Here is a 113,787-nt window from a genome sequence, read left to right on the forward strand (position 1 = left end):
GCTAAAGTTAATCATTCGCACCACAATTTGTGTGAAACGTCTCATAATAAGAGAACTACGTACGATTACAAGTTATCCTCCTCCATAGTCATGCATATTCTCCTCAACTCGTTCGCCGAGTGATCGAGGCTAAGCTCCGCCTTCACTGGCTCTGCGTCACGATGACACGTCGTATCGTCGACTTCCGGTTCAACCTCTCCGCCAGCTGCTTGGCAGTCGACCCCAAGCGAGAGCTATCGAAGCAGCGTGCGTTGCGAGCATTCTGTCGCAGCGCCGAACGTGTCTGGTATTCCGGTAACCACAGGCGAGCTGGGCATTTCGACGGAACGGTGGAGGCATAAACGCAAGCTGATGAATGAACTTTAGCGTGGACGTACGTGAACTGCCTGATCGGTCTCCGCGGTCCAGCCATCCGTTAGCGCAGGGTTTAACCAGCCCAACAAAGAGCTAATATTGCTCTAACCAAGTGTAAAACATTTTAAACATTAATTTACAAAAACAATGTGTTAACGATTACACTCCTGCGAAAAATTTACACCAGCAGTAAAGAAGAATACATCTCTTTACTGCTACTATGTGTGGTTGAGCTCTGTGCCACCAGGTAGCTGCACCGTGCAGACCAATCAGATTTGCGCTTCTGCACATCCCGTGGAACGACACGGTCAAACGGCCAGGCCCTGTCCCCTTGCGCTTGCGTTGCGCAAGGGGACAGGGCCTGGCGTCGATTGGATAGCGGCAGTCCGATGCGCTGCAGCCAGTCCGCTCGTCTACTGCCTTGCAGAGGGACATGGATGTCCTAGCTTGACATATTGCCAGCCGCTACGTTCGCAGTCCACAACGCAACTAAGTCGAATCATAGTGCTCGCGAAAAGACTGAGACCGACTCTGACAGCAGAGCTCGCCAAAATGGAGCACAAGCAGACGACGCTTGCTGTGTGCAGGAAGTGTAGTGAGAAATTGTTCTTGCGCATTCTCTTTCTGTTACTTTTTTATAGAAACAAATTAACCAACGTTTCAACTATTAGGAACATCATTTGTTCACCATAAAGGTGGAAAAATTATAGATGACGCGCCCTGGGAAGCTAATCGGATAGCTCACCCACATGACGTCAACTGGATGATTTACGTCGTATGGGTAGGGGCGGCTGAAAATTCCGCCGACCAATGTGCTGGGATCGGCAGCGATGTAGATTTTTAAAACCTTATAATAAATTACACGCTTTACGCGGAGCACTTAGACGCGTCAATTAGTGATCAAGACCTACTCTAACGACTCAGCACGTTTGTACAAAATCGTCAAAATCGTTTCAGGGTCCCTAAGAGCAGAACGCGATAATATTTAAAGATCCCTGACTGCTTCTGACGCTTCTCGACAACTGCAGCGTATGTAACCGTAATGTTTACCGGGAAACGCTCGCTGCGAACGCTATGCTCAAAGGCGTTCTTTCTGGTAGAAATTCGGCTTCTTGCATGGGCCGTGATGGATGGATGGATGGATGGATGGATGGATGTTATGAGCGTCCCCTTTGGAACGGGGCGGTGGGTTGCACCACCAAGCTTTTGCTACTATGCTGCCTGATATCCTACCTAGGTTAACCGATGAAAAAAGAAAAGAAAAAAACACTATGAACTAACACGTCCAAATTTTCTGATCCCCTATTGCGAACTGTGTTTTTGTACGTCTCCGTCTTTTGTCGTTTCCCTACTTCCACCAATCTTCCAATCGCCTCTTACTAATGTCTATTGCGGACCTGTTTGCTTTACCACTGCTCACGCTGAACCCAAGGGCTTCAAGGAGGCCAGTGGTGCCTAAATCGACCGCTGGGTAGACGTCTTCACATTCTAATAAAATATGCTCCGTCGTTTCCCTAGCTTTACCGCAGCAAGCACATGCTTCTTCTTCCTTCTTATATCTCGCTTTATAGGTGCGTGTTCTAAGGCATCCCGATCTCGCTTCGAAAAGTAATGAGCTTCCCTTTGAGTTATCATAAATGGTTTCTTTCCTGATGAGATTAATGAGATTAATTCCGCCTCTCTAACTTTCCCCTTGACCTTCTTTGTTGCTGTGTTGCCCACCCCACAGGCCGCATACTTGCTGGTAAGCTTCCTAGTTCTTTTCCTCCACTGTGAATCAATGTTTTGCCTGTACAGATACCTGAACACTCTCCCAGCCCATTTACTTTCGTCCATATTCCTCAGCCGTTCTTCATACTCAATTTTACTGCGAGCTTCCCTCACTTCAAAACTAGTCCAGCCCTAATCCCCCTGCACAGCTTCATTTGTGGGATGGATGCAGTGGAAGGGAGCGCCACCTGGAAGTGTTTTAAGGAAGCGGGCGCGCCGCTCCGTGGACTTCGAGATATTTACGCACCGGCGTGCGCAAATGGCGGACGCCGTCTCAGGTCTATGTATTGTAGAAACGCTGAAAAAGGAGTTTGAGCTTTCGCGTAAAACAATTAAGTTTTCTCGTATATTAAAATTACAATTCGAGAGCTATCATGTCTAAGTTGTGTGTAAGTCGTGATTTACGATTTTACCACGTATTTTAGCTGAGAAATTAAATTATACTCGGGTACAACGTCAGAAAAAAGGGGCGTTTATCCTCCAAGGCGGATGCGCACGGGCCTCCACCAATGGGCGCGCACTCTAGACTGACGTCACGAGCCGGACGGCCGGGGACCCCGCGGATGGAGGAGATGGCCGTCCGCGCTTCGAACTGGGCGAGTCGCTTCAGTCGTATGCCTCTGCCCCTCGTCAGAGTGAATTCCCAAACTGTCTGTGGTGTTCTATCATGCCGGAAATATCCGGCCACGGCGGCCGCATTTCGATGGGGGCAAAGTGCGAAAACACCCGTGTACTTAGATTTAGGTGCACGTTAAAGAACCCCAGGTGGTCGAAATTTCAGGAGTCCTCCACTACGGCGTGCCTCATAATCAGAAAGTGGTTTTGGCACGTAAAACCCAATAATTTAAAAAAAAAAAATGCCGGAAATATTACTGCGAGCTTACGATGCACCATTTGTGCCGCGTGTGTTTATTCTGAGCCGTGATACGGCGACGAAAGATTGCAGCGAGCATCGCTGACGCTACGCTACGCAAACTGGCGAGACTGCAGGCTTGCAAAAGGAGAAACGTGAAAAGGAACGAAAAACAACCTATCACATTCGTGAAAATAAGTTTGTAAAAACACAACACCCAAAAAGATATATAAATCTGGTGCTCTTTAAAACCGAGAGTATTTATTTAAAACGTCCAATGAAGCATTTTTGTATCTTTCCTGCCTCGATCGTCTTCTCGCCCTCATCTTCTCGTTTGTAATGGTTTCGATAAATGCATTGTTTTTTAAGTACTAGTTGAATAGCAATTACTTCGTTTTAAACTCGGAAAACGAGTAGTGGATGTACCGTGCACATGTAAACCAGCGCAAAAGCCATGCAGATCTGCTCTTTCTTCTTTTATCCCTTGCAATGAAGCTAAAAGCAGACGACGCGCAGCATTGTAGAAGGCACGCGGTTATGTTTCTCTCGCGATCCGCCACGTGCTGTAACATTCCAATTACCAAACGAGTCATCAAAATACACACGTCTTTATTTATACCGAGAATTGCGCGTTTTAGAAGGACGGTATTTTGAGCGGGACTTTTTAGTCGCGGAGGCAATCGTCTGTCGCGCCTCGGTCATCTGGGCGGAGCCTCCCCTTTTTCTAAAGTTGTACCCGACTGTAGTTCGGTCAGTTCCTTACGTCACATAGAGGGCCTGGGTATGTGTGGCTCGAAAATCTATTTGCCGCAACGACGTCTGACGCCGGACGCGGACGCCGGACTTTCTGCGACACGGGCATTAAAAAAAAAGCGGATTCCGTGTTTTCATAGATGGTTACATTAGGCGACTCCAACAAATATGGGATGACGCAAGCAGCGGAAGACGAAACTTGTTTTGAACCTCCCGACAACAGGCCATCCAAGCAATGCAGAATTGCAAGGCAGGTCGCGCAGACGGCTCGCACAGCGAAGAACCGTACTCTGCTTTGTGCGGCTGGCCGAGCGCCATCTGCAAGGCCCGAAAGACAATCCTCGCTGAAGCAGGGAATACGTTACGCATACTTGCAGGGGTGCCATTCTGAAAGACAATTCTTGGTCTCTGTGGTTGTTGGATGTTCCATTGTGCACCTGAGTCACATTTTCGAAAATGGAGGGGGGGGGGGCAATGACAATTTTGCCCCGTCCCCCACTTCTGACGGTGGATGGGAGAGGGGCAAGTGCCCCCCACCCCGGATAGATAGACATATGAGCGAGTCAGTGTTTTTTGGCTCGCGGGCTGATTTATGTGTTCGCGGGGCAGGCCATTGCGCAGTGTGAACCTCGAGCGTTCCAAAAACCGAACTCCTCGTCATATTTGGTGCAGTGGTTGCCGAGAAAAGCGAATTCTCCTTTTACGTGTATTTAGATAGAAGCACCCGAATGTGAGCTAGGAGACCTAAAATAAGGGTACCGCCCCAGTTCGCAAGGGTGTTTAACAGAGTGTGCAGAGATGATGGGGAAAGCGCGCGAGCCGATAATGGAACACCTGCCTGGAACACCTGGAGGACAAGAAACTGCCATCATACGCAGGCGACTCTATCCGATGTCATACGAAGCAGTCGCTCATGAGGCACCGTGGCTTGAGGAGGCGCGCGACGCGGTAATACCTGGTCCCTCGCTTTGCAGCTCATTATTAGTCGCATTCTGATTATGGAATAGCTATTCTGGCTCTGCACGTCTGAGGAAGATGTAACGAGGACCGCAGCTCAAGTCGTTGCGTCAGCGTATCCAGTGACATAATGTAAATGTATCCCCTGTGCAGTCGGAGCACGTTCGGTTTGGCCTAGCACAGAATGGGAGAGCTGTTCCTGTTCAGCTCGACCAGAAACGACGCAGCGATGACAGCCACTGACGTCGTCGTATCGGCGCGCCCAATGGGCTTTCTGTAGTTGGTTTTCGAGTTGGAGCAGAGCACTTGTCAATTCCTCTAGGAGCTCGCTCGTTCTCTTACTTCACATATGTAGCCTAAAAGTTGGATATACAGAGGCCAAGTGCCTCAGACGGGCTGGCCGACGTTTCGATAGGTGGACCTTATCTTTGTCAAAGGCGGCCTTGTCATTCTTGGCGCGTGGGGTTGGTCTATAGAGTGACGTCACATGGTATCGCTGGTGGTGGCGAGTACCTGCAAAGGATAGGATAGGATAGGAATAAACTTTATTTGTCCAACCGTTGTTGATGTTGGTGCCCGAGGCTAGGCTGCCAGGGGTCCATCGCCCGAGGAAGATCTTTCGAGATCCTCGGCAACGGCCCTGGCCCGCTGGACGGCCCACTCCTGGTCTTCGGGTGCCTCGCTGAGGAGCGCGGCTTGCCATCTCTCAGCGAGGCGCCCCGCTTCAGAGGGTTCTGCTGTTGTTTTCCCCCTTCCTCTTTGTCCTTGTTCCACGTGGCGTTGGCATTCCTAAAGCACATGGGTCAAGAAACTGAAAAAAAAAAAAAAAAGTACTCGCTGTCATTTCTCATTCAGCGTTTCTAGGCACAGTTGTGTGGAGGTCCGAGTTTCAAAAAGAGGGGCGAAAGCAGGGGAAATGGAAAGGGGTGCAGTAAAACATTACAAACTCTTCCCCTACCGGAATATGGGGGTAAGCGGAGCGTGTCCTGCGTGTGCCTGACCTGCCTGCACCTGACCTTCGTCACGGTTGAGTAACCCACAGGTAACGTCGCCGGATTGCTCCGGCCTCCCGCTCCCTCAGCTCGGGATCTTGTTGCTGACGGATTGCCTGTGCTCGGCTGTATCGGCGCGCCGACGGCAAGCCCTTTTCAGGACGAGTTCTCGTCGCCGCTCGTTGAACGCTGCCCGTTCCTCGGGGGAACGCACAACGCGTGGCCGTCCCGTTCATTTTCGGAGACTGAATTGAACGGAAACGAAACCGCCGCAGCGCGCGTGAAACCCTTTGCTGCTCTTAATTTTCCTCCCCGGCTGAAGCGAAACGGCTCTGATTGGTTTCGCTCGTGGCGTGAGCGCGCGCCTATGCGCTGGAATCCTTCAATGACTCACGCTCTGGTGGGAAGAAGAAGACGACGCCGGAGTGTGCGGACGTATTCAATTCGGCTCTTGTTTCTACAAATGTTTTCGCGGCGATTTTTCACGATTTCAAGGAAATACTTGTGCAAGACGGCTTTGTGAAGTTGCACGGACCCTGTGGACACTTTCCTGGACACTGTGAGTGTTTATCTCTACCGTCTACAGCGGTTTTGCCATCGTCACCCAACCGCCGCCTCGCTAGCCCTAACGAGGTGAGCTTCTAATCCGACGTGTCGAGCGCGGCGCCGCTTCTGGCGCGTTGCTCTCTCTTCCACGTCGTCGCCGCCGCTGCATGGGCTAGAATTCTTGTGCTCAGACATGGAATACCAAGTGGCTGGGGAGGACATTGCCGTGGAGGAAATCACCCCGGATCAAGGCTGGCAGACTGCCACGTCTCGCCGCGCCGCAACCAAACGTGAGAGCGTTAACCCTACTCCGCCATATGGCGTGTTGAAACGTGGAGGAACTGCGACCCGCGGCCGCGAAAACGTTAAAAACACCATCATCCGCGCGAGCAGAATGCCGCCATTGCCAAAAGATGACATCCGTATTATTATAAGGCCTCGTGGGGGACTTAACATAGCAAAGGTTGGCCCTGCGGTGGTTGCCGACGCCATTGCCGCCTCGGCTGGCCTCGGTCCGGCACAACAACACTCGGACACGCTTTGCCCCAACAACAAACAGAATATCTTAGTGGCAAGCACTCCGCTCAGAGAAAATGCTAACCGCTATGTGCGAGTAAAGCAAATTTGCATCCAAGGCGTCACCCACGAGGTCAGCGCCTACGAAGCGGCACCACAGTCCACTTGCAAGGGAGTCATCCGCGGGGTCCCTGTGGAAGACGGGCCGACGGACATTGACTCGAAAATCGTCAATGACAGAAATCCACTGGCATTGGCCGCCAAGCGCATAGGCACTACCACAGCAGTAATCGTGGCGTTCGACGGCCATCGAGTGCCCAATTTTGTGCGCTATGGCTCGGTTCTCATGCACTGCACGCTGTACCGCAGGCAGGTTGACATATGTTACGCCTGTGGTCGGCTCGGCCACCGTGCGGACGTGTGCCCAAACCCCGGGGACGTTATTTGCCGAGGCTGTGGTGCCCCAAACCCCACTCGGGAGCACCACTGTGCACCCAAATGTAAGCTATGCGGTGGCCCCCATCTCACCGCCGACAAAGCCTGCAAGGAACGCTACCACATGCCATACGTGGTCCGTCGACGGCGATGGGAGAGAGCACGCTCGACGAGGAACGGCGATGACTGCACTACAATGCCCAAGTCCGCCATCGCTACGACCGAAGACGACTACCAGCAACTCCCTGGAGGTGCCTGGGCCGCTGACAGCAACCGATCCCAGTCTAGATCCAGGGGCCGATCTCGGAGCCACTCCAGGCGGGCATCGACATCCCGGAGCCGACCACGGGCCCGCTCCCGTGGTGCGCCGCGCGGCGCATCTCGGGACCGCTCCATTTCTCGCTCCAAGTCCGGGCCCGGGTCCCGTTCCGGCTTCCGTTCTGGAGCCCACTCCGGGCCCTCTTGTCAACGACTGCCAAGCTCGCCGGCACCACCAACAAGCAACAAGAAACGAGGCACCCTCACCTGGACAGATGTCGTCCGGGGAAGAAGAAACGACACCACATCACAGGTAGGGTCGGGCTCACTCCCAGAGCACGTTACAGACACTAACACATCCGAGATAGCGTTACTCAAACGCGAAAACGCCGCTATGAAAGAGACAATTCTCAAACTTACGGCCGCGATTGCCGAACTACAGAACGACAGGAGCGCGCGCGCAGCCATTATGCCCGCCGCCGAAAACGCAGCCAAGGCACTAGCCCCGTCACCACCGCCACAACCTGTTAGCGCTGATAGCGCCGACGGCGAGAGCGCGCCCAAGAAACGCGCCGTCGCTCGATCGCGCCCTACCAGAACTGAAACCCGAGTTAGAAGAGATTAAAAGTACGTTGTCGGCAATTAAAGAGAGCCTCCGCTTTCTCGGAGAGAATATGGCCCGCGTACAGTCAACCCTCGCGGCCCACGGTAATCGGTTGGGGACAGTAGAACATTATCTCGAAAACGTCGTAGCCCCCGCCATTGCCGCTGCTAAGCCAGTCTCGCCACAACACCCCACGCCCAATCCACCCACACACGCGGCCCCCTTCCACCCGTCAAGCGCCCGGGCCGACACCCAAAAGCATCAAGATGGCCAGGCAAGATGAAGCGTTCCGCATCTGGCAGTGGAACTGCAGGAGTTTCACTGCGCGGAAAGCCTCCCTGCAGCAATACCTACGCAGCCACGACGCCAAGCCCCACGTAATCCTACTGCAAGAAACTCTAACACACACCGCCACGTTCACCGGTTACCAGTGGTTACCAGGCCTCGCGGGAGGACGTGGTACCGCCACGCTGGTCTCTAAAAAGCTCACCTGCCTCGCGCATGACCTCGGCACGTCGGAGGTGGACAATGTCATGACGGAGATTCTCCCAAGCGACGCGTCCCGACAAAGTGTGTACATACTCAACGTGTACAGCAGCCCCAGACAAACGAGTCACCGTTTCCGACGCCTTTTCCAGAGAGCCATCCGTCTTGCAGGCTCAAACCCGCTCGTGATAGCTGGCGACTTCAACGCTGCGCATCGCACCTGGGGTTACGTATATGACACCCCCAAGGGCACCGCGCTGTGGCAGCATGCGAACGAGCTCGATCTCACCCTAGTGACAGACAAGACGTTCCCTACTCGTATCGGCACATCTACGCACAGAGACACCACTCCAGATCTCTGCTTCGTGAAGAACACAGCCGATGCCCGCTGGTCCAATCTTGCGGAGGATCTTGGCAGCGACCATCTCATACTAGCCGTGCACTTACCCAGCATCGTCAGGAAGCCCAAGTCGTACACGTGGGTTGACTGGGACCTCTTTCGCAAGACCCGCGCCTCACGACTCCCTCCAGACACTGCCCCGAACCTCGAGACGTGGACGGCTCAGCTCAAGGCCGACGTCGTTAAGGCCACGAAAACATTTAGCACGGATATGCCAACCGAGAAGATGGACAGCCGCCTCGCCCATTTGCTCGAAGCCAAACAGTCTCTACTGACACGATGGAAGAGCCAGCGTCTCAACCGCAAGCTCCGCAAACGCATTGCAGAACTGAACCAGACCATAATTGAACATTGCAGCACCCTATCCAAACAGCAATGGGACGAGGTGTGTAACTCCGTCGACGGACAGGTCCGCAACGGGAAGACGTGGAACCTCCTAAAACACCTGCTCGACGACACCAACACCCGCACGAACCAGCGCCACTCGCTCACCAAAGTCCTTCACCAGGCCAAAGGCACCGCTTCGCCGGATGACATCGTCAAGACGCTTGTGCATAAGTACCTGCCGATACCCACAGGCCCGCCGACCCTACATCCTGATTACACAGGTACTGACAACAGCCTCCTAGACGCCGAATTTTCCATCGAAGAGATACGCCGGGCTCTCCACGAACTAAACGGCCGTTCCGCCCCGGGCCCCGATGGCATAACCAACAAGCTCCTGCGGAACTTAGACGAGCCCTCGGTCGTGTACCTCACGGGCGCCATCAATGAGGTGTGGATGCGGGGCGAGTTACCTGATGCCTGGAAACTCGCCCAGACGATCCTCATTCCGAAACCGGGCAAGGCGCCTGGCCTCGATAACCTTCGCCCCATCTCGCTCACGTCGTGCGTGGGTAAGGTGGCCGAGCATGTCGTACTCAACAGAGTCGGCCGGTATCTCGAAGACCAGGACTGTTACACACACCACATGATCGGCTTCCGACCCGGGCTCTCTACTCAGGATACGATGCTTCTCCTGAAACACCAGATCATAGACGCCGGGGCTACTTGGGGCACCCGCGCCATACTCGGACTTGACCTGGAGAAGGCTTTCGATAACATCCAGCACTCGGCAATACTAAAGGCGATCACGACCTTAGGGCTCGGGCGCCGGTTCTACGAGTTCGTCCGCTCCTTCCTAACCCGTCGCAAGGCCGTGCTCCGTGCCGGAGACCTCACGTCGGAAGAAGTCGAGCTCGGACAGCGTGGCACCCCCCAGGGCTCCGTCCTTTCGCCGACGCTGTTCAACCTGGTGATGATTGGGCTCTCCGAACGCCTGTCGAAGATGCAAGGCCTCAACCATACGGTATACGCGGACGATATCACCATCTGGTGCTCCGCGGGGTCGGACGGCTTCATCGAATCCGCTCTGCAGGAGGCAATCGAAACTGCCGAATCCTACCTCGACCACACGGGCCTCAAGTGCTCCTCCGCCAAATCGGAGCTGTTGTTGTACAGCCCAAAACGACAAGGCAAAAGGCCTAAGGGATGGAAACCACCGACCGAGCGCAACATCACTATCCGCACCAGAGACGGTCGCCCAATCCCCAGGGTCGATTCCATCCGAGTACTGGGAATGATTATCGAGGCGGGCGGATCAAACATCCAAACGGTCCACAAGCTGACGACAAAGACGGACAACGCAATACGACTTGTACGCAGGGTGGCCAACCGTCACCACGGCCTCAAAGAAGACAATCTGCTGCGTCTCGTACACGCGTTCGTCCTATGCCACTTCACCTACGTCGCAGCAATGCATAAGTGGAAACAATCGGAGCGTGACAAGCTCAATGTACTCATACGAAAGGCAGTGAAGCGGGCCCTTGGGCTCCCGATCACGACGCCGACGTTTCGACTCCTCGAGCTCGGTGTGCACAATACCCTCGAAGAGATCGCTGAGGCTCAGGAGAGAGCGCAGATGATACGTCTGACGATGACGAAGACTGGCCGTCACATCTTGCGCGAACTGGGGTACTTTCCACCGAACACCCAGGATCCCCCGGAGCTTACGCCGGTTCCCCGCGAGCTCCGCGACCTGGTCACAATCGCACCCATTCCGCGAAACGTCCATCCGGAACACAATCGAGGCAGGCGCCTAGCCCGGGCCACCGCGTTCCTCAAACGAATAAACGAGAAAGCCGACGACGTCGCTTTCGTGGACGCCGCCGCCTACCGGTGCAACCGAGCCTACGCCGCGGTAGCCGTCTCGTCCTCGCAACGGACTTTAAACGCCGCAACGGTACGCACACGTGATCCCGAGGTGGCGGAGCAAGTGGCCATAGCCCTGGCAATGCTCGACGATAAGCGAACGACAATATTCAGCGACTCGAGACCGGCCATCAAAGCGTTCGAGAGAGGAGTCGTCTCCGTCAAGGCGTTACGCATTCTCCGCGGCGCTGATCCAAGCACCCTCAAACACCACACCGTCGTCTGGTTTCCCGCCCACCTGGGTCGGATCCCGGGCGCCCCGCCAAACCTCAACGAGACAGCCCACGACGCTGCGCGCGCGCTTACCGACCGCGCCGTCACCCCCGGGCAACCACGTCTCGATGAGTTGGAGGCGAACAGGGACGCCCCAGTAACCTACAATGAAATAACCAAACACTTTTACTTGGGACGACGTCTCTTTCCGCCCCCGCACCCCAAACTAAACAGGCCACAGGCGCTTACGCTACGCTTATTACAGACAGATACCTATCCGAACCCCGCCACCTTACACATCATCTACCCGGACGTCTACCCAGACAATGCGTGCCCCTCGTGCGGGGTCACGGCGACACTCGCACACGTGCTCTGGGAGTGCAGAAACGCTCCGCCCGACTCTACCTCCGACAAGTGGGAGAGGACGATACGAAGTCCGCTCCTAGAAGATCAGCAATGGGCCGTCCAGCAGGCTCGCGCAGCGGCCACCAGGTACTCCCTGTCGGTCCCTGCGTGGGAGACGCCCACTGCGCGCTGACGTGCGTCCTGCAGGACTTCTATTAAAGTTTTTCCAATCCAATCCAATCACGCTCTGGTGCCGGCGCAGCTGTCAACTCGTCAAACTGCCCTTTCTCGCAGCTGCTCGGCTCTGGGAGCAACTGTGTTTTGGTGTGACCATATCGTCACCGAAACTTGTGAGCCAATACAAGCTTCGCTTGAAAACGAAAAGAAAGGGCGAGGGATGGGAAAACTGTAGAAAACTGCTAAAAACCGATAGGTGCAAAAGGCGCGCATGTACGATTTAAGGTGGATCTGTCGGTCGCTCATCGCGAGAGAGTGGGGAAGTTGATGGCTGGCGGTAGTTAAAGAGGCCCGAGTGACATATCGATGCAGCCGCAATCGTTCGAAGCTTAAAAGCTAGCGACATGGAGCCCAGCAAAGAACGGTGGGTGGACACTAAAGGCAAATAATAAGTCGACGTGGACTGCTTAAATACAATTCCAGAAACCTCGCAACGCTTGTTTCGTACCAAGAAAAAAACTGCGTTTACCAGAAAATTGCACCTGAAGGGTCTGAAAACCTTTTTTTGAAATCCAAATCTCCCGCAACCCAACCGGGGAACGCCATCGGTGGAGCGGTGGATTCGCCGCTCGGGCGCGCCGCGACATTACCTGGAAGTTGAATTCTCTGCTACTTGCAGTTTGTGCGAGTTTCGCGAACCAGCAAAACCAGCGCGGCACTACGCGATAACGAAACTGCTGAAACGCGAAAACATGGGTGGCGCAGGGTCGAGCGAAAACGAAGCTTTTCGACCGCACGCGTCGTTGTCGAGGGTAATTTCAATTAGTTCTTTTTTCTAAAGATGAAATAGAACTGGGCAAGTAGCATTTTATTTCGTCTTATAATACAATACAATGTTGTTGTTTTGAAACGAGTGGTTGAGTACTAGTGATAGAACTTAACTGATGAGCGCTTTCATCATCGGGCAAGTGCTTCACTTGACTTAATATTGACTTGACTTAATTGCCTTTAGTGTCCCTTTAACCTTCAGCAGGAAAAGGTGTTAGAAACGGACAGCACACAACTCCCAGATGCGCGTACGTGTTCCCGTGAGAACGGCCCAGCCTTCGTTAAACCTTTCTTTTGTAAGCGAAGCTACGGTCGCGCGGGCTGAGTCAGGTTCAGCACTGTGAAAACAGGAATGCCTGCTGTCGCAACGATCGAAATGTCTTTGCGGCTGCGCGAGACTTGTTCTACCGGGTGTTTCGTGAAATGCGTTCGAAATTCCTTTAAAAAATAAGGAACATGAGACAAATTATTTTCTCTGGATTGCTCTTACGACAGAGCCATATATTTGAAAATGGCTCAGTGTGTAATTAGATAAGTAATTCTACAAATTAGACTAATAAACTTTTCAACAAAAAGAGCCATGCGATTGATCCCAATGGAAGACGTGAAGCACGCCATCCATGGAGCTCGCACACGCGTTTCCGAAAATGCGATAAGTTGACGCCAATTCGAGTAAATTTCACGCAGATAAGCGAAACTGAACAGCCGAAGAGCGCCACTGTGACGCCCATAGTACACGTCCATGCATCAGTGATGTGATTGAATGTGCCTCACAGGTGGGCGAGCATAAATTAAGCAAGCGTCCTTATCAATCCGCGACATCGGTCGCTTCGTGGTTCCCCCCGTTCCCCTTGATCCGCCAATGCATGAAGGGCTTTTGTGCATAACGCCGTAACGCAAATTTCTACATGCTAGATCTCGACGTACGCGTCTGGGGGGTGCAAGTTGAGCGTCTCGACCACGACCTACTGTATACGGTGACCCGTGAACAAAGATGGGGCCCCTCGGCGAGCCGAGCCTCTCTGCTCGTACAACGAAATCTGCAAATACAATTATCTGTCAAGAAGACTCCTACCTTTGCCGCACTCCTCGCTGTGCAGGGCCCAGGCAGTCACTCTCAGACTTCTGCAAACAAGCACTTACCCGATCCCCGCGGCGCTGCACACTATGTACCCCGAACGGTTCCCAAGCCCGAACTGCCCTCTGTGTGGTGATTATGCGGACTTCGAACAAGTCCTGTGGGGCTGCGCCTCTGCCGGTCCCCCTTTCACTCAAGAAGAAATGATGAGGCTAATTAGGGCCCAGGATCAGACCTCTCAAATCCTGGCAGTCCAGAGGGCTCGCGAGATGGCCGTCAGGTTTCACCTGATGGTCCCCGAGTGGGCCTAGCCAGGTGACGTGGAGTTTGCTTACGTCTATAGCGGACCAAATAAAGTTGTTTCACTCACTCACTCACTCACAATGCGACGTTTCATGCATGGGAGCCGATATGCTTGGGTAAATTGTTAATAGTTGCCACGACGCCAACTTAATATACGCCAACTTGGGTGATATGTACCACCGAGTATGCGCCCCAATTCAATGGTCCCCTCTGACACCAACTTCGGTCACTGGGTATGTGCCGCTATTTAATGAAAAAAATAATCCTTTAATATTTCTCCGGTGCTGAGCGCAATCGAAACTGCGTTCAGACATATATTCAGACAATCAGATATATTCAGACACTCTTGTCGGATATATATATATATATATATTGTTGCGTGTAGAAAGACACAGACAGAAGAGGCTATTTACAGGCTATTTACACTGGAGCCAGGCAGACACTCGCTCGCGCCAAAAGCACCGACCAACTTCATCGTTGTTCTCGCGGCGGCTCGTCTCTTGAGCATCGCTCGATGATATCGTAATGCTACCCCCCCCCGCCCCCCGGCGGCAAGAGCACCGTCACGGTGCTGTTAAATATCCAAGGCGCGTGGTGAGTTGTAGGGCTTGAGTCGGGCGACGTGGACAATGTCACTGGTTGTCACAGCGGAGGACGTAGTGGGCGTGGCTAGAACAATTTCATAGGTGACATCGGTCACTTTGCGGAGCACGCGATATGGGCCTGTGTAACAAGAAAGCAGTTTTTCACAAAGGCCAACTTTACGCGAAGGTGACCAAAGCAACACGAGGCTGCCGGGCACAAAATGGACATCACGGTGACGGAGGTCGTAGCGTTGCTTCTGCTTGTCTTGAGACACTTGTAGACGAGCGCGCGCAAGTTGGCGAGCATGGTCAGCATGGGCGATTGCATCACGGGCATAATCGCTAATTGAAGCTGTGGCGGACGGAAGCGCAGTGTCCAGTGGTAGCGTTGGTTCGCGGCCATACAATAGGTAAAACGGGGAAAAGCCAGCAGTTTCGAGACGGGAAGAGTTGTATACAAAGGTAATGTAAGGTAGAGCCAGGTCCCAGTCACGGTGGTCGTCGGAAACGTATTTGGATAGCATGTCTGTAAGGGTGCGGTTCAAGCGCTCAGTGAGGCCGTTCGTTTGGCGGTGGCCGTATTGAGCAGGAACGCATGATGTCGTCGATGACTTTGGCCAAAAAACGTACGGCCACGGTCTCTTAGCAATTGACGCGGAGCGCCATGTATCAAAAATGATATCATGTATAGGAGGAAGTCCGCAACATCAGTTGCGCAACTGGTCGGAAGAGCACGGGTTACGGCGTAGCGGGTCGCGTAGTCCGCCGCGACTGCAACCCACTTGTTTCCTGATGTAGATTCCGGAAATGGGCCGAGAAGGTCTAAGCCGACACGATGAAAGGGCTCGGCAGGGATGTCGAGCGGCTGCAGGTAACCAGCGGGGAGCTAGGAAGGCTTCTTGCGTCGTTGGCAAAGTTCACAAGCGGCGACGTAACGTCGTACGGAACGGGCAAGGCCCGGCCAGAAAAAACGGCAACGTACACGGTCATAGGTTCGAGATACGCCGAGATGTCCTGCCGTTGGTGCTTCGTGGAGCTATTCTAGAACGGTGGAGCGGAGGTGTTTAGGTATTACAAGTAGGAACTCAGAGCCGTCCGGATGAAGGTTACGACGGTACAGAGTACCGTCGCGAAGGACGAAGAGGCGTAGAGTAGCATGGGCCGGAGAGTGTTCAAAACGGTCGATGAGTGCTCTGATGTAGGCGCCACGGCGTTGCTCGTCGGCAGAATGAAGCAGCTGTGATACAGAGAGTACGCAAGAAGCACTGGCAATATTGGAGGGGTCAGAGTCGTCAACAGGGTAACGCGACAAGCTGTCAGCGTCTTGGTGCAGGCGGTCAGACGTGTACACCACGGAATATGAAAATTCTTGTAGCCTCAAAGCCCATCGACCAAGCCGGCCTGTAGGATCTTTTAGCGATGAGAGCCAGCAGAGAGCATGATGGTCAGTGACTACGGAAAAAGGGCGACCGTAAAGGTAAGGACGGAACTTCGCAACCGCCTAGACAACAGCAAGGCATTCTCGTTCCGTAATGGAATAGTTGCGCTCCGATGGTGCTAGGAGGCGGCTCGCATAAGCAATAACGCGATCCTGGCCACGCTGACGCTGGGCTAAGACGGCACCTACGCCATGACCGCTGGCATCTGTACGCAATTCTGTAGAGGCATCAGGGTCGAAGTGGGCGAGAATGGGGGGTGAGGTTAGAAGTGTGACGAGACGAGAGAAGGCGGCGGCTTCTCCAGTGCAAAATCTGGAACAAAACGACGAAAGTACGAGCATAGCCCTACAAAACTTCGAACGTCTGCGGCTGTCTTCAGAACCGGAAACTCACTGACAGCGCGAGTTTTGTCGGGATCAGGCTGTACTCCGGAAGCGTCAACGAGATGGCCCAGAAGAGTAATTTGTCGGTGGCCAAAACGACATTTGGACGAGTTAAGTTGCAGCTTCGCCTTTCGAAATACATCAAGTATACTTGTGAGACGTTCAAGGTGAGTGTCGAACGTTGGCGAGAAGACGATGACGTCGTCGAGGTAGCAGAGGCATGTGGACCATTTGAAACCTTGGAGCAAGGAATCCATCATACGCTCAAAGGTGGCAGGGGCGTTGCATAATCCAAACGACATTACTTTAAATTGGTATAGGCCATCAGGTGTGATGAACGCGGTTCTTTCTCTGTCCATATCGTCAACAGCAATCTGCCAGTATCCCGAACGAAGATCAATAGACGAGAAATAGCGGGAACCGTGCAGGCAGTCAAGGGCGTCGTCTATACGTGGGAGCGGGTAGACGTCCTTCTTAGTAATGTTGTTCAGATGACGGTAGTCTACACAGAAGCGCCACGTGCCGTCCTTCTTCTTAACCAACACCACAGGTGGCGCCCAGGGACTCGAATAAGGCTCAATTATGTTTTTATCTAGCATTTTGTTGACTTCGTTTTGAATTACTCGGCGTTTCGACGCAGAAACGCGATACGGTCGTCGGTGAATAGGCGTAGCATCGCCAGTAAGAATCCGATGCTTGACTGCGAGCGTCTGGCCTAAAGGGCGATCGTCGAAGTCGGAAAATATCTCGGTAGGACGATAATACTTGGCAAAGCTCCTCAGCCTGCGCAGAGGACAGGTCCGTCGCAACCATTTTCTTTATGTTGGGATCGGCACCCGAGGCTGGCGTGAGGGGCATGCTAAGCTCGCGAGAACCATCGGTCGATAACGCTGCCACGTATTGGTCACCGAGACAATCAACGGTGGCAAGGCAAATACCTTGCGGTAGAATTTGCTTTGCCAACCCAAAGTTACAGACAGGCATGCGAGTGCGGTTCCCAGTAATATTAGGTATACTGTGAGGCACTGTAACGTCATACCTTATTGGAATGTCGGGCAGAGGAGTGACGAGGTACTCGCCATCAGGAACTAGTGGGAAAGACAACAGTTCAATGTAGGCTATTGACTTAGGCTGCAGGCGAAGAAAGCCGGTGGGACGTAAGCGGCAGTGGGGTGCGTCAGAAGGTTCTACGAGCAGTCAATAAAAGCAGAATGTGGGGAGAGAAAATCGAGGCCGAGGATGAGGTCGTGGGGGCAATGAGTAATTACGGTGAAGAGGACAGGAGTGTGGCGGCCGGCGATGCTGACACGTGCCGTACACATGCCGATGATAGGCACAGTACCGCCATCCGCAACGCGGACGACGCGTGCCGACGCTGGGGTGAGGAGCTTGTTCAGTCGTCGTCGGAAGGCAGCACTCATAATAGAAATATGCGCTCCTGTATCAATGAGTGCCGTGACAGGATAGCCGTCAACGTCAACGTCAAGAAGGTTTCGCTTCGTGGGTAACGTGAGCAGAGGATTTGAGGGCAGGGTCGACAACGCAGCTTCACCTTGTTAAGAACGGCCAGCTGCAGTGCAAGTTTGCCACCCAGTTGCGACTGTGGAAGCAACATCTCGGGAGCATCGCCGCCAACCTCTAGCCACAGCGTGACTAAATCGACTTTGTGTCGGGGAACAAGACGCGCATCCCCCACTCTCCGTCGCTTCAGCTAGGATGCGTTCGATGAAGCAGGCTTTGTGCTGAAACCGCCGCCAACCTCTAGCCTTATCGCCGTTGTGACGGAATGAGTTCGGCGGGCCAACTATTGTTCCCAAACTCCCCAACGCGGACCTGATCTGCTACGGGTGCGCGAGTTGCCGCGGGAACGCCGTTTTGCGCTGCTTCCCACGCACCGACCAAGACGCAAGACAACGCGCTACCCGGAACGGCTCCGAGTTCTACGGGGCCCCTCTGACGTCGGCTCCGGACCTTCGCACCTGTGTGTATGCGTGTGTGCGTGTAAACCGGGCCGCGGGGAGGCGGCTAGTTTGCGATGACTAAACGAACGTTCGCATCACCTTGTATCGGGAGAGGATCGAGTGTTTAAAAACCGCTGTTGTGCGGCTGCTCAGGTCACTTCTCTCAAGCAGTCATGTTAGACTGATGTACTTTCTCAAACAGTCATGTTAGACTGATATAAATACTGTAAATAAACCCATATTCCTCGTTCTCGATGAGAAGCAGTCCTTCCCTTCATCAACGTCCTCAGCGTGGATAAGTTGGACGACGGCATGGGCCAGCTACCTTCTAATTCATGCCCGACTCCAATCTTGACAACGGATCACGAGCGATGGGATTGAGCCCCCAATCCTGACAACCTCCAGAAGCTGCAGTGCCTAGTTTTCCGGCTGGATCCGGGAGGCGATAGGCGGCGAAGAGAAGCGACGGGTTGGGGCGAATGAGACTGATGGCGTCGAAGTGAGGGCGAGCGGCTGTAGCGAAGGTTCGGAGCAGGAGCATCAGCGGCAGTGGATTCATGGTGGTTGGTATAGGGAACGGAAGGTCCAAAGGTGCGGGAATAAGCGGCGGCGTATGTCCGAGGAGGTGGTGGCCATCGGTTGCGGCAGTGACGAGCGACGTGGCCGATGCGACAGCAGTGGAAGCAGATCTCCGGTCATCAGGGGTACGCCAATCGGACGGGTTACGGCGAGATGTGGCGGAAAAGGACTGCCGAGGACGAGGAGGGCCGCTAGAGAACTGCGAAACGCTGGGTTGAGACGTGGAACACACGGAGTTCAGACCCATGTTCTCAAATTCCTGTCGGACGACGGCCTGAATCATCGCAATGGTGGTTGCATGCTGGCGGATCGGGAGGCGTTGTGGAGAAAGCTGGCGAACAGGCGGCCTCGAGTTGGGGCAAGAGTGGGGCTGAAGATTAATATGCTGAACACAAAGATAATGATGAATAACCGGGCAAGGGAACAAGAATTCAGGATCGTCAGTCAGCCTCTAGAGTCTGTGAAGGAGTACGTTTACTTAAGTCAATTACTCACAGGGTACCCTGATCGCGAGAAGGAAATTTACAGATGAAGAAAAATGGGTTGAAGTGCATACGGCAGGCATTGCCAATCCTGACTGGGAGCTTACCACTATCATTGAAAAGAAAGGTGTACAATCACTGCATTCTCGGTGCTAACATATGGCGCAGAAACTTGGAGGTTGACAAAGAAGCTCGAGAGCAAAGTAAAGACCGCGCAAAGAGCGACGGAACGAATAATGTTAGGTGTAATGCATAGGCGCCGACTACGGAAGGGGGATGGGGGGCTCCGTAGTCGCCCCCCCCCCTGCCGCACGTAACGTGTCAATGCCAGAATTTCGTCACCCACATCATTTGAGGTTTCTTTTGACTTGCCTCGATCTTCTCACTTAAAATTTTATTGTGGCTAATAGCTCACTGCATCATTGTTGGCGCGGACGTGCACGGATTTTAATTCATACTTTGCTCTATTTCTCCAAATCCTGACAGTAGGAGGACAAGCGCATTAGAAGTACTAGCGGCGGCTGCCTCATCCGTATTTTCTCACTTCAACATTGTTTTAAGTTTCCACTGTAAACACCATACACATATACAATAAACTTAAATATATATATACACTAGGACAAAGTTTATTATATTTTTAAAGAGAAAGAGGTAGCCAATTAACAATTATTTCTAAAGGTATGGATTATGCCTAGAGAATAAATATGTTGTTGTATGTTCACCTCGCTTCAAAATGCATTGCGTGCTTTTTGCCTGAAAAAAAAAAAACAAAGAAAAAAAGCCTGTAGACGTTAGTGACCCCTTCGGCAAAGTCTTTTATCAACGGCGTGTGAAATGCACGTGAATGATATGTCTCAGTATCGCTTCTCCTTCCAGTAAGCAAAGCTAACGACTCATTAAAAAGACACTTCTAATAATTTACAACATTTATTAGAAATGGAAACACCGTCACTTGCATGCAGAGATCATGAATATATACAGGCCTGTCCCAATTAACTATCATGCCCCAAGATTGAAAAGAAAAGCAATGCGTACTTGAAGAAAACCTACTGCATATTGTTTTCAGTACACTGGAATAGCTGCCGGTGATTATTTCGTTACTGAGATTTAATTAGGTAATTGTAATTGAAACGTGTGGCCCGGTGTTTCATCATCATCATCAGCCTGGCTACGCCCACTGCAGGCAAAGGCCTCTCCCATACTTCTCCAACTACCCCGGTCACGTGCTAATTGTGACCATGTTGTCCCTGCAAACTTCTTAATCTCATCTGCCCACCTAACTCGGCCGCCCCATGCGACGCTTCCCTTCTCTTGGAATTGTTACGTTTCGCCTACGACGCGCGGTATAGCCGGCGCGGATGCAACGGACCCCGGGGCTTCGTTCAAAGCGGCGGACATTTTGGCCCGTTCGGAGCTCCCACAGTCTCCCCGCCAAGCGCGTCCAGGCGTGTTTCAGTGCCACGTGTCTTCGTGTGTGCGTGTGTGCCCACGCTTGTCAAAGCGCGGCAGCCGGGGAGAGGAGCTCCCCAAGTGTGAAGCGAGGAGGTCTGACCACGGCGCCGGCCTGGCGGATGCGTCACTACACTCGTCTCAACCTGTCTCTCAGCGTGTCCGTGCCCAGTCACGTGCGCATCTGACGAGACGTTCCTCCTTGCCCTCAGCTGCGAGACTATAAAAGCAGCTGCCCCGGACGCCGAGAGAGGCTCCGATTTCTTCTGTCGAGTTACGTGCTCTCCCGTCTCTCACTTCGGTCGACCTGACCGCCCGCTCTTTTGCGATGTTAGAATAAACCAGTTGTTCTGTTACCAGTCGACTCATGCTTTGCCGAGACCTTCGGATGCTTCCAGTGCCCCAGGCCGCCAGGCCAACGCTACCCTTGGGGCTTGCGACCCGATTGCAACAACGGGTGTTAGCGCTGAGTTTGCAACAACTCGTGCCAGCACTGAGATTTCAAACAGAATCCAGTCCGTAACCCTTAATGTCGACCATCGGTTATCTCCCCTCCTCATTACCATGTCCTGCCCATGCCCATTTCTTTTTCTTGATTTCAACTAAGATGTCATTAACTCGAGTTTGTTCCGTCACCAAATCTGCTCTTTTCTTATCCCTCAACGTTACACCCATCATTCTTCTTTCCATAGCTCGTTGCGTCGTCCTCAATTTAAGTAGAACCCTTTTCGTAAGCCTCCAGGTTTCTACCAAGTAGGTGAGTACTGCTAAGACACAGCTGTTATACACTTTTCTTTTCCCCAGTGTTTGTCACTGGGTTATTCCCGACGGTTCATTAAACGACGGCTTGGTAGGCTGCCGGATCGTCGGTACGCAGTTGCCGATTGCGCTCCGCTGCACGTAGGAGCTCGTTCCCGGTTCTGCTCGCGGCGTTGCTGATCGAAAGGTGCCTGCTCTTCAGGAGTACGTATGACGCGTGGCCTACCTATTTCGGAGCTGGCGAGAAACTGCTGCGCACCCGCTCGGCTGCGACGGAGAGCAACGACGTCGCTACTGGCGCAGCCAATCACATGCCTCTCTCTCGCTTTTTTTTTCATGCATTCGCACGGGGTTGCACCGGAGGAGTTTTCGGCGTACAGGCGACAGACGGACGGTTGAATCGGCTAGGTGTGCTGTGTGTGTCAGATGTGCCTTCTGTTGTCCTTGTCTAGCTTGCGCTATAACAAAATAAGATAGCCATATACAGCTTCGCTGTAATACATCGTGATCGCGCTATAGCGCCTTATCTGCCGCACCTCGGTCGAAGTAACACGTCGCGTTTGGTGTTAGTTGGAAGCAAGCTGTGATAGCTGTTGTCTTAGCGTAGATAAAGTGCACGGAGGGTTCTTCCTTTTTTTTTTGGCACAGAACCTATCACCCAAAAAGCGAATTGACATCAGTGCAAATGTTTAAAGGTGCATTTTGTTTTGTCCTAGTCGCCATGTTTTTCTCTAATGGGCAGAAGGCATGGTCCTTGCTTTCAGAGCTGCAAATGACAACATGAGGAAGGCCGCAAATATATATGTCTTGGAAGTGTGGCAGTAGACCAAACACTTCGACTATTATCAGAAATGATGAAAACCTGAGACAAACCCGAATCTTCAAGAAATAGCGGCGTAGGACTTCATCTTTGAGTCCTAGCCTACGCAGATGTTCTAGCATTTATGGCCTCAAACCCTCATGCTAGCGTACGGGACGTGGCCACCCAGGTATAAATTTCCAAGTCATCAGTTTGGAGGATTCTAAACAGCCTTTCACCTCTACCACTTTAACCAGCATGAATACTTGGAAGATAGGGACCTGTAGAATCGTCTAGATTTCTCGAATTGGACCCTCACAAATGCCGATGAGTCACCGTTCTTTTTGAGCAACATCATGTACACAGATTAAGCCAATTTTCACAGAAACGCCCAGGTAAAGTTGCATAATGCACGCTATTGGAGAAACTACAATGCACACTGGATAAAGCGCAATTGGCACCAGTACAGGTGGTCGTTCAATGTGGGGTGCGGAATTTACGCTGGTGCTATAATCAGTCCATCTTCTTCGATCACACACTGACTGGACAGCGTTACATGGACGAAATCCTTGAAGGAGTAGCGGATGAGTTTCTAAGCAAAGTCCCACTGTCACGTCTTCCACTTCTGTGGTATCAGCAAGATGGAGCACAAGCACACAGCAGCAACCAAGCACGAAACTGGCTGGATGCGACTTTCATGTGCAATAGGTTGAAAGGCACAGACCTGCAAATTGGCCGGTTAGGTCATCTGACCTCCCTCCACTTGATTTCTTTCTTTGAGGTTATATGAAAGATCGTACTTACATGATCGAGGCGGACGTCAGATCAGCTCAAAACAAGGGTAACGGATGTCAGCTGTAGAATACGAGCGTCGGTCATCAAGAAAGTCACTAAGATGCGATAAAGCAGACTCAGTACTGCATAGTTGCAGAAGGACACCTATTCGGACACGTCCTCTAGGCATCAATGGAGCTTATGAATTCACAAATAATAAGGGCACACTAAAATCTCATGTATCTCTTTTTTTTTTTTTTTTTTGCAGGCATCCCGATTGCCAATTCGGCTCATTTAGAAGTGGTTATTTAGTTTCTTCAACGCATCGGTTTTGCTTTTTCTGTACACGTGGGTCGCTTCCTGGTGTTTATGTTGCTTTTATTTTATGCCATGAAGCTGTTTTTTCAGCACGCATACACTTTCACAAATAATAAAGCCGTCACTTTAACTTGACTTTGATCCGAAGCAAGTTTCTGGCGCGAAATATAGCTGCGCGCGCACTCTGTCGATGCGGTGCGAGTAAAGCCGGAATTCTGAAACATGCTCTGCCTCTTACGTTGCTCTTCGCGTTTTTTATTCGTGGTCAGAGCGGCGCTTCGGCCGCGTTATCAAGGGGCTTTTGTTATCAATGTGATCAGTCTGTCTTGAGAGATGGATAAGGGTGACGTAGAGAGGAAGGAATAGCTGCAAAGCCGCGAAACCTGCTGTTGGCGCTCCTTCTGTACCATTATCAAGGTGATGCGCTCTCTTCGAGTTTGCAACAGGCGATGCAGTTGCTTTCAATCAGCTTATCTGAAGGCGCTGCTTTGTTATGCGGGTGGGAGCGCATTCATGTGGTATTTTTCATATTTCGCGAGGTTTGTTTGCCATTCAGAAAAAATTGCACGCAATTAGTCTGTCGCTGAAAACACAGCAGTTAGATGTCATTTGTGGCTGCCTACAAATGCCTCATTGACACCTTAATAATTAGGACAGTACTTCTCGAGTTAGATAATTAATTGCATTTGTCTAATTAAATCTCAGGAACGAAATAGTAACGGGTGGCTACTCCACTGTACTGGAAACAATATGCACAAGGTTTTCTTCGAGTAATGCAACTGCTCTTTGTCTTGGTCATGATGGAAGTCTTGGTGCATGATGGTTGGGGCACCCTGTATAATTCACTCAGCAACCGAAATGAGGCCAAGCCGGATTCATTTGAAATCAGAATCAACAGCAGTCATGCGCAGGTGCGCTTATACTCGGACTCGCAGAAAAAGAGAGAGGCTGTTGCCGAAAAGGCGAAGCAGTATTATTGACAGCGAAGTATTACACGAAGGAAGATTACACCACCGAGAGACGCCAGATTCTTGGTGGTGAGAGAGGACTCAGGCTATGAGGTCTTGTAAATTCTCATATAAGGCCTTCACTTCAGTGAACAATTCTTCGAGGTCACGAAATTTATTCAAGTGCAAGAAGTATATATATGGGGTTTGGAAAGCTGGGACATTAAGAGAAAAAATGGAGCTGGACAAGCCATGTAATGCGTAGGATGGATAACCAGTGGACCATTAGAGTTACAGAATGAATGCCGAGAGAAGGGAAGCGCAGTTGAGGATAGCAGAAAACTAGGTGGGGCGATGAAATTAGGAAATTTGCAGCCGCAAGTTGGAATCAGTTGGCACAGGACAGGGGTAATTGGAGATCGCAGGGAGAGGCCTTCGTCCTGCCGAGGACATAAAAATAGGGTGATGATATATATATATATATATATATGATCAGAAGGCTTGCATCACCTCCCCTCCCCCCGCACACAAATACATAGAGAGAAGTGGTTCTTGAAGGGAAAAGGAAAGGTTGACGCTATTTTCTGCAGCCCTTACGGGAGCACGACTCAGCGTCAACAGGGGTGGGAGGATGGTGGGAGCAAAGGAGATAGGAGAGTAGGGGGTTAAAGTGTCGCCATGGCAGCGGCTGAGCAGTCCGGCAGAAAGGGCCTAGTGGGTCCGGCAGGAATGGTAATCTGGTGAAAGGCAAGGGGGCGGTGATACAACAGGAGCCAGTTGGTTGGGGCAGACCGAGTAGCCTGGAGTGGTTAGGATAGCCGTGAGGCTATCCATCTTTGCAGAAAATCCTAGTCTCTCGCCGAGAGCCCCGACACACATACACACTCAATAACTAGTTGGCACACCACTGGGTGAGAGGGCTATTTCAGGACAGACAAAAAAAAAAGTGGTGGCAATATCAGTCGGCACAAGTAGGGACTGGCGAGAGCCTCGTTCCAACTAGTGAGGAACCTCGTTCAGGCAAAGTTGCCTTCTTCCCCAGTCTGCAGTCCCTGTGCAGCAGATGCCATCAAAATATTGGTAATTAGATTGTTAAGATTTTAATTAGTCAGAATTACTCAATAAAAAAAAAAAGCTTGAATTCTAAGGGACAGGCAAGCCAGCACAGTATTTCCCAAGACATATTAGTATTGGTGGAACTCTTGCAAGCAGTTTGCATTCTTGCCCAGACATACATGTATATTGCAATTTGTGCAATGTACTGGTGACCCCAGGGGCAGATTTAGCTCTTTCCCCATAACGGGTCTATAGAAATTGATCAATTAAAATTTTTTTCTACATGCAATACATTTCCGTTAGAATTCTTCTACTACCAACACCATACGCACTTTCTGAAATGGTGACTGAACTTAACTATTGATCAGATTTGCCAATACTTGGCAGACTGGGGTGTCTGAAAAAATATAGGTAAATAGGTATTGTGGAAACTGGGCTCCGGTGCTCCTAGCACTTCTTCAATAAAACTAAGCAAGATTTGCACTTTGGTCAAGTCAGCAACATAATTTTTGAATGACAACAGCAGTGAATACAGAAACTTCTGTCAGGTTGTCTCATTTTTCGATGCAACATCTGGGCTGTTGTAACTGTCTCAAACAACGGTAGATGCTCAAGAGTGCCTGTCATTTTCATAATTTCATTTAACTAATATCAAGCGCAACATTATTTTTCCCACTGTGGGTTGCTTTTGCCCATCAGCATTTTTACAGCATATGTATGAATTATTATGACCAACCCTTCTCGTCGTGTGAAGTTTTCACTTACACAAGAGCACACAATTGATTTCAGACCGACCTTTGACCGAAGGTAGACTAGCAGTCTGTGTAAATGACCTTATTCATTACTATACAATATTGCACAACACTCATTACTGTACAGGAACATAAAGCACGTGGAGGCTCCAGCACCACTTGATTGTACAGCAGACCAGCTCGCTTGCACAAAAAGGCTGATCGAACACAAACACAATAATGAGGTATGAGGAGGCTTCTGCATGCTCCCTGATCAACCATTGCTTCGCGAGCCTAAAGAATGTAGTAAAAAATGAACCATGTGCCGGCTGCAATGAGTAAAAAATTCTCACTGCACAATAAGAAGTTCCCGGTTTCATGATTGCAAAGCTACTGCTTTCCCATATGGCATGCACACGGCTATGGTTAGTATTGATGGCAACAAACCTGCATAATTTATGTGAACTGACTTACAAAAGTTGGGAACTAGGAGCCCAGGTTCATATTTTGGATATTTCATATTTCAGTTCTCTCAGTACTTACACTAAAAATAGCAAATTATTCTTTCCAGTCATGTTTCTTGAGGTGCTTCTTTCAAATTTCACATAAGAATTTTCAAAAACTGCCCGAGCAAGTATTACTGTTTTACATCCACTCAAAACACCAGTGATCAGGCTTTTAATTTTATGTAACATGGTATACCTTGCGACTACTACGCCTTGAAATAACCCTTTCAACAAAGAAGCACCCAAAATGAGCACATTTTTGAAACAGTTAAAGGGGTGTGACTTGCCCTTCAAGTACCTTACTTTCCCCAGCAGGAAAAAAAAATGGTAGTGTATGACGAGTGAAAAGCATTTTTTTCACAATTGCTTTATTAATGATGAACCATTCCTTAAATCACTTGTTTCGATTTAGTCCAACCCCAAGCATCATTCACTTTTGTTTGTCATTATTCTTTATTGTAACAATCAAACTTTGAAGCACTGTAATATCTGCTACAGTAAGAATACTTAGGCAAATATGTAAACCTTAGTATTACACAGCTAGAAGACAATGGCACATGCAGCGTATACTGGTACCACTGTTTGTGGTGTGGGCTTCAGCATGTCTTCAGACATTCAGCATTCAGAGTGCCCAGGTCCCCCTTGAGAATGCAAGCATGCAGTGCAAGTGTAACGGGATGGCAACACACACTCAACATAAGACGATTCCATCTGCAGTTTTCTGTGAATGAAATATAACTAGTGGGTGTACTGAATGTACTGAAACGTAAGCCTCATACTCATGTGCTCTGTATCTACTCTGCCGTGGCTTGGAACTCATTCCATTCACCAGAAATTACTAGAACTGGTGCATGACCCCTGTTCTGGCAGGCAGTTTTGGAGAACATATTCCATGCACAGTGAAGGTTATGCCTGCACTGAAGAAGCAAAGTACCTTGCGAAACTGTTCTGTGCTACCCTCGTAACAAGAGACACGATACATACCCTTCACAGGGTGCATTTTTCTGAGGTATACTGGCCACAGCTCTTCTACTGAAGGAAGTATATGTAACTTGTACACAAGCACAGACAAAGAAGCCATTTATTTTTTTTTTTAAATAACATAGCAGGTCTTGCTGTACACAATTACCTTTACCGCATTTCTTAAAACAAAAATTACACATAACCTACTTAAAAAATATACACCTCTATTATTTGCCGGGAAGAGCTGTAGTGATTCTGATCCCATGCATGTCTTGTATCTCCGCTTTCAAGGCCTGCGTAAGACGTCGCAGCACATGAGAAATAAAAACACGAGCGTTCAATTCAGCTTGAGCAGAAAAGGAACAGAAATATAGTAGTGGTACGGTTCCTCACCTCGTTAACCAACCTATGTTGCTGTACCCTAGACAGATTCTTAAATACAGTCGACTGGACGTACACTTCGTACATTGCACCGCAACCACCTGCAAGAGAAAAAGGGGAAAAAAAAAACATGAAAGCGCAGTACAGTATGACTAAACGATATGTATGTGCTGTGCCCTTGACGAAACAAAACATTCGCTTGGCATATTAACGATAACGTGTCTGCTTGTTGTAGTGTGCAGTGCTCACTCATCACCTGAAATATCCTTCACTTGTATGTCTTCCGCCTCCGGAAATTTTTTTTGAAGAATAGTGGACAAACTTTTTTCACCACTTGTTTTAAGCGCCTCGTTTGATAAATGCCTAAAAACCTGGAATGGAGGGAACAGACCAACTTCACTTTACGATCTTCTATCTTCTTTTAAAAGGAAACATTCCCCAATTCCTTAGACCAGTAAACACTCTCTTAGCAAAGAGACTAACCTGTAAGTGCCGCACGAAACTTGAAAATACTCGGGACATCGCGAATGTCCGCGGTTGCAGTTTTATGCGCGCATGCATGAGCTGTACAGTGTTAGCAGGCAACAAAATTTGCACGCCAAATTTGCGATACCCAAACAGCGAAGCGTAGTAAATGAGCATCAGTGGCTTCTTACAATACGATATTTGCTTGCTACCGCTGCGGTGTAAATTTAAAAAAAATATATATTTATTGGATCGTTATAAGCAGAATTAAGCTGACGCTTTGCAGGGTAGAACGAAGCAGTTTCGGAATCGAGCACGTGAGCCTGGAATCGGATAGCACGACGGCCGCAAGCAAAGAAATAATCATATGGAAATAATATCCATAATATCATACCACAGAATACCTATCGTTGGACACTGAGTGTAATGTGTCTTTGGTATGTTGAGACTTTTGGCCAACCACAGAGAGGCCTATGCGCCCGCTCGTCCTAGTAGCTAGCTACTGAAAATTTGCCAATAAGTCACTCGAACTGGGGTTCGTTGTAATCCCAGTTGCCAATTTTCATCTGGGGGTTAGTCTGAGCCTGGCAGATTGCATGGCTGGTTAAGCGTCGATTGCAGGGGGCCAAGGGTGTTCTTACGAGCTGCATTTTTTTGTGGGCATGTATGATGACATGTATGGAATCTGTCACCTAGCCAAGTTTCCTAGCACTAGGTGGTTGAAGGTACAAACTGCATTGGACCCGAGGTTAAAATAGATACTTAGAGATGTTAAATAGAGGTTAAATAAGGCTATCTTCAAGTTTCAATTTAAGACTTTGTCACCATAGTCATCATAGCAGTCAATGGTCAAACATATCTTGAAAATGTGTACTGCTATTTGTGATAAGATTTTTGAGCCTTGCTGAATCTATTGGTAGTTATCTTGGCAAGTTGATCTGTAGCGCCCATTTCTTACTGAGCTACTATAATTTTATAGCTTTTTAGTGCAGCCACCTTACAGCAAGTGGTTTCTCACCGTCTATAACGAGATAGCACACTTCTGTATGTCATGAAGGCAGAAATGTAAGCAATGAAAAGAGTAACTGAATGAAGAAATTGCCTGACTTTTCTGTTTCATTCCTGAGTTAAGGTTTAAGAATGTTCCGACTAAGACTATCAATTTTCTATCTTTTAGTTTCATTTTTGTGCAGCACCTAGGACTGCATGGTCTCTTGGAACCACCTGCAGATCCAGGATGAATGCAGATATACATGTCACATGTTTCTTGAATAAACATTAGTTGGAAGTAGCACTAGTGGTTGTCATCTGTTGTCTTGAATTCATGCTAACCAAATCTACAAACCTACACCAAGTAAGCTGATCTTGGTCAATCAAGAAATGTTTAGTCTGCATTCCTTTTTAAGCCAATTGAGCACAGACCCAGGTAATTTGGCCACATATTTGTTGTGCTCGCATGGCAGTACAAAACATAGCAGGTGCTTTGAGAAACATTCTGCAGCCAAAGCAACAAATATAAGAAAGCGTCATTAGTTTTTTATTATGCTTTGCAATGTCATTGTTCATAAGCTCTTCACTTTATATACAGCGACATGCATTATTTAATATTAACAAGTGTAGCACAAGAAATGATTCATGTAACTTTCCTTTCAAATGTGATGAAAACAGGCAATATATAACAGCATTAGCCAAATGTGGCTTGCATGTATTTACAAAATCTATGCACATAATGGGCAATGTTTGAAGTCAATGTAAATCACAACTTTCAGCAACTCCAAGAAATGACTTCAGACACGACTTTTTTTTTTTTCAGCACCAACAAGCACTTTTTAAGCTCCTAAGGATCTTTTCTTTAAAATATTCTCAAGGGTCAAGTGAAACAATAAATAGGGAGACCATGTTACTGTTTTGTCCTAGTAGTATCCTGTTTGCAGGTGGAAAATGACGCAGTGGCAAAATATCCAAATACATGTGAGCCAAAAAAGGAGCATTCATAACATTTATACACTAAAAAAGTGTTGTTGCGATCATCATTCAGCACAGTTGCAAACATGGCTGCTTAATTGCTCATCACAGGTGTGACAACCATATATACAAAAATTTTTAAAAAGCGAAGTGTGTCAACAGCATCAGCAGAGATGGCTCACAAATGCAACAAAATAGCATCCAGACAAATCTTTCCAAAGTTCGTAAGAACAGCACAAAAAATGACAAGACAAAAATTCAAGTACACATCAATATGCATTGAAGCAACACCTAATTATTAATTCAGGTTGTAAGTGCAGACATGGATATGTGATGCCTTTGCCAAGGTTAGTTAGAAATTCACTGTTTTGTTTCATTCTCAGTGATGGAAGCGGCACTTGGTATTTTGGATCAGCTTTTGGAGCAGAAAAATTTGCTGTTTGCAGCAAGAATGCTTTGGAGCAGTAACTTACTGCTCTAGTGCAAAGAGGAAGCTCTGTATATGTTAGTACTTTCTGGAACATTGCATTCAGTATACATTATACTAATATGCAATTACTTTTTCTTCAACTTGCTATTCCAATTTATTGCTCCAATATGAGAAGATGAAGACGAGTGCAAACTTAACCTTAATTCACAGAATTCTGCATTTCAATGAAGAGTTGTTGGAACACCAAAGCTAACAAAGAATGTAAACAGACAGTGACGGAGTCCATGCTTTTCATGATTCAATAAATATGTTAGGCAGTGAGAGCACAAAATCAATCAATCCATCAAACATCAGCCCACATCTCTGATATTAGTGACAGTTTCATAGCACATGCTGAGATACTAACCAAACTAGCCAATACTTCAATGTGATGCCCAAGGCCATGCCAAGATACACTACTCTGCTTCGTGCTGTTGATAACACAAAATGCACCCAGTCCACAGAAAGAAAAACAAAATGGTCTTAACATGTAATAATGAAGTGTTAAATTCTCTTTACAGTGAATAGTTACTTACCACATGTACACTTTATTTACATGCATGGTCAGTACATGGACTCATTTTTATTACATAAAAAAACTATAGCCACTACATAAATTCCATCTTTGTGGATTGCTTACTTGGCTGTGCAGATGTTAAGTGCAGATTACTTTTCAGGCAATTGCAGAGAATTAGTGAGTCAATTCACAAAATATTGTGATGGGCACATGCTGACATCAATTCTCAAATATGTAATTCAATTCACTCAATTACTCAACTAGACACACTGCATATTCTGTGTTAATGGAGTAGGGAACAGCTAAACTGAATCATGGCACATAATACTCAATCACAATGGCCTGAAACTGATGACAACTAATTTGCTAGCTGGCGAAAGGAAAACAAAAAAGACCAAATCTAATTGTGGAGTTTACAATCCCAAAACTACACAGCGGGTTATGAGGGATGCCCATAGTGAGAGGCTCTGGATTGATCCCGGGTTCTTTAACGTGCACCTAAGCCTAACCAAAATGACCAATCGCTGCTGGCCTGCATGTCAGCAAAACAACCAAGAGATCTTGATGATAACTAGCCCTCAAAATTGTTGTAGTTAATACATCCATCTCAGTTTGTTAGTCAAATACTGCATTTCTCTCTGCCATACACTACTGCTGCAAAGATGGAGCCCATGTTGCCGACACAGCCTCTTTAAAATCAAATTTGTATAGGCTAAAATAACAAGCCCCATTATAACATGATTAAAATAAACATCTTTACACCTTGTATAGGGAGGGAAAACTCATTTTCTTGTTGAAGGAAAGCCATGAGCAACAAGTACAGCTACCCATACCTTGATATGTGCACGGGAGGAGAAACCGGCATAGCATGAAGGAACATGACACAGTGTAGCAGTTGTAAAATGTAGAATGAACAACAACAAAAAAGCAGTCTGAAATATAACAATGTGTTGCAGTGCAGTGGTAAAATTCCTATGTTATGGGTAGTAGTTTCTAGCAGCTTTGGCAAATTCAGATTGTAAATATATACATGCAGATTCTACCCACTATTATTCAGATACACATGTTGCAACATGTCAGCCAAGAATTCCATGTCATTATGGCTTATACAGCAGATTAATAAAAATAAGCACATTCTGCATGCATGAACTGAACAAGTATGAATCGACAACTTGGGTGAGCTCATAATCCATGCAGTCTTGAAAGTAGCACAAGCTAGGCATGTATGATGAACAGGAGACACCATGTGTATCTCCAATTCTTCATCCTTAGCTGACTTGCGCGACTTTCAAAAATGCGTGTTTAAGCATAGCTTAGTGATACGACAAGCCAAGGGGAGCCTTAATGAACAGAAATTTACAAAGTTCACAAGAAGTGGCATGACATGCTGATCTGATGTAACTATACTTGAAAGAGCAAAGCAACAAGCTGAACATTGGCACGTTACGCAAACTTTCCCATATGGATTGAAAACTTGAAATTGAATCCGATTAATACAAACTTGCATTCCCGTACAACTACAGAGGTCACGAGGAAAAAATTTCTAAATGTTTTCCATCTTTCAAATGAGTACCAACCCCTCTGCACATTACAACTTATGGTGCGACTATTACTAGTGATGAAACTGCATAACACAGCTCGTAGTTGTCTTGTTTGCTGCTCTATGTGCCTCATTTTCCAAAAAGGTAAATGTTAGCTCGCAATCACTGCCAATAAACATTTCGCTGGCCTTCAGTTTTTGTGATAGAGTGTACACCATTAGACGACAGTGTCGCCTAATGGTGCAAGAAAACGGGTTTTCTGAGGTCCAAACATGCTCTCTACCACATGCTTACAACCTTGTCACTGGAAATAAAATACTGCCTTGCCCCTGCTCTTGCTTCACTTATCACGTCTAGTTCATCATGACTTTGTTGCAATCATTATTACAAACAGGTGGACATACTTATACGCATGCATATCACACTCCTTAACCTTAACTGAGAAATGTGTAAAAGTAGGGTTGAAGATTAATAAGCAAAAGACAAAGGTAAGGTTCAATAGCCTGGCAAGGAAACAAGAATTCATTATCACCAGTCAGCCTCTAGAGTCTGTGCAGGAGTACGTTTATCTAGGTCAATAACTCATAGGGGACCCTGATCATGAGAATTAAACTTACAGAAGAATAAAAATGGGTTGGAGCGCATGACAGGCATTACCAAATCCTGACTGGGAGTTTACCACTGTAGTTGAAAAGCAATCATTGCATTCTACTGGTGCTAACATATGGGACAGAACGGAGGTTAACAAAGACTCTCAATAACAAGTTAAGGAATGCGCAAGCAACGGAACAAAATATGTTAGGCCTAATTCTAAGAGATGGAAAGACAGCAGTGTAGGTCATACAGCAAACAGAGATAGCCGATATTCCGATTGGCATTAAGAGAAAAAAATGGAGCTTGGCAGGCCATGTAATGCATAGGTTAGATAACTGGTGGACCATTAGGGTTACAGAATGGGTGCCGGGAGAAGGGAAGCGCAGTCGAGGACGGCATAATAAGACTATATGGGGTGATGAAATTAAGAATCTTGCAGGCGCATGTTGGAATCAGCTAGCACAAGACAGGGATAATTCGAGATCACTGGGACAGGCCTCCATCCTGCAGTGGACATAAAAATAGGCTGACAATGACCCCATCACACTCATGCGGCAAAGATGCCACGTGCACGGTAAATCGCATGCGTGTGATATGGATGTTGTTGCATTCAGATACAAAACCTACAAACATAGCAAGAAAGAAAGCACACCCTATCACAAAATGGTATCGACTGGTATAGAAAATGTCACCAATACATTTTGCATGACAAGAGGACTGAAGAAATCCTGTTGGGATTATCTCCTGCTGTTTGTCAACCATCATGTAAAACTAACTCTCACATGATAGTTGTACTTTCAGGAATCGGGAAATGCGAGATGCAATTCATGAAGAGTCCATTTACATATAATCTGGCACTTCATTTTTGCAACACACTACATTAAATTACATGCACCACCCAGGCCAATTTGCTTAACTGCTATATGTATGCATCAATATTTTTACCTAGTTCAGCTTGTGTGCTGTGGTTCCAGAATATGCTGAGAAATGAACCATACGGACATTCTACTACTTCATTAAGAAACCTCAATTTGATAGTAGAAAGCATCATTTAATATATTATAGCAAAAGATCTTCTGAGGCCTTTTCCCCAAACAGTAAAGCAGCCACCAGCTAAAGTGCAATCTGGCAATCAAGTAATATAGATGTCGCTAAAATTAAACCAAACTGCTCAAGTTTCAGTTGTTCTAAGCGAGTGTCCATTATTGGCTTGCTACCAAAATTTTTCCAATGTGAGAGGTCAAGTGCCCTTCTGTAACAAAAGGTCACTAATGACACACAGAAGCGAGATGTTCTCCACTCATGACTGATACAAGGCATGTGATAGGAGTGTGAACAAACTGCAAGAAAATTTCTCTGCTCGGATGTTCTCTTCAGTGATTATGCATAGAAACTTTTGTCACCGCCTAATGTATTTCACTCACCAAAGCTTTAACGCATCATGTACTTATTCATATATGCATCTTCAGACAAATGCAGGCACCGCACCTTAAGAGCCACAAGTTCTTGCACAAAGCTTCAGCAATATATTGGCGACCCACACTTAATGCATTCAGGCATTGTGAACCTGAAGAGAACTTGCAATACTTTGGGACAAAATTTTCAGTGACAAGCAAAATTGCTATGCACATAATTTTGCATGTGGCATTCCATGCCCAGCTAAGCTTACCATTACGGCTTAAGAGAACATAGTACGCGCCATAAGTTGCTCTTACACTTGAAGTGAATTCTTGCATCAGAAGACTTCTGCTGTGCTAGTAAAAGTACTTTTGGTAAAAATAGCAGATGGGAATGGCTATAGCAGAAGAGGGTTGTGCAATGCTGAAATGGACAATACCATGGATGTGGTCATGAGGTTGTTGTTTTTTCTTTTAAATAAACAATTCTGGAAGTAACTCTAGCTCAACAACAAATAGTTTCCATGAACTTTGCACAATGAAGCCTACTGCATCTGACATGGTGATTCCTTTCATAAAACGCAGGCAAGTTGTCAGTGAAGTGCCATGTGCCAACTGTGCACGCTTTGCGTGCAATCTTGCCTGGTTGAGATCTCGAGCCATTCAATTTCCCTCAGTGAAGTTTGTGTTTCCTGCTCCCACAGTGACCATTTACGGATTGGCTTAACAACTGCGCTGATGTTCACAGTCAACATCTGAATAACATACCACTTATTCACACTTCTGCTTTACAAAAATATGACTATGAAAACACAGATTGCTTTTCTAATCATCAGTGGTATCAGGATTTCACTGGTGCTCCACAGCTTAAAATGCAACAAGCGAGTGTGTAAGCAAACTGCATCTCACTGAAGTGTTGATATAAGTGTTGCTATTACTCAACAATTCTGCTTAACACATGAAGTGTGCAAAAGCTCCACATCTGCTACCTGACCATACACTACAGTCACATGCTTCCAGGTGCACGACAGGCCCACTGGCTAGCGTTTTACAACGAGAAATTTCCTAGACCACCGTACACACTGCTTCTATGCAGCCCAGCAGACATTCACTGCAGAAGCAATCACAGCAACAGTTGTGCGCGACACTCAGGGGCTCAGGACCAGCTCGAAGGGCGCAGTCAGGGGCGGCTCCAACGTGGCGCTCACGTCCGAGGCAGCCGGCGAGACGTCTTCGAAGCCCTGACCGAACGGCGACGTGCCCAGAGGCTCTTCGGCGGGCGAAGCCGAGCCGTCGTCATGCCGTGGGTCGCCGCTGGGCCGTGCCCCGCGGCGGCGGGTCCCGGCCGGCAGGTCGGTCCGCATGGCGAGCATGGCGGCCTGCATCTTGGCCAGCATGCTCTCGGGCACAGAGAAGCCCACGATTTCGTCCAGCATGAGTCCCGGGCTACCGCGGTATTCGTCAGTCTCGGCCAACTCGCGGATGTCCTCGACGAGCAGCATGTAGGCCTTGCCGCCCGTGGCCGGCATCTGGTTGTGCTCGTACAGCCACTGCTTGTCCTCCTGGTCGCCGGAATACTTGAACACCTCCGGGTGCTTAATGTAGAGACGACCGCGCGTGGCACCCAAACCCAGCGCCTTGTTCGCCTTGGCACCCATGATAAACTGTGAGCTCGGCTGAAGCCGCGCCGGATCCCACTTGGGCCCTTCCCGCTTCACCGCATCAGCCTTCAGCTTGCACGGCGTCGACCGACCCGACAGTACTCCGCTCTGGTGCAGCGGTGGCCGCCCTTTCTTCTTTTTCACCAGTTGCAAGCTCGCTTCGGAGTCAGAGTCAGAGTTGTCGCGTCGCTTGCGACCCGTCACCGCATGCTTGCCAAAAAACCGACCTAATTTTAGGTCTGATGGACTGTTGCGGCCTGAGTCAATGTTGTAGTCTGAAGTTGGGCTGTTGCCTCTTGTATAACTGCCGTGGTACATTTTCTTGGCTTCTTCTAAGATCTGTCGGCACACGGCTTGTATGTGCTGCTCCGATATGGAGTGCTCGCCGTTGTTGATGCGCACGTTCTCCAGACCAGGCTTGAAGAACTTTTCCAAATACCGCTGTAATATTTCGTCTATTTCGCGGTTAATGCTCCTCTGCAAATTCTGCCGTAGTACATCAAGCGATTTCGCAGAACTTGTGATGCATCCAAGCTTTGCACGACTGATGGCCACAGACTGCGACCGACAGGACGGACGATAGGTCATGGTAGACGGCAAGCATGACAGATTATACGGGCGCATGTTAAATGTATTTAGCCAGGGCACCATGTTTGAACTGTCTCCTGAAAACACTTCGCGAGAACCACGGAACAGCATAGCACTCTTACGATCACTTGCATCCCCAGTTATTCTGCTGCGGTCAGAATCAGAAGTGTCATCGCCTTTGTCAGAGGGAGAATAGATACGTATTTCTGGTATTATAGAAGCCATTGTAGACGATAGGAATAATTCAGAACTATTACGGGGCCACGGAATACCAGGCAGATTGCTTGAAGCTGCTACGCTTGAAACGCCTGGCATCATACTTATTCTATGATCACACCAATATCATACTTGTAAGCTTGTAAGTCGTAATACGGCATTACCTTACTGACTTGGATTGACTTGCAAAGCAACTCGCCGAAGAAAAGAAGACGACAGCTAGCGATAAAATAATATTTTTATTTTAACATTATAACACAATTTTAATTATTTATCTTGAGTATTTAGTTGTATTGCAAGCTTCTGAAATGTGGTTTTTCTTTCAGGCAAAAATCTACCACAATCGTAACAGCCGTACTTGCGTAAACACCATTGTACTTGAATTATTCCTAATTTTGTTTATAAGGGCTGTTGTCTCCAGCCTCATTACTAATAAAGTTGTGTGAAAAGAAGCGCAAGCAATTTGTACAATTTTGTTAGGACTCCATTGGAAGAAACCAAAGATATGCTCGTTCCTTCGGTGCGCGTGCCTCGCTGCCTGGGCTTCGTGGTGTCTCGTTACGGCACTTTCCTCGCACGTTCTTCAGTTCCCTGTCGTGTTCACGAGACCAGCGCGTGCCGGAGGATCTGCCGATCATTGTGGTAATTAGCCATTTGTGATGCGTCCGTGAAGAGTTCTGACGTGCGACTGTAGCCAGAAGTGCTGTGCCTCGTACGTTCTAGCACCCTCAGGTACACCGCAATGTCTGGCGAGAACCGATCAGACCGCCTGCCTACAAATGTTAAACCGGTGAATTACAAGATAGAGCTGAAGCCGGACCTGAAAAAGCTGGCATTTGACGGCCAAATAGTGGTGACAGTGCAGGCAAGTATTCCGCCATTTATGCGTTCGATGTTCCTCGGAGTTGTGCCTCGTGATTGCCGACAAACCGCGCAGGAAACAGTTTCATTTTACTCGTTTCATTTTACTAGGCTTCCTATTCGCTCTTTGAGTAACTTTTTTACACTCTACATATCATACGCTTGTTCTTCCTAAGTGATGCTTTTAGAACAGCGCTCTTACAGCTGCACATGCAACGGCAATCCTTTTGCTCTTCGTGCCCATTTTGTGGAACTTTATTCACAAAACTACTGTTCGCCACATATTTAGGTCATATGTATCTTTCATGGTACATGTTAAATTATATGTATTTAAAATTTGTATTTAGCCTGATGTTTGCATGCGCTTGCACTTATACTTGGCGGGACGTTCGAATCCAAGTACTAGCCCCAGGTTGCGATACAGTTCAATTGTAACAATTCGTTCAATTGAGATGTTACCAATAACTTTGTGCTAATCTCTTTTTATTGCATTCTGAATAATTGCAGATCCGTAAGCCAAGTGATGTCTTCGTGCTCAATTCACTTGCACTTGACATTAAGTCTGCTGAATACATTTCCGATGACGGAAAAGGTATGGATGTTTATCTAGTGTAACTCATGTCTCTTGATTACCTTTTCTTGCAGGCTTTTACTGTGTGCGGCACTCTTACTGCCATGCACTTGAAACATTGGCAAATATCAATGAAACATCAATGATGATTTTTAACTCTTATTTTCTACAGCCTCTGTCATACTTCGCCTGATTGTGCCTTGAATGCCTGTGAAGGGGGATAGAGATCTCTGCTTTGGTAGACTTGAATGTCATAGCTTGCTGTGGTTTCCCCACGCATTCAATGTTTGCTCCCTACATTCTTTCGTTGTTTAAAGTTACGCTGTTAGATTGCAACTTCATTGTTCAAGGCAAGGCTGATGGTAGCTGTACTTTGGCAAGTTCATGCCCACAGTTACAGCACAGCTTTAAACTTCTCTCAAGATAAGGCAACTATAGTTCGTAGCAGTTCTTGCACATGCCCTAAGGAACAAAGGAGGCACAGCAAGGTTTGTTTTCTTCCGGTGAGAGTCGTTCTCTGTGCAAGAGCTTTTAGATGGCGAGTAAATGTTTTGTGCTTGTGCAGTTGGAGACCGGTTGCCACTTTTTGGCCCCGTGGATCAGAATGCATTTCCATTTCTGAAGAATGAATGTGAGCATCACTTCCAGGAGCCACTTTTGGTTAGAGTTGAGCTTTGCAGGGCAGCTTATTTCAGAGAATTTGGAAAAGGTCAATTAAATTTAAATATGTACAAGCACTAGTGTTAATGTAGTATTGACGTCCTCGCCATAAAGAAGTGGCTGCATGCATGGTGTGCTGCGAAATTCTCGGTTGCAGTAGTAGCAGCGTACATAAGTAAAAGTTACATTGTTTAATCATGCATGAGTGCTTGTGAATGTATGACTGTTAGAGATGCAAGTGCCCCTTTAAACTGCAGCTGGTATGCGTGAGCATGCTCCTAAGTACACGTCATGAAGTGGGGCCAGGTCACCATGTTGCCACAAAATGGTAAACGAAATCTTAGCTGGACAGCTACTTTGCCGCTGTTAGAATGTGCAGTGAACTGGGGTATTCTCGTCATTTAAAGGCATACTGCAGCTGAATTTATCTGGATGCATGCTTGATCACCATGCTATTTCTCTATGCATGAGGACTTGAGGCTAAGTTGGCAAGATTAGCTTGCTTTATAGTAACAGGTTCTCGAGAAATACTAAGTTTACTGAAAGAAAGCTACCCAGAATGCTTTCATCATGCTACTTTCACTTGACTTAGAAATGCTGCTACTGGTATTGCACCTGTCATTTTGAGGCCAACTTAGCAATTTTTCTTCAGGAGTTTTGGAATATGTGGTGAAGGGTGTTTATGTAGGTGGGACTTGGATTGCTTTTCAGTATCATTAGCAAAGGGAAGAGGGGGGTTTGCATGGAACTGCTGTTGTGGTGATGCTGTTAAGGCTACTATTGTTGTATATCACCTCTTTCTCACCTTGCCTTTTGTTATTTCTGTTTCCCCATATGTAGGGTAGCCAACTGGGTGCAACCATGATTAACTGCCCTGCCTTTCCTTCTTTATCTCTATCTCATTCTCTCCTTGTCTTGGAGTGCCGGCTGTGTACATGCACAGTGGGGAGGATACCCCTCCAGACAATTGACGCTGTTCGACATGTTTTGAATGTGCCACGAATGTGCCTTTCTTTTGTGGGTAGTTGGCTTTTAATAAAGGGAAAAAATCAGACATCCACCTGTTCGTAGCAAATGCTACAAAGGAAACCCATGCGGGCGCAGGACAGGGGTAATTGGAGATCGCAGGGAGAGGCCTTCGTCCTTCAGTAGACATAAAATAGACTGATGATGATGACGGGTTCTTCGAAAGAAAAGCTTCGCTGTTGAAGACAAATTCGTCCCGGTCCTCTGTAGCATTTGCTACGAATGGGTGGATGTCTGATTTTCTCTTTATTAATTACTTCTCTCCACCTCGCGGGTTTCCGCAGAACTATTACGTGAAAGTAGCTGGCTTTTTTCTGCAAGTTTGCAGTGCTGCAAAAGCAATTATGTGATCAGCATTGGCTGTTTTTGTGACAGCACTGCGCTCTTGAGCAAGCGTTTTGATAACATTCTTGTTGGATTTTTCTTTTTTTTTTTCTTCCCTGGTATTTGTGGCAGCACATTCAGCACATGAAATCTTGTAAACAATGCCCTTATCATATTTATGTATTGAACCTTCCATGGTCTTGAAGGTACTTTTCGTGCAATTGTGGCCTGTATATTTTTCACAAGGAGCTCACACTGTTTGGTTTAATTTACCGGTGCCCTGCAGAACACAAGGTGAGCAGCATTGCCACATCCAAGGAAGAGGAGAGGATAACAATAAAATTTGACACTATGCTTGCTCCAGGCACAGGAAAACTTGGTATTTCATATTCAGGTGAAATGAATGGAAAATTGAAAGGCTTCTACTGGGTGAAATATAAAGGACAGAATGGTGAAGACAAGTTTGGAGGCGTTACTCATTTTGAGGTGAGTTTTACTGCATCATTTTACATAATCATTCTTCAAGAAAATTAGCATTAAAAAAAAAAAATTCTGCCTTACGTTTGCTTGCAAGTAAGGAAAATAATTTTTTTTTTTTTCGAAACGAGTAGGGATGTGGGAATATTCAAAATATCATATATGAATTGACTGAGCTTACTATTCGATTTGTATGCAATTACACAATTTACTATTTGCAATTGTTGAATATTTGTTACTGTTCTTATATAAGGGATAACAACATTCACTGAAGTTTAGTTGAAAGAGATATCTATGCAAATGAGGATTGGGTACTGACTGATTCAGTTGCAGGGAGAGCTACAGTAGTTGCACAAAGGCATCAGTTGCTGAGTGGACATATGGGGCAAGTAACTTTGCTAAACAATTCTGAGTAATTCAGTAAGAATGCTTCACTTTTAGGCAGCCCCTACATGAATGTTTGTCTTGATTTAGGCAAAGCAATGTATTATTTAATTAGCGTCACTATATTTGGCTTCCTTATGTGTGGTGTTATAGTGTCCCTTCTCTTCAAGGAACACAGCAATTTGTTTGTCTGTCGATATGCCATTTCCATGGTATGCCAGATAACTGAAAGAAATTTGTAGTATACAAGCACCTCACCTGACCGAATGTCCAGTTGTACATTGCATTACATGCATGTAATGTATGTAATCCAATGTATGTAAGGTTACATGCATGTAATGCATGTAACCCCTTACGTAATATTCCACACGGAGTCTTTAAGGTAATGAAATGAAATGTGTCAGTGTAAATATATATATACAGGGTGATGATTTTTAAAGGGGCACTAAAGGCAAATATTAAGTCAAGCTGAAGTGATAGATTAGTGCTTGAGAATTTCTAAGGCGTCAATATTATAGTGAACAGGGCCTTAATAATCGAGAAACTGAGGTAAATGCAGGACATGATTAGAGACTCCCCCGGGGCATTCAAGCACTTGTCGGAGGACAAAAGCACTCCTCAGTTAAATTCTGTCACTAGTACGCAACTACTCAGTTGCAAAAAAACATTGTTGTATTGTATTAGAAAACGAAATACTACTTGTACAGTTGTAATTCATTTTTAGAAAAAAGAACTAATTGAAATTGCCCTTCACAATGCTGAGGGTGGTCGAAAGCTTTAGTTTTCGCTCGACTCTGCGCCGCCCACGCTTTTGCGTTTCAGCAGTTTCGTTATCATGTAGTGCTGCACTAGTTTGGTTGGCTCACAAAACTCACACAAACGGCAAGTAGCAGAGAATTCAACTTCCATGTTATGGATGCCCGAACGGTCTACGCCACTTGACCAAAAAGCAGCTGCAGCGGCGAATCCACCGCACTGTCATGTCTCGGTGTCGCCATCTGTTGGGCGCAGTTTAACTCACTGACGGCAGCAAAGAGTGGTGATGGCGTATGCAGCGTCACCATTCCCCCGGTTGGGTGGCAGGAGATTTGAATTTCGAAAAAGGCATTCGGATCCTTCAGATGCAACTTTCTCATATACCAAGTCCTTTCTTGGCACGAAACAAGCGTTGCGAGGTTTCTGGAATGGTATTTAGACGATCCACATCAGCTTATTATTTGCCTTTACTGTCCCTTTAAGTTTTATGGAATTAAGAATCAGCTGTGGCTGATAGCATAATTCTTGTCATTGAGCTGGATTATTCAAAGAGGCGGACATTATTAACATGAGAAATCAATGCATGTTCAACTAATTAACAGAAAATAACTAATTCTTAATTACTTTATGGTACATATTGCAATTTACTAATTGTAGCGGGTGAGTTTGCAAAGCATATTTATTTGAAATGAATTTCCTGGATGACAGCACTTTCGAGATATGATTTCCAAAAGTTAGGGATGAAATGCATGGGCATTTCAGTTATTTTTGTGCTTCAATGCATGAAATAGCATTTTTGTTAAGGAAGTAGAACAACAGTGCATTTTTATGGTGAGTTTGATGGCAGATATCTCGAAACTGGGGTCATTCTGAAAATTCATTCCAAGTACAGGGGTGGGACTCCTATGCCAACTGCACCATTTTGATACAAATGGAAATTTCAGCACCAAACCGCTCCACAAACACTGAAAATTGTCCAAAATTGCACCACGCTGCACCAGAACAACTTTGGCATGTGTGCACTGGCAGTTGCCGCGAGTGGATTCGTTCTTCGAAAAAAAGTGCAGCTGTTCACATTCTGCGCAACAGTGCCTTCTGCACAGGTTCTCGTAATTTTTTCGCTTATAACACTGGACTTTTCGCCGCTTCCTGCAAGTAGCCAACGTGCGTGCGGACACTCTCAGCTGTCATTGATGCAGTCGGAACTGCCAGGGCACCTGTATTTAGAGTGCACTAAAAAATGATTGAGTGGGCCCAGTGGCACGGCGCTCCCTAGCTTAGGTGTAAAACAACGAAAAATAGGCTGAGGGTGCTGCGAGTGAACTAGATATTAGGGAGGCACACGCTGCAGCGGATTCAGGGGGCGAGCATCTCTATCCATAGGGCCAGTATAATGTAGAACTATTCTAATCTGTTTTTATGCCCATATGGGCGAGGCCTGAGTCATTGAAGAAGCCAGAGCCATTTAATTATTTAAGAAGTTAATTAGTGAATTTTTATTAAGTCTCTGAATAATACTGCTTAAGGGCTAAAATTACGTTATCTGCAATAGGCGATTTTTGAAAATTCCGTAAAGCTTAAAAGAGATCGCCCCATGTATTTTCTGGGTACAAAATGGACTTCACACAAACTTGTTTGACTTTGTTTAGAAATAACACAATATTGAATTTGATTTTGAAATTGCACTATTTGAATACTTCCAGAAATTAACTCTGGGGTCTGGCATTATAAACCATTGCAGAATGTGCACAAAAATACAACACATGCACGATTGTGCATATGTTGTGTGCAGTTTCATCATGTAACACTTGAGATCACTGGGTGTTGTGTTAGCTAGGTCATGTGGAGGTGTTACTTACTTTTTTTGTGTTTCCTGCTTTTAAATTTTGCTTCTGGTGATAGTGTTATTGTATCTTGTATACCTCTTATTCTGTGCGTGTCTTGCACATTTATTCATGATAAATTTGTGACAAATTTCTTCCTTTATTCTGTTGCATTGCCTCAGTCGCCTATGGATTTGTGTCAACTTGCTCAACTTCTCACATTATTTAGCTCTGGTGTACTTTTTTAGTGTTGCGCTTGCACTAATACCACCACTCTGCTTGTGACTACCTCTGCTTGGCGTCTGCTGTAGTGAGGCTTTGCTTTGTGTATTAAAAAGACTGATGCTCCTTTCACCCCCACATCATTTGTGAGGGTGGTGGTAGGACTGTAGCCTAAATATGTAGGCTACAGTCTGTCTGTAAGGAGCAACAAAATCGCAACTCTTGCAGGTTTACCTTCTATATAGATTAGCAACAATTAGCAGGCAACCTAAATATGTAATTGTTCATTATTATGTCCCGACTTAACTGTGTGTATGCTATATTTCTTTTTTCCCAGCCGACTGATGCACGTCGAGCATTCCCCTGCTGGGATGAACCAGCCCTGAAGGCATCATTTGATCTGACACTTGTTGTCCCCAAGGGTTACACTGCACTCTCCAACACAGTAATACTGCGCTTCTTCTTCTTCTTTTTTTACTTGGACCTAGATTGGCATGTAATGCAGTTGAACCTCTATGTAACAAACGCTGTTACGACTTCGTTGGATATAACGAAGAAAATGTAAAATTGATGCATTTTTTTCCCCGGACAAATACCACTGTGTATGCTTAACGAACATTAGATATAACAAAGGTATTTTCGTATTGGATATGACTTATAACAAGGTTTAACTGTGGTAGGTAGCAGTGTGTCCTCCATTATTGTTGCCATTCTTGATTGGTTTATTTTGGAAACAGGATAAAAATGCAGTGCATTATGAAGACTATCTATGAGATGCTGATGCCATGTTTCATTCCTCTCGAAACAAGTGCAGCAGAAGAGTAGATGAGCTAACAAATTAAAAAATAACAACAATGATGTCTAGTTCAGTGTTTGAGCTGGCATCGTGAGCACCAGAAAGGTGTAGCCTGAAAGTTACTCAGAAAGAAAGTTTATTTCCTTTGACATAGTTTTCTCAAAAGTCTGTGCACTGAATTGAGTCAGTCGTTCTGCTATGGAATCAATACCTCCTGGAACTTTTGCTGAATACCTTGACCAAGATCATGTGCCATCTTGACAAGTCACAGTAGACAAACTGTTTCAGAATACATGTTGGTATGGATAAACTGATCTCTTATAAATGTTTTGTAGTGAATATAAGAGCAACATGCTGAGAATTTTATAGCCTCTTTTGCTAACTTCCTCTTGTTCTGCAAGAGAGTCAGGTGTATTGCACCTTCAGAAATGATGAAAAAAAACTGCATTCTTCCTGAATAGATAACAACAAAAGTACAGCCTTCTTGAATTTTTTCTCCACTAGTGTGTTGACACTTTCCAATGGAGATGAATTCCGAATGCTATCTTCAGTATCCAGTGTGTCAGTAATACATTTTCAGAGTATTACGTTAAAAACAGTTCACGCAAATTCTCCTCGAAATGTCCATGTTAACAGGAAAAGATAGACATTCCTCTAGAGGTGTGTGTAAGATGTCCGCAGTTGCAATTTTAATCAAAAAAGAATATATATTGTGGGGGTTCCACTCTGCGTGCGGCTAGGGCTGAAGGCGAGCTCCGGATCTAGCCCCACGCAGTTGCGTTGTGTTACTCCCCAAACCTTAGCGCTGGAATCACGGCTACGTCGGGTTCGAACGAATAAGGCAACCAGCGGCTTCAACCGTAATAACATTTATTGCTTCCGGCAATAAAGAACACTGGCAGAGGGACGTCCTCTCTGTAATAGTAATAAATAGGCTGGCCTCGTTGCCCAGGATAGTCAGGCAAACGAGGTCACTCACGGGTTGCGGCAGGTACTCCAGTCCGGCAGGTTAGGGGTCCGGCGTCAGAGAGAGAGGGTCTCCCCCGGTCGCGCTGTTTTGTACCTTTTTACCTGGGTGAGGGGAATGTCCTCCTCGCCCGTCAGTTACCTGCCCGCGAGTCGGGGAGGAAGGGTGCGCGCCCGTCGCGAGAGCGAGAGAGAACCAGGAGAGGGCGTAGTGTGCCTCTCCCATGTCTATGCCAGCTCTCGACGCGGAGGAAGATGGGTGCGTGTGCTCCCCACAGTATGTATGTATGTATATATATATAGACTCATCAGAGTGTCAACCTTGAAGTCTTGTAACTCTTACTTAACTCTTAACTCTTACAGGGTACACAGAGATTCCTTGAATCGCGCAAAAGCGATTGATACCCTGTTTAGCAAAATATGAGAAACTGGTTTATTTACGACTTTTCCTGAAAATTAGTTAAAGAAGTTTGCACGAAATTAAAACCAAATGCGATAACTGTGAATGCACCTCACACTCAAAATAAGCTGTTATGACTGCAGTAGACAACATGCTGTTTGTCAGGTGCTAGAATAGAATGCAAGAGTCAAGCTGGGAAGATAGTCAGAGGACAGTTCCCATGCGATGTTGGGTGCTGCTAATTTTCCTGTAACAAGCTCCCCTCATCAGAGAAAAGGCGAGACAAAGGGAAACCACGTTGGGGAAGGCAAGATGACGGGAAGGGCTCATGGATGTTTCCCGGAAAAAAGCTGCCCCAAACTGGTGCTTGCCCTATTCTGAGAAGCAGCAGGAAGACCAGTTGGGAGTAACAGATCTCTCCCATTCCCGCGGACAGACCCTCCCTCCACCTTTGCACCCGCTGGAACTTGCACCCTCTGCAACAGTGTTGTTTGTGCTTCTTGATTGGCTGTTGTCCTGGTTGGCATTGACCTGTTTGTGATTGGCTACTGTCAGGAGCAAGGGTCGGAACAGAGCTGTTATAATGACAGTGGAGAGCGAAAACAAGCTGCTCTGGGCCATGGAAACGAAGCTTATTCAGACGCTCGTTGCTAAACTCTTGACTTTTTCTGTTTTACCTATTCAATCATGTAAATAAGTTTTGTTCAAGTGCCAGTAAACCTGTTAGTTTTCGATTTCCCAATGTCTGAGCTTCTGATTTCTTCAACCATATGGAGCCGTGTTCGAGACGTAACCTAGTGCCACAACAAAGCAGATAAAATAACATTTCTAAAAATTTTCAGCACCGTAACTCAAAGAATAGAGCTCACACATTTTTTAGTCATCTCCTCCTCAATTTTTTTCAGTGGTCTGTTCATAAATTGCACTTAGACAATGCACTGTGAAAGTTCTGTGTTCATTTTTGATCATGCAAGTTGTTCAGTGGAAGTTGCCCTAACAGTGCATATATACAGGGTGTCCCAGCTAACTTTAGTCAAAGTTTTAATATACCTAAATATCACGTAGCTGGACAGAACAAAGGTAATGTTGGTTGCCGTCGCTTGGAGATGCTCCTACTATCTTTTTTCATTCTGCCGAATTAGATAATTAGTCTTAATTAATCAACTTCTCAAATATTATGTTTACATTAAAAGTAAATGAGAAAATTGTAGAGCGACATGAAGAAATCTCGATACAGCCTTTTGTTCCTCAATACGTGCTACATAAAAGTTTTGCTGAATGTAAAAGAAGCCCGCGAATACACGCAAAGTGCCTCGAGCGGCCAGTCACGCGGCAGTTCAATTATAATATTTGAGAAGTTGATTAACTAAGGCTGATTATCTAATTAGGGAACAACATTATTAGGCAACAACATTACCTTTGTTCTGTCCAGCTACGTGGTATTTGCATACCGTATTTACTCGATTCTAAGCACCCCCTTTTTTTCACCATCGCGATGCCCAAAGTGAGGGGGGTGCTTAGATTAGAAAAATCTAGAATGAGTCCCCCTCCCCTCCCTCATTTCGCTGAGACATCACGACGAGACCGGTGCGAGAAATAAGATTTTATTTTGCAAACATTCAAAAGAAAAATCGGTGCAGAGTGTGAACCCACCGCTTGTGTCGGATGCTCAGTCACTAACACTGCCACTCGAGTTCGTCGCACCGCTTGAACCGCCGCTCTCGGTATCCCACTGCAGGTCGTCTTCCGTTCCGTCGAAGTGGTTTGGGATCGAGCACTTCTTAAATGATTTGACCACAACGTTCACTTGGACCCGCTTCCAAGCGTCTGAAATCCACTTTGCGATGGTTGATGGGTACGCTTTCTGCAGCTTTCGCCGTACAGCCGTATACAGTCCGGCTGTACGGCGTACTCTCGCCGCGGCCGCTGGCCACCTCGGGACTCCGACGGCTCCGGCTCGATGACAGAGTGAGCAAGCGCGCTTGGCGGCATTGGCTACACACTCTTCCTAACAAATAGGGGAGTTCTTAGATTCGCATGCAAAATTTTTTACCTATTTTCTCGCGAAAATAGAGAGGGGTGCTTAGAATCGCGAAAATACGGTATTCTTTAAGCACTGGCTGAAGTTACCAGGGACACCCTCTATATTGTGCAGTGCTTGTGGTGTCATGTGGATAGTGATTGTTAATTTTGTTTGTTTCTAAATACTAATGCAGAATGTAGTTGCTGATGTGGACTATCCTGGGGACCCAATGCTGCACGTGATCACCTTTGCCAGAACACCGAAGATGTCCACCTACCTCGTGGCCTTTGTTCTGGGCGAGTATGATTATGTTGAAGGAACTTCAGATGATGGAGTTTTGGTCAGGATCTACACACCCAAAGGCAAATCTGAGCAAGGAAATTATGCCCTTGAGGTGAGCCACCTTCCTGAACACTTATGGCTGAGAGGTTAGACTACGTTTAGTGTTGTTAGTAATCAGCAGTGGTCAAACAAGGGATCGAACAAGGTTGGCTCTAGCCCAAGATATATCCCTTGTTCGACCACTGGTGATCACACCAAACGTTTACATCTTCCTTTGTGTCTTGTTTGAATTTGGATTAGTCAGGGCTTCTGTAATGCAGAACTGGCATTTCCAAAATTCATCCATGTATGCATCTTAAACCGGAATTTTATGTTCATGGCAACCTTACTGTTTGGTACAAGTTAATGATTTTGTTGTGAAAAGGAACTATGAAGTGTCACCAGGTGATATGATTTTTAATTTATTCTTTAAAATGATTTTGCCAGGTACTTTGCTTTCTGTAAGTATATGTGTAGCTCTTTTTGGATACTAGTGTGAAGATTCAATGAGTTGGTAGCGCATTACAAAGGTGATACAGCACAGCAAGGTTTCGGAAGATACTTGCCTCTCTGTATCAAGGCGACCCTCTGTATTGCATTGTGGGTAAATATGCATGGCTAGTATGTACAACCTCAGTAATCTCAACAATTTAGTTGTTGCATTCAATTAGGTAATGCAAATGTTGAGCCAAGTTGGTTCCTGCCCCCCTCTTTGTTTTCCTGCTATTTTTACTACTGATATCCATTTTCTGCTTTTAAGAACTACCACCATAAAACATAACGTAATTTTTTTAAATTTGTGGGCTATGTAGAACAGTGACTAACGGGGGGGGGGGGGTGATATACATGTCAAGTACACTACCTGAGCCTGCTTTTGCATTATGCATAAATAAAGGAGCACTGACACAAAAAAACTAAATGTCTTTTCTGTTGTAATAAGTAGCTAATGACCCAGTCATCCTGGCATGAAACCTTGTTGCTTCAGCACACGGCGGTTCGTTATTTGGAGCCTTGTTTACAGCAATCAGTCCAAGTTTTGATTTCAAGGAACAGCGAGAGAGGCTGGTTGGGTTGTAAATACAGCTGCTTATGTGATCGCACAAAACTGTGACATGAATGACGGTGTGTGAGATTCGTTGTTGCTAGCTGTCTTTCGCCATTTAGGTACATACGCACGTGCCATGCAAAGTCCTTGCCATCCTCATCCTTATTTTGTCAGCCAGCAGTGACAATTTTCTGCAGATGGAAGTTGCTCAACACTAGACGTGGCCGGTCAATTTTAGGCATAGGCATCTTCAAACCAACTGCCTTTCCTGTGTGGGAACCTTGCTGGAATGACTGCTTTGCTTGCAGTAACTGCCGATAGGCAACGACACGTGTGTGCTAGCGCCGCATTGGCAACAGTCAGCTTCCTCATAGATGAAGGCAAATTTGTTTGCTTTTTTTAAAAACCAGACACGAAAGAGTGCCGAGTATTATAATGAACCATCCAGACAATAAAATGAGATTTTTCTGTAAATTTTTAGTAAGACGAAGCTGAGGTAAGTGTAAAATCAAAAGCAAATGCTGCAGCTCTTCGGCAGGGTCTTTACATCCATTGTCATGCAAAGACTCAGTCCACTTCTGCCGTTGAGTGCCATTGCGGGGAAACCTCCGTGTCTACTATACCCAATCCTGGATGTGTTGGGCCGAAGTCAACGATGCAGTATGCACCCTACATTGTGCTGGCTCATTTTGTGCGGTGTCAGTGCAGCACAGTCAACTAGGATAGTGCGAGAAATCTTCCAACGGGCACGATAAAAACTGTAACAGTGATGCGGAGAGCATCCCACTATGACCAATAACCAAGGAAAACTGGGAATGCTGCAATGAACGGCTAAGTCGTGGGACGAGCAAGAGCATGTACAATGAGCATGGCACTCAACATGAACTTGTGACATAGTAGGGCTGTTCATGTTAGGTTCTGTAATGTTTACAAACAGATCTCGTTGATGTGCTGCGAGATGTTATGCCTTGTGGTTTTCTGTGTGCACATATTTTAAAGGGACTGACGACCAATTTTCATGATACCATTTTTTTTTTTTCTTTCTTAGTGCAATGGAAGGCTAGTCAGAGTGTCTAATCATGAAGTGCTAATGTGGAAAATGCCGTGGAGCATTTTTTATCAGAATTTTTCAATCTGCAGTGAGGATGTAGTCGTTCACTGGAAGCATGCTGAAAGTGGTGATAGGTGAGCGCTATAGCGATTATGTATACGCTGGCATTAGTGGGAGGCAGACGACAAGTGTGGCCGTGCTGTAACATACCATATTTACGCGAATCTAGGCCAACCCCGATTCTAAGCCGACCCCCTAAAGTCCGAAGCCCAAAAATATATATATATATTACCTCGAATGTAGGCCGAGCAGAAAAAGCGAGGACAGCTTTCACAAAATGCAAACAGCATTTATTGAATCTGAACGTGCAGAGCTCATTCAACGTCGTCGTCGCTGCTAGACTCGTCACTGCGTTCCTTGTCACTGTCACCTTCAAACAGTGCACTAGCTTCGGTACCATCAAGCGCATTAGATATGCTGCACTTTTTAAAGGTGCACACAATCAAAGTACCTGGGATGTCGTCTCACGCTGCAGCTACCCAGCCCGCCAGCTGCGATGGCGATGCACGTTTGATGCGGCCCGTTGCCGTTAGCATGTGGTCTTCGTCAGTCAACCAGTCTGTGTAATGTTTCCGTAGACGTTTCTTGAGCCGTTTCTTGAGCAGGCAGTGTCTTCCTTTTAAATATCGTATAAGGAGAGAGTTTATGTCCATCAGCTGTGCAGCACAGCATCACAGATGCACGCTGCTTCTCGCAGCCCGCAGAGTGCACCTTCACCTCCTTGGCACCCTTTTCATTCACAGTGTACGCCACTGGCATGTCAAAATACACAGCCGTCTGGTCGGCGTTGCCGATTTGCCCAAGGTTGTAGCCTGTTGCTTCTCTCTTTCGCAGCACGTAGCGCTGAAAAGCTATCAGCTTTTCTTCGAAATTGCTTGGCAGCTTCTGGGTGATTGAAGTGCGGCATCGGAGGCTGAAGCCGAAACGCTTAATGAATTTCTGAAGCCAGCCCCGGCTGGCTTTGAAATCTTTTAGCGTTAGGCCTCGCTCCCTCGAAAGTTCCCTAGCTTTCGCTTGGAGCACTTCTGTTGTCAGTGAAAGGCAGCTGCTCTCTGCATCCGAACAAAGTCGGCCAAAACGGTCTCCACTTCGTGGTGAAGGCCTTTCTTTGGTCCGCTAAATGCCATCCTCGTTGCGGCGCACGCGAAAAGCTGCTGTCGTTGTCCCCTCCAATGATGGACGTTTTTCTCGTCGGCGCCAAAGTCCCGCCCGGCTTGAAGGTTCGACGATGCCTCTGTGGCTATCGCAACTTTTCGCTTGAAAGCGGCACTGTAGTGGCATCTCCTGCTTGGTGCCATCGCGATAACACCATGCCGCACACTGATACGGCCGACACGACACAGGTCAAAATGGCGACCTCACTTGCGTACGGTTGGCTACTCGCACGGCTAGTAGCGGCTGCGATACTGACTTTTCTAAATGGCGCTAGCTATGCACCATATTTAGCAGTTTCAATGAAAAACTGGCGGGTTTTTTTAAATCCTCGAATCTAACCGACCCTAGAGTTTGGAATATGATTATTTGAAAAAACTATCGGCCTAGATTCGAATAAATACGGTAGTATGGTTTTGTTTATCCTGTTGATGTTACTGCGATTCACGTTTTCTGAATTGTTAAATGATTTCTGCAATAATAACTAGGTGTTCTCGTGGTTTCCTGTCCAACTGTGTTGGTATTTACCAATCAAAATGAAACCAATCGGACCAAAAACAAAATGCCGCCTTTACATGTGAAGCGTATTGCCATAGCCACACATGTGTTTTTGATTTCTGAAGCATAGAATAATGCATGAGTGTCTAATAATATACCAACTGCAATTTTAAGCAATAATTATGATGTACTTAATAACAGTCGACTTACGTACAGTAATCTCATAGAATATATACATCTGAAGTACCTCGATTTCACTGCTAGGTCTCGCCACTTGTGAGATTTTCTTTATTAATTTAAGATTGTAATTCCTACTTAAATCGCAAACAGCGTGCTGTATTCTGTCACTGTTAATCATGGTTATTTCATTTCCATCAACGTCTCACAACACATTCTGGCCAGTTGTCAGTCCCTTTAACCCTTTCAGGGTCAATTTTTTTCGACATATACGACCGCCCAGGGTCGATTTTTTTTTATTGCAGATTTCAATTCTTCTGAGGGACCTATTTCGAAAAAAATTTACCGTAATTTTTCTAGGGTGACCGTAAAGTGAGAAAAATATATTTTGCGTTGGTATATATGTACTCTTTATTCATGAATAACAACAATAAACAAAGGAAATAAGCTTATCAGAAATAAAAATTTGATGCATTGTTATAGTTCAAGGCTTAAAATAAGCGCACACAAGAATATTTCGCAAGTCTCGAATGTTCCTGCTCTTACACTAATATTTACGTCCATAGCATAATCGAACTGCTTAGGTGAGCGCACTCAAGAAAACTGTGTCGTTGTGTGCCCGACAAAAGGCGAAATGTGTGGCAAACTTCCGCTTATCTTCATCATTGCCATCCAGTGGCAATTAGATATTGCAAGTCTCCCCCAAAAAAAAGAAAAGAAAAGGAAATGCATGCACGGCGGCATCCTTGCTATTCTCACCTCTGTGAGCACTAAACGAGCGAGAAACAGGCGGCCGCCCTTTGAGCGATTAGTAACGAGATAGCCAGCAGTTTTACGAGCGCTAGAAGCCAAAACCGCCCGCGGAACGAAACCCAAAGCGCCACCGAGCAGTAGTATATAGACGCGCCAGAGCAAACTAGCTCTAAAACAAACCATGCGACGAAAACCAAGAGAGGGAGGCGCAAGAAAAAAATTCTCTGTATTCCCACATAGTGGCAGCACGTCAGGAAAAAAAAAAAAAAAAGGAAATTGGCGCACTTTTTAAATGTACAGACAGCGCCGTAAATATACGGCATCGGTCATTTTGGACTTGTTCGGGGCGCTGTATATTTACGTTATTGACCCTGAAAGGGTTAAAACTGATTTCAAATATGTTGTAAGCTTCATTCAGCCACTGATATTTTGTAGATGAGGTATGTGTGTCCACAGAATTCAATTTCACAAGTTGTGAGACTTCAAAATTTTGTGTCCGTACTCCTTTAAGAATTGGTGCTGTACAACTGGTGTCATATCTGTACATGACCAATCACCTTCTGCATTCCAGGTAGCTACTCGTGCTCTGCCTTACTACAAGAACTACTTTGGAATTGCATACCCACTGCCAAAAATGGATTTGATTGCTGTACCTGACCTTGCTGCAGGTGACCTATGCAATGCTATATAGTTTACAGATGTTACGAGTGTTTCATTTGAAAGATAGCCCTCTTTCAGTATGTTGGTCATTCTTGAGTTGTCTGTCTGTTGTGTTTGTGGATGATTCTCGTGACTGCAATTTACACCGGGGTATCTTTCATACGTGTTGTATTTCGGTAGGAGGTATAGCAAGAAAGCAGATGCTAGGTTTTTCAGTGTTTTGTAGCTTTCTCTAGAAAATGCGTGTGTTTTTCTTCTGTCACAATCTTAACTAGTATGTTTGAGTTTATGCACAATATTGTTCTTTAATCTTTCATGGTCATGATGTTATTTTATATGTATGCTGTTCAAGGTGCATAAAGTGCAAAATCTATTAATATATTTTCAATATAAAAGATGTGCAAAAATATTCACTTTTCTGTTTACTTCTTGCGAAATGAAACATGATGATGAAACGGAAGCTTTATCTCGGGCCGACGCGGCCTATTGAAGTACATGTAAAACTCAAAAGCGTTTTTCCAAGATAATCCCTGAACCAATTTTGATGAAATTTGATGCATTTGAGAGAGAAAGTTAAATTCTAGTGACTGTTGGAAGCAGAATTTCGATTTAGGCCCTGAATTTTGTTCCAAGAATTTTAAAAAATTCAGAAGTTTGAAAAAATAGAAGCACAAAGTTTACAAATTAATAGCTCTGCATCAAGAACAGATATCGCGGTTCTGTAAACGGCATCCACTAGATCAATGAAAGCAGACAAATTTGTTAAGTCATATTATATCTTTTGTGAATTTGTTACATTGTGTACAAGGGTTTTGCAAAAGCTGTTTTACCACATTACTCAATTTTTTAGGTTAATGTGTAACATATCAGTTTTGTCTGCTTTATATGTACTATTATATGCAATTCACAGAATTGTGGTATCATTTTTCATTGCCAAGTTAGAGTTGTAAACTTCGTAGTTTTGTTTTCAGAAAATATTTTATTTTTGCCAATTTTTAATAACAAATTGACGACCTAACTCCAAAATTTGAAACAAACAGTCACTAGATTTCAAGTTTTTCTTTTAAATGATACAAACTTTGCCATATTTGGTGTAGTGGTTGCCAAAAAAAAAAAAACGAATTCTTTTTTTTTTCATGTATTTAGATGTGAGCACCCGAGCTAAAGCTTCCTAATAATAAGCAATTAATTTTTGATGAACATGGTCATTACTGGCAACATCAAATTCAAAGTTGTGTTACAATTTCTTTGAGGGGAAATTAAAGAAATGGGCTTTGTAGCCCCCTGGGATATCTATCAAGAAATCATCACAGTGAATTTCAGCTTTCTACGATGTCCCTGGGATTTCTCCAGGCTCTTCCTCAGGCATACACATGAAACACCTAGTTAGACCTCAATAACTCTGGAACTAATAAACCCAGCTTCATGAAACTTTGCAGTTTCTCATAGTTTGGTGGTGAGAACGTACCCTGAAAGTTTCATCTGGATATCTTCAAAAATAAGAACGGTTGGTCTCCAGGGTAGCCTCCCCCTTTAACTGTATGGCATAGATATTCGCTTTTTCCGTAATATCTTGCATTGCCTGAATTACAACTGAAGATTTTTTAAAAGTTGGGCTACTGGCATGCCTTTGTTTCACATGCTTTTGATGTTACAGTCAAGCCTCGTTTAAAAGAAGTTGCACCTGACACGAGGATGCCTTCATTGTAGCCAATATTCATTATAAGCATATATTCATTACATGCTGATATTGGCAAGAAACATGTTTAATTTACTTTGCTATTTCCATATCCTTTATATTGAGGTTTCAACCCGTTGTGGTTGATTAGTGGTGATGGTGTTGGGCTGCTGCTAAGCACGAGGTCGCGGGATCAAATCCTGGCCATGGCGGTCGCATATTGATTGAGACGAAATGCCGACACCCCTGTACTTCGATTTAGGTGCACGTTAAAGAACCCCAGGGGGTCCAAATTAGTCCAGAGCCCCCAATACAGGGTGCTTCGTAATTGCATGGTGGCTTTGGTACGTAAAACCCCATAATTTTATATTGAGGTTTTACTGTACAAACCAACTACTTGAGTGACAACCTACATATGCAGAGCAGAGCACCAAAATAGTTATATGCAGTATTTGAATTACTATAGGTGACAGGTGTTCTTAAATATGTGTTACTAATGTGTTAGGAGTTGTTACCGTAATGTAAAAGCCACAATTACTTTGCTTTATTTTTTTCCCAGCCGCTATGGAAAACTGGGGCCTTGTGACTCATCGCGAGTCAGCTCTTCTTGTCGATGAACAGAACACGTCTGCTGAAAGAAAACAGAACATTGCCCTGGTTGTAACGCATGAAATTGCCCACCAGTGGTTTGGCAATTTGGTTACCATGGTAGGTTTTTATTCTACTTTGAAGTGTCCTTGCACCTCGCGCCTCGCATAAAACTTGACTATTCTTTCTAAAAATAACCACACTCACATTTGTATACATGTACCCAGCACAGCAGCCAGTTCAATGCGAGGCATAGAATTGCCATGTTGGGATTGTTGTTTAAATTTAGTTATAAAGAATTCAGAGGGCAAAAAAGAAACCAAGCTAAAGATGTACATTAGTGGGGCCTCTCAACACTTTTTGAACATGTAAAAAAAAAAAAAAATGCCTACTAAATAATGCTGCCAGAAATGGCTGGACCAAACGTACTAGACTTCCATTGGCTAATTGTCCCATGTTTTCTCGACCCGACTTCCTGTACACTCTTCCAAGAGTCGACTTCAAAATCTAACTTTTGTTCTAAGATAGAAAGAGCAATAAGGTTTGTCATATTGGCTTTCTTAGATCATGCAGAAGCCATTGATACCATGCTTAGTGAAATCTGTGGATCTGATTTTTATAAACTTTTCCAGAAGAGTAAGTGAAGGAAACTTGCATAAAATTAGAACCAAATGAGATAAATAAAAATGAACCTCATATTCGAAATAGTTTTCAGCACCGTAAATGGAAGAATAAAAATTACTTTTTTTTAATAAATCTAGGTCCCAACTTCCCTCGATCCCTGAATACATTTAGAGGTTGCCAGGTGATCTAAGAAGAGCTCTCCCCCTCCCCCTAGTACAGCTGCAAAACATAGGGACAGCTCCAGTGCCATCCTAAGAATTCTTGGAAACTCGTGGACAATGCTATGAAACTTCACTGCTTTATAAAAAAACATGCAGCTTACATGCAGCAACAGATGCACGCTTCTCACAGTGCCAACCATTTACAGCGGGACAGGCTTGGTTAGCGAACGCTCTGTGAGATGGCCTTTATTTGCTTTTTTTTTGTGTGTGCTTGTTTCACGAACCTATAAATCTTGCTGAGAGCACATGTAGTGCATTGTGTGCTCTTATGGATGGAAAGAAGAGCGTATGCCACTGTTCCCATACGCCAACATCACAGGTACTGTGTCATGATAAAGCCTGTGCATGGCTGGGCACTGGTAGGTTGCACGAGCTGGGCCCATGTAAGAACCAACTCACACTGGCTCATGAGCAACAAGAGGTACATGTTGTGAGCACAGCAGCAAAGACATCTGACACCGAAATAAAAAAATTAATGTGGGAAGTGTGCTATTTGCTGAAAGCCACAAAATCATCACACAGTGTGGAAGCTGGCAGCACTGAGAGGGGTGTTTAAAGGGAAGCTGAAAGGTTTTCCAGAAAAAATGAGTGAAGAGCAGTACGCCGTGGTTTTCAACCCTCTGAATTCGGATATCGCATCGAAATTGAGTGAAAGAAAGCGCAAACATATTTTATTTCGACGAAAAGTGCAGCAGCAGACACGCCCAGCTCGCGCGCCTCGTTTCCGCCTGTGATTGGTTGGGCGCCTCGTGACGTCAACAATGGTGTTCGTCCAGACCGACTGCTGCCGCTACACACGAAACACGGTGCAAAGTAGTTTGGTGGTGTTTTGCTGAGACAGTCATGGGAATTTTCGAGAGCTCGCGTTTCCCTGAGGAGTTCGGCGTCAAGTCCACACTCTACGAGAGCGATTTTGCGCGCGACGGGGACGGGCGACGGCTTCGAGCGACAAAACGGGCCGTCGCTTGAACAAATCGCTCGGTGTTGTCGCTCGATCGCTCGTTTCTAGAAATCTAGAACTCGTCGCTTGTCGCCCGGAAATGCTATGAGCGACTAGCCAATTGTGCGAAGCCGAAACTGGATGTACATAACTCAAATACTGCTGTTTGTCGCATGGAACGAGCAAACTATTGAATTTTACCCGTGCAAGAATAAGAACCTAGTGCAAGACCTTCAGAAATATTTTATGCTCCTTCTTCAGTAAAATACATAAACTTAAATTGATAAAGCATGCGTCACGCTAGTTTCGGCGCATATATTGCTGCCCTCATTCTGGGAAGTCGTCACTCAAAGCCGTCGCTCGCGTGGAGTTCGGCTTGCAGACGACGAGTGAACGTGACAGCCATCGCCTCGCTTGTAGCGCTGTCGCTGTCGCGTGCAAGATCACTTGTAAGGGGTTTATACTTGTACATACTACACGTACGTACATACTTGTACATACTAGTACATGTACGAGCCGATTGCGAAGAGCCGGCCTCTCCAAGAAGCAAAAAATGCTGGTGCAAGCACTGCTTTCCACACGAACGAAGGCGAAGTGTTAGCATCTCCTTGTGTTGGAAATGTTCTTTGGCGAGTATGCTTTTTGCTAAGCTGCATTCAGCGTTCCAGTGAGTACGTTTCCGGGCAAACAACTGTAGTGTTATGTTCCTGCATGCCTCCTCGTAGAACGTAAGCGGTGATGCGATCTTCAGCATTTGTGCGCTGCCCCAAAGCTGTCGGCAATCTACACAGACGGTTTAAACGCGGGAAAAGTTTACTGGCTGTTGTAGCACGTGTAGTATAGAACCTTCACCAGCGTGCCATCCGCACGCTACTCGTAACCGGCGAATTCCATCGGCTACGTGAGATGGTCGGTTTCTTATGTGTGCAAGAGAAGGGGGAGTGCAGCGTCTTGGCGTGAGCAGGCTTTCCAACACATGCAAACTTTACGCTTGCACTGCGTTATGGTAGCTGCATGCAGGCTGTTTCACAACACACGTGCGAATAGAAAATTCGCGGCGCTTGGCGATGAAACCTGCGTCAAGTGTGGGCGATAAACATGCACCTTCCGTTCAGCGTGCTAACTATTTTTTTTTAGGAGAACCCAAAGCACGCATTATTGATAAACTCCGGTAGTAATCGTCACGGAAGTGGTTAGAGCACAACACTTGTTCTTGAGCGCTTGAAGTTGTTTCGCTTCACAGCAGCCTCCCACTTAGCTGAAAGCTTCTTGTCTTGCAGGAACTAATGGAACATCGGAACATCGTCGCAGCCGCTAGTGTACGTGCAAGCGTAGGCTGCACAGAACGCTGGCATGATCGGCCTACAAGTTCAATTGATGCTGCGCACGTCAACTACCACTCCTATATACACGCAAATAAAGGAATGTAGGGTCGAGCGAAGCAGATTAGGACGGCAGGCACGCAGAAATAAGCCCGGTCAGGCACGGTCGCGGAGGCTGCGAAGGAGCGGAACACCAGTGTTGACGTCACTACACCGCCGTTTCCGGTCTCCGCTCGCATCGTCAGCGTCAGCAGCAGCGCGCGGCGCTCGACGGGGGGCGGAGCTACAGCGCAATTTTAACCGACGATTGCGTCGCTCCTAAGTGAAAAATCCCCCCCAAAATTTTACCTTCATGGTTTATAAGGTTCCCGCATCCGTATATGAGCATCTTATTGAATTCGACAGACTCTTCAGCTTCCCTTTAATAAAATCAAGTTCACGTTCATAGAAAGAACAGCAATTCAAGCAGGACTGGTGCATCCGGCTAATTGTCTCTACGTTTACTGTAAGCTCCTTTGTGCACTCTGTGGACGGGGGAATAATGCGGCAATCATAATTGACACCTTCTATGTATACGATATTGTTAATGCCTTTATAAAGCGATTTCACTTTTAGGGCTAAAATGCGTGCTCATTCTGTATTACGGTAGTGCCTTGAATACTGTCTGTGTCTTGCAATCTTTTAGGAATGGTGGACCCACTTGTGGCTGAATGAAGGATTTGCATCATTCATCGAGTTCCTCTGTGTGGATCATCTGTTTCCAAAGTACCACATTTGGACACAGTTTGTTACTAACTGCTATGCTCAGGCAATGGAACTGGATGCCTTGCAAAACAGTCATCCTATTGAGGTGAGGTATTTGTCCTTTTGTATACTGACACGAAATTTTCTGTTGGTCTTTCTTTTTCTTCGAGAAATGAAAGTGAACTTTCGGAACTCTAGAAGAAAAAAAAAAAAAAAACTGGCAAGCATCAGTGTCCTAAATAATTTACTACAGTAGAACTGCATAGATAGATACATTCCTGTTTGTTACGTTTTCCTGGCTCCTGCGTCATGACATGCAGGTCTCATTTAGTTTCCATACTGTCATGTGTTACGGCTGCCTGTTTTATTAAGTTTTAATTCCTGCTGTCAATGTGCAAAACATTGACAGTGCCATGTCAGCTGAAGGAGCATGCGGATGCTATGGCATGAATAGGAGCCAGTATCACCTATCATGAATGTGTCCTGCGATGTTGGCATTAGGACATCATAAGCGCTGATCATGTCGAATGCTGTCACCTATTTTAGCACGCTCATAACATTGAAAGCGAAGAGGAGGTGCACGAAAGGCACAAGTTGTGGCCTAGGCCCTGTTTGTGGTTGCAGTCATGACCTTCGAAAGTTTAATTCGATTTCAAGACTGTGCAGGAACTAAAAGAGCTGCCATAAACCAACATGTGAACCAAATGCCAGATGTAAATAAAAAGTCTCAGGTAGTGTGAGTACCAGCTACGACAGCTCCCCTCCCGCCCCCCCTCAAAAAAAAAAACATTTAACTTTCAATTTAATGTCGATGGTGCTAGGTCTAGTATTTTGAGACCAACTGAAGTACATAGCAATTTAAAATACTTTATCATTTTTCCCTACCGTCATACTAGCTGAGTGTCATACCTTTATGTGTGAGAAGCATGTGGTAGAGTTCTTAGAAAATTATATGTAAAGCACTGCTTTAATTTCTGAGTGACGAATTTCTAAGATCAGCTATGCTAACTTAGGCTAACATAGTTCACTTGACATAAGCATCTGTTTTGCAGGTGCCTGTACGACATCCAAGTGAGATCGATGAAATCTTTGATGATATTTCATATCACAAAGGTGCATCGGTTATCAGAATGCTCCACAACTACATTGGTGATGCTGTAAGTTCTTTAATTCTGCTGTACTATTTTTCTTGGGACAGTGTTCTATGTTACAAAATCAGTGATAGGGTTTGGTTTGATTTAAACAGTTTTCTTGCTTGATCGTGCGAGCTGTCTCACCTCTCCCTCCATCCTCCTCTTTGTAGCAAGCTATATGTCGGCATACCCGAAGACTGTTTAGGGACATAATAGCGTTTCAAATCGGTTCTTATTAAGGGGAGGAAGTAACTAGTATCTCCTCATGATACTTAAATAAAAAGTTTTGTTATTGGCCAAAACACTGAGATAAAGATATTCATGTGGTGGGTTGATACCTTGATGCTGAGGCTTGGATTTTCGTGTCAACTCGCGATATTCAAAAGGCACTTTATGGGTGCTTTTTGTAGTCTATGACGCCACAGTGCTGTAGACTAAATGCACTCACATAACGAGTGAACTTTTTTTTCATGAAAAATATGCGGGAATTTCGGGGGTGCATTCATTATGCGGGGCAAAATTTTGAGCCATTTTTTTTTCCCGCGGCCACCTCTAAAGAAAATCAGTTTCGCCCGAAATGCGAACGATCGATTGTGATAGCAAATGTGTAGACAGCTGCACGAAGTAAGCATGGTAGTTTTATCAGCCGTATAAACTTGCAAACATTTGCTTCAACGCAAACTGAGCGGCGAGAACGCAGCATGCACAAAGGTATGAGTGGCCATCGACTCGGCCCCCGATGCAGATCGCTTTGGAGATAGGGTGCACCCCGGCAGCGTGATGCGCAGTTGCTGCTGGAGTAAAACACCGTGCCCCTTCCTCCGACGCGAGGCACGCGACGGAAGACGGCATGTTTTCTCCCGCTTTACTTCCTTGTAGGCTGGAGACTGAGCCGCGATCGTCGGCACCCCTCGGGCGCGGTTGTGCAATACGCAGTTGCCAGAGTACAATGCCACCGCCCCCACTCCCTTACCTCCACCCCTTGCGTCTGTAGGGGGGGAGGTAGGCAAGGGGGGCAGGTGGCGTTGTACTCTGGCAACTGCGTATTGCACAACCGCGCCCGAGGGGTGCCGACGATCGCGGCTCAGTCTCCAGCGTACAAGGAAGTAAAGCGGGAAGGAAACATGCCGTCTTCCGTCGCGTGCCTCGCGTCGGAGGAAGGGGAGGAAGGGGCACGGTGTTTTACTCCAGCAGCAACTGCGCATCACGCTGCCGGGGTGCACCCTATCTCCAAAGCGATCTGCATCGGGGGCCGAGTCGATGGCCACTCATACCTCTGTGCATGCTGCGTTCTCGCCGCTCAATTTGCGTTGAAGCAGTTGCGCATTTTTGCTGTCGTCATTGCCAGGAGCAAAGGCGACGACGATGGCAAAAATGCGCCTGGAGCGGCCAGATAATTGCTACCGCAATAAAAGTAGGAGACACTATACGATTCTGTGTCGGACACAATCGCACCCGTCGGACATTATATCAGACGCCGAATCGTACCGTGTGTCTCTTACTTCACGGCTGTAGGTTTAGGGTGCGGTCATTATGCGAGAAAAGGTGGGAAAAAACACACACTTCTTGATTGGGAATGGGGGGGCTGCATTTATTAAGCGAGTAAATACGGTAATTTTTGAAAGGATTAAAAGCAAGCTATGCAATTGGATACCAAGGCATAGAAGAGGTTAAGAAATTCTGTGTCAGATTGCCATAGTTGCACGAGTGTATACAATGCTCTCTCGTAATTATAAGTCTGAGAAAGCACTTGCTCAAGCTATATTTGGAGCCATGTTGCAAATTCAGTTGAAGCTTGTTACAAATACAAATCTGACAGGAAAATACCATCCTTATATTTGGTATAAGAATATGCAGTACATTTCTGTTAATTTGACTCTGGATAATTCTATATTTCTGTTAAATTGATCCCGGCCGAAGGTCCCGACCGGCGCCCGTGCATTTCTATGGGCCCAAACTTTCGTTGTTTCGATCCTATAATTGGCATTCGCCAGATTCTACCTTGACCAGTCAGCATGCATGTGCCCAGGGGACCCAGATTATAAACTTGGCCTTCGCCGGATAATTCTCACTTGACCAGTCAGCGTGCACGTCCCTGACCCCAGTAGGAGTCCCTTTACTGGCAGCGTCTTGTTTTGGCATAGCTTACGGGACAGTCAATACGTTGAACACAAATCATCGTCTCCCGTCAAAAGCACCTATTTGCAACCTGGCCTAGGAAGATTTTCAAGCAATAATGGTAGTTCACGATGTCTCATTAGGGCATTTAGCCGATTCTAAGACTCACCTTTTTTATTCCCCCCCCCCCCCCCCCTCCAAGAAAATTTAGCAGAGAACCGGGTTTGTAGCGTTCGTATGCTTTGCCGGCATAGCACGGCTGTATTACAGCAAAGCTGACTTTAGGAACCTGGCCACCACAGTGCAATACACATTAGACCTTTGCCCATTTTTCTTGCTGAATATTCGGTTCGCGTTAGCTTTCTACATTGTTTAGGAGCTTTAAAGTTATGTTTATGTTAGTTTTCTACTTTGAATGCATAGAAAGCGGCCGTGTGTTTGATCCAAGGGCTTGTTATAATCGGGTAAATACAACTGCCACATAATGAGTGCACTTTTTCTTCCTGAAAAATGTGCGGCAAGTTCGCGTATTTTCTGCATATTTTTTAGTTCGACCCGCCAGCTAATTCAATCAGTTTCATTGGTCCCGTCAGAGTTGAATTAATGGAAATTGGCACTATTCGTTTTACACTTATGTCAGGCAGGAAATTTTAGATTTTCTATATCCTATAGCTTTTCTTATATGCAATATTTGTGTTCATTATTTTGAGGTTTGACTGTGTGCTGTCGAGTCCCTTTCCACCCTAATTTTGTCCTGATGAAATCAGGTTTTCTTGAGTACAGCAAAGAGCCACATGTTTGCTTCAAATATGTAGTTGTTGTCATCTGTTGTGGCAAGCAAGGTGGAGAAGCCAGAGTCTTGACTCTTTCTTTCTGTCTAGCTAACACACAGACCTTTTGAAGTGTGGTAGTGTTGCTATACTTAAACATTTGTGAATATGTAAGAAACAATTGTGTTTTCATTTTTGTTCTTCAGAAATTCAGGGAAGGCATGAACTTGTACTTGACCAAGCACAAGTATGGCAACACGACCACAGAGGACCTGTGGCACTGCTTGGGTGAAGTGTGTCAAGTCCCTGTTGAAGCCATCATGAACACCTGGGTGAAACAGAAGGGCTACCCTGTGTTATCTGTAAGCAAGAATGGCAGCTAGCATGCTGATATTGCAAGTGTAGCCAGGTGGGGCTACATGTGTGCACAATTCTTCCTGTACAGGTAACAAGCTATCAAGATGGAGATAGCAGAGTGCTGATGTTCACCCAGGAAAAGTTCAACGCCGATGGCAAGGCCACAAGTATGTGTCTATGCTTTCAAGCTCTGGTGCTTGTCTCCAACTGAGCAGAAACTGAATGCTTTTCAGAGGACAGCTCTCTCTGGATGGTTCCAATCAGCATCACAACCTCAAAAGCACCCAATACGATCATCAAGCAGTTCCTGTTGGACTCTGCTTCATCAGTGCTGGTACTTGATGGCGTGACTTATAATGACTGGGTCAAGGTAATAAGATGAGCTCCCCTATGGTAACAACACAATTGAAGCTGTTTATACTATGAATGTGAACCTGAAGAACGGAAAATTATTTGTTGCTTGTGCTTTTTGTCTTGTGTGCAGAAGAAAGAACTGGAATACTCTATGTAATTAGTACTCATTTAGCAACAGAACAACTGAAATATTTGAATTCTTTTATAGAATGTACTAGTTTCCAAAAATGTGCACCCTTTTTCTTTATGCATGCTTACGGTTCTGACATGAAGAGCCCTCAAGCAATTTCAAGATGTTTGCAGCAGCTTTTTTGCCTGAAGCCCCATAACAAATTCTGTAAATTAAATTTGATTCTGAAACTGTGCGAGAGCAAACGCTATCAGTGTATTGCTGCCCGAATGCAAGGATAGCGCAGGTGCCAGCACCGGGGAGCTTCGACTGACATGCTGCTTCGTGTAATTGCTGCGGCTTCACTGCAGCAACTGGTGAAATGGGAGTGATTGCATTCACTGTCAATACATGTCATATGCTTGGCAGTAGTGCTGTCTGTGACCCAGCAGAGAACACTTCATGGAGATTGTCTATGCGTGAGCCAGGCACTTGTGCATTGTGCTCTTCAGATGACAGGAGTGCACTTTCTTTTTGTGTGATCAGACCCATGCATTTAACCATGATAATCCCTTAGCTTTTCACTTCCTCACATACATGCAGATATTTAAGTTTGGGAACATTGTGTGTGTATGTGCGAGAGAGATTTTATCATGCTTAGGCATTAAAATTCCAATTCTGAATGTGCTCAGATCAACGTTGGAACTGTTGGCTGCTACAGAACCATGTACAGCTCTCGAATGCTGTCTCAGCTAATCCCTGCTGTGGAAAACAAGACTTTGCCTCCATTGGATCGGCTGGGTCTTCAGAGCGACCTGTTTGCTCTTGTAAGGAAGCTCTTCAATGTGTGCTTATGCTTAATACTATGCATGGTTGCTTGGAACTGTTGTATTTGTTAATGCATGTTTTTAACTACAGTATAACCCCATTGATATGTTTTAGTGGACCATGGAAAAATGATAGTCAAACCACATGATAACAAAAGCCTGAGAAAATGAAATTCTCCTCACAAAGGAATATTTTCATAGCCACAGTAAACACCTATTGGATTCAATGCATTTCGTATCTCTCGACAACGAAACGCCGCTAGGCTGCAATTCCACATTAAAGAAATTTGCCAGAATTTTAGTCCCCATATTATCTACCCATGTGACACTAGCAGTCTAAGAAGAGCTCAAATACATTTTCTGCCCACTTAAATTACGTAAAATACCACTGCAGCATGCTTGCTTGTCTGCCGCCATTTTTGTTTACAAAAAAAAAAAACAGCAAATTGTAGGAAGCGCTTGAAGGCTCTGGAAACATGTCGTGGATGCCATCTTGTTTTTCAATTGCCTGTTTCAAATGGTGCAGCTGCATTGCTATCGATCTGCACCGATAACGATAGTGTGGCTACAATGTACCATCCTGCTGAATAGGCATCCCTATGTTCTAGCCACCCTAACGATGATTTGTGTACAACATGTAGTGTAAGATTACTCTACGGCTCAATGTGCATTGAAAGTAGACTTGTACAGAGAAAACAAAGAAGTCTGTGTCCCACTGACATGAAATTCTTCATGGTGCTCAAGATGGTAGCCACTGCATAGGCTACCACGCCTCCAGCTGTATTGTCACTGAAGTGATCGTTCGAAAATACGACCCCTGATTCGGGCATGCTGATTTTGGTACTAGCCAGCAGGAATCTCGTATGGATTCAGTGTCGCTGGATGGAGATTTGCCAGATAATAGCCATATTCTCGGTCGATCACTTTCGCGCATACGATTACTTTTGAGAGATTTCGCACGACTCGGCTCTAGACACGTCAGCATCTATGGGCGACAGTGTTCCTGCCGTTGTGCTGTATTATATTCGTCAGACGATCTCGCCGCTGCCACCATTTGAAAGAGTTGAAGGTCGTAGAGAGGAACTCGGTGAACAGGATTTATTTACATATTAACATTTTAGGCAAGACATACATCGACAGTCTAGCGTGACTCCCATATGGAGCCCGCAAGACTAACCTACAGCAAACAGCTTATGAGCACACAGCTCACTAGTACATTTCTAGCATGACAACGAGCACTCAGCTCCCGACGACGAGCACCCTCTAGCACACAACGAGCACACTCTAGCAGCCGACAATCGCTGCTTATAAGCCCTTGGTCCCCCCTTGAGTCCCACTGGACGGAAACGTTCGTCTAGTCATCGTTCGACGTCACCGTTCGACGTCACCGTAGATGACCCGCCCTTTTGGAGGAGGGCGAGAGCTGTTGGAGGAGGATGATGACTCACATACACGTGCTGCACATACACACAGGTGAAAAGGGCCGGAGCCGACGTCAGAGGGCTTCGTAGAACTCTGCTTTGTCCCGGGTAGCGCGGCTGAGTACCACATTCCTGAGCTGACCCCGCGCCACGTGGCTGCCGGTTATCCGCAGTTCTCTGAAGTGCGCCCCGTCTGGTTGGATTGGAACACGTGCAGCGGGCTGAAATAGCTGGCACGTTGCCACCCCGTACGGCCATTCCTGACAGCTGTCAGCAATGCCGTTTTGTGTAGCTTCAAGCAAGGTTCACCAGCGTAGGCTAATGTACTTGACAGGAAGCTTTCGTTTTTCAGTGCATATTGTCTGTGTTGTCTCATTTTGCAACAAAGAAATTATTACGAAGGTGAATTTTTTCGCTTTCCCCACCGATTTTGTTATTGCAGGGCTCAATTGTATATGATCTGGGAAAGCGTAACACCCAATAATGCTTGTGACAAAGCTACTGATGACACACGAAACTATTCTCACATGAAACCTTATTTGAAGTTGAATAGGAAGCCAAATAGTATTTAAAACCCGCTCAGTAAAGCTTATCATGGCCCGATTGTGTGACTGAACATGAATTTGTACGGTCATAGCAGTGAATCGCATCAAATGAAGCTTGTAATTTCTATCTCTCACTTTGTTCGAATGTTCGATAATAATGGCCTCTTTTTGCGCACTCACAGCCCTTTTTCAGTTTCCGCACAACCTTATGTGGGTGGTTATAATGTTTACACACAGAGGTCCCAAAACACTTTCGGTTTCACCTTATGGAACAGCCCGCTAAATTTAGAGGGTAATAAGAAAATAGGAAGTTGCAATAGCCTGCAAATATATATATATATCCTCAGCTGGCACTAATTTTGATATGGAGTCAAAACATCGTTTGATAAATAATTTTATTCCAAAATGCACAACAAAGCTACGTACTACATGAGCTCAGTGTACATGGCATGTATCTGAACATGTCAAGAACATTTTCCCATATAACCGGCTACAAATTTGGTTGCCAAAAACATGCCACCAGAAGTTTTCTGTGATAATACATTACTGCCTCAGCGTGGATAAAAAGGCCTATATTGAAATAACTGCACACTGTATTGAAGGTCGCGAGACGACCCCTTACGAATGAGTGTAAGGCGAACCATTGTGCCTTCGCCCACCTCCTCTTGGCTTTTGACTTTGTGAGCCATTGCTAATAATGTGAATATAGTGATGCCAATCCTTCTACGTCACACAATGGGTTCTGCCAAGTGATTCTTCTCAGCTACAACATGCAGTAGTCATAGCTGGCACCGCCAAAAGATGATGCCGCATCAGTGGTGGTGTATTATCGGGCGTCGTATTATCTGACCAACAAAAAGTTATGTCTATTATACATGCCTTTGCGCGACAGAGTTGCGAGGAGCTTCAATTTAAGCTATATGCTACTGTATTTACCTGAATCCAACGTCCGAGAAAATTGATCAGAAAATTGCCTGCACGTTATAATTGTATCGGATACAATACCAAAACTGTCTTCACAACAACCTACCACCAGAGCCGTCAGAGGCAGCATCATCACCATCGCCAAATGGTGACAGAACACGTTTTTGTGAAAGTTGTTGGTTAATTTTTTGTTCGACTATGATCTAGTGCAGTATTCTCGGCCGATAAATTTCAGAGATATCCCTTTCTTGCAATTTCATGCGACTCGGCACCAAATGTGTCGGCATAATCTGCCGCAAGCATTTGTGACGCTGTTGCCAAGCTCGCTGTCTTCGCTCAGTGCCAGCAAAGCTGTCGGCCGCATACTTCCACTAGTCTGATGCAGAGTTTTGTGAAAGCGACATAGCAGTATCTAAAGTGATCGCTCGAGAATACCGCCCCTGTGTGTTTCATATCTGTGGCCAATGACTTGCAAATGACGCTCCACTTTCATTATGAAAGCCCATTTTAAAAAAATTTGTCTGTGTAGGTAAATTTAGCATGTCTTGTTTTTTCCTGATCACGAATGCGGGGGACATGCTATATTTTTCTTTTATAAATCGGCAGCATGTTATACGGGTGTCATACGGTGCGCTTTCGATCGCTATGAAGCCCAATCTGAATCAAGTTTTCAGGTTGCGATTGGCTCCTTTGCACAAGCTGCAAGAGGGAGCCAATCACGGTTGAGAATTTCGGTCTAAGTTGAGCTCAATTGTGATTGAAAGTGGCAGTGTGTGTCACCGGTATTACATTCAAGGGGCTCTTTTATTTTCTTACTTTAAGCCCAGAAAAATTAGCTTCATGTTAGGTTTGGGGATGCACTAGAATCGGGTAAATACAGTAATACTTTGCAAGGGTGACTCGGAAAACAAAACCGCCAAAAAGTAAATGCAAAATAAATACTGCAGTGCAGGGGCCAATCACTCTTCATTAGGGGGTTTAAGATACTCTGTACCGCGATCTGCACCCACCAGCATGCTAGAACATTTTTTTCTCACCTACACATTTTTAAAGAATTGTTCAGTTTCTTATAGACTTTCTTCAAGCCATGCAGCAAGAGCTTTCTAGTGCGGCTACATTTGCAAGGAGATCACCTATGGAGTTTCTACCAAGATGAACCTCTGAATGTTGTCGGTGCTGCGTAGCACATCTGTGAATGTTGGCACAGGTATCATATCATCTGTGGTATAATCCTTGTCCAAGGTGGCAGCCAGCAGTGTCAGCATGAGGCAGCGCCTCCTCACACATCTTGTCTCATACGACAACCCGCGCAAAACTGGAAACCCAGCAAAAAAGTGGATTGGAGTCCAACATGCCAGAGGCTGACGTCAAGTCTACTTTGAGAAGTTTTATACTGTGGAGAATGTAGAACTTACATTTCACAAAGCAAATAACCAGAGGCGCTAGTTCGCTTTTGTGACATTCAAGCAAGAGGACTCAGTGGAGTTGGTCTGCCGGGAGCCAAAGCAGAAGATTGGTAACAAAGAGTGTGTGTGGCCCCATTGTCTCTATGGGGAGTTCGCCAGGACTGCACCAATCCATTGTAAAACCCAAAATGTCGCATAATGGATGGGAGGACACTTAACCAGGTTTCCATTGCACACATGATTCTTTGAAAACTAAATGGGACCAGTGCTTCACTGTGTAAAAGTGGAAAAAATGTAACCAGTTGGAATATATTAACAAAGTTCTACTGTATTTTTCATGCTGTGGAGTTATGACAAAGTCTTGATTAATCAGTATTTCCATGTTTCTAAACACTCAAATGCATTTTTAAATGTTTTTAAACTGTGATTTTATGCTGAGAATTAGCATGTTTAAAAGTGTGCTCTCGAACATGGGTAATAATTAAAATTCAGAATTAGTGCAACAACCTGTAAATATTACATAACCAAAGCAGCACCACTGCCATACCAGTATGGTGCTTCCTGATGTTGACAGATTAGCAAGGTATCTTTGTTTTCGAGGGCCATTGTATTATATGCAGGTGAAAAATGCATTGTATGGAGTGCTTCTGTTCGTTGGGATGTTACACCCAAGCCTACAAAAGCAGAAGCTTTAATTCAAGCAGGATTTGCTCACCATTTCATAGCTTCAGACATAGTACTTTATAGAGAAATGGTACACAAAGCATTACGGGAAGAAAGAATATCTTAAAGCAAGCTCTCCTGCCATGTTCTGTCCTCCTGATACAACATTTGTGCACACTGGTGGGTATGCTGCCTTTTGTTCTCAGAAAAACCTGATTATAGTCATAAACATCCTTCAAAAAAATTTTTTTGGCCCCATTGCCCCCACGAAAGTTAGAAGAATGTCCCTGTATGGAGATTTTGTGACAGAAGGGTTAATTTTGCATTCTAAGCCAGTTTCTAGACCTCCCATTTGTGCACACTTAGACAGCGCCTTACCAGGTTTGGGCATCGCTACAAAACAAGCGTGGAATGTAAATATGTGGTGGTGATGGTGTCTGCAAAGTATGAAACGGCTGTGCGGCACGAAAATGGTTGAAATTTCAAACAGAAGGCTGTGCACCCTTCCTCTTCAGGAAGCCGCGATTTGAGCAAAATAGTCAAGGTCACATTCACAAAAGCTTCTACTCAAGATACACTGCTTGCAGCTTCACGTACCATGGCATGTGACTTTGAATATTCATCCAATGCAGAATGCACAATGTCGTCACTTGTAGTGCGCCACACAGCAACAATGGAAGAGAAGATAAAAAAGAAGGCGGGGCTAGTCGTGGGAATGTGACGGGGTCCCTCATCTCTGGTATAGGCGAAGGCAACGAAGGAACATTGCTTGCAGATGCTAGTTGAGGCGAAGGGGGAAATTGTCTGTTGATAGTGACGCTTGCCTCCTGATGACATGGTAACAGGACAGTTCAATTCTATCTCCTCCAATAACAAACCAGTTTAAAAATTTATTTCGGTAAAGCGCTCCCTAAACGGTGGCTTACAATTTCCAATGGGACGTAATAGTTCTGCGGAAACCCTCAAGGTAGAGAAAAGTAATTAATAAAGGGAAAATGAGACATCCAACCAATCATAGCAGTTGCTACAAAGGAAACCTGTACGAGTTCCTCGAAAGAAAAGCCTCGCAGTTGAAGAAAAATTCGTCCTGGTCTGTGACTCGAACCCAGGACTAACGCCTTTCCAGGGCAGCCGCTGTACCATCTGAGCTAACCAGGCTGCTAGCATCTGCTAGCCTAAAGTATAGCATCCTAAGGTAACTTTTCTACCTTTATGTGTGTAGTATGTACAGAGGACAAATTGGTAATCCTAGTGTAAGAATGTCAGCCAAGGGGAGCAACAATGTTTTGTTGCTGATTGGTGTTTGTCTTTCTTCAGGTGCAAAGTGGCCACAAATCGACTGTTGATATGCTTCGCCTGATGGAGGCCTATGTGGAAGAAGACAACTACACTGTCTGGAACTCCATCAACTCATGTCTGGGCAAACTGAACCAGTTGCTTTCGCATACTGACATTCAGCCACTTCTGCACCTCTATGGCCGACGTCTCCTAGCCAGTATATTCAGCAAATTAGGCTGGGACCCTAAGCCTGATGAAAGTGAGTTCTCTGGATAGATTTCAGCCATCTTATAATCAAAAATAGTGTGTCTTAGTACTGTTAATAATCCTGGGAAAACACAGGGGAGGTGGAAGATGGAAATTCAAGGCTATGATCAGAACAAGAACTAGGTCAAAGCCAGAGCCAACATTTCGACAAGTGGGCTTATCTTTTTCAAGGCCTTGAAAAGGACAAGTCCACTTGTCGAAATGTTGGCTCCGGCTTTCATCTTGTTTTTGTTTTGCTCATTGTACTGATAGTAATGTCACACAATCCACACCTATGGTTTAGGAATTACCTGTTCACAGGAAGTGCACCGTTATTATATCTCCCACTAATTCCACCTTGCAATGCCATAATATTGTGTGCATGCTGGAGAGTTTGTACAGTAATGTCTGGTTAATACATATCCACTTAAAATGTGATAACAGTCCAGACATAGTTGCGACGAATCGCCAAACCAGACTCTAGAAGCCCAATGTATTGGCTCTCTATGGCTTATTCTATAACTACCTGTTAGCGCACATGTACTATGATCACCTTTTGTCACGTTGAAGCTAACTGTGCTGCCTTGACTCACTTCGTGGCTAAGACCATGTTGTGCTGCAAAAGATCTTGTGCCTTTTCAGAAAGCTCATAGACGGGTCTACCAATGATTCCAGCTTTGGCGTGGGTGTGGTGATGCCTATATATATACCGTTTTTTTCGTGGGCGCTGCCATATTGCATAGGCAGGTGCGCCATCTGTTGGCATGCTGGCTTGGGCAAGCACTCCATGTTGTATGCCATCATATACGTTCAGCGGCAGTTTCTAGTTTTTTCTTTCTTTTCCTTCTTTGCACTCGTGCGGTCTATTTAGCATGACAGGCATCTTCTATGTGTGAAACGATTCTGAGAGACATACTGAAGGGATTTAAGTCAGCATGGCCAGAGTTTCTGTGGCGTTGAGGTGGACGGAGCACCCAGCACGATGTGTGTACGTGTGTTTGAACTTACAATCAGCCTCAGAGATCAGTTATATATCTCTCAAAATTTATTTCACGAATGTGACTTTACTGCAGCATTCTCATTGTAATTCTAAGCTGTGGTTTGCCAACAATGAGTAGTTACGAAACATATGGCAAACCCAATAATATGGGTACCGTTCTGCTGCGGAATAAGTTGTGCTGTTTACTTTGACAAGTGTTCAAATTATCTGAAGATACATCGCGCAACTACCTTGTTTGCTGGGCGATGTTTCTGCCAACAAATAAAATAGTTTTGGTTAGTAATACAGTAAACTCTCAGTTGTACAAACGTCGGTTTAATGAATATTTCAGAATAACTAACTCTTAGAAAATACCCAACGAATTTCTTATGTATTCTATGCAAAAATATTTCAGTTGAGCGAACTTGATCAGTGGACCCGGGCTCATTTTTAAAATCAGTTCAACCAGATTTTGCACTCTGCAGCTCTGGCGTAGCCGATGCTCGCCGCCTCCAGCGCTGTAACAGTAACACCGGTTACAATTAGAAACTGCTGGCATAAATCCTGCCTTTCCCCCTTGTGCGGTGAAAGTGAACAGTGCAGTGAGGTGATAGACCTCGGGATGGTGGACAGAGGTCACCAGATGGATGTTGACAACACTTTGTTTGAAGACTATGTGCGGTGTGACCGTGAGCTCATTACCTGTGCTGAACTATCAGATCTGGAAATTGTTTCCAGTGTTTGTCCCAAGAGTGTGATGAGGAAGATGCAGTGTCAGAGGCAGATCCAAATCCTGTAACTCTAGAGCAACAAGCTGTGCCAGAGGAAGTGCACAAAAACATAGACTCTCTGGACAGGTTTGTTATTTCTTGCGCTTGAAGAGCACCAGTGGTAATGAAAAAAAAATTTTTCTTTTTTTTTTTTTCAAGATGAGATAGGCAGCAACGTAACTGCTACACACTTTCTATATCTTGAATGACTCCATAAATTGCATTTCACGCTTCTGACTCGATGTCTGCTGTGCCCTGTGCTGTTCCATATTCTAGTGCATATTCAGTTTAGTGAACTTTCAGTGAACTATTTTCTTGGGTCCCTTGAAGTTCACTCAAGTGAGAGTTCACTGCAACAGCATCCTCTACAGTGTGAATCACACTTGTCGACTGGTTGACTAACCAGCTGCAGACTGCGCGAGCGTCCAAGGCAAAGGTAGATGCTGTGTTATTTATCCGTTTGTTCTATATAGTACATTGTCCAAGCACATGGCATGACCATGCGAGGCCTTATTATGCCTTAGGCAGTGTTTTTCTTTTTACTTTATCTTTAAAAAAAAGAGGATGAAAAATGTTTCACTAATTTTTTTTTCTAGTTTTATTCGTTCCATTTTCTACAACGCACTCGCCCATTTTACAGAAGTTATGTCATCACGAATAGCCATCGGATTCTTTTTATGTGCTCCCCTTTGGATATTATGCCTTACAGGACAAAAAAGGCAATGCTGAAGCATAAAGCTTGGATGTATTATATGCTAGTTTACCAGCCACAGTAATCACTGTGTTGAGCAATGCCATCGGCCTCATACCGGGGCTAACATAGACATAGTAAAGTGATATCAGGTCTACTAGACTTGAAACATGTAAAAATGATGCCTTTGGCTGACGAAAATGCTTGATAACAACTGATGCTTTAACGTTTCAGTGTTGCATTGGGTTGGCCGTACACGAGCACTCTCATGTTTTAGTTCCCACGCCAAGCAATCAAACGGTTAAAACGTTTTCCAATTCACGCTGGCAATTTACAGATGCTGGTTCCCTTCGTTGAGTGAAAACCGATATAGTCAATAGAGTTCACAACACATACACACACTGTGGCTGTTGATGTGCATCGCATTTTTGCGCAGCCAAGAGAAATTTCCTCATGCTATAGCTACTGCTGCACTTAAAGGCTACACAATGGTTGTTCGATGACCTTGTATGAACTGACGTCACATAAGTTTCACGGAGGGCAAGCTAAAACATATCCAAATCATTTCTCAGCATGCGGTGGCAACACATTCAAGCAGCACTGCACCGGCTCACACAAGGCAGAGAGGAGGAAAGGCTTGCCGTGCACCCTTTCCTCCTCACCCAATGAAAAGGTCTATAGATGAGCATTGGAAATGCACGGAGACGTGGTGACGGTTGCAGCAAATGACATAGCGACCAACGGACACACCTTTATGGCCTTATCACAGCGAACATTATCACGATAAGCATCTTAACCTGTCTGCACGTCATAGTGCATAGCGGTGTTGCAAGCATAGATCAACACCTTGTTGTGGCCTTGAAAAAGACATGTCCACTTGTTGAAACGTTGGCTCCTGCTCTCGCCTTGTTCTCGTGTTGCTCATCGTCTTGAACTTCCATCTCCAACATTCCCTATGTTTTCCATGCACTTCATAGGCACACAAATTGCATGAGATGATTAGCAGCGGATTCTGTGTTTCAGTGAAGTGACACCGGTTCTCATTCTGTATAAAGTTTAACAAACACACATGCACATATTGAGCAAAGCTCAATGAGCTGTTGTGCTCCCTACCAAAGTTTCGAATGCTTAACAGTATGGGCTTTACTTTATCGCATAGTTGTGCAATATAGCTGTAATTGTTTCTCACGACCTTGAATTAAATCGGAGAAGGGGGGATGAAAAAGAACCTCATTCCACATATTTTAGGTTATTTACTGTGCATTTCTTTTTCTTGTTTTTCTGGTGTAGTGCGTAAAGAAATGCACATTTGTACTTGCCGGTTAGGGCATACTATCGTTTAGAGCATAGTTATGCCATGTTGCAGCGAGGTATGTATTATTGAGATTACACTGTAACTGAAGATTATGACCTATGTGGGATGTGTTCAGTAAGAAAGCAGCTGTTTTTTTACTGTGTCCAGTCTAGAAAGTTTATAATTCACATTATGAATGCCAAGAGAGACACCTGACCACGGTTTTATTGTTTCTGTATATAGTTGGAACCTCAAATGTAGTTCTGGTTTATCAGATTGTGAGGTGCTTTTTCTTTTTATCTTTCAAGCTTCCTTATATGCATGAATGCAGTCAACATTCGATTTTTTGGACTCTCTTGGGACTGTGGAAAGGCCAGAAAAAAGGAGTGCATGCCTTTTACTGCCTTCAAGGGCCCGAATCGGCAAAGCAATGTCCAAAATAGCTCTAAAAGCCTGCCCGACACACTTATTTGATGTCGATTACGAGCACCTACACACTTATTAGATGTGTCGGTGCTTGTACTGCGACAGGAGACAGTGAGTGCCCACGTGTATAATTAAGGAACATATACCGTGTCCCATGACAGTGGCCCCTTTCCACTCTTGGTATGGTTCACCGCAATACTTTGTATGTGCTTGTTCACGTAACACCACTGTAATGCGGCGAAGCTGACTTTTGGGAAGCGGCATTATGCAACGTTTCTCAGACCCTTGTCGTGCTTTCCTCACTTCAAAGCCATATCGGCAAGGATAGCGAGAGGGCTGGTTTGATACTGCAATATAATCAAAATGGCGGTGGTGGTGGCTTTGATTCATGCCGTTTCGGACTTGTGGTGATGGTAGAAAGTCCAGAAAATTGAATGGCGAAGGGTTTCAGTGCCCGGAATTCAGACATACTTATATATTGGCTCTGTGGGGTACATTATGGTGCCAAGAAGACGTCTGAATTATCAGGCATGTCCAAAAAATTGGTCATTGACTGTATTGTGCACATAAGAGCTGTACATTTAAATGTAAGTACCGTATTTACCCAATTTTAACACGCCCCCGAATCTAATGCAAATCCAGTTTTCGTGGGCACAAAGAAAGTAAAAGTGCAGCTGTATGTACAATGCACCTGAATGCAACTTGTGCCCAATTTATAAAATGAAAGTATAACATGCCCCCATGTTCACGATCAGAAAAAACGAGACGTGCAGAATTTACCTTCGCAGTCGCTATTTGTGTATTTGTGTAACATTGACCAGAGATACCAAGCATACAGGGGCGGTATTCTCAAGCAATCACTTTTAGTGATGCTACTATCACTTTCATGAGGCTCTGCATCGGACTTGACGAAGTATGCATCCAACAGCGATCCTGGCACTGTGCGCAAATAAGCGAGCTTGGCACAGTGCGAGAAACACTGGGGCCAATTACACCAATGCATCTGGCGCCGAGTCGCTTGAAAACTCGCGAAAGGGATTGTAGGCTGTTTTAGAATAGAGGGCCGCAAAGATATGGAGCCCCTAACAATTATCGTCTCGCCACAGCGCATGCGCCAAACCCAAACGGTATCTTGGGTTTCGATTTTCACACACCCCAACACTAAATTTCGAAAATAGTGTGGGTGCCTCAAATGCCCCAAACTTGTTTTTTGTCATCTAAACGTCGCCACGAACATGTCAAAAATGGGTCAACACACCCTCATTGAAAATAATAAACTGTCAGCTGTGCTTTTCATCCTCTAAAATAGTACTGATTCCATTATTTCATGCTTTTTTTTTCCCCCTGGCATTAGGTTCTCATTTTCCTTCCATGCGCAGCAAGGGCACTGTAATCGCATGACATTAATGCAAACCGGGAGCCCTATTCTAAAGTATCTTCCCGGCAGGACAGACCATGAATGCAAAGCAGTTGCTTGGAGCACCCTAAGCTCCAGACCCTTATCCTAAACCTCCTTAGTATCACCAGAAGATATTGGCTAAAAATACTGGCCAAGATGATAGTCAAGCACTAAATGAACCAACACCAGCCTTCACAAAATCGTGTTCTGTTGCCATTTTGGGATCGCGATCACGCTGCGTCTGGTGGCTCTGAGGGTAGGCTGTTGCCAACACTGCAAATGCGGTTTTGGTTTCCTATTCAGTTGTAATGTGCAGACAATTTTCAGACTCATTTTCTCTGGAGTAAGGTGCATGTTAAATTCTGGTAAAAACAGTACTTTTCCAACTAAATATGGTGTCATTTTTCAAGGTCACTTGGCTACACTGTTGAGAAGCACTGTGATTGACCGTCTGGCCCGTTTCAAGGATCCAGATGTCCTCGCTGAAGCCAGAAAGAGGCTTGACGCCCACATCGCAGGCAAAGCCATAATTCCTGCCGACATTCGTGGTGCTGTAAGTGACGAGTTCTAAGCTTGTTCTGAGGGGGGGGGGGGGGCATTTATAGCACTCTTCCCCTTAGAATTGTCCCTAGGAATAATAACATCTAGTAAATAAGAATCATTCTTGATGTCAACACTGTATTGTTTGGGGTATTAGTTGCTTGAGCAGTTTCTTATTAGTCACTTGAACAGTTTCTTAGATTCAGTTTTGTATTATGTTTGACCTTCTGTTCTTTAAATTTGACATTGCTTAAAATTAAGATGTTTTCTCTTCTTAAAGGTGTACCAGGCAGCGGCATCAGTTGCAGATCGGAAACGGTACAATGAGTTTTTGAAGGTATGTTTCTGATATGTTTCTTAAAACTTCTGAATGTGTATTTTGAGACGTATAGTAGTTATATTGTTCTCAGAGCGTAACTCTTCTGCAATGTGGGATATGTGTATGAAAGTAGGTAGAATTTGCTTATTGGTCCTGAGCACAGATTAATCCAATTACCTTCCATACCAGGAATGTGTGCTATTTAATGTGTGACATGTATGTTTTCATACATCAGAAGCAACCTAGATTCCAAGCAAGTTAAACAGTTTTCTCAACCAAATTTTTGAAAAGGACCTTACGTGGTGGTTAAAAACATACATGACTCTACACGGCCTTTGACTTGACCCTATGTTCGACACTGCACACCAGATTTATCTTTGTGGGATAAATTATGTGAACTTTTCTTAAGCAAAAATAAGAAATATGGTACAAATCATTGAAAAAGACGGTTTCCTCAGTAGGAGGACATTTATTTTAATCTATGATTCAGGTTTGGTAGAAGGTGACACCAAATTAACTTATAATCACAAGTGAAATCATTGTTTGAAGTTAAATTTTTTTCATTGCAATGAAATACTTGTAAATGTTCCATAAGTCTTTCAGAAATCTACACAATATTTTGTAATTAAAATTTTTGAGTAGTGTGTTCTGGTATTTTTTAGGTTATATATTTGAAATTTTCATCCAAAATTACATCGCAACCAAAGCACAAGAATGTCCTCTTGTGCTTTCCTTTTGACATGCTCTCATTGGACATTCATGTTTAAATCTGTGTTCATTGACATTACATGAAGAAAATGCTTGGGACTTCCTCCTTCAATTCTTGAATGTGCTTTGTGTTCTTATAAGCAAAGAAAACAAAACACTTATCAGCTTGTTGTTTTCTTTGCCTATTATATATATATATATATATATATATATATATATATATATATATATATATATATATATATATATATATATATATCATCATCATCAGCCTAGTTACGCCCACTACAGGGCAAAGGCCTCTCCCATATTTCTCCAACTACCCCGGTCATGTACTAATTGTGGCCATGTTGTCCCTGCAAACGTCTTAATGTCATCCGCCCACCTAACTTTCTGCCGCCCCCTACTACGCTTCCCTTCCCTTGGAATCCAGTCCGTAACCCTTAATGACCATCGGTTATCTTCCCTCCTCATTACATGTCCGGCCCATGCCCATTTCTTTTTCTTGATTTCAACTAAGATGTCATTTACCCGCGTTTGTTCCCTCACCCAATTTGCTCTTTTCTTATCCCTTAACGTTACACCTATCATTCTTCTTTCCATAGCTCGTTGCGTCGTCCTCAATTTCAGCAGAACCCTTTTCGTAAGCCTCCAGGTTTCTGCCCCATACGTGAGTACTGGTAACACACAGCTGTTATACACTTTCCTCTTGAGGGATAGTGGCAACCTGCTGTTCATGATTTGAGAATGCCTGCCAAACACACCCCAGCCCATTCTTATTCTTCTGGTTATTTCAGTCTCATGATCCGGATCCGTGGTCACTACCTGCCCTAAGTAGATGTATTCCCTTACCACTTCCAGCGTCTCGCTACCTATCGTAAACTGCTGTTCTCTTCCGAGACTGTTAAACATTACCTTAGTTTTCTGTAGATTAATTTTCAGACCCACCCTTCTGCTTTGCCTCTCCAGGTCAGTGAGCATGCATTGCAATTGGTCTCCTGAGTTACTAAGCAAGGCAATATCATCAGCGAATCGCAAGTTGCTAAGGTATTCTCCATCAACTTTTATCCCCAATTCTTCCCACTCCAGGTCTCTGAATACCTCCTGTAAACATGCTGTGAATAGCATTGGAGAGATCGTATCTCCCTGTCTGACGCCTTTCTTTATTGGGATTTTGTTGCTTTCTTTGTGGAGGACTACGGTGGCTGTCGAACCGCTATAGATAGCTTCCAGTATCTTTACATATGGCTCATCTACACCCTGATTCCGTAGTGCCTCCATGACTGCTGAGGTTTCGACTGAATCAAATGCTTTTTCGTAATCAATGAAGGCTATATATAAGGGTTGGTTATATTCCGCACATTTCTCTATCACCTGATTGATAGTGTGAATATGGTCTATTGTTGAGTAGCCTTTACGGAATCCTGCCTGGTCCTTTGGTTGACAGAAGTCTAAGGTATTCCTGATTCTATTTGCGATTACCTTAGTAAATACTTTGTAGGCAACGAACAGTAGGCTGATCGGTCTATAATTTTTCAAGTCTTTGGCGTCCCCTTTCTTATGGATTAGGATTATGTTAGCATTCTTCCAAGATTCCGGTACGTTCGAGGTCATGAGGCATTGTGTATACAGGGCGGCCAATCTTTCTAGGACAGTGTTCCCACCATCCTTCGACAAATCTGCTGTTACCTGATCCTCCCCAGCTACCTTCCCCCTTTGCATAGCTCCCAAGGCGTTCTTTACCTCTTCCGGCGTTACTTTTGGGATTTCAAGTTCCTCTAGACTATTCTCTCTCACCTTATCGTCGTGGGTGTTACTGTTACTGTATAAATCTCTATAAAACTCTTCAGCCACTTCAACTATCTCATCCATATTAGTAACAATATTGCCGGCTTTGTCTCTTAACGCACACATCTGATTCTTGCCTTTTCCTAGTTTCTTCTTCACTGCTTTTAGGCTTCCTCTGTTCCTGAGAGCATGTTCAATTCTATCCATATTATAGTTCCTTATGTCCGCTGTCTTACGCTTGTTGATTAACTTAGAAAGCTCTGCCAGTTCTATTCTAGCTGTAGGGTTAGAGGCTTTCATACATTGGCGTTTCTTGATAAGATCTTTCGTCTCTTGCGATAGCTTACTGGTATCCTGTCTAACGGAGTTACCACCGACTTCTATTGCACACTCCTTAATGATGCCCACAAGATTGCCGTTCATTGCTTCAACACTAAGGTCCTCTTCCTGAGTTAAGGTCGAATACCTGTTCTGTAGCTTGATCTGGAATTCCTCTATTTTCCCTCTTACCGCTAACTCATTGATCGGCTTCTTATGTACCAGTTTCTTCCGTTCCCTCCTCAAGTCAAGGCTAATTCGAGTTCTTACCATCCTATGGTCACTGCAGCGCACCTTGCCGAGCACATCTACATCTTGTATGATGCCAGGGTTCGCGCAGAGTATGAAGTCGGTTTCATTTCTAGTCTTACCATTCGGGCTCCTCCACGTCCACTTTCGGCTAACCCGCTTGCGGAAAAAGGTATTCATTATCCGCATATTATTCTGTTCTGCAAACTCTACTAATAACTCTCCTCTGCTATTCCTAGAGCCTATGCTATATTCCCCCACTGACTTGTCTCCAGCCTGCTTCTTGCCTACCCTAGCATTGAAATCGCCCATCGGTGTAGTGTATTTTGTTTTGACTTTACCCATCGCCGATTCCACGTCTTCATAAAAGCTTTCGACTTCCTGGTCATCATGACTGGATGTAGGGGCGTAGACTTGTACTACCTTCAATTTGTACCTCTTATTAAGTTTCACAACAAGACCTGCCACCTTCTCGTTAATGCTATAGAATTCCTGTATGTTACCAGCTATTTCCTTATTTATCAGGAATCCGACTCCTAGTTCTCGTCTCTCCGCTAAGCCCCGGTAGCACAGTACGTGCCCGCTTTTTAGCACTGTATATGCTTCTTTTGTCCTCCTAACCTCACTGAGCCCTGTTATATCCCATTTACTGCCCTCTAATTCCTCCAATAGCACTGCTAGGCTCGCCTCACTAGATAACATTCTAGCGTTAAACATTGCCAGGTTGAGATTCCAATGGGGGGCTGTTCGGACCCAGGTATTTTTAGCACCCTCTGCTGCGTCACAGGTTTGACCGCCACCGTGGTCAGTTGCTTCGCGGCTGCTGGAGACTGAGGGCCGGGGTTTGATTGTTGTATTCATATAGGAGGTTGTGGCGAAGTACTGCACCAGGGTGGCCAATCCTGCTCTTGTGAGGAAGTGCGTTACCGGTTCTGGTCACCAGGATCAGGCCGCACTCCAGGCCTGTTTATGCAATTTTATTAACACGCATTTATTTTTTTTTTTAAGTCTGGTGGAGAATTGCGTGGCACCGGGATTCGAACCACAGTCCTCTTGCACGCGAGGCGGATACTCTACCTCTATGCCACCGTTACATCCCCTACATCATACGTCATACGTCAAGCATGCGTCAAGCATACGTCATACGTCAGGCATTAGGCACACTGAAATAGTAAAGAAATCTGCACTTGCTTTCGCGGAAGTTTCAGGTTCACAACTGCGGTGTGCATCGCACCCAGCGGTTTCGCGAACAGTGGCCGCTATAATTTAACTGTGCGTGAAATCAATGAGCGACTCTATCGACGACAGTGCACTTTGCCATTATTTCGTTGGAGAGTGTCCTCCATAGTTTGGATGTGCAGCATCTCTAGATAAAAGCAATAGTTCATCATTTTTTTTTTCTGCATGATAAAAAGTTTGGCTACAGTAGGCAATGCTGAAGTAAAAGGGCTTAAATATAAGTATCGAAATGTAGTATTGTAGAAAGTTTCATGAAATAAGGTACAAGACAGAATTGTACTAATTACATGAGCACTGGGTTGTGTTTGAGTACATTTGCAAAGGGCCTGTAAATATGGTACTGGTTTGATGATGTCACCTCAACTCTTTTAACACCTACCAATATTTACAGCAGCCACAACACCAGATGGGAATAAATTTTGACTGCGCATGTCATGTGTCCATGCTAATGTCGGCCATTTTTTACCGTGCCTTACGAAGCTAAATTATTTGAATGAACTGGAAGCCTTGTTTCATTTAGATGCATTGTAAACATTGTTAGCCAATAAATATTTTTATGCTTGATTGTGCTAACTCTAGCTTTTTTAGTTTGAATTAAAACCTCCAATGAGTTGGCTTAGGAACTGAAATGAGCAAAAGAAATGTGAATATTCCATACAAGACACCATTGCATGGTCCGAAACATAGCATTGGGAAATGCCTGTGAAGTAGCACTTTCGGCATGAGCAAATAAAGAAATGCATTGGGTATTTCCATTTGCTTTTGCATATCCTGCTTCTTTGTTCCTTCGTGGCTAATTTATGCTCAGAATGGCTAAGTATAATTTCTCCAAATTTTTGCAGCTATACAGAAGCACTGACCTTCAGGAGGAGAAGAACCGGCTCTCAGCTGCCCTCGCTGGTGTAACCAACCAGGAACTCATTCAAGCAACCCTGGAATTTGCTCTTTCGGTGAGTGTAGCTGATGTTTTGTTATTACAGCAGACTAGCAAATTGACCTGTTGTCGACGGGAATTTATGCACACTTCAAAATGTTTTCTTTTGTATCGGTGCATTTTAGGCAGAATCTCACTGGTTTGCGGAGTTGACACAAGCCCATTAACCACTATCTGCTACCACACTACCCACTATCAATCACCACACTTCTTACTGGGCCACTATCCAATAATCTTGCCTCTATGTGACGCTAGGGCCTCGTGGATGACACTGTAATGCTGTCCCGGCTTTAGGTTTCTTGCTTCATGGTGCAACCAGAGACAAGAAGCAAAGGAGTCGGCAAAGAGAAGTGAAAAAGTTGGCAACAGAAGCAGCCGAGTGTGGAAGTCAGTTGCAGCGTTGCTTAGTGGCTGTAGGCAACGTGGAGCTTGATGAATGTTATACCCTCAAGCGGAAAGTGGGGCAACAATGTGTTTTGACCATGGGCACTGAGTTAATATTGTTTCTCATACTGTCCTTCGTTTGGTACGCACCAGAGGCAATGATTCCTAGCTATGACAACTACAACAAGGTGACCTCTTTGGTTTTCACTGGAGACTTTAATGTCCAACTATGAATACTGGTGGTTACCAACCTTCATGGAAGACTACTTTGGTGGTTGTCTGGTAAGCTGTCTCCCTAGCCAGTAATGACTTAAAAAAGAAAAAGGAAAGGAAAGATGAAAAAAAAAAGTCAAGATAAAGAAACACATCATGCAGCACAGTCGCATCGTAAGTCTCATTATGCACTAAGTAGGTATAGCCGAAGTCACATTAAATGCAAGCCATTTCTGTGTAGGCAGTCTAGGCCTAACTCGGTTCACTTCAGATCGAGACATGCGTTGAGGAGTGTGCATTAGGCATAGGTCTAATATGCATTGCATAATGGCTGGTTTCCTTCTCCGCTCTATAGCCATGTTATGTGGTGAAACATAGCAAAAGTGGAACGGGACTTCTTTCACAGGACATAATATGCATCCCTTGATTTACATGCACGCACTGTCTCTGGTCACAGTACGAGCACTGAGACATCCAATATCTGTACTGACAGCCCTTCACAGCTGTTTCTGACGTGGCTGTGGCGATTTGAGCCCTTCTTTCGCCCGTCTTGCGTGCCCATACATGAGACAGTAATGGAGCATGGTACGCATTTCTTAATTATGCACGCCTGCACACGCAGTCTCCGGTGATGGTACAAGCACCAGCATGTCTAATAACTGTACTGCCAGCCATTTAGAGTTGTTTCTGAATTTGCCGGTGGCCCAGAAAAAAGAAAAAAAGAGCAAATTCCCCCCCGCCTGCAATTTTTCTCGGCGATCTCCCGAATTTCGGTGTCCCCAGTCCGAATAAATGTTTTCTCTCTCTCTCTCTCTCATGCCAGAGTTTACATGCTCTCTCCTCTTCTGCACTCTGGAGGGGCGTCTGCGTCAGCAGGTTTTTGGTGTGTTGCGACACCACGTACCTGAGCACACGAAGGTTGGACCCTCCCGCGTGTAGTCATACGCAGCTTAGCCATGTCTGGGGAAAGGGAGATCCTGGAGGTTGAGCCGATGCTAGATGTTCGGACCTTTTAGGCCTCCCGGCGGAGGCAACACACCTCTTTGGCCTCTGCTTCACATAGACGGCACCCCCGGACTGACCCACCCAGGGGAAATCGGTAGTTGCCTTTTCCTGTCTCTCTCTCTCTCTCTCTCCAACCTTCATCTTTCTCTCACTTTCCACCTATCCTGTTTTCTCCTAGCTTCCGCTTACTTCCAATTTTCCCAGGCAGCAAGGGTTAACCTTGTGTGAATAGCCAACCTAGGTTATCTCATATTTGGTTATAGTGATAACGCACAGCTGACGTTTGCAGGACTTGTTTTTACAGTTCCTGTGGCGTCCCCTTGTAGGACTCCACGGTGGGTAGCTGGCGTTATTGCCGAAAACTGCACACTCCTCTATGGATAGTTCCTTCCCCAACTCCCTGATCGCCCTCAGAAAAGAGGGCACACTGAAGTATTCCAGTTTTTTGGTCGACAAAAAGAATCCTTCCCCGTTTCCGTGTCATTCATTCTGAAAAACCAGATAAACCAGTTAGAACAATTTCACACTTCCTTGTTTCCAAGTCGTTGACTGAAGTCCAGGTTATAAGGCGTCAAGGATGGCAAGCGGTGATCTCATTTGGGAGCTCCGCAATCAGTAGCAGTATGAGGAATTGCCCACACTAGTGGCATTTGGGGAAATGCAAGTAATTGTAACCCCGCACCAGTACGATGAACACAACCCAAGGCATTGTCTCGGACGATGGCTTGCTGGAGCTCACTGAGGCTGAACTCTTGGAGGGCTTCCGTGAACATAATGTTATCAATGCCAAAAGAATTAAGATGAGGTGTGACAGCAAAGAAATCAAAACCAAGCACCTGATACTTACATTTGGCTAGTGTTCTGCCCAAGTCTATAGAGACCGGGTACATCAAGCTCCGTGTTAGGCCATATGTGCCAAATCCCCTCAGATGTCTCAAATGCCAACGTTTCGGCCACAGTTCACAAAGCTGCCGTGGCCACCAAACCTGTGCGAAATGCAGTGTCCATGAACATACCTCTGAATCTTGCGAGAACATTCTCCACTGTGTAAACTGGGACGGGGAGCACGCTGTGTACTCACGGTCGTGCCCATCCTGGAAAAAAGAAAAAGAAATTGTCACAATCAAACTCAAAGAAAATATATCTTTCAAGGAGGCGCATAGGCAGATGTCATACCTGCCTAAGAGCAGCTTTGCCGATGTGGCGCGTCAGGGGGCAGCACCATAACGGCCTCCGGCGGCTGTCCGGCCCACACACAGTGAGCCGGCGGTGATGCCCCCCCCCCTCGGCGGCTACAGCTTGTGCTGTTCCGCCAGCCCAGAAGAAGAGACCAATCGATCTCCGGGCAGGTGGTCTCAAAGGTCTCGTCCAACGTGCCAAGGCCTTCATGTCAAACGCAGCGCTCGGAAGAGCGCGTGTCCAGTGCCTCGCAAGAGGCGATGGACACAACAACCAACCAGACGGCGCCTAAGGAGCGGTGAGCCTCTCTCGACTGCCCCAAAAAAAGACAAAACTCCCGTCACGGAGCCTCCAAAGGGCCCGTGAGCTAATCCTCATCTCTTAAACACACAGCACACAACACATTTTCTATAATGGAGACACAAATACTACAATGGAATGTTAAAGGACTCATTCACAACCTAGACGACATTACAGAGCTTCTATATAAGCATCATCCAAAGTTGCTATGTGTTCAAGAGACACATCTGAAACCCATACACACAAACTTTCTTCGTCAATACACAATCTATCGTAAATACCGCAACGAGGCTAATGCCTCCGGCAGTGTTGCAATAGTTGCGGACAAGTCTGTAGCTTGTCAACAGATCGCCCTTCAGACGCCCCTTGAGGCAGTGTCAATTCGGGTAATCCTTTTTAACAAGCTGGTGACTGTGTGCTCTATATACAGTACATACCTCTTAACTATCTGAGAAAAACCGATTTCTATAACCTAATCAATCAGCTTCCTGACTCCTACATACTCGTAGGGGATTTTAATGCCCACAACACAATGTGGGCAGATTCGCGATGCGACGCGAGAGGTCAGTTGATTGAAAATTTTCTTTTGACCTCTAGTGTCTGCCTGTTTAATAAGAAGGAGCCCACCTATTATAGCATACAACAGAACTCATATTCATCGATAGATCTAACAATAGGCTCTGCTTCTCTTCTGCCTCATCTGGAATGGAATGTGATCAATAATCCTATTGGAAGTGACCACTTCTCTGTAACTTTAAACTTAATTATGCAGCATGACAGCCGTCCCTGTGTTCCCATTTGGAAATTAGCATCGGCTGACTGGGAGCATTTTAAAGAATCAACTAAGAGCTAAATAAAGTATCAGCCATTTTTTCTCGTTTTCTCAGAACACAGATTTTGGCCACTTTCTTTGTTTGCTGCTTTGATATCTTTGGACCTAGGACAGCTAGGGCTATAATTCTTTTGCAGCATGAAGCTAAATGTGCAGATAAAGCAGCACTGAGAGCAGATTTTTCATTCACAGCTCGAAAAAAAATTTCTTGTAGTTTAAAAATTTCTTGTTTTTCATTATGCATAAACAATGAACTTCATTGTACTGTAAATTGAGAAGTAGTTGTTCAGTTTTAAATCTGCTTGCAGCGCTGTATTCCTTATGCATTCTAGTATCTATACATGTGTTAATAACAATGTTATGTTAAAAATATATATTTTTTATTGTTTCAGCAAACAATAGAATGTGATTACTAATTATCTTAGGAAATAATTGACCCTTTTAAAATATAATTACATATTTAAATTCAGCTCAAGAAACTGAACAAGTCTGTGCAGTTTCATCTAATTTGGTTAAGAAATAAGTGACGTTATCTTTACAACCCATGTCCCCCCTTAACACCCGATTTTATAAGCAATTTTAGTATAGATGATGCTGTCGCATATTTTACGGTTTTTATTTGTGATGCTGCTGAGAAGTTTATCCCGCAAACGAATGGTGGTTCACTTAAAAGACGTGTTCCCTGGTGGAATGAAGACTGTAGATGTGTGCGAAAGAGGCAGGATAAGGAATGGGGCATATTGCGCTGATGGTTGAATACAGAAAATCTCATTAAATTTAAACACATAAAATCGCAGGGAAGGTGGATACGACATCAGGCGAAGAGAGAAAGCTGGGAGAGGTTCCTTTCAGGTATAAGTTCGTACACACAGGAGGCGAAAGTTTGGAATGGCGTAAGGAGGCTAAAAGGGCAGCAAATAAATCCGTTGCCTCTGGTGAACGATCAAGGGAATACCTTAGAAGAGCAGGCAGACTTTCTTGGGGAGCACTTTGAGCGTGTGTCGAGCTCAATCCACTATTCTCAATCCTTCCTTAAATGTAAAGAAATAGAACAACATAAGCCAACCATATGTAACTGCAGGCAGCATGAACTGTATAACCGGCATTTCAGTATTGCCGAGTTGAGAGCTGCCTTGGACACATGCAAGAGCTCTGCACCGGGACCTGACAGAGTCATGTATGACATGATCAGGAACTTCACTACTGACACACAAGTTACACTACTCGCACTTTTCAACACTATTTGGGCTGTGGGATACCTTCCATCCACATGGAAAGAAGCGATTGTGGTTCCTGTTCTGAAGCAGGGTAAAGACCCTTCCTTGGCGGCAAGTTATCGTCTGATAGCTCTTACAAATTGTCTGTGTAAGCTTTTTGAAAAAATGATTAATCACAGACTCATACACTTCCTTGAACTCAACAATATGCTCGATCCCTATCAGTGTGGCTTCAGAGAAGGGCGGTCGACAACCGATCATCTTGCCCGCATTGAAGCATATATCCGCGATGCATTTGTACATAAACAGTTTTTACTATCGATATTCCTCGATATGGAGAAGGTGTATGACACAACATGGCGTTGCGGGATCTTGCGAGACTTCTCGGGAATGGACATCTGTGGAAATATGCTGAACATAATTGAAAGCTATTTGTCAAATCGTATCTTTCGCATGAAAATCTGCAAGGTATTATTGTGACCTTCTATACAAGAAACTGGTGTACCCCAGGGAGGCGTACTCAGTTGCACACTCTTTATCGTTAAGATAAACACACTTCGTGCTTCACTACCACTGGCCATTTTTTATTCCATCTACGTGGACGACATTCAAATAGGCTTCAGATCCTGTAACCTTGCAGTATGCGAGAGACTGTAAAGCAGGGCTTGAACAAGGTGTTGAAGTGGGCAGATATAAATGGATTTAAAATCAACCCCCACAAAAGTTCTTGTGTTCTTTTTACAAGAAAGAGAGGCCTGGTGCCAGATCCATGTGTAGAATTGTGTGGAAAACAAATACCTGTCAACAAAGAGCATAACTTTCTCAGTATTATACTTGACTCCAGGCTTACTTTCATTCCATACATTAAATATCTTAAAGCGAAATGTCTAAACACAATGAACTTGCTGAAAGTTCTATACCACACAACATGGGGTAGCGACAGAAAGTGTTTGATGAATCTTTATAAGAGCCTAATTTCAATCACGATTGGACTATGGTGCCATCGTATATAACTCAGCCGCTCTGAGCGTGCTAAAGATGCTCGACCCTGTTCACCATATAAATATCCGCATAGCCACCGGCGCTTTTAGGACAAGTCCTATTGAAAGCTTATTCGCAAAATCAAATGAATGGTCACTGCATCTGCAGAGAACTTACATAGGCCTCATATATTTTCTGAATATACACTCCGATCATCAACATCCATGTTTGAACACCTTTAACAATGTGACGTGTGCTACAATTTTCCGTAATCGCCCCTCTGTAAGGCAGCCTTTCTCGCTGCATGTTAGGGAGCTTAGTGAAGCAATGCATGTCCCACTCCTAGAGCATCGCTTAATGCATCTAACCAAGCTGTTACCTCCTTGGGAGTGGCAAGTGGTAGATTGTGACATGCCCTTTCTAGAAGTTACAAAGCATGCACCAGAGGTCGAAATACGAATGAATTTTCTAGAACTTCAGTATAAGCACTCATGCACAGAGTTCTACACAGACGCTTCGAAGTCAAATGCCGGGGTGTCCTATGCAGCCATCGGGCCATCCTTCTCGGAATCAGCATGCACTATTGTCGGCTGGGAAGCATATCAGGAAATCAACACTCCAAAAAGCAGTTATATATACAGACTCCCTAAGTGTCGGGAAGGCCTTGATGTCATTCTGTAAGCACAAAAATCCAGTAATTAATGAACTCTATTCCGTCTTGTGTAAAGCGTATATATCTAACGAGCATGTGATTATATGCTAGGTGCCTGGCCATAGGGGCATCGAGGGTAACATTCTGGCGGACCAGATGGCCATATCAATTGCATCGCATGCTGTTAATCTTACCGCTGCAGTCCCTGTCACAGATCTAAAGCCCTTCTTACGAAGGAAACTGCAAAACTACTGGCAACGCTTGTGGGATGTGGAAACAAATAATAAGTTGCACGTAATAAAGCCACAATTAGGTTTCTGGCCTTCTGCACCAAAATCACGCCGAACAAATGTCCTATTCTGTCGTCTCAGAATAGGACACACATTTGGCACCCATAACTATTTACTCACTGGAAAGGATCCTCCAACCTGTGGTAGATGCGGCAAGAGGCTGACTGTCCTAAACATCCTCCTGGAGTGTCGGGAAGCCGAATCTGAGAGAAACATTTTCCCCTAGCATACCGGCAGCACATCCCCCTTCATACTGTAATGCTACTCGGCCCAGAACCGTTCTTTGACACTAACGAAGTCCTAGGTTTCCTGAAAGATGTGTTACATGTTATTAGCCCCATACATTCGTAGCACCTGCTCTCTTCAGAGGATGCCGCTGTGATAGTTGTTTCGTATAGCACACATGCCTCTGTGCCCTTGTGTTTCGTGGGCTCTGGCGAGGCAGTAGTGCTCTAGGCAATTTTAGCATCTCGCATTTTTTGTATATTGCGTCACTCTTTTGCAATGCATTTTAGTGTTCATAGTGCACGTCATTAGTCATTGCCATAATTTTATCAGGCGTAGATTTTGTGCAATTTACACCAACTCTTTTAGGCCCCTTTACAGTAAAGCCACCTCACATTAACTTCACAGAACCCATCAGTCCATTACGAAAACATTAACACTAGCATGGCACTCTTTGGCCATACCTGGCCCTTGCGTCATTAAACATCAAACATTCATTCATTCCCCTTCTGCTCTAAAGTTGGGTTAAGAATTCAAGAGTGCCAAGATTCAAGCCATTCTGTTCAGCCATTCTTGTGGGCTATCCTCTGCATGCATAGTGCAGATGTTCTATATATTTAGAATAGTATACAGTGTGCAGAAAAAAACTGGCCCTGTCTTCTTCATACAGATAGCCAAATTATTTTGTCTTTCGATGTTGTGACGTGCAGGATGAAGTAAAGTCGCAAGATGCTGTTTTTGTGATTATCTACTGTGCCCTCACTGCCGTGGGCAGGGACCTCACCTGGAGGTTCTTCGAGAACAACAAGGATGCTGTTAGGAAGCGCTATGGCTCTGGCTTCCTCATTGCGAGGCTTGTCAAGGTATGTCGGAGAACTTTGAACTCTCGCATGGGAGCAGTGCAGGGCATTTCTCCCGTGAATGCAGAAATGCAAACATGTCTGTGGCAATACCCAACCTAGGTGCGCAAGACATAGAAAATATGTTAGAAGTTTTCATTCTGGTTGGGTTTCCATGTTTAATTTTGGTTTTCTCCTCATGCACATTGCTTCTGGGGTAGGACCCAGTTTCAGAAAAGTCACATGCATAGCTCTGGGAATGTTGAAATTGAAGGCCCCTTGGGCTCACAGCTGATGTGTGTGTTTGAACATGCATGCTTAGATATCAGATTTACTTATAATATGTATTGCTTAGGTTTGCGTGTGCAACATCTCATAGTGTGCTTAGTGAATAGCCCCTGTCCACTTTTCTAGTAAGCTGATGCCAATGCTTTCTCAATGTCTGCAGCCAGTGCATATAAATGTACTTGTGTACAGCCCCTGCTAAAAGATCAGCAGAATTTCACATGCATCACTGCAACATTTCTTTATGTGTGGAGCCTTCCTTCCTTGTGCCGAGCTCTTTTCTGGCTTCTTAGTGGGAGACGTGAAAGCAAGAAAAGATACAGCATTGTCCTGACAGTGCAGTTGCAGCTACTTATCCTACCTAAATCTGTCTGTTTGCTTTGCCTTTTGGTCAAGCTAAAAGGAGTACCATTGGAAACCTTGCCACATGGTCTCACAGAGGCTTTGGTCCTGTGCATATATGCAGTCTACGCTCATTACAACAGATCCGCGTACAACAGACTCTCGGTTATAATAGACCATATTTCAGCCTTAGTTTGTTGTATCTATTTTAATAATGCAACAATGTTCGCTTTTAACGGACTGCGCTACAACGGACTATCGGCTACAGCGGCCAAAATTAGCGGCAATTTTTTTTCAAAATTGGGTGTATAAAACATACTTTTGCCATGTCGACATGGGCTGACAACTGACTTGCGAGGGTCAGCCAACGATTGCAGCTCAATATCGCACTCGCGAAGGAGGATGGCGGGGCGGAAATGCGCCGTCTTCTTTCGTGCGCAAGGAACGGGAGGGGGGGGGGGGGGTTACAAAAAGGGGGTTCTACTCTGGCAGCTGCTGCTTATGGCGCGGCCACCTAGCTGGAAAGCGATGTACGATGTGGACAGTGCCAGTGCCCCTGTGCCAATAGCTTCATATGCGCTGTGCTTTCGACGTTTAGTTCACGTTGAAGCGAGGGACAGCACGAAGGTCAATTCACTCGCTGCTGCTGCTGCTGCGTTTATCTTGCTTAATTTGCCATCGCAATCAATGCTTCACCTTTCAGGCGAAACTGACTTTTTTGTTTGTTTGTTTTTACTTTGGATGTTCATCATTCACTCTTTGCAATAAAGTTCTTAGACATCGCCGTGAAAGTTTCAGAAGTGAGGCATTTCGGATATTACGGACTTCAAATAAAATGGACGTTTTTTGTCGGATTGTAAGGGTCCATTATAACGAGAGTCAACTGTACCTGTACTTTATGCATGCAAGTGTGCTGCAAGCTTTTGATAGGCAGTAACCCATACGCACTGCCATTCCCTGCTGTAGGCAGCGCGAAGTGAGCGCCATGTTTCGCTCTGGTGACATTATATTCTGGTGTCTCCCACCACCTCAATTTTGTTTTGGTTTCCCGACCAGCAAATCTCACTGGCCTTCACACGACACCATTCACAGCTATCATCACCAGCCCTGTTGTGATAAGCATCTATTTCTGGCAGCTTGTGCATGTGTAGCATAGGGCTGTTGGAACTTGTGATTGTACTGCACACTTATAATAGGCAGTAGCCCAAACGCGCTGCCATTTTCTACTGCAGGCGGCGTGACAGGCAGAGCACGATTCTTCACTTTTGTTGGGTGCAGGGGGCACTCCATCACTCAGCACTCCATAATGGTGTAGGGAGTGCAGGAGGAAATATTGGTGGAGTCAGCCTCCTTACCCCCTCCCTCTTGCGTTTTCAGACCTTTCCCTGCAAGTTGTAGATCCTATTTAAGCTGTGACAAAAAGCATGTTGATCACACGGTTGTTATACTACACATTCAAATCTGTGGTCCAGTGATTGATCTGTAAGCACGATTTATTTGTCAGTATTTTAAATCACTGTGTGTGAATTGTATTTTTCAGTGTATCACTGAAAATTTTGCAACTGAAGAAAAAGCTTTGGAGATAGAGGTAAGTGTAAAAATGTACACATCTCATGATTTCCTGCGGTGCAGTTGCAGTAGTCTTCCTGCCACTTTAACAATGCATTCATTCTTTGTGGATATTTTAGTTTTGAGTCAAAATATTTTTTTTGTGCTTCCTTGTCAATGAACATTGCCACTTTAGTTGGTACAGGGAAATTTTAGTGCTGTGCATAGAGAGTTGTGAAGTTGGAAAGTGTTTTATTGACTGTCAAGTACCCCTTTTGTAATTGTGCAGTATGGGCCACCGAATGCCTGACGAGAGATGACTTAAGACCCTTTGTTAAAGCTCATTTTGTGTTTAAATAACTTTAAAATTCTGAAGCGATAATTCTCATCCTAAACTTGAAGAGCTTTGGATTGTCAAGGTGGCATGGGAGACTTGCCACATGGTCTTACAGGGGCCTTGGTGCTGTGCACAGTGTGGCATGTACATTATACATGTCACTGCCAGTCAGATTTTGACCCTCCTGCACTTTCACAGCTTCTCCTTTCTTTTTGCACATTCATGATTTGCTGGGAATGGCAGCAGTGCAAAGCAATGTCTGTGTGTTTGGGTCTTTTAGAATAGAGCAAACAATTGTCACCAAATGTGTTTAGCTCAAGCCCTGGCAAAAACCTGTGGCTGTGAGGTGCACATAAAACTTAGTGCTGAGATAATCTACAAGAACTTGGGCTATGTGGAGGTGAATCTACTGCACTTGCATGGAGTTCATATGCAAGCTGAAAGTGGCCTTTTAGGCTTTTAACGTACACACAATGAACTGGGGCGCCTGAAATGAGCCCCACTGTGTGCGTAGGCATAATTACAATTCTTTAATGTTGGACGTCCCTGCATTTGTAATTTACAAAACGCCCTTTTAGTTGCTATTCTCTTTTACAAGCAAGGGTGAAACTGCCTCAACCAACTGCGCTAGAGTAAAATCAGCTCTGCTGCAGTTACTGTTTTTCCACGGAGTAGAGTTTCAGCTTCAGTTTATTATTCGTTCATAACATTTGGTTAAAAGAAATAGTATACAGACAAGGGTCCTAAGTTGGAGACTGCACCAGGACCCTTGGATTAGAAGTTATATAAAAAAATAAAGCGGAATACAGAGCAGAGAAACAAAATATGGAATAAGCAAAATATAAGCAAGTAACTAAGTGATGACACACAAAAAACAAATGGAAGAGGAAAGATGCACAATCATTGCTAATTACACAGCTACTACTTAGCAAAATAACATTATAGGAAATTAATCAGACAGCAAGTAATTCTTGAGTTCATATTTAAACAAGGTAGATGACAACTTAACGGAATATGGTAGACTGTTCCAAAGTTTAAGCACGCAGAAGGAGGAAGCCATTTTTCAGTAATTAGTATATAACATAAAGGCAACAGGAAATTTCCTTGTGCTGCAAACCTTGTGTTATTAGGATTAACGAAGTTGCAAGAAACTTGTTGAGTTGGTAATTTTAAAAATCAGTAACTTGAATAATGCAGTTTGGACGTAGTTGTGAAGAGGCATTAGAGAAAAAATGGCTTCGCGTTATAATGTGGATATCCCGATTTTGAATGTGCTGAATAGAAGAAGGATGACAATGATAAGTATTACCCCAAGAAGCAATACCATAAATGATGTGACTATGAATGAAAGTGAAGCATAACGATAATAATGCTTCTTTGAAAAAAAATGCTAGTGATTTGAGTAGTGCTCTAATGCCAAATGCTGCTTTTTGTTTGATGTGTGCAATGTGGTTATGGGGATCTAATTTGATGTCGAGGAAAGAAACAGAAGTGGAGGCAGGAATGTCGTGCCCATTGAGGATTATGGCCGGAGAGCAAGATAAATGTCTCTGTGATGACTTAAATATAATGAATTGCGTTTTCGTAGGGTTTATAATTAGAAAATTGGCATTACACCAATCAGTAATTCTAGACAGATCACTGTTTAGTTTCAAAGTTAGTGAAAGTAATGATTTATCTGAGAGGGCAACAGTCGTATTGTCTGCGTATAATATAGGTAGTGTATAGCTTTTTTATAGACTTCTAGGGAATATACCGGTTTAGAACATGAGTTTAGTTAAGTTACTGAGAACGTCAGAAATAGTCGGAGCAGCTAGCTTTAAATGAAATATGGAAATTCCATCAAGACCAGGACTTGTGTTCTTCAAGTTCTAAATCTCAATAAGGACTTCTTCAGATGTTACAGGAAACAAAAAGAAAGATTGGTCGCATCGGCTCATATGATAAACAGAAGGAACATGAGTAGTATTATAAATTTCATAAGATTACTGGACGCATGACCAACGCCATAGCTGCCAACCCTCCCGATTCGCCCGGGAGACTCCCGATTTTTACTGAACTTTCCAATTGTTCGATATCTCCCGAAAAGTGGTCTCTGTTCGCACAATAGTGGTTTTTGCGAAACCAGCACCGCAGAATCTACAGCCACGTCGTAATCATCAGCATAACCACCAACGGCAGCACTAGCACCATCGGTATCATCGACTAAGCAGCAGACTACAGTGCCTAGTAAGCCGACCAATGCCAGAGCCAATGTAGTTCTTGCATTTCATGCATGCCTTCCTCCATGGTGCATCTTGTTGCTGCTGCTCATGCTGCTGCTTGTGTGTATGATTAGTGTTGGCTAGGCCATCTGTGTGCGGTGCACCGTGTAAAGTTAGAATCCTCGTCTGCTTGATGCCATGGCGCTATCAAAGCCCAAGGAAACGTATTTGCAGAAGTTTTTGCAAACTTATACTTCTGAATTTCCGTGCTTTTTGACATCAAGAAAAGAAGAACATTTTGCATTTTGTACAACGTTTGGATGCGACGTCAGCATGTCTCACAGTGTCAACGGCGACTTGAAACTTGCACATTTCCACGGCGAAGCATCAAAACTATGTTAGCACCGCTGAGCAGCAAGGCAACATAGTGAACTATCTCCGGAACAAGTGCGACGACAGTGTCGTATTTGTGGAGTGCCTGTTTACGGGATTCGTCGTCGAACACAACCTACCCCTTATAGTGTCAGCGACTACGTTGGGCCTCTTCTATGGAAAATATTTCAGAAATGCGACGAGGCAAAGCGCTATGGATGTGGATGCAACTCTGAAACGCAACTATGAAGAATGTGGAGGTGGCCAACCTGAAATTTATCTCACAGGCATCGCTCTCGAGTCTTCGTTTCTTTATTAAGAGTTTCCCTCAGCTGCTGCCCCGAGATTCCAATAAATCTGCTGAAGACGCTTTAGATGCTCTCGAAGCTGAGTTTGCCACACTACAGGCATACAGTCTTCCAGAGGATATTCTGAATGAAGAAAGGTGGGTCATGCAGTGGTCTATGGTTGGAAAAATGAAGAACACTGATGGAAAACACGTTTCACCGAGTTGCTAAGGCGATGCTAGATTTACTCGTGATATCGCATAGCAACGCAGAGTGTGAGAGGATTTTTAGCACGGCACGAAAAACTAGGACTGAGTTCCACTCATCAATGTGCAACACAACCCTCCAACACCTGCTGCTAGTGAAGGGCCGTCAGTCTGGACCATGTTTTGAGCAAAGCTACGCCGACAAATTTTTGAAGTGAGCAAAGCCTGCTACTGCAAGGTCTTGCAAAAGGACTCATCAAACACTGCCTAAAAGTTTGAGCGAACCCCCCCTCCCCATTGGTGCGAAATAATATGCCTCCCGATTTTTGAACTCGCCAGGTTGGCAGGTATGCAGCGCTAGGCGGGTCAGTGATAGTTAAATTATTGCAAATTACTTATTCAGTGGAACTGCCAGAATGTGGTACATTCAAAAACTCGTTGATAAGTTGCCATTGTTTTTTTTTTTTGGATGAAACTTATTTTTCACGAATTCATTTTTGTAATATCGCCTTTTTTATTTTTTGAATAAATTATCAAGATGTTGCAATATTTCTTATACCGTAACGCTAAATTAACATTGAAAAGCTGTTTTTTAGTTTTCCTATACGTTTTCTTTTTTCCTCGTGCTCACAAGTAGCCCATTAGTGATCCAAGGATTATGCTGAAATTTAAATTTCTTTTTGCCCTTAACAGTGACAGTGTCAGCATGAACAGCTTTTAAAAATAAAAAAGAAAATAACTGAAGTGCTTCTTCTGGATTTGGTTTGGTAGCTATAACTGTCCAGCCAATTTTGTCAATTGCGTTAACAAAATTTATCTTATGAAGACGAGACGTAAAATAACAGGGATGTGACCTAGGAGGGTTAGATTCGAAAGTGACGAATACAGGGTAATAATCTGATATGTCTGTGTCAATTACACCAGACTCTGGTGAAGGCAAAATATTAGTGAGGGCATGGTCTAAGAGGGAGCCGCTTCCTTGAGTGGAAAACCTGGTTGCCAAAGTTAGTAATTGTTCAAGCCCAAAGCCAGTAAAACAGTCCGTGTAAGCGCATACAGTACTATTGTCGACATCAAGCATGCTAATACTTATATCGCCTACAATTAGAACAGGCTTGTTTTCACTAGTAATTGTTTGAAGAACTAAGCTGACTAAGGAAATCAGGTATGAAAGGAGATGGAGAAAGATAAATACAGCCATAATAATTCCTCCACAATAATTTGGAAAAGACACGGCATCGGTTTCAATCCAAACAGTTTCGCAGTGAAATAGATCTGGGGAAAGGTCCAGTCTACGTTTATATTTAATGTGGGGTGCGACGAAAAAAATAAATAAATAAAAGGCATTTAGGCATGCAGACAAATTTAGGGAGAGACAAAGTTAGCAACATCACAGTTGTCTGGTATTGAGGTGTTGCTGAGATGAAGTCATGCTTGAGACAGGAAATGCCGAATTCAAATCCTTTGTTGCTCTTCTTGAGCTGCTTTTTAATGTTTATTTGGCAACGATGCATTTAACAGCAATTAAACAGCACAACTCATAACTTCTGAATAAACTCGTCTCATAGCCATCAGACCTTTATGTACCATCGTAACAAGTGCAAAATATAACAGCCATTTGAAAAAGTTGCAGGAAAGGACAGGCAGTCTTTTGAGCAAAATCCTATGCTCCTTGCCAAGTGATATTGTTGCTGTGTCCATGACAAGATTGTCTGTCAATTCAGTAAACTTGTTCATCACATGCAGAAAGTGCTATATCTGGAATAGAACCAGAGTAGTAATAATTATACTATTATAGCTAAAACTATAGTTGCATTGGTTATATTAATTAGGACAGCAACAGTATTACAGAAGTAAATCTCCTGTTGTGGCACAGCTTCGAATTGGTTTTACGAATTGCAAGAGACATGCCATATGTTTTTTTTTTTTTTGTTTTTTAATGCAGCTCGCTGTTAAAAATGCAATGTCTATAACAATGCTGCAGTTCGGCAATAGGGCTCCTATACCTTAAATTTGTTTGTATTTTGCATGCATCTCATATAGGTAGTATTGTGCAATTGTTTCTATCAGTTGGGGCTATGTCTGTAAAAACCATCAAGTTAACAAATGTATTTCCACTTCCAATGCTAGTTTTTTGTGGCCGGGTTTGGCTGTATCAGAGGTTTTTGTGCTTGAGGCTTGCATTCGTATCGGAATATACTTTGAAGCATCAAAAAGAACACAGACTGACCACGGACATACCTGGTGCAAATTCTAACAAGTCTTAATGCCACTGCAGTTGTTCTTTAGCCAGAACTACTTTCCTGGTGTGGAGCGTGTCGTCCAGCAGTCCTTGGAGAACATCAGACTGAATGCAGCATGGATTGCAAGGGATTCTGAGAGTGTCCGGCAGTTTCTACAGAAGGCGGCATCTTCATCGCCATAAAGCTTCGAGAAGCAGCCTTGTTTGAGTTTGTTTCTTTGCTCCATCATGAATGAAAACTTATTAAAAGGTGTGTGCTAATATGTTTTCTGAAATTTAGTTTAACTAGTGTGATTTAGGTGTGACTTCTTTTGTTGTTATGTGTTTTATTTAGCAGAAATGCAGAAGTGCTGAATGGATTCAGTACTTAATCAGAACAATGGATGAAAGTTTTGTGCGTGTGTGTGTGTGTGTGATCTTTTATCCGTTTTTTTTATGCTTTGTATGATGGTATGCAGATCTCAATTGTGTAATTATGCACTTCCAATGAAATTATGTATTAATATAATGAAGTCTCATTCTCCAAATCTGGTATTCATTTTCGACTTCACCATATGTGCCATTAACTGAGCACTTAATTGTGCTCTTTTTATGAACAACATTATGTGTATTGTGACCGTTTAAAACAGTTCGGCATCACCTGAAGTAGAAAGGGAGTGCACTAGCTGGAACAGGCCTCTCATACTTAAGCACAGAGTGCTGTTGATAAAGTTTAATTTGGTTGTTCCCTTTCTTTTTTGCGCAAATGTATGTTCAAGAGGCATTGAGAAAATGTGTGTGGGTTGTGTAATGGAGAATGGTGATCTAGAGCGGGCTTTCTCTTCTAGGGGTTTCCTTGCTTTTTCCTTTATTTCTTACATCTTTTGCAGCAGCTTTACATCATGTCAATTTGCAGTAAAATAAGCAGCTCTTCTGTGCACGTAGGCCTGGATATATTTAGCTGAATGTTCAAGGGTGCAGCATATTGCATAAAGTGTTGCACAATTTGCATGATTACAATGTTTGTTGCCACTATGGAGCTAGCACCAGGCACTTCAGAATGACAGTGTCTTAGAAAAATAGTAAATTGGTTGCACATATGCCCCTTTTCCAAAACTGTCCATGTATGACTTCTGCAATGTTCCAGTGTGGAATGTTATCACAAATTAAAATCCAAGAAATTCAGGTCTTTGCTGTGGTATTCGTGTGACTTCTCTAGATCAAACCAAATTTGGCATAGATGAGTGTGTGGCTGTATCAATGCCAATTGCCTTGGCATTGTTTGCCTTCTGTTTTCAGTGCCTCTCACCTCACAAGTTCGCCTTTTTTCTCGATGCTCGATAGTAATATAAGTTCTACGAGATCCGAAAATTTATTGAAGGAAGGTGTATTTCACATCTTGTACTACATTCCCTTCAGGCCTATTCTTATTTAATCCACATGCTTTGAAATATGTGGTCATATTGATGAATCTGTCCCTTAAAGGGCCCCTCACCAGTCCACATAGGGGAATTTCATTTATACGCTGGAAGTTGTTACGTTTGCCCTCTAGGGAGCGTTTTGTCGCAAAAATTAATTGGTTAATTAATAGCCAAGATAGAAATATTTCTGGGCCGCAAACCCATGATTTCAGGAAGCGAGCACCACTACCAAGAGAGACAATCTCTCCACTTGCCCCGTCAAGCATCCCCAAGCGAAATTGCCTTCCCTGCGCGATTTCGTGATGCATACGTCGTCCTGCCTTCATTTTTTTTTTTTCCCTCGCTTTCTTTTGCTGCGTGGCGCACTTCACTTACGGTGTCACGTGCGAGCGCTTACGTTTGTCTCGTTTCGCGCAGTGCATGATTTTGCATGCTGTGCACAAGATCACCTGATTAGCGGTATAAGTCAGTGCTGCACAAACACTGAGGCAGACGCAAGCGGATCACAGAGCATGACCGCATGCTGGAACACCATAGAAAATTGGTGCTTTGACAGTATCTACCTATCTCTCTCTCTAGCCACCTACGTCTTGGCGCTCTCATGGTCGTTTCGTTAACTTGGTACATACCAAAATTGGCATAATATGACATGAGTGTGTGACGAACATAAATGATTGGCCATGACGTCTGTGTCGTATAGGTCATGAAACAGCCACCTATGTCTTGGTGCTCTCATGGTCGTTTCATTAACTTGGTATGTACCACAATTGGCATAGTACAACACTAGTATATGACAAACATAAATGATAGGTCATGACATGCGTGTCATGTGGGTCATGAAACAGCTGCCTATGTGTTGGTATGTACCAAATTGGCATAGTATGACAAATGTAGGACGAACATAAATGATCGGTCATGACGTGAATATCATGACATGCATGTATGTAGGTCATGAAACAGCCACCCACATCTTGGTGCTCTCATGGTCGTTTCATTAACTTGGTAGGCTCCCCGCACACTGCTTTGCATAAAATCGATTCCCACAGGGCTTGCTACCTGCCGGCTTTTTATTTCTCTAAACTTTACTTCATCTATTGAAGCAACAGATTACACAAATAACAGATGTTGCCGTGAATAATTCTCGAAATCACGTGCCATTATGAGCAATGTTGCAGCACTGCCATGTACGTAGGCGCACTTGTGCCATATGCGTCAATTCTCCGGCTGGGAGCGCGGTGCTCGCAAGAAGAAGGCCAAACGGCTTTCGGTTTGAAATTTCAGTTCATTGCACGGCACATAGCAATGTAATACATTGCAGACAATCATTAGTGCGCATTGTATTCTCGGTGCTTGTCAGCTCAAAATGGTGAAGCCTGGTGAGGGGACCTTTAACAACCTTAAATGTTTAAGGGTCATGGCATTGTATATCATTATGTATGTTTTATTTCATTCAACTTATTGCTGTTGCAAATGTGCTTTGTGGCAGCTGATGTGCAAGAATTTCAAACTCATGGCATTATATGAATAAAACTGAGCATTCATGTACTACTTGTGTTCCAAACTATTTTAGAGTCCTCACTTTCTACCTGCTCAGAATGCATTTGGGATAATTCTTCATATTGTTTTATACCAATGTAACCCGAAGGTAGCCCCAAATCATTTTTTTTTTTTGTCAAATGGTTGAAATGTTTTTTTGTGCTAACATTGGCATGTTAACAAAATAACTTAGTTACATTTTGAAATGCATTGCAGTGCTTTTACAACATGAAAACAGCCATTAAATAAAGCTGAAGTATAGCAAATCACATGAGCAGTAATTCCACCAATTGTGTACTTGCCAGCCACCTGTAAATGCAAGCACAGCAGCAATACAATCAACGATCGTACGCTCGCTTATTTACGCGCATCACTCTCAAGCATCTTCTTGAGCCTGTAAGAGAAGTTCTCATCTAATGACCAATGTTCATCCAGTAAATAAATAGGCTGCTAGCAATCTTTTGTTTAATAGCTTACAATTTTATTAATTTACTATGTAACATAGTCGTTAGGTACACAAACAATACTGAATGTTGCTTTATTGCTAACATTCAGGTATCTTTGAGGCATAATGTTGCACAAGTGTCACCTAAGTGTTACACTTGTTAGCAGTACAGTCAAATTTCCAAAATCCTTCATTCTACAGGTCACATTGTAAAGATAGATTTCTCATGCCTCGTACCACTTGTAGTAGATCAAGCTAAGCATCTTATAAAACACTTATTTAAACCTTTAGTAAGGAGACACTTAAAGGTCTCCAAATTTTTAAAATTTTCTATTAAATATTGAAAATGCACATTTCATTTGCTTTACATTGTGTGTTGCACCACTGCAGCCAAAGAGATCTTTTGTCGGTCTGTCTCCTCTGACTGAAGACATTTAGGCAGAAACTTGGTGCTCAGTACCGAAACTCTACAAGAAAAAATTTGTTTCTGATATGTTGCTGTAGGCAGCACGTCCAATGCATTATCGCTTTCTTGCCCTAATATGATGGAAGTGAAAAATTTATATTTGGGCATGTGAATGTCAAAAGATGGGAGGGTGGGAATTCGCAATGTAGTTTTTACCACGTATCGAAGGTTATATCAAAAGCTTTTCTCATGAATTTCTAACTCAAGGCGTTGAAGTTGGTTGGAATCAGTGTGTGGTTCCTCAAACTTCTTCATTCACAATCATGGTGTAAAGTGCAGTAGACTCATTACAATGGACACTGATAATCCGACAAAAAACGTCCGTCTTATCCGAAGTCCGTAATATCCGAAACGCCTCACTTACGAAATTTTCGTCGCGATGAACAACTTTATTGCAAAAAGTGAGTGACGAACGTTCAAAGTAAAATATAGAAAAGTCGCAGTTTCACCTGAAAGGCGAAGCATCGATTACGATAGCAAATTAGGCTAGTAAGCGCGGCAACAGCTGCGAACGCTTCAACGGGAACTGAACGTCGAAAGCACAGTGCATAGGAAGCTACCGACACTGGACGCACTTTGTCCACAACGCACATCGTCCACATCGCAGATCGCTTTCAAGATACTGCGGCCACGCCGTAAGCAGCAGCCGCCGGAGTAGAACCCCCGTTTCTCTCGCCTCCCCCCACGTGCCTCGCGCGCGCGATATTGAGCTGCGATCGTCGGCTGACCCTCGCAAGTCAATTGTCAGCCCGTGCCGACACGGCAAAAGTAAATTTTATACGCCCGACTACGAAAAAAAAAATGCCGCTAATTTCGTCCGCTGTAGAGCGGTCCGTTAAAAGCGAACTTCATTGTATTAATAAAATAGGTAGAGGCTAAACTAAGGCTGAAAAATGGGCCGTTATATCCAAAAGTCTGTTGTACGCGGGTCCGTTGTAACGAGCGTAGACGTATGACCACAGATTATTTTGATACTTCTTGCAGAAACCGTTTTTCTCGAGGTCGCCCTCGGGCTTGCGTTTCACGAAAACTACGCCGTCGCTCGATACGAGTGAACACGGGACAGCACACATGTTCAATTGGCACATACCCTTGCAGATGTACCAGTTGCCGGCTCAGTATTGTTCTGTTTTTGTTGTCGGATACTTCTTGTTAAGAATTTTGAATCCTATACAAATCATTTGACCAGAAAGGGTTAACATAAATTCAAGAGACATTTAGTGAAAGAAGCCGCCAATTTCCTTCAGCACGCTTGGTTGGACGGAATGTTGTTGGGGGCGAGCTCTACCACTGGAAAAGCTGGCGCCACCGTCGGCGTGACGTGGCATGAGGGATCACGTGGACACAGCGGCCGCGTCGGCTGCTTCGGAAGCGCCGAAGCGAACTGAAAACGAAAGTTTAAAGTCCCACCTGCGCTGCGGTTCTGATTAAGTGGTGAAGTTTTCCCGCCTTGGGGATCTACTTCACAGCATTTGAAAGCACTATACTAGGTAGTGGCTGCTTTTGGAGTTGTGCAGCATGATTAGCTACCGCTCGCTGCCTTAGTGCCGGACGTACGCAACGGAGCCTGGTGTCAGCCTTATTCACACGTAGCCGCAGGACAAGAAGCTGCGTGAAGCTTGGCTCGCGAAACTTAGAACCGGCAAACAGCCATTGCAAGGCTACAACTCGGGTATGCAGCAAGCACAGACGCGAGGAGGATTTCTGCTACGGCGTCGGGACTGCGATGTTCGATGAGTAGCCGAAAACGCGCACTGGGACGCTCGCCCGCGCCCGCTGCCCGGCTAATGACATGTAGCTTTATTTGGTCTATGAACTTGTTGATGCTAGATCACAGAACACCTATACAAACTTACAGAAGGGAAACTGTACCTTTCACAGTGCTACGGAAATAAGCGTAGCGGTGGCGTCGTGAACTAAAGTATGCGACCACAGGTGGCGCTGTACAACAGGAAACGGAAACTGGGTTTTGCACAGTATGGCCGCTTTACCAGGTGTTCTGTGGCTTTACTGGGTTTCTGGCTGCTGCGCCTTCATCGTGCTCCCGCCAGTTTGGTTGCTGTGTGGCAAACGTAGCGCCTACATATATATGTAGGCGCTACGTTTGTAGGCGCTACGTTTGCCACACAGCAACCAAACTGGCGGGAGCACGATCAAGGCGCAGCAGAATACATGTAGCGCTGAGTCATATCGACTTAAGGCACACTCTGAACTGACTTTTAAGGGCATCCCGAGCGGTTTTTCCTTTATTACGCCGCCGTTACACCGAGTTGTGCCGCCGCGCTCCAGCTGTTGCATTTCGTGTAGGGCTACTGACAGAATGCGGTTTCCAGGTGGCACGATGGCCTCGACTGGAATAAACGCACACGACACCAAAGATTGAATAAGCCTGAAAATATTTTATTTGCATTTTACAAGTACAACAAAAAGCACACATCTACGCATCCACACAAACGCGGTTACATAGTCAAGAACATAGTCAAGAAATGGCTCATTAATAAGGGTAGCACAAACGCACAAGAAAGAAGTCCTAAGCTACAAAACGTACGGTCGGCTGCTAAGTATAATAATTTGCCTGTCACCGCGTGTCACTTTTATACAACATCTTTACAGCACTACCAGGCCGGGTAGTTTGGCGGAAAGAACGCAACAGCTTACGGCCGTCAGCTGCCTCTTCCTTACGGGTGTCGTAATTATCCTAATCTCCGCATCAACGTCGTGCAAGTCCGCATACAGGTATCTGTATCTGAACCATATGTGCCAGCTTAATACATGTGTAGTGAAATTATGATAACCACTGCGTCTTATCAAACGTATTGGTTTTGCAAATGCGCATTACAGCTGACGGAACGACATACTGTAAGTGAAGCACAAGAGAACAAGGACAAAAGGAGGATACAACACTTGAAGAAGAAATGAAGAATTAGTATGCGTACACCAAACAAGCGATGACGGAGAACACCCGATGATGCATCGGGTGTTCTGTGACATCGGTTTGCGTACTTACGGTGTTATGGAGATCAACGGCATAAAAACGTACCTTCAAGCGTACTCCCTCAACCTCCGCCGCATTCATTATGATAATCAACGCCTAAACAAAATGAGGCACTATTTTTTACCTAGAGTAGATCTCTTTACAGCAAGTCTATGTAATGACTCGCAGACGAAACCAGCATGCTTTCGAAAATGTTTTACCGCCGTAGTATTCGAACGCCAACGGCCAGGAAACACATCGATACCAATAGGCTGTCGGCTGTCGGTGGTTAATCAAGTACAAAAACCTTGAGGCTATGACTAAAAAGCAGCTTCAACAATCAAATTTTTTAAAAAATCAACTGCCTATTTGCCTGAGGTAAAAAAACATCCTGAGGCACCTCGATTGTTTATGTCAATGGTTTGTGTAAAGTAAAAAATTCAGCATGTTCAGCGCCCCTAGCAGATAAAGCACAAATTAACGTATGCGACCAAATTACAGTAGCTCTACTTGCGCGCTTACGCTGAAACACGCCTCGATTGATTTTTCGCCCTCTGTGGCCATTTGTTGAACTTGAGAGTGGGCGGGGCCTGGCTAGATTCTGGCAAGTTCGCTGTAATGGAAAGGGGGCAGTAAGAAGCACATTAAAAAAAGGCATGGCACATGGTCATGTTTGTTCTATGAGTTAATGTACTGGATTACGAAAAAGAAGCAGAGGGGAATCGCACGCCGAGAAGACCGATAAACATATATGTGCTACGCAACTTGACAAATAATATTGAAGTGTCCAAGAATCCTGAAAAGAAAAAAAAGATTGAATTGTCGCGACGGCACATCACAGTCGCCGCAGGCGTCGAAGTCTCTATAACGAAATGATTTTTGAACGGCTCTGATGGCGTCCACGTAACAATGGCTGCTTGTGTACTGTCAAATGCTCATATTCTGCGGCCTAAAGCCCACGGCACGGTGCGAAAACGCGCTCGCAGCGAAAGCAAAACATTGTGCACGGACATGCATGCAGACGCGCAGTCGGTCGCTGCGAACCCGTGCGATTGCTGCATTGAGGCTTGCTTCATTCTGTTATGCTCAATTCGGTTATACAGACAGCCAACTATAAGAACATATTTCACATAGTTCGTTCTCAGCGTGTGCGTACCTTTCACTCAAGAAGCCGGTTCGGGAGACTCCATCGCGGCTACCTCGCGCAGTGGCGTTCGCTGCACGTATTCGGTAAAGAGAGAGCGTCTGCAAACGATTCTGTGCTTTCAGTTTGCCCAAGATTATTATTTTGACAGTAAAAAACTTCCCTCGTTTTGAGAGTGCTTACCGTAATGTCCAGGAGGGTGCCGCGCGGTGTTTTTATTCAGCACCCTAAGCCAAACCTACGAGGAGCGCGCCGCGTTATCCCTCGTACTACGCAAGGAGGGCGCTTCCGATAGATGGCGACTCCGTAAGTCCTCGCCCCCAATGGGCACGTTGCAAGTGCTAGGCGGCGCCCTGTCTTTCTAGTGTTCCTGTATATGCTATGGAACACAGGAACACTATGTCTTTCCGACCCCTAGTGCCATCTGACGAATAGTTGCGCGAATGCGGTAGGATTACTCACGGCGTCAGCAGCTCGCGCTTCGTGTTTGGCGCCCTGTCAAACGGTAGCGATGGCGCGAAACAGCGTGCCGATATTATTTTAACCGGGTTTCGGGAATTACAAGATCTTGACAGCTTTTTCCGTGAAAAGAATTTAGAGAAAGGAAGTCGTTTATTTGAAGTGGGGCGCGTCTACGACATGAGGGAAGTGTTGAACTCGCACTGATCGAAAGTGACTGCTAGGTGTTCTCCGCAAACGAAAAAAAAAAAAAAAAACGCACCAGTGAGATGTGTGAAGCTCAGCGTAAGTTACTTCGTTATCTACGGTGTGGACGCATGGAATTGTAGGTGACATTGATTCTTGAAGAACGGCGACAGCAGACAAATCCTAACGGGGAGCTGCGATTGCCGTGCTGGCATCGCAGGGAAGTGCAAGCAGGCCGCGGTAGTTTCCCTGTACATACAGGACGGAAAATGCAAATCCAAAACATCTCATCCAAGAACGTGGGGCGTACGAACGACTCGTAAGACCTACCTGAGGTATTCTAACGTTTCTCTCCCCAAACACACACAAAAAAAGGTGAGGAACTTACCAGTTGTGTCTACGCTGAGAAAATATTTTCGCCCAAGTTACTGGAAGTTCGATACTTTTATGTTGCGATTTTTCAGTGCGTGCAAACGAGGTTCCAATAAACCACGTCGTCAAATATTTTGGTGATCTCAACTGCCCCTTAGTTGATATGCTGGACGCAGAAGGGTGTAAGCTAGCTGAGCCAGCTGCAACCCCTCCTCGTAGCTCTCAGCAAGCCCTAGCGCTACACGGCGGCCTACACGGTGCCAGGAATGGGGATCGCACAACGGTTCAAGATAGGACACAGGACGTCGTCTACAGCAGCTGAATTGACCGGAGTTCGAGAAGCAGTTCGCTGCATACTGCAACAGAGTCTCGAGAAGTGGACAGTGTTCTGTGACTCAAAACCAGCAGTGCAACTCATCAGCAATTATATGAGTGACAGAACCGCATATAGTCCTCTGGTTTATGACATTATGTCTCTGCTTGCTGAGGCGTCTCATTCCAGGCATACCATCGTGCTGCAGTGGATTCCTGGCCATTGTGCAATAGCTGGAAACGAACAGGCTGACGCAGAAGCAAAAAAGGCGCACACTGACGGAACTATTATAAAAATTCATTTTTCCCGGTATGACATTAACGCCTTGCTCCATACCTCCCTTAAAACTTCTACGGCGCGACATTGGGACAACCCCGAACATCGACAAGAGCGCCTCCATAGACTTGACGCTGGATTACAATTCCGGCTTCCACTTCGGTTGCGGAGTAGCCAGGAAACACTCATTCATCGATTACGGCTGGGTGTGGCATACACCAACCGATACCTTCACAAGATTGGACAAACACGGGACCCTGAATGTAGCGCCTGTCACACTCTCGAGACAATAGCTCACGTACTTTGCGTGTGCCCTCAATATGCGGACGAACGAAGAACACTCAAATCTACAGTTGACAGCTTGGACTAGCTCCCGCCCCTTTTCAGAAGAAAAGCTTTTGGGCGCGTGGAGGAGTGAACTTTTTAAATGAGACTGGTTTAGACGATCGCCTCTAGAAGCTGTGAGACGTGCAGTCAGTGCGAGATGTGTTTGCGCAATAACTTTTTGTGACAAGATTACTTTTTGTGACAAGATTACTTTTTGTATAAACAAGATTACTCTTACGTGTATTGCGTCTACAGTGCGCATCCGCATATTGGACAACGTGTATATAGTATCTCATTGTACCATAACATAATCACCCGCCACCTACCTTTCCCTGTATTTCCCACTTCCCCTTTCCCCAGTGAGGAGTAGCAGGCTAGAGACACGCTCCCCAGGCCGACCTCTCCACCTTTCTCTTCATTAAAATCGCCTCCTCCTCCTAGCACTATTTGAAAGGAAGAGGATTGGGAAAGAGTTCCACAGCTGTACTGCGGTACAGTGAGGAAACAAACTACTTTGTTTGCTGCATATCCTGGTACGCACTGCAGGTGCCCGTTGCTGCCATCATTGCTGTAAAAGAAACGAATTCAGTGTTAACGCACTTGGCATAACGCCGGAACATACAACATCCTACGCCATCGGACGAGCGCGGTCCAGTGTTGACGCGGTTCTGCTTCATACGGTAGGCTTGGAAACCTCTAAAACTTTGTTCCTCGTGAATGGGTGTACACGCTGTTGCAGCCCACTGCGCAACAGCTACGCGCGAAACAGTGCACAGGCAGGCTTCCTGAACGCAAGGCGCCCTAGTAGGCGCGGGAACTACGTTCGCAACCTGCCTATACTGCAGCTATTGCAACCTTATGACATCGAGGTTCACAGCATTGCAGCGCTACAGTCAAACGTAAAATGGACGCCTACCAAAAACAAAAAGAAAACGACGTTCAGGCTCCCATATGGGGGCCTTGTTCATAATTAAAGCAAATGAAAGGGGAAGACGATTATGTGCGTTTGAATAGATGGCGCAAACAGCGGGCACAAATGGAAGGAAGGCTGCCGTCATTGCGGCTCAACGTGGTATCATTGGTCTGGATTAGTAATGACTCTAGATGCAGCCGCGAGGTTAGATTACTTTCAGTGGCTAGCACATGCTCCCTACCCCAGTCACTATCATGTCCTTATGACACAAAATGCTCGGCCAGAACGTTAGAAGACGCTTTCTTATTGCCACTCCATATGAACACGCCATGCGCATTTCCGTCGTCGGCGTTGCCGTCGCCGTGAGGTTCCGTATGAAGTCTAAGGTCGATAACACCGTCGCTGTGCGCCCTAGCTGTACTTATGTATAAGTGAAGGTGTACGAGGGGAGCCAACGATAGCGGCTCAGTCTCGCCCACGCGAGAGAAACGAAATTCGTCTCCCGTGATGCGCGAGGCGGGGGGGGGGGGGGGGGGGGAGATCGTCTTCCTATTCCAGCTGCAACTGCACATGTGGCGGCTACACGCGGTCGCCCGGCCATATCTTGAAAGCGATCTGCGTTGGGGACAGTCTAGGTGCGTTGGCGGCTCGTAGCTTTGTGCGTGCTGTGTTCTCGGCGCTCACTTTTCGTTGAAGCGATCGACAACACGAATGTCACTTCGCTCGCTGCTGCGGCCGCGTTTCCTCACGCCAGCGTTTGGACTGCGAGTTTCCGCGATCATCGAGTCAGATGCGTTCGTGCTTGCTTTTGCGCGCGACACCATACTTGTTAAGTTTCTGCGTCTATGTTTACAAGTTTATACGGCCGATAAAACTACTATCCTTACTTCGTATAGCTGTCCACTAATTTGTTATCGCAATAAATTCTTCAAGGCCTTTCGGGTGAAACTGCGGCTCTCTCTCTCTCTCTCTCTCTCTTTTCACATCATAGCAAAGTTCCTTGATGTGCCTTTGAAGATTACCCGTCTCGCCAACATAGACGTGATTGCGGTCTGCACGAGAAATATTATGCACATCACCTGAGTACTTTTCTTTCGGAAGCATGTCTTTGATATTTACAAGCACATTTTTATGTTTTTTCGCTGGTACATGTGCAACGTGCACGTCAAAAGAACGAAGTACGCGGGCTAAGGCCTCGCAAGTACCGGGAGCATATGATATCGCAGCACGTTTACGAGGAACACATGTGGTGGAGGAAGCACTAGGTGGGCAGGATAGGGGACGCTGCACTGAAGATGCAAATGAAGCAGAGTAGTTACGTGAACGTTCAAGGTGAATGGCTTCCAAATCTTGTTTTCTAAGGCTGTAGGACAGCTGCAGGTTTGTTGCAAACGTTGTGTGAACGATGCGGCAACGTTCGAAACGTTTGTGGCTATGAGCAATCCCAACCAGACGAGTTTTTGTCGAAGTTTCATGGCAGTGCTACTCGTGAACACACGTTCGGCTGTTTGGCCGCTTGGGTTTCTTTTTTTTTTTTTTTTTTCGTTGAGGTGAACGTTGGGGGGTTGCAACAGTTACTGTGGAGTCCGTGCCTTCCTTACGTTTGTGATGATGTTTATGCGCACTGTGCGGTGTGTGTTAGTTCTACAGCAATAAATCAGCCCTCGGGGATGCTGAATTTTTTCTTTGCACAGGCTAATTCATTGCGGTGGTCCTCACTGTTGAGGCGTCCACAGTGCATTGGTGCTTCACAGCACGAACATGATTTCTTCTGTGAGACGTTCATTCTGCGGGACATGTTTTACAGCGAAGCTGTTAAGGGCTAGTTGCCCCAGGATCACGTCCGTGTGTAGACACACAATCCCGAAGTTAGTGCAATGCCGGGCGACCCGCGGCGGAGGTGAAGCAGGCGTTAAACACTGTCCATACGTGCGCCTATCCCGAAGATAGTGCAATGCTGGGCCGACCCGCGGCGGAGGTGCAGTTGGCCATTAAGGGGCCTACATACGCAGCGTCGTTGGTCCTCCTTCTTCACAGAGTGGAAGGACACTTAGTTTTATTTATTTTTTTCTTCTTCATTGTTTCCATGGCAAATGGTTTGGTTAATGATGCAAAAACAGAGGTGCCGAAATTGCCACCTCTGTACACACCTGTCTGTTCACTGAAAGCTGTCCCATATACGGCTTCATCAGCTGCAGGTTCTTATCGGAGTCCTCAATTGCGGCAAATACCACACGCTTCTCACAGCTCCTGAACATGTGGCCTTTTTCTTCGCAGTCGTAACAAACAACTCTCTTCCGCGCCTCCAACACGACTACACCGTCAGCGGGCCCCTTCGTTTATTGCGCTACTTTAGGTGCGTCATGCACCCTCTTTCTCCTGATGCGTGCCTTGGGGAACTTGAAGTCCCCGGTTTAAAATTGTGTTGCGGCTTAGGGTGGCGTTAGGGCAAGGAATCCACCAAGC

General features: G+C 45.2%; 2 protein-coding genes across 2 annotated transcripts; one reads left to right on the forward strand and one right to left on the reverse strand.

The window, feature by feature from the left end:
- Positions 1–30,208: 30,208 nt before the first annotated feature.
- On the reverse strand, positions 30,209–37,831 carry LOC126545660 (deoxynucleotidyltransferase terminal-interacting protein 1). The gene has a single exon (XM_055061526.1). It carries the CDS (start codon positions 37,742–37,744, stop codon positions 36,326–36,328), a length of 1,419 nt encoding a protein of 472 aa, XP_054917501.1. The 5' UTR covers positions 37,745–37,831; the 3' UTR covers positions 30,209–36,325.
- Positions 37,832–38,052: 221 nt separating this feature from the next.
- Positions 38,053–103,455, forward strand: Psa (puromycin-sensitive aminopeptidase). Its single transcript, XM_050193310.2, has 21 exons — positions 38,053–38,284; positions 38,366–38,507; positions 39,011–39,095; positions 41,371–41,570; positions 45,084–45,191; positions 49,125–49,325; positions 54,560–54,656; positions 56,886–57,034; positions 60,707–60,871; positions 61,818–61,922; positions 64,993–65,148; positions 65,232–65,310; positions 65,377–65,513; positions 66,299–66,433; positions 72,710–72,929; positions 78,886–79,028; positions 79,296–79,352; positions 84,479–84,586; positions 92,559–92,711; positions 94,855–94,902; positions 100,547–103,455. Exons 1-21 carry the CDS (start codon positions 38,148–38,150, stop codon positions 100,691–100,693), a joined length of 2,772 nt encoding a protein of 923 aa, XP_050049267.1. The 5' UTR covers positions 38,053–38,147; the 3' UTR covers positions 100,694–103,455.
- The last annotated feature ends 10,332 nt before the right edge of the window (positions 103,456–113,787 follow it).

The sequence above is a fragment of the Dermacentor andersoni genome, chromosome 1 (genome assembly GCF_023375885.2).
Source record: "Dermacentor andersoni chromosome 1, qqDerAnde1_hic_scaffold, whole genome shotgun sequence".
Classification (NCBI taxonomy): Eukaryota; Metazoa; Arthropoda; class Arachnida; order Ixodida; family Ixodidae; genus Dermacentor; species Dermacentor andersoni.

Excerpts from the sequence above, each read along its gene's own strand:
- LOC126545660 (XM_055061526.1), bottom strand. The coding sequence starts at position 37,744 with ATGATGCCAGGCGTTTCAAGCGTAGCAGCTTCAAGCAATCTGCCTGGT.
- Psa (XM_050193310.2), top strand. The coding sequence starts at position 38,148 with ATGCTCGTTCCTTCGGTGCGCGTGCCTCGCTGCCTGGGCTTCGTGGTG. Across the intron at positions 49,326-54,559 it reads AAGGAAATTATGCCCTTGAG|GTAGCTACTCGTGCTCTGCC; the intron begins GTGAGCCACCTT and ends TCTGCATTCCAG. Across the intron at positions 94,903-100,546 it reads AAAAAGCTTTGGAGATAGAG|TTGTTCTTTAGCCAGAACTA; the intron begins GTAAGTGTAAAA and ends ATGCCACTGCAG.